This window comes from Rhinolophus hipposideros (assembly GCF_964194185.1).
Source record: "Rhinolophus hipposideros genome assembly, chromosome: 11".
Taxonomy (NCBI): Eukaryota; Metazoa; Chordata; class Mammalia; order Chiroptera; family Rhinolophidae; genus Rhinolophus; species Rhinolophus hipposideros.
In genome coordinates this window covers 78030285-78169813 of record NC_138057.1, presented here as the reverse complement: position 1 = coordinate 78169813, position 139529 = coordinate 78030285, and the positions used below count along the sequence as shown (strand labels likewise).

General features: G+C 52.9%; 7 protein-coding genes across 20 annotated transcripts in view; 4 read left to right on the top strand and 3 right to left on the bottom strand.

The window, feature by feature from the left end:
• TOR1A (torsin family 1 member A) overlaps positions 1-19754 on the top strand; it is a 27986-nt gene extending 8232 nt beyond the window's left edge. The window contains exon 5 of one of the 2 annotated variants that reach the window (XM_081067120.1): positions 18796-19754. In XM_081067120.1, the coding sequence (XP_080923246.1) occupies positions 18796-18935 (140 nt within the window). In that variant the 3' untranslated portion in view covers positions 18936-19754. Of the gene's footprint in view, positions 3045-18795 lie in introns of those variants that run through there. The other variant, XM_081067119.1, reaches the window with a different exon arrangement.
• Positions 2488-8334, bottom strand: TOR1B (torsin family 1 member B). Its single transcript, XM_081067121.1, has 5 exons — positions 8116-8334; positions 7199-7464; positions 5600-5775; positions 5023-5150; positions 2488-4237 (listed from the first exon to the last, which is right to left on the bottom strand). Exons 1-5 carry the CDS (start codon positions 8297-8299, stop codon positions 3996-3998), a joined length of 996 nt encoding a protein of 331 aa, XP_080923247.1. The 5' UTR covers positions 8300-8334; the 3' UTR covers positions 2488-3995.
• Positions 19755-39079: 19325 nt separating the features above from the next.
• On the top strand, positions 39080-54062 carry PTGES (prostaglandin E synthase). The gene is made up of 3 exons (XM_081066922.1): positions 39080-39312; positions 42163-42245; positions 49386-54062. Exons 1-3 carry the CDS (start codon positions 39184-39186, stop codon positions 49633-49635), a joined length of 462 nt encoding a protein of 153 aa, XP_080923048.1. The 5' UTR covers positions 39080-39183; the 3' UTR covers positions 49636-54062.
• Positions 54063-59981: 5919 nt separating this feature from the next.
• PRRX2 (paired related homeobox 2) lies at positions 59982-99883 on the bottom strand (the record flags this gene model as incomplete). Its single annotated transcript, XM_081066205.1, has 4 exons — positions 59982-60117; positions 61303-61481; positions 62110-62300; positions 99631-99883. 4 exons carry the CDS (start codon positions 99881-99883, stop codon positions 59982-59984), a joined length of 759 nt encoding a protein of 252 aa, XP_080922331.1.
• A 16037-nt stretch (positions 99884-115920) lies between these two features.
• On the top strand, positions 115921-121769 carry ASB6 (ankyrin repeat and SOCS box containing 6). Its single transcript, XM_081065822.1, has 6 exons — positions 115921-116163; positions 117991-118172; positions 119236-119342; positions 119443-119551; positions 120027-120113; positions 120252-121769. The coding sequence occupies exons 1-6, from the start codon at positions 116051-116053 to the stop codon at positions 120917-120919; spliced, it is 1266 nt and encodes a 421-aa protein (XP_080921948.1). The 5' UTR covers positions 115921-116050; the 3' UTR covers positions 120920-121769.
• On the bottom strand, positions 121723-128541 carry NTMT1 (N-terminal Xaa-Pro-Lys N-methyltransferase 1). 13 transcript variants are annotated; one of them, XM_081065828.1, is made up of 5 exons: positions 128376-128528; positions 126113-126236; positions 124509-124722; positions 123461-123713; positions 121723-122758 (listed from the first exon to the last, which is right to left on the bottom strand). In XM_081065828.1, exons 3-5 carry the CDS (start codon positions 124668-124670, stop codon positions 122502-122504), a joined length of 672 nt encoding a protein of 223 aa, XP_080921954.1. In that variant the 5' UTR covers positions 124671-124722; positions 126113-126236; positions 128376-128528; the 3' UTR covers positions 121723-122501. The 13 variants fall into 13 exon arrangements, with proteins under 13 accessions (XP_080921954.1, XP_080921959.1, XP_080921956.1 ...); XM_081065833.1 differs by lacking the exon at positions 126113-126236 and adding an exon at positions 127283-127400 and having other exon boundaries at positions 128376-128520; XM_081065830.1 differs by lacking the exon at positions 126113-126236 and adding an exon at positions 126867-127093 and having other exon boundaries at positions 128376-128520.
• Positions 128542-131187: 2646 nt separating this feature from the next.
• On the top strand, positions 131188-137214 carry LOC308505071 (uncharacterized protein C9orf50; the record flags this gene model as incomplete). The annotated part of the gene is made up of 7 exons (XM_081066721.1): positions 131188-131671; positions 132021-132027; positions 132130-132246; positions 134656-134768; positions 136344-136506; positions 136689-136863; positions 137150-137214. 7 exons carry the CDS (start codon positions 131188-131190, stop codon positions 137204-137206), a joined length of 1116 nt encoding a protein of 371 aa, XP_080922847.1. The 3' UTR covers positions 137207-137214.
• Positions 137215-139529: the final 2315 nt, after the last annotated feature.

The following is a 139529-nucleotide window of genomic DNA, read 5'->3' as shown; positions in this document are numbered from 1 at the left end:
ACTCAGCACTCAGATCTTCCCCATACCTCCCCTACTCCATCCTCTGAAGGAAGAGTAAAAATGAATTTTCCCTGTTTGACATGACAGAAATTTTCCTGGGCATGTGTCGTTCCAGCGGAGCCTGCAGGCTGTCACCTTACACGTGGTGGCCTCGGAATAAGCCCTGGAGCCTTCAGAGAAGGAAGCAGCTGCCCCCAGCCCACTCGTGACAGGGGCCCATGATTTTTTAAAATCATGTTTTAATTTCACGTGTTTTCTGTTTCAAGGAAGAACAAATAAGTTTTACTGAAAATGTGATACCTTTATTTAAAATGGTTTTTAACATTATGAGAACCTTTTCAGACTCTTAAGTTGTTGGCTTTGTGTGTTTTTTAAAGTTCTCATCGTAACATACACCATGATGTCTTTACTGCAAACAAGCCCAAGCCAAGTCCCTGGCACGTATTCATTCGGTACGTAGGACGGCCTTACTGGGGACCAAGGCTGGATGGAGCAGTGACCAGAGCTTCACAGGAAGCCCATCACAAGGGACAGTGACGTGTTTAGATAAAAGAACGAGTAATAAGAGGACATGTTCACGCATGTCACGGATGAGGCCTTAAGTGTCCTTTCTGAGGGTTTGCATCTCAATAATTGTGAACATTTGTTAGAAACATTTTCCTCGAAAGGAAAGTATTTCTGGCTTGTCACTTGCCAGTCGTTCAGCTGTGCCAAGAAAGGCCCTCCTCTCCCTTCCATCCTGGAGGAGTCACATGCTGTCTGGCATGTCCTGCTATATTGTTTTGAAAACCTTATTTACTGCTAGTTTTTGTTATGTTTAATCGGAACGCCCAACGCCTCCTGGGAAAGCTTAGCTCCCCCTCCCCCGGATGCTGAGAACAGTGTTTTCATTTATAAATGCTTCCATTTTACAATAAAACTGCGTGTAACTGGTGCATACATTTGTGAAGGAGGAAAACCCCATCCCCTGCAGGCCTTACATGCTTAAGCTATTCATGAAGGCCTAGCAGGAGCAGCCCAGGTTGGAAGGACGTGAAGCCTGATGCAGGGACGGGGTCCTGGGACAAATGGCTGCTCGCTCAGCTGCACGGAGCATTGCACCCCCCGTGGGGGGGTTCGTGGAGCTTCTGACACCCGGCCATAGAGTTCAAGCCCAGAGACGTACCCCCATCTGAGATGCCAGGCGGGAGTCTGCAGCTCCGTAGACTAAGCATACGCATGTGTGCCCACCAGCAGGCAGACCTCCGGGGGTGTGAGTGGCAGGAGCAGTGTTTAGCAGGCGCAGATGGGCTGATGCAGGGCCCCTTTGCCTCATGGCTACCCAGCCTGTACAGAGGGTCGGGCTCGGAAGTTCTTTTTCTTTAACTTTTCTTTATTTTAAGTGTTTTTCCAGGACCCATCAGCTCCAAGTAGTCGTTTCAGTCTAGTTGAGGGCACAGCTCACAGTGGCCCATGCGGGAATCGAACTGGCAACCTTAAGAGCACCCTGCTCTAACGCTGAGCTAACCGACCGCCCCTGGGCTGGGAAGGTCTTGATGCTCAGCTGAAGGTAGCCTATTGTCATGTCCCCAGGAGTCACAGATTAGGGCTAATCATTTGAAGGTGGCAGCCCCAGCACTTGGGAGTCCCTAATTAGGGAACACAGGGGTCCCCTGACTTAATTTGGAAAGTTCAGTCTTGTAGATGAGGCAGTACAGGGTGGAGAAGAAAATGCATTTGGCTGGGAACCAGACCAAGGAAGTGTCTCCTTGTACTTGAGCACCTTCAACTGAGAAGTGAAGGGAGTAGGTGGGACGGTGGCAGAGAGTTTGAACTTTCTAGAAAGTCAGCTAGCTCATCCCCAGTCCTGGGAAGAGGGCTGATGTTAACAATTCGCTGATAGAAGAGGCCAGGTTAAGTGTGACTAAGCTGAGATCTGGTTAACAACCAGGATTTCATTTCCAGTCCTGGAGGGAAGACCTGGCAAACAGGTTTCCTGGTCTGAGCTTGGCCTTGCTCAGGTTAGAATGTCAGCAGGCAGTTTTCCCATGCTTCAGTGTCCTTCCTACATGAATTTTAGAATATACTTGTGAGAAGTGCAGCTCTTTCCGGTGCTATTTCCATCCATGAAAATAAGATGGGAGTGCAGCCCATCATCTAATCCGATTTAACTTTGTATTTGGGGATAACAGCCTGTTAGGTAAATATTGACTCTGTGTGATGCAGAAGACTGTCATCCAGCATGTTCAAGGTACACTGAGCCCAGTGACACCTACATTGTTGAAGAGCCTTTACTCTAAGCTCAGACTGTTTATTGTTACCAAATGCATAAACTAGGGGAAAATTAGCAAATGACACGTCACATGATAAAATTTAGGCTTGCTTTCTTTATATTCACTAGCTCAATTCCAGCTCCTCTCTACGTCTTACATGGGGTGGAGGAGGCTGGGCCATGGTCACCAGTGGTGTTTTCAAGTTACAGGTCAGTAACAGCAGAAGGCCAAAGGTAGCCGACACGTGTGGTTTATTGCATCACTGTAAACAGAAAGTCTTGTCTTCCCCAACCAGACACCCAAAAGGTTCTAAAAGAAATGTAACAGCTCCAATTCGCACATTTATACTAAAATGTTTAAGCCCTAGCTTGACATTTTTAAAAGCCGAAGTGTGATCCTCTATAAGGCCTTCCCATGCCATGAAAATATTCATTCAACCACATCTGTATAAAAAGGTTGACTTGCTCTCAGTATGTCTGCAGGTGCAGCTCCAAGGTAGACCCAAACGGTTTATACTGACTTAGATTCACAGAATCTAAGTGATTCCCCAGCGACCAAGGCAGTCCAGCCTGGCGCCGCCACACAAGGTGTCATTATTAGATGACTCAGGACCAGCCACAACTTCAGACTGACCTTGTTTCATCCACAATTGTGACCATATATTAGCACGCATTTAACAATAAAAACTAATCCCCTTTCAAGAGTACCTGATAAACTAGGCAATTACTTAATTTTGTGTCCTTCCCATGTTTTAAAATAAGCAGCATCCTATATTTCTATTCTCTGATTCAGAAATAAAAACATTATAAAAAAATATACGTATCCTGGGAAACTAGCAAGCTGTTTTCATTCCTATTGTATGATACTTCCACTTCTTTGGCAGTACAACCTGCAAGCTGACCACTCAGCCTGGGCACGTGTCATCCATGGAGATGAACGTGTCCTACAGATTTCAAATGGTTCTGTGGAGTAAACTGCGACACTGACCCACATGTAAACTGCAACAGACAACATCTCACCACGGGGACCAAATTCAAATTCAAAACCAACAGTCTCATTCTGATTCGACTCGAGCAGTGATGTGTTTGGGGCAAATCTAGCAGTGACTGACGCTCAGGAATAGAAGACTGGCAGCGATACCAGCTGACAGGCGAGCGAAGGAACTCCATGACCAGCCAGAGCAATGGCCAGACAGAGAGGTCCTGTCTGTCCTGGCCGCTGCAGAGGCCGAGGATGGAGCCCCCACCCCACACGCCGCCGCTGCTCACATGCAGGTCCACGTCTTCCCACCGGACACTGTCTGTGCCTGAAGGTGCCACCAGTTTTACCTGGAGAGACTTCAAGTCCGGGAACGCTCTGTGTAAAGAAAAACAACTACAGCAGAATGTTTTCAGCAGGTAAAAACCTAGTGCTCCCAGATGGCAGCCGGCCCCTGAACTTCAGTTACAATAGCAGCTTCTGGGGTGGGTGCCGTGGGGTCAGAAACAGTCGTAGGTTTCACTTATAGCTGTTTTCAATGCATTTCTGTGAGCAGTGTGTGTGTGTGGGGGGGATTTAAAGTTCATCTTCAACTGCAATTAACAGTTGTTATGTTGCAAAATGACAAGTGCACTTGACAGATCAGTGGCTTTTCCAAAAAAATAGAAACTTCTATATTCCAAAAGTCCACAGGTACAAATGTGCAAACTCCAAGGACATCTTCAAAGTGTTTCCAAAAGACAAACTCCTGGCTTGGGTAAGAGGTCAGTGAAAATCCAGCCGCGACTGCACAGTCTTGCAGCCCTTGTCTGAGTAGATTTTCTCGTCTTTGGGGAAAAACGTCATTTCCTCTGCCACTCTGGTGACAATGTCTTCATCTACGGTAGAACCGCGGGCCCTCATCTCTGCCCGCACACACTCTTTTACATGTGTATACTCCAGGGGCAGGAAGGGGATAAAGTAATCGATGAGGTTTCTGTCTATCAGTCCGCTGTGCCACAGGCCACCTGCAGAACAAGACACAAGTGGGTTTCCCACCCATTACTGTCACCATCACCTGGCCAAGCTCACTGCCTACAGGGCCATTTTGAATCCGACCCACAGAACACGCTTCATGTCTTTAGCCCTTGAGATTCTCATTTTGTCAAGTGTGCAACAAGCCTGATGTAAGGATTGGTTGGCTACCCTGCTAATTGATTTCTAGAATATGTTGATGTAAGAAATGTCCAAATCTGTGGCGCATTTTTATAAAAATTTATTTGCGCCAAACAGGATACTCCTGGAAGAAAGATCTCAATAGAATGAGAAAAATGCTTCCACGAATGACAGTTTTGCGGTTTCTTTTATGCATTTGGAATTAAGGAGGGAACCTAAAGAAGATTAAATGGAAGTGGGAGAAAGCAAGGCAGGGATTGGATTACAGGATATTAAGATTATGTGCTCCCTTGAGGATGGTTATGCCTCCGAAGGGTCTGAAAAGAGGCATTTCAAAGGTGTGTTAACTAGATGCCCAGAAACAATGGACAGGGCTGGCTTAAGGCAAAGATGAGCCTTTTACTAAAGAAGTTACATGCCTGGGACGTGAACACCCACCAGGACCTGCCCAGTTAGGAATGGATGACCAGATCACCTTGTGAGGTCACTTTCCCTAGGACCCCTAAGAAATGCCCTAAGAAGAAGTCCCGATTTCAGCAAAGCCAAGAAGGCACAAGTATTCTGTGGTTTTGTAAAAGGCTTAAAGTAAGACGACTGTGCTGGCAGAGTCAGAGTTCCCTCACTCTGGAAGACTCACTGTGTTTATTATTGAAAACTCCGACAGATAGCACATGTTCCAGGTCCTTCAGCTGAATGTCTTCCCTCTTTCTTCCTGCCCGCCAAAAGTCCAGGGCCGTCTTGGTTATGAGGTCCCCACCTGCATTGCTGAGTTTACCCAAGAAAGAAAGATTAAAACCACATATTAAGACTTCTGTGTCTAATCAGGAAATGTACCTGCTCTAAGGCTTATCTTTAACCAAGGAATATTTACGAAGTGCTACTAGGCAAAGAAAAAAGTGTCTGCCCTCAAAGAGCTTGAAAATCTGCTTTTTCAGAACTTGCCACTCAGCACTGTGACTTTTTATAACCTTCAGAAACAACATGCGCAGGTAATGAAATCGCCTGTTATTAGCAATTATTTCTGTAATTCATTTTCTCATGCCCATTCTCAGCCAGGCTGATACTAGCAACCCCAGAGTAAAAGAAATCGGGAAGTTATTTTTGCCAGGCTAGTGCTCTGTCCCTGGGAAACAGCGTGCTGGCCACCAGGACCTCATTCTATCTCAGGGAGAATGAAGGGCAAGTATGTCCCTGAGAAGCCACTTCCCACTAACCTGAGAAAGATGAAGATTGCCTTCCGGTAAGACACGCCATCAACCTGTTCGTAGTAGTCTAGAAAGGGCTTGATTGCGTCGATGATCCCAGGGTGCAATTTATCCATCTCGTCAAATATGAACATGGAGCTTGCACAGGCACTCACGTTACCCCGAATCCACGTCTGTAACTGGTCCTAGACCATAAAAGAAGTAGGAGGCAGAGGCTCAAAGGATGTGCCAAGAGGAGCAAAGCCGCCACCTGTTTGCTCTTCATGCTCTGGATGACTAAACATGAGAGCTCTTGGGGTCTAACCACTCTTAGAAACTGCTCCCTAACCTCCATCCCCTGGCTAACAGCTTTTCCAAAACTTGATCGACAAAAAGTGGAAACCAGCAGAGAAGTAGGTGCTAAAAGGCAAAGCTTTTTTCTAATGCAAACGATGTGCTAGAGGTGACCTTTGAAAGGAATAAGAGGTAGAAGATAGATGAATAGTTACCATTTCACTGTTAATCAACCCATATTTTTTGTCTCACTATGGCCTGAAACCTCAATTGTACCAGCCGTACTGAGGAAGGAGAAAGTAGACGAAGATGTGTGCAGTGCCCAAGACCAATGCCTTTTACTGGTGCCATGCACAAAGGAGCTGACCTAGGTGACATCTCACAAAAAGCATGTGTTCCCATGCTTCCTTGAAACAAACAAAAAGACACCCAAGCAACAGTCCCCAACTCCAAAACGTGAAAGGCTCCAAGGCTATATGACTCTTATTTCTATAGAGACTTATGAAAAATTTGGAAACCAAGAAAATAATTCTTTCTTTAGGGCACTCTTCCTTGTCTTACAGTTTGTCTGGCAAATATCCGCTTTCATTTCCTTGTTCAGTTCAGTTTGTATTTCTTATTTCAGTCCCCACCTACCAACAGGAATATGAACCTTTACAAGGATGACATTCATTTAAATGAGAACCCTACCAGACAACGTCATATAAATTAAACGTGGAAAGAGTATCTCAAAGAGAAATGCCTTAAGGTTCAGGACTTTGAGGCTATCATTTGAAGAAAAAACGCAATGCCAAGGATTTGCAGGATGGGAGGAGCAAAGGGAATTCAGAGGAGAAAATCCTCTCCTGCCTTGCTAACTGCAGAGGCAAAGCTGACGCTGGCTCAGGGTGTGGCCTTCAACAGAAGCCCGTCCAGACACATCGTTGAAGGCTGTTCTACTTAACCCAGGGCTGTGAGGGGAACGTTGAACGTGCTTAATTCATGGCAGAAGGTGGCTACCCCGCGACCTGGAAGTTACGAGATTGGGGTTCAAGTTTCTGATTTGCCCCCAGGTCGCAGATTGTAAAAAGCCAAATCGCCACCTCACCTCTCTTGGCTACACCTTTTAATGGGGATAACATCATCTATGCCACTGAATTATTTTGGAATCAAGTGAGGAAAAAGTCGTAGGAGAGCTCAGCAAATGGCCAAGGGTCACGGGGTAAGGGTCCCTTAACTCTGCGGGGCCTGGGTCACTGCAGTGCAAAGAAAAGAAGCAGAAGCGGGAGTCAGTAAACAGGTCTCCGGCCAGACCCGTCCAAGTGGTGGGCGGGCGGGGCCACAGGGTTCCCTTGCCTGGTACAGTTTTATCTGCTGCTCGTGAGGGAAGTGCAGAGTCGAAACAAACAGGTGGACAAAGTTACTCTTTAGGCCTTTGGAGTGAAGATTTTCAGCCACAATCTGGCTCACAAAATTCTTGCCGGTGCCAGCCCAGCCATGTAAGGAAAGAGTCAGTGGTTTCTTGGGATTTGGGTTGTTCCTGAAGCCAGTCAGGGCCTTGAGAATCACCTCTGCGGCCAGATGCTGCCCAAACAGCTTCTCCTCCAATTCCAGCTGGAGGGCTGCAGGAGCCAGCCCGGGAACAGAAAGAAAAACACACGTTAAACACGCACCAGGGCAGCAGCACTTTCCCCAGCTGGCCAAAGCGGCACAGAGTCGAAAGTGGTCCGGCGGGGCCTCTGCCAAAGCCCAGGGCCGGCCCTGGGGCGGCACCTCGGCTGCCGAGTCACACGATGCCACCTCCGAGGGAATGCGCCAGGCGGCTGTCCTCCTCAACACTCACGTGTCTGGCGAGGAAACAAAACGGGTCCGTTCGTCCCGGGGTTGGCCCTCTCGGGCCGGGGGTGCATGCTATTCCCCGGCCACCCCTGCTGGCTCGCACAGACCGAGGGCCAAATGTGGGCGTTCTGGGCAGACGCTGCACATCTGAAAACTACTGACAAGGGTCGCCCTGGCGCAGAAGGGCTGGCCACGCTGCTTTCCGTTCCTTCCGACTGTAATCCCAAGGAGTCCGGACACTTAGAAAGGAACGTGGGCTGGGCCGCGCGAGCTGGAGAATCCGTCTGGGACGCACGGCTTCCAGCCCCGGAGTCGGGCCGAGGTCCCGTCCGTCCTCTCCCCCTCCCCCCACCGCGGCCGAGCGCCGTCCCGACGCCCGCAGGGGCCTGGCCCTCGCGCCCCTCGCGCCCCTCCAGGCCGACCCGCCGCCGTACCCGACGCGTTGAGCGGCTGCTTCTCGCGGCAGCACTCGGCGAAGCGACAGTACAGGTCCTTGTAGGACAGGTAGCCGGTGAGGGCCGACGCGGCCCCGACGGCGATGGCCACGCTGACGGGCTCGAACGCCGCCACCGCCTGGACCGCCAGGGCCGCCAGCAGCAGCCGCCCCGCCCGCGGCATCGCCCCGCTCGCGCCCACCGCTCCCTCCGCGCCCGCGCCCGGCGGCCGCGTGACAGGCTGGACTTCCGCCTGGCGTCACTTCCGCCGCGCAGCCCCGCCCAGCCCCTCGGACGGACGGGCTGGCGAGGGGCGTGGCTGCGCGCCACCACGCCCAGCGTTTCCGGTTTTGTTTTCTCACGAGCGTCTCAGAGTCCACGCTTTGCTCTCTCGGCCCCGCCCCCACTGCCCCTCGGGAGAGGCCTTGCTGACCCCCTCCGATTCCATTCCTCGCCTGGTGTCAGAGCCGGGGTGGCTGAGGGCTGGCCCTTCTGCAGAGCGAGAGGAGGGGACATGGAGAAAGGGAGGCAGGTCGAGGTTAGGAAGGAGTCCAGTGGAAGCTGAGGACCTGGAAATTGATTCCTTTGCATGACTCATGCAGCGCACTCCTTGGGAAGTCGGTGGTGCTCGGGGTACCTTCCTGCGGTGCGAGGTTCTGTCCTCCTCTTGCCCTTTGATGCCACGTGTCAGGGGCTGTGTTTGGTCCAGCTTTGCGTTAGCAGCCCCCTGGTGCTGCCTGCCCTGGTCTCCCCAGCTGGTCCTTGAATGCAGAGTCTCCTGTGTGTCCCTACCGTCCTCAATTCTGCCTGCCGTCTGTGGACGGCAAAGGGGCCACAGGTTAAACCTGACAAGCCCAGGAGCCTGAAAATAACCACATAGATGGCGTGAGCATAAACATTCCTGACTAAGGTGGGCCCTGGCGGGAAGTCACGTCCTTGGCCTGTAGCTTCCTTGACAAAGGTCAATCTCTCCCTTAACTGAGCCTGTCTGTTGTCATTTTGCATCTAGGGTAACATGTCCTTGGAATGTCAGTAATCCCTTTCTCTGGACCAGAGCAGGAAACTATAGAATCCCTCATTATTGTTCTTGTCCCCTGATGACCATCTCTATGTGCTGTAAAAAGTGAACTATTACCTGTCCTGCACCCACCTATGTGAAAGAAGTACCTGTCTCTCCGATTTACTTTTACTCAATCCCAGAGTTTTCCTCACTTTGCTTTCTCACACCCCCTTAATCTACCACCAGTGGATTTCATGTAACCCTCCTCCTTTGATTCTACGTGTAAAATAAACTGCGAACCGCCATTTTGCAGAGCATTTTCTCAATCCGTTGAGATTTTGCTTTTCGCTCAAATAAACTTATAAGTGTTCTCTTAGTCTGGATGTTTTTTGGTCGACACCTCCTTGCTCAGATAACCTTCAAAACCTGTAGTTCTCACATCCCCCTAGATAGCCTAGTTACGTGCAATAGCAAGTTCCACAGTTCAGCCTGGAGGTAACGCTTCTGTCCCATTCAGATCCTACATTTCGCCCTCCACTGGCTGTGCTGAGGCTGAATGGAGGTTGTGACTGGTGGACACACAACTTCAGGGAAGCCACAACTGGGGGGCACGTCTGAGGGCCTGGAGTAACGGCCCTGCCACGTCATCCTGATGCCCTGACAGCTTCTATCCAGACATCCCATCCGCGTGCCACTTTTTCTCTAGCAAGGACCTGGCAGCGAGGAATCAGACCACTATGACAGTTCAGCATCCATAGGACCCATCTCTGAACTTATTTTTCAGAGGCCTCGGCCTTTTGGACTCATTAGGAGATTTTTCTAGACAATTCTTCACATCAAGACCTGGGAGTCTCTGAGGCAAGATGCTCAAATTGGCACATATTTTTCAACTACTTTCTGCTTTCCTGCTTCATCAGGACCCCCTGCTCTACTCTGCTGGTGGTGGAGAGGGGTCTTGGCCTCAGCTTCTCAGGGCTCTGGCGCTCATCCCCTCGTTGGGCAGATGGTCCCCAGGGAAGTCCAGGTGACATTTGTTTGCTTCAGTGTTTTGTCACTGTCAGCTCTGGTACTCTCCTCTCCCAGAAGGTGGAGAGTGGGGAAGGGGGTGTCCCCTGCAGTTTTCTGCACTTGGGCTCAGTAATCAGTTTCAAGTCCCCACATTTCCCTAAGCTTCTGTGGCCTGTCTCCTACTCGGTCAGGTTCCAGTTGTGCTATAAGTTGAGGTTCTGTGCTTCCAAACCACAGAGGCTGACACCGAACGGCTTGGGCTTTGTAAGGGCTTCTTAGAAGAATACAGGGTGGCCTGTGGAAATGTAAAAAATACTGAGGGGCCGGCCCGGTGGCTCAGGCGGTTAGAGCTCCATGCTCCTAACTCCGAAGGCTGCTGGTTCTATTCCCACATGGGCCAGTGGGCTCTCAACCACAAGGTTGCCGGTTCAACTCCTCGAGTCCCACACAGGATGGTGGGCTGTGCCCCCTGCAACTAACAACAACAACTGGACCTGGAGCTGAGCTGCGCCCTCCACAACTAAGACTGAAAGGACAACAACTTGAAGCTGAATGGCACCTTCCACAACTAAGACTGAAAGGACAACAACTTGACTTGGAAAAAAGTCCTGGAAGTACACACTGTTCCCCAATAAAGTCCTGTTCCCCTTCCCCAATAAAATCTTTTAAAAAAAATGCTGAGTGACCGTACTGGGAGGAAGGTGGGGGTGAGGTGTGTAGGCCTCAGTGGCAGGAGCTCTGGGGCCTCATTACTCCACCCTCCTGGAAAGAGCAGGAGAAGCAGATTGGCCCAACCTAGTCATAGGGAGGGGTAGTGTTGTGCCCTGCAGTTTGTGCTATTTTACATACTTGTATGACACTTTGTCCTCTTAAAATTGTGACTGTTAAAAAATAATAATAAATAAATAAACTAATTTTTAAAAAAGGAAGGAAAGGGCAGCCGGTTAGCTCAGTTGGTTAGAGCACATTGCTAACACCAAGGTTGCCAGTTCAATCCCCACAAGGGCCACTTTGACCTGCACTCTCCTTAAAAAGAAAAAAAAGGAAGAAAAGTGTGACTGTTTCCTGATTTGTCATTTGGCCACTTATTTTGAAGTTGGTCACTGGAAAAATGGACGGTGGGAAGACGGCCACAACCCCTCATCCCCCAGAAAGAGTTCTCTGGGTAACTCAGATACATTTGAGCTCAAGGAGTGGACATAACTGAGCCCCAACACTTACACCCCACCACCCAACTACATAATGATACGGACACTGCTTTGTACCCCATTCTTCCTCTTTTAAAAAGGTTTTTAAAAAATTATAAAACAACTTCTATACTTCAAGTTGGCCAAAAATTAGTATCATTTACAGTATCATAAGAGAAATTGTGTCATTTACAATATCATAAGAGAAATTAGTATCATTTGTAGTATCATAAGAGAAATTAGTATCCTTTACAGTCTCTTAAGAGAAATCTAGTACTCTGAGGTCTGCAAGACGTATCTAGAAATCTTGCTACTGTGGAAAATGAGACTGCTTAAATGAGGTTAGGGGAAGGCAGTGCAGAGTGTATGGTTTATCTCTTTTATTGATTGCTATACCACTGTCCTACAGGCGCCTAAGGGAGTTTCATATTTTCTTTAGACGTCGTTAGGCACCAAAGCTCTTGTAGGAAAACTTTGACACTGGGGATTCTGCCGTTTTGCTAGCACCAATATGGCTCTTGGTGACCCCTCCAATAGAACTATTAACTCCATTCATCTAAAATTTTGTTACACACCTTACAAAGGGGAGTGCTTGTGGGTATTTAGATCCACATTCGATTTTAAGGCTGTATGTTCAGTTTTCATAAATTGTCCTAGCCCGTGGTGGCCGCCCTCTTGTGTCACTTCTTCACCCGTCATCCGTCCCCCGGTCCTCATGTCTGCTCATCCCTTACACTTTTTATCACTGCTGTCTTGGAGCATTGCCTGCGATGTTTACCTTGTTAATCAGAAACATTCAGAACCACCAGCTTGACTCCTTATGGCCGTCATGACTTCAAAGAGCAACTAGGAAAGGCTTGGAAGGGTGATTCTGTTATAGACAGGGATCTGTCCTTTGGTTTAGCAGCTGGCCGAGATTTTCAGGACCAGAGACAGCGAGCCCTGGTTCGCACCTGTTTCTCAGGGAGCTTCGCCTGTGCCTGAAAGGAGAGGTATCCTCCCCCTCGCTGGTAGACTGGGAAGCTGCCCACGGCTGGGGCGACCTGCTCACCCCGAGGAAAAGCACTAGAGGGTGCTGGTGAGCTGCTGGTCTGAGGACTCAGAAACTGGGTTCAAATGTGACTCTCCCTACCTCTGTGACCTTCAGAAGGTCACAAAAATAATGACAACAGAAAAAGTTCAAAAGCCTAGATTATTTAAAGTACCAACTGTTTCCACTAAGCCCTGTTCTCATTCAAACTTTATCAGTGTCTATATTATACAGAAAGACTTTCTTGTATACAGAGGGGTACATGGTTTTTGGTGGTTTCCTTTTTTTGTTATCGTGCACACAATGATAGTTTATTTCTATGAAATCTTAATGCGTGTGGGCTCAAGGGCTGCCAACCAGCTTTATAAGCAAAACATAATTGGGAAAGGAAATCTTACATGCAGAGGTGCCAAGGAAGGGACCAGGTCAGGACGGGAGTGCCTGCCTCTCTCCCTCCTTCTCTGTCATCAATTTGTCTCTGTGGATCTGCTCCAGTCTTCTCTGCACAGCACCCGGCTGTGTATGTGCTGGTCCAGACACCCAGACAGACCACGCACTCCCTCCCTTCTTCTCCCCCTCACTCTCTCAGCCCCAATTCCAAACTCCCAGGGAAGGGCTTTGATTGGCCAGTCTGGATCAGGTGCCCCCTTGATCCAATCAGCTGTAGCCTGGGGTGGAGGCCACATTCCCTGGGGTGACACGATTGCCTCCACTGTAACTATGTGAAGGAGGAAAGGGCCTGCACAGCAAAGGGAACCTAATATGCACCCACCTCTTATGTGTTGCCTTTTGAGTGCCACGACTCCCTTCCTTCCACTAGTGCAGGCAATGTGCAATGACTACTCTGTAGGGATGTCATAAGTGCCCAGAATATACAGAGTAAGCAATCTTGTCTCCCACTCTCCTCCAGTACAAAGTCTCCATGCCTGTCATGCCATTCTTACTCTGCCCAACAGCTCTACTCAGCCCTGTTTCCAACTCCTAAGCTTGTTCATTCATTCACTTACCCAGTATTGTTTGAGCACCACCCATATGCCAGGCACTGTGTCGGGATGAACACGACACCCAGGGACCTCCTCCATGCGGCTGTGGTAGAGAGACAGTAAGCAAAGGAACAAATACACTGCTGTGATCACTTCCGCTGGTAACAAATGCTATTGAGAAGAAACTAGTGTGTGGCGCTGAAATGCTTTTCCTGGATCCACCGCGTTCTTCTCATATAGTAAGTTCTTTGGGCACATTATTTAACCTCTCTGGATCTCAACTTCTTCACCTGTGAAATGGAGATTTCCACTGCTTGTATCAATCAAGGTTCTCCAGAGAAACAGACCAATAGAATAGATGTATATATTTACTCTAAGGAATTGACTGACCTGAGTATGGAAGCTGAGTGGTCCAAACCCAGGAGAAGCAACAATGTAGCTCCAGTCTGAGTCTCTGAGTCCAAGGGCAGAAGTCCAAAGTCACACCTTGGAAACAATGAGGCAGAGGGCAAGAATCCTTTCTTATTCAACCTCTTATTCTATTTAGAATTTCAACGGACTGGATGAGGCCCACCAACATGGGGAGGACAATCGGCTTTACTCAGTTGATCGAGCGAATGTTAATCTCATCCAGAAACACCCACACAGACCTACCCTGGAATAACATTTAACCACGTATGTGGGCACCCCATGACTGAATCAACCTGACACATAAAATGAAAAATAGTACCTTTCAAAAAAGACTAAGGGTGACCATGCTTTGTACATGATGGGGAAAGGGGGTGACTTGTTGAAAACAGTGAAGGGTCTCAAGTTTTGCCCTGCTTGCATGCTCACAAGTTAGCCTGCCAGTTTCCGAGAGGCTGGCAAGGCCATGTGCCTCATGGGTCAGAGATAGGGACTTTCCTACCTCATGGCACAGCAGATGTCAGTACATATTTGTGAAATGACTAGATGGTTGGATGCTCTCCTGTCCTAAGCTACATACCCAGGAAATAGCAGTCACCCATATCTTTTGGGGGAGCAAGAGCCACCCCCCAGAGTCAGTTGAAAATTTAAGGTAGCAGACAAGACCAATTTGGCCAGATGTGGCAAAGTCGAAGATGTGTGTGCCCCATGATTTAGAAATTCCCCTCTTTAAGCCTTATTTATGTTGTGGCACATGCTGAATATCAAAATGTTTTCATTGGGGTTAGTGGAGGGGCTTCTGGATGAAGTGACTGGGCCCAGGGCTCTGGCTGCCCTGTCCCACCCCATCTTTCACCTGTAGCCCATTTATGGCAAGCAGGGTGCAAAACCCAGCCCCACAGGGACACACTCTTATGGAATTAAACCCAATTTCCCGTCATTGGGGAACAGATAAACAAACCATTGTTTAGTCCTACAATGGAATATTATACAGCAGATAAAAACGGATGCACTTGAATTATGTGTATCAGTGTCTATAAATTTCAGGAACCAGATTTGAGTGAAAAAGAAAAAAATAGCAAGAGTATTACAGCACATCATTTATTTACATATTAAAATGCACATATGCTACACATTGATGGATACGTTCACATGTAGTTAAAGTAAAAACAAAACATGGCAAGGAATTAATACACTCCAACTTAGGCATGGAGGTGATTTTGGGGGAGGAGGGCCAAAGGGATGGGGCTCGGAGCTTTAGTTTTATTAAAGATACAGAGAGCTAAAGGAAATACAGCAAAATGTAACATCTATTAAATCTGGAGTGTTGTGTTAGTTCCTTCGACAAAATAGTTTGTAATTAAATAAAAACGTTAAGGTGGCCTCCATAGAGGTAGCTTGATGACACCTGGAGGATCTGGCCCTCCGGTAACCTGGATAATGTTGCTGTTTTTGTCCATAAGAGAAAGACTAGAAGGTATTTCCCCAACCTTGTCAGAGGGAGCCTGGTGTACTTCCCACTTCCAAACCACTAGATGGAACCAGCACGCAGGGTTAGAAATGGGGAGCCGGGATCAACTCCAGCAACTGGAAACAAGAAGCAATTTTTGCAGAAGAGAAGCACAGTCAAAGAATTAATTGAGGGGCGGCTGGATAGCTCAGTTGGTTAGAGCGCGGTGGCCTTAACACCAAGGTTGCTGGTTCAATTCCCCACATGGGCCACTGTGAGCTGTGCCCTCTACAACTAGATTGAAACAACTACTTGACTTGGAGCTGATGGAGCTGGAAAAACACACTTAAATAAAAGTTAAAAAAAAAAAAGAATTCATTTGAGAACATGAGAGGTAGAAGTAGAAACCAGCGCTCTGGTAACAAAAAGACCACTAGTTGGTTGGAGTAGTAATCCCATTTACAGGTGTTGATAAAGAACCTATTTTTCAGTCTTTAAAATTACCCAAGATGCAGTTCTTAGGCATTAAAACAGATGTCAACAAGGGTTTCAGGAAACTCTGTTCCCACGTTTGATTGACATCATTCCATTGATGGACCCAGAGATGTGCACACCCCCTGGAAGGCGGAATGATCCGTGTTTTGTCTCAAGTGCCAGGACTTTGGCATAAAGACCCTGAGTTCCCATCCTGGCTCTGCTTCTGACTCACTAGCTGTGTGACCAGCTGGGAGACTCTTAACCTCTCTGGGCCTTAGTTTTCTGATCTGCAAACTAGGGATAATAACAGTACCTAGTCCACAGAACTGTTGCAAGGATTAAATGACATAATATACAAGGTGGCCCTCTCACATAGTAGGCCTTTGATAAATGGTAGACACACTAGACCTTAACACCCAAACCACTCTAGGGTTAGCAATTTCAGGGAGCAAAGACAAGGCTTCAAACCAGCAACACGCTAACCACAGTTCAGTGCTTCCCTGCAGGGTAGCTATTCTAAGGTACTTAGCCATGGGGAAGGAAAGTGGTTAGATATTTGATGGCGGTGTAAAAGGAGCCCCTAGACACCTGCCATTTCCCAAAGCGGAGTGTGGAGGAATGACACCATTTATTCCTTCTTTGACTCATTAGACAAGTATTTAGAGATGAGTTGCCCTGTGCAGGCCCTGGGACACAGCTTGGTGAACAAGACAGACACTGCCCCTCCTTCCCCTGGGGGACACACAGCCCAGCCTGTGTGTCCACCCGTGGTGAGGATTTGAGCAAAAGAGAGGAGGGCAGGGATAAGATCATGTGAGTTTGAATTATGGGCCCAGTGTGTCCACCAGAGGTGGGCTAGCCTTTCAAACATAAATTTCTTTGAAATAAAAAAATTTTTTAAAAAATCTCAGTCAATCTGTTTCCACCCAATGACATTTTAAAATAACGTTATTGAGGCATATTTGCATACAATATTGCTCACCTTTTCATGTGTGCAATTTCGTGATTTTAAATAAATTTACCAAGTTATGCAACCATCACCATAATTAGTGTTGAAACATTACACCATCCCAATATGCTCCCTCATGGACATTCCTCTTAGTTCCTGTTCCCTCCCCAGACACCCACTAACCTACTTTCTGTCTTTATAGTTTGCCTTCTCTGGATATTTCATATAAAAAGACCATACAATATCTGGTCTCTTGTGTCCTGAGCATAACCTTTTGGAAGGTCATCCATGCTGTAGGATTTATCGGTAGATACCTTTTTACTGCTGAATAGTATTCCATGGTAAGGGTATATCACGTTTTGTCTCTCCATTCCCCAGTTGATGGACATTTAGGTTGTTTCCCATTTCTGTCTAGCCCATCAAATTTTCACTAGGGCCAGTGGGTGGATGGCACAGCTTCTGTCAGCTCCTTGACATGCCACGCAAAATGCATGTGTGTGAGTGTGTGTGTGTTCTGGGAGAAGTCCTATAGTTTTAACATAGCGTCCAAGGTCACTGTGACAACTCCCCCAAATGCCAAGACGCACAACTCTACAGGAAGCTGGTTTGGTGAAGTCAGTCTACATGAGTGGAGTTATTTATCATGCTAATCAAAGAGTGTGGGCCTTTGCTTGGGGACATTGCTCAGAGGGGCTCCTAGTGGGGGCTGGAGGACAGTGGCCAGCAAGGGCCAAACTGACGTGATCCTGAACCAGCCCAGCAAGGATGGGGTTGGGCTTCTGAAAGTTTGCTGGTAGCAGTTCTCCCTGGGAACAGCGTTAAGAAGTGGTGAGGTTCCCAGGCTAGGCCGCAATAGCTGTTTAACACACAGCACGTACCTTAGTTGGGGACCGTGAGAGTGATGGGGTGGGGGGAAGAGAAAAGCTCCCAAGCCCATTCCTGATGCGACAAGAAAGCAAGACCCTCCTTCTTAGAAAATTGATAGCATTTTATTTTGGGGGGAAAACATGTGTGAACCTACGGTAAAGCAGAAAGAACACTACCACAAACACCCACATATCCTTCTCCTGGACCCACCAAATGTCAGCGCCTTAGGCCTCCTCTTTCTCTTGTCTTACCCATTTGAAAGCAATTTGCAGACATCATTAAACCCTAAACCCTTCGTCAGGTATCTGCTAAGGTTAGGATAACCCTGGGAAACCACACTACCACTATCTTAGCCAATTTAATTTCAACAAGGTAATATTATCTAGTATATGGTCTCCGTTCAGATTGCCCCAATTATCCCACTATGTGTACTTTAGAGTTGTTTTTCTTTTAATCCAAGAGCTAATTAAGGATTAAGCCTTGCATTTAGTTGTCATGGGAAACCAGACTTTGAAATGAACCAAAATGAATGAAAATTGCTCATCTGTGTGAGAATTTGACCTCACCAGGAACTTGAGGGAAGTCCTGTGCACACAGCCCCTCATTTAATCCTCAGATAGCCTGGTGGCAGCTACTGCCCACATTACAGAGAAGAAGTGGTAGGTGGTTTCCTTGGCAGAGAACTGAGCTCAGCAAAGGAGGTTAGGGAACCTGAGACACCTTGCCTGCTGGGCTCCAACTCCAGAGTGGCAGAGCCAGGATTTGAACCCAAGTCTGGCCCACTCTGAGCGCCAAGTCGCTGAAGCACCTGGTCTACCCGAGACTCTGGTCCCAGCTGGGGTCCTGCCCTGCTACCCATTATGCTCAGACTGCGCCCCCAACCCCCAGAAGCTCCCCGGTGTTGGTGAACCCCTTGCCTTTTCGATGGGTGCAGTCAGGCCGCGCCAGGTGGTCGGAGTCCAGGAGGTCGCAAGGGGAACCCAAATGGGACGCCAGAGCCCAGAGCAACCTACACGCACAACCTGCCGGATGATGCAGCAAGGGCAAAGCCAGGGCGCAGGGCTCCCCGCCACCGCATTTGGGGAGCGCACAACACTGGGGAACCCTGTGCAGGTTCTGTTTTCCTGGTGGGCATCTCCTCCACCTCAGACCTCATAGAGGTTTTGAAAAACCCTGAGCAACCAAAGGAAGGGTCTACCAGAGGAGGGTGGAGGAACCTCGGGTTGCCACCCATCACTTCTTTTGATTTGAGAGTTTTGGGAAATAAGCACCCATAATGCTTGTGTATATTTTTAAATATATATATTCTTTTAAATTACAGAAACCTGGGGCAGCCGCATGGTTCAGTTGGTTAGAGCGCAAGCTCTTAACAACAAGGTTGCCGGTTCAATTTCCGCATGGGATGCTGGGCTGCGCCCCCTGCAACTAAAGATTGAAAACGGCGACTGGACTTGGAGCTGAGCTGCGCCCTCCACAACTAGATTGAAGGACGACTTGGAGCTGATGGGCCCTGGAGAAACACACTGCTCCCCAATAAAATCTTTAAAAAAAAATATTACAGAAACAGGACGTGTGCATGAAAAAAATTATGAAATACAAACAAACAAGCAAAAAAACCCCAAAAATATCACATCCTCACCCAGACATCACGGCTGTTCAAAGGGATCAAAACAAAAGATCTTTCTGGATCTTTTGCCAGGCACGGACACACTCTTATAAGCGTTTTGTTTTCTGATTGAGATCTCACACAACCACTGATGCCTTCCCTGGATGACGAGACACGCTGTGGTTTAAAAGAGAATGTTTATTGTTCTTAGGAGAGGCTGATTTAATTATCTTAATGAGATTTCATTTGGGGAACAAAACAAAATATACTGTTTTATGACCTGCTTCAATCAGTCAGCAATTTCCATTTCAGAAAAGTCTCATCTTATCTAAAACAAGATTTTGTTAAGATTTTTCCACTGAACCCCAAATTGTCCTTTGCAACTGGCTTGTGCACACTGGTCCTCAGTCCAGAGCCTGGCATTGCGTCTAACTGTATGACCTTGAGGCTCTAGGTTAGCGCGCCCCTTTACGTGGGATTGGCCTTGGGAGAGACTGGGCCAAGTGTTCAGTCTCCGAAAGCCACACTGTTTATATTTGTCTCTTGCTGCCTCCTGATGTCATTCAACTTATTCCTCCACCTCCCATGTTTCCTCTAAACCGGAAGTTAAAGCAAAGCTGGAGAGTGGGAAATAGGAGCCTGTAATGATTTGCAACCATAAAGAATTTAAACTCAAGAGAAATGGTCCGCCCTCGCCTTTCTGGTCCTCCTCCCCAGAAGTGAACACTGTTACTGGCTGGGGATTCCTCCTTCCAGACCTTTTTCTCTCTTTATACAGATGTATGGCTGTCCCTATGTGTGGATATTTACTTTTGTTTTTACAAAAACAGGATTGATACAATAGTTTTGTTCTGGAACTTCGGGACAAAGTTACTATGTATTTTAGCCATCTCTCCATGTCTTTATAGTGAACCTCTGACAATATGACCTAAGATCACATTAGCTTTTGAGGCCTAAAAGCCATGCTTCTTTGGTGTATAAACTGCTGTTAAGCCCCGTATGGTGGGTTTAGGAGACTTAAATTCTCTGGGCAAGATAACGTCTCACTCACTCAGTGGACTTTCAGCCACAGCCCCATCCCCATCCCCACAATCCCTTCTATTGCAATCAGAGTGATCTTTAAGAAAACTAAATCTCAAAAAAAAAAAGTCTCTTGGCTGCTTAAAATGCTCCTGTGGTTCCCACTGCCCTTGGGTTTAAATCCTTGCCTGGCCCTGCTCCCCTGCCCTGTACTCCTCAGTGCAGGACCTTTGCACATTCTGTTCCCTTTCCTAGACAGCATTGTTAGCTCTCTAACATATCTTTCTCTAAGGACAGAAGACAAATCACTGAAAACAGCTGGTTTCGGGCCAAGAATGTAGGCAACCGTTTTCAGTCTGTGCACCCCTTCAGGGTTCAATAGACTCCTCTGAACAAGAGGCTCCCTCTTCCTGCACTCCTCCCCCCAGAAGGGGAGTTGCAGCGAGGGGAATGGGTGGCACCCTGTCTTGTTGGCCAAGTGTCCCTAGGACCCAGGACAGCTCCTGACACAGAGTTGACATTCAGTGAAGGAATGAATGAACAAATGAATGAATGCTGTTAGGAATGCAAATTGATAAAACCTTGTTGGCAATGTGAGTCAAAAATCTTAAAAACATGCTTATACACTTTGATCTAGAAATTCCACTTGTAGGAACTTATCTGAATGCACAAAGACGTTCATCTTGCACTCTTTATATCTGGACTGTTTATACTTGGCACTGTTATGCATAGGGAACAACCGAAATGCCCAGCATTGGTTAAACATGAAACCGGATTCTTGATCTTTGCTCCCAAGTCAGAATTTCTTCCAAGGCTTGCCAACGCAATAAATGGCAGCCCCATCCACTCAGCTGTTCAAGTAAGTGACTTGGGCCTTGGAATTTTATTTTACCTTTTCACTGAGATACAATTTACCTAAGTAAAATACACAGACCTTAGGTGCACAGCTCAACAAATATTTTTACCTCTGTAGACATCTCTGTAACGACCACCCAGAGGGAGACAGAAATTTCTTAGTGCCCAGGCAGTTTCTCGTGTCCTGTCCCCATCAATACCCCTCTTCTTCCCAGAGGTAACCACTATTCTGACTTCTGTTGACATTCTGTTTTCTCACTTCCTGTCTCTAACACCTGACAGCCAGACTATCACTGAGTCGCGTCAGTTCTCTGTTTCATCTCTCTCAGGCCCATCACCTCATCTGGGCAATAGCACCGGCCTCCTCATTCGTCCCCTCTCCTCTGGCACACCCTCTGAGCAGGTCATTGTCCCGCCTGAGACCCCCTAAGGCTCCCCAGTGCCCTCAGGAAAGTGCCAACCCTCCTCTCTGGGCACCACAGCTAATCAAAACCTTGCCCCAGCCCCCATGGGTGCAGCATTCCCCGAGTGCTCATCACAGCCCAGATGAGGGAACGGAGGCACGATGGGAAGTGGTCCATGGTTGCAAAGGCAGCAAGCGGTGGAGCTGGGACACACTTACAGGTTGTCTGATTCCCGAACCCATGCTCTTAGCCGCTCTACTGCCTCTTCAAGAGTGAATGAATGAATGAATAAATGAATGAATGAATGAATGGGCTAGTACCAGGTTTTCTTTTTCAAAAATACGGCTACCCTTTGGAAAAATCATACATTCCATCACTAACCAGTTGACTGGCTATGAGAACACTTTCTTGATTGGAGAAGAGGAAAAGGAGGAGAAGGGAGGGGGAGGAGAAAGGAAGTGATGGAGGAAGAGGGAGGAGGTCCTCGCAATGCTGGACAGAGGGTGTCTCTGGAGTGGAGGTTTTCTTCCATTGTGGCACTTTCCTGAGGACTGACCTTGACCCTTGACCCCCAGCTGAGGAGAGGGTCTTCATCTGCCCAGCTCTAAACCCTGACCTTCAGAGGGTTGAGGAGCAGAGGAGGGGGCCCCCTCGCAAGGCCTGTGGTTGGAGTGAAGAAAGCGATTGCATCAGAGTGGAGAGGCTCACCACAGCCCCACCTGAGTCATACTTGAGAGGGAGGGAGGAGAAAGCAAGAACCCCGAAGCCCCCTGGACTTCGAGCTGGCCGAGGCCTCCAACTGGACAACGCTGACGTCCTCGCATGATGAGCTCAGGCAGAGGTGCCTGGGGACAGGGTAAGAGGCAAGAGGGAGGGCGGAGGCTGGCTCGGAGGAACTCCAGGCCTGGCTTGGAGAGAGGTCACTGGTGGAGAGTCTGCCCAGAGAGCTCCAAACCGCTCCCAATGTCGGGCGCCTCTGACATAAGCTCTGTGTCCTCAGCACGCAGCACAGCATGGCACACTGAACGCTCGGGGTTCAGAGGTGGAGTGAATGAATGAATGAATGAGCGAGCAAGGCACCTCTGCTGGGCACTCTGGCAACTTTAATTCTATGACCAACTTTAATTCTATGACCTTCAGAAATGGCTGTTCTGGGGCCTCACACATCCCTGGTTCCCACGGAGACTCGTCCTGGCATTCTGGTCACAGGCCTGCCCCTGTCACCTGCTCCAGGGTGTGGCTCAATCTGTGCAGAGCTCAGGAATGACAGAGAGCTGGGTGCAAGCTTGGCATTCAGCCAGGAGGAAGAAGCATTTTTTCTTTTAGGATCATGTGCAATTCAGAGACCAAAAATTGTGCTATCCCCAGGGCTGCAAAGGATCGCTGATGATGAGATAGGAGGGCCAGGCTCTCCTGGGATGTCAAACTGGGCTACCTGGATTCCTGGCTGCAGCTTGTGCTGGGGGTGGGGGGATGGCGAGGGACACAACTGGTCCTTTCTGGGCTCTAAACTCAGAACTCTGGAACACCACCCCCCAGCCCAGTGTTCTGGGCTGAAGAGTTGATTATAGAGCCTGTGATACTCGACTGCAGTTCTGAGATGGACAGTCCAGATTGGAAACGGGAGGTCTTGGGGGAGGTCAGAGCTCCAGCTGGGCCCATGGGAGGCCAGCCTGATGGGTCCTCACACCCTGCTCTGAGCATCAGTCCCTTCTCAGCCGGTCCTCCTGCCTTGGGCTCTCTGAAGAGTCTTCTTTATACATATGGCTGTGGTTCAGCACAGAAATTGGTCGAGTCACTTCACTCCTCCAAACCTCAGTTTCCTCATCTCTAAAATGGGGATAATGATAGACCCGCTTCCTAGGATTGTTTTAAGAAGAAAAAGAGCTAATATTTATAAAGCACTGGGCACGGTGTCTGGCAGGTAAAGTGAGCTGTCATTTTCATTCATTTTGTTATATAATAATTATTATTGCATCACTCGTTTTACTTCCCAGCTTGTGTTCCCAGCCCAAGCTGAAGCTCTCAGCTGCCCTGTCAGGGGGTGGGAGGAAGCTGTTCTCTTCTGTAAGGCCTCACATTGTCTAAACTGTGCCTGCTCAGCCCTGGGGTCCAGCCCCCTCCCCAGAGTGCTGGTTGGCTTCTCTCAGCTGCTGCCTCCAATATGCTCAACGGTGACACACCCACCGTTGAGGGTGGGTGTGTCACCCAGCCCTAGTGGCCTTTGATGGGTCCCTGTGGTCAGAATTATGCCCAGAGAAGGCCTGGTAGGAAACATGCAGTGAGGAGAGGTTGCAAGGGGCTTGTCTGGGTCAGTTCTATGCTTCCCCGTACCAGGGAGGACTTGGCTCCTAGGGCAAGGTGCGAGCAAGGAGGCCTTCATGGCGGAGGAGTTCGGGTTAAGAGGGTGCAGGGAAGCAGTGAGAAGCTGGCACAGAAAATGGCTTACCATGTGGTACCAAGAAGACAAGCAGGATCCAAAATAGCCTTTGTAGGGGCCTTGGCTTCCGGTGGACCCAGTGCCCAGGAGAGCAGGTGGCAGACCCACCCTAACTAGGCCTAGTCAGTGGTAGTTGTCCGTTGTGTTGTTGCTAGGGCTGCACTGAAGATCCTGGAACAGAGGGGCGGACGCTCCGAGTACAGGGGCCAGCTCCTGGGCGGGGCCCAGGAACACAAGCGAGGTCCCCAGAGCTGGCCAGGACCCCAAGCGGATTCATGGAAGGGCTTATTTGTCAATGTCCTTTGTACTCACTGCTCCTGCTGCTCAAAGAGACCCCTGGAGCCGCTGAGCTCAGCCCCCTCTCGCTGTGTCTGGGCTCCTGCGCCCATGCCCACCTTTCCATCTCTCTCTGGGTGTCTTCTTTTTTTTATTATTTATTGGGTGACAATTATTAGTAAAGTTACATAGATTTCAGGTGTGCAATTCTGTATTACATCATCTATAAATCCCATTGAGTGTTCACCACCCAGAGTCGGTTCTCCTTCCATCACCATATATTTGATCCCCCTTACCCTCATCTCCCACCCCCCGCCCCCTTTCCCTCTGGTAACCACTAAATTACTGTCTGTGTCTATGAGTTTTTGTTTCTCGTTTGTTTGTCTTGTTCTTTTGTTGTTTTTGGTTTATATACCACATATCAGTGAAATCATAGGGTTCTCTGATTTTTCTGTCTGACTTATTTCGCTTAGCATTATACTCTCAAGATCCATCCATGTTGTCACAAATGCTCCTATATCATCTTTCCTTAACGCCGAATAGTATTCCACTGTGTATATATACCACAACTTCTTTATCCATTCATCTATCGAAGGACATTTTGGTTGTTTCCATGTCTTGGCCACTGTAAGCAGTGAACATTGGAGCACACGTGTCTTTATGGATAAATGTTTCAGATTCTTTGGGTAGATACCCAGGAGAGGGATTGCTGGGTCTGGGTGTCTTCTGTTCACACCTGAGCAGCAGGTTTGGGCAGAGCTCTCACCAGCTGTTGATTTCATTGGCTGTTGGCTAGCCTCCCATCTGCTGCCTGTGGTCACGTGCCCTCCGCTGTCCAATCAGCTGTGGCGAACGTGGGCGGACCAGGAAATGGGAGATGGGTGTCAACCTGTGTGGGTGGGGGGACCCCCCTTAGGGGCTCAGGCAGGGCCCAATTCTGGGCGTGTCCAGTACATCCTCTGGCTTCCAACCAGCCAGTCAGGTTCCTGGGGGACCCAGCAAAAGCACCCCTTTCTCCTGTCTGCTTCTCCCCTCACCTGGTCCACGCACATCATGTTGTAAGGTAATTTTTATCCAATTGTGAGGTAATTAGTTCTTCACCAGTCTGGACCATCCCCAGATTCATTATTGGTGGAGGGCGGGTGCACCTTCACACATGCATCTCCAGCCCCCCAGCTCTGCTTCTAGAATTAGACTGGCCAGGCTGACTCTCAGTTGTTAAAGCACCAACACCAACAGCAGAGCTAGTGCACATCTAATTCGTGCCAGGCACAATTCTCCATGCTACCTGGATGATCTCAGTAATCCTTAGGGAAAGCCTGTGACCATGCCCATTTTACAGATGGGGAAAGCGAGGCTGGGAGAGGTGAAGTATGGTGCTCAGCTAGAAGGCGGTGCTGCCTGACAGCGACCAGGCACTGGCTCAGGCCCTGTGCTCCTTCCTGCTCCCCAGCTGCAGGGCCATCATGGCAGGTTACTTGGCATCTCCAGGCCTCCCTCAGTTTCCCCTTTTCTCACAGTAGGATAAGAAGATTTAACATATGAGGTGGTCACAGAATGTCAGCGCTTTTCAAACTGTAAAACACAACCCCTAGGGGTTGGTACTATTATCACAGATGGGAAAAGGAGTTTGGCTGTTCTTTTTGGGAATTGCAGGGTTTGCAGAGTTGACCTTGAAGTCCAGCTTGCTCAAAATCAGCCCACAGTTTGGGCACGTACCTCAACGGCAGCTTCAGCATCTTTTTTTTTTTTTTTAAACATATATTTTTTTTATTGGGGAAGGGGTACAGGACTTTATTGGGGAACAGTGTGTACTTCCAAGACTTTTTTCCAAGTCAAGTTGTTGTCCTTTCAGTCTTAGTTGTGGAGGGCGCAGCTCAGCTCCAGGTCCAGTTGCCATTGTTAGTTGCAGGGGGCAAGGCCCACCATCCCTTGCGGGAGTCGAACCGGCAACCTTGTGGTTGAGAACCCACTGGCCCATGTGGGAATTGAACCGGCAGCCTTCGGAGTTAGGAGCACGGAGCTCCAACCGTCTGAGCCACCAGCCCAGCCCCCAGCTTCAGCATCTTGATTCGCAAGCCTTGTGGTCTGGACAAAAGGCCTGCATTTCAACTGAGATTCTAATCACATCTGCGGCCTTTGTACCATGTGTCTTAAAGAAATAAAACACAAGAAAGAAGTAAGTCTCAGAGCAGCTTTTCTAGAGCTGCACTGTCCAGTGGGGTAGCCATAAGCCAGGTATGGTCCTCGAGCTCCTGGAATGTGAGAAGCCCAAATGGAGCTGTGCCACGAGCCTAACACTCATGCCTGGTTTTGAAGACCTACTAGAAACAGAAAGTAAACCACCTCATTAATCATTTAAAAATACTGATTACAGGTTGAAATGAGGATATTTTGGATACACTGGGTTAAATAAAATATATTATTGTAGTAGACTGAATAATATCCCCCCAAAGATATGGGGTCCTAATCCCTGGAACCTGTAAATGTTACCCTGTATGCAAAGGGGATCTTCCTTTGCAACTGTGATTCAGTTAAAAGACTTGAGAGGAGGAGGTTACCCTGGGTTAATCAGGTAACCCCTAAATGCAGTCCCATGTTCCCTGATAAGTGGGAGGCAAAGGGAGATTTGACACAGACACCCAGAGAAGAGGAGGGGGCAGTATGACCACGAAGGCTGAGATCGGAGTAATGCAGCCACAAGCCAAGGAAAGCACTGGAAAGTACTGGAAGCCGGAGGAGGCAGGAACAGATAGCTTCTCCCCTGAGGCTGTGGCAGGGAGCACAGCCTTGCTGACATCTTGGTTTCAGACTTGTGGACTTTTTCTGTGTTGTTGTTTTTTTTGTTTGTTTTTTAAATTTTAATTTAATTTTTTAAATTGGGGAACAGCGTGTTTTTCCAGGGCCCATCAGCTCCAAGTCGTTGTCCTTTAGTCTAGTCATGGAGGGCGCAGCTCAGCTCCAAGTCCAGTTGCCGTTTTCAATCTTTAGCTGCAGGGGCGCAGCCCACCATCCCATGTGGGAATTGAACCGGCAACCTTGTTGTTAAGAGCTCGCGCCGTAACCGACTGAGCCATCGGGCCCATATCTGTTGGTTTAAGTCACCAAGTTTCTGGTCATTTGCTTCAGCAGCCGCAGGAAACTAATCCGATTATTTAAATTAATTTCACTGTTTTACTTTATTTTTCGAAACCGAGACAATTGTAAATTACCTATGTGATGTGCGCTTGTGATGGCATTATGTCTCCGTTGGACGGCTCTGGACCTTCCTCGCTCTTTAACCACAACCAAGGAAGCCACCTCCCCTCTGGCTCCTTGTCTGTAAACCAGTTATTGAACCAAGACAACACTGCTCACCTGCAGTCCTTGGGCCTCTCGGGATCGAGAAAGGGGTCTGTAGATTTATTTTCAAGTTGACAGTATCGGTGGAATAAATCTTTAGTCTTTGGCTGAATTATGTGAAGTAAGCACTCTCTGGAAGGCCGACCAGTAGGCACACACGTCCTGTGGACATGCAGACACTTTTAGAAACACAAGAGGCATTGTATTCGTTTCCTGGGCCTGCTGTAACAACCTGGGTGGCTTAAAACAACAGAATTTTATTCTCTTATAGTTCTGGAAGCCAGAAGTCTGAAATCCAGCTGTTGGCTGGGTTGGTTCTGGTGGGTTCAGCAAAGGTCTCCCTAAGCCGTGCTACTTTGGTACGTGGATTATTTTGGGCTGAAGGCAATTGAGACCCTGCAGGCTCATGAGAAACTTGCCTCTCCCTTAAAGAATTTAAATTGGAGCCCTGCCCATAATCACCAAAAATAACTTTTTATGACCTATCTATAGCCACAGGGCAAACTTCTAATGCTGGACATCTGTTCTTCTTATCTTCCTGTGAATGACTTTCCTGAAGCCCCCAAGGCTCCCTACTTTATCCTTACCTCAGAATGCCCTACAATCCTCATTTTAATTCTCTGTCTCTGAACCTCTCCTGTATGTGGCGTTCCCATAGGTATGTATGTAATTAAATTCAGCTATTTCTCTTGTTAATCTGTCTCATGTCGATTTAATTATTAGATCACCTGGGAGAACCTGGACGGGTAGAGGAAAATCCACCTCTCGCTTCCTTCTGGGGACTCTGAGGGGCTCTCTCGTTATGCCTTTTTTCCAGTGGCTGCTGGCAATCCTTGGCTTGTGCCTGCATCAGTCCAATCTCTGCCTCCATCTTCACACGGCCTTTTCCTCTGTATCTGGACCCTCCCTCTCCTTTCTCTTATGAGGACACCAGTCATTAGATTCAGACACCACCTTAAATCCAAGGTGATCTCATTTCAAGATTCTTAACCTAATTACACCTGCAAAGACCCTGAGATGGTTAACTTGATGTGTCAGCTGGACTGGCCACAGGGTGCCCAGACTAAGTGAGGTTTCTGGGTGTGTCTGTGAGAGCATTTCTGGATTAGATTAGCCTTCGAATCAATAGACTCAGCCCGCAGATAGCAGATTGTGGGACTTCTCAGCCTCTATAATTGTGCGAGTCAATTCCTCATAATAAATACCTCTTTTGCTTCGCCCCTCTCTCACTCCCTCAGCCTCTCTGTCTCTCTCTCTCTCTCTTCTCCCTATTGGTTTTGTTTTTCTGGAGAATCTTGACTAATACAAACCCTATTTCCAAATAAGGTCACCGGAGGTTGGGGGTTAGGACTTGGCATATCTTCTGGGGGGATGCTATTCAGCACGCTACAGGCATGTTTCCTGTAAAGGCTGAACCACAAACGGTCTATGCCACTGTGTGCTTCTGGATTTGAACCCTCCACTCGTGCTGTCTTCACTCTGGTTGTTTTCTCTTCCCTAAACCTCAGGAAGCCTCTCTGAAAACTGGAGGTAACAGTGTTATGAGTACTTAACCCTGAAAGGTTGTTACAAGATCACTTATTAGCTATATGACTGGTAAGGTACTCAACTGCTCCATCTGTAGAATGGGAATAATAGTCCCTACCTCAACCGGATGTTGTGAAGATTAAATAAGTTAATATTTCCTGGGCACAGGGTGAAAATTATATAAACATTGTTTAAAAAAATACTCTCGGGGCCGGCCCGGTGGCTCAGGCAGTTGGAGCTCCGTGCTCCTAACTCCGACGGCTGAAGGTTCGATTCCCACATGGGCCAGTGGGCTCTCATCCACAAGGTTGCCGGTTTGACTCCCACAAGGGAAGGTGGGCTGTGCCCCCTGCAACTAGCAATGGCAACTAACAATAGCAACTGGACCTGGAGCTGAGCTGCGCCCTCCACAACTAAGACTGAAAGGACAACAACTTGGCTTGGAAAAAAGTCCTGGAAGTACACACTGTTCCCCAATAAAGTCCCGTTCCCCTTCCCCAATAAAATCTTTAAACAAAAAAAATATATACATAGCATGATGCCTGGCTCGGGGAAGAGCTCAAAAATGCTGGCTGCTATCATTATTCACGTTCTTATTTGTACTAAAATGTTGGCATCCATTATATTAGGTAGAGATGATGACAGGCCTTATCAAGATCTGATGTTATCCTTCTCTGGCTTGGATTAGGACATGCCTTCCTTACTCACCCTATGCTGAGTCACCCTCAGCTTCGAATTGGGGCCAGTTCCGTGAAGTTGCACAGGCTCCCATGCTCAGCTTAATGCTTTACTCTTATCATTCTGAAACTCTTAATGACTTTCATACAAGGGGTTTTGTGTTTTCATTTTGCACTGAGCCCCACAAATCGTGTAACCAGACCTGCTTGGAGTCACAATTCTTCCTGTGCTGGTGGCAGTGAGGGGTCTCCAGCAAGGGCTGATGGTGCCCGGTTGGCTTCAGCTGGATCACTGGCACACAGGGTTATGGCCCCTCTAAGAGGGACCCTTACAGACTGGGTCGTGGGGCCTAGAAAACATGGGATCCAAGTATAAGCTGGTGGCATAAAAGCTGTTTTGCTTGGGAGAGGAGATTTAGGGTGGACCCAGGGTGTCCTCCAATTTCTGAAGGACAGTGGGGAGGGGACAGGAGCTGTATGTTCTCTTAGCCCCGAAGGGCAGATCCAGCTCAGCACAAGGAAGGAGTTTTGTGAGTTGTGCAAGAAGGGGACGGTTGGCTTGAATTCAAACCTCAGCTCTTTCTGGGGGTGAAGTGCACGGGCTCTGGCCAGGGACTGCTCCACCTCTGCCCAGATCTGTGACCTTAGAGAAGGTCATTCATAGCCCTGAGCCTACTTTTCCATCTATAAAATGGGCCTGATCATGCTCCACAATACGGGGTAATGATGCTGCAGATCAAACAAGGAGGGTTTTTTCCCTAAAGCATGTGACGATGCCTGATTCCTAGGAGGTGCCTAATACATGACAGCTGCTGCTGTTGCTGTTGTTATTGTTATTATTATTGGACATAGTTCCCTGGACTGGCAGGGTTCGAATTGAGATGGACCATCAGGCAGTTGCAGATTCGACCCTGGCATCAGAGCTAAAGGAGGAAGCACGCACTTCACCCCCTTGACAATTTCAGCATCTGACATATTGGGTTGATTAGTTTAAAAATCCAGTCATAAAATACTGTCTCCGTGACAAGGGCCCTGAGGGAAAGGGGGTGGTGCCTCTTGTGGAACTGAGGAAGTTTCGGGTCCTGGAGGCTGCTGAAGAAGTGGGAAGGGTTCCCATCATTCCTGCATTTGAAAACCCCAACCAGCTGTCCCCTGAGCCATTGCAGGCTGAATTTGATCCCAGGAATGCAAAACTCCCCTCCAGGGCCTCCTAGGAAATGGGTTCCTGATGTGGCTGAGAGCTGGACATTGGAACTGCCCACAGGAAAACAGCCTTGGTGGGCGGTGTGCGTGAGACCTCGTGCATGGGCAGCCTGATGTATGGGCAGCCTGGGCATGGCATGGTCTTGGCTCTCACGGACCCCAGAGCAACACGGACAGCCACACACAGGGTGACTGCAGCTTCCCTGGAAATGTCTTGGCAGTGGTTTGTGCTGAGACAAACATTTCCCCTCTCTCTCCTCCCCCATCTGCCTCTCTTGTCAGCTGTGTTGTGTCCCCAAGCTGCATTCAGGAAATGCTCCCTGCCTGACCACAGCTCTGTACATCAATAACGGGATCTGAGGCCAGAGCTCAAGGAGAAACAGGTGGGTTCCATCAGGGGCCACGCTGGGTCAGAACTTGGAATAGCCACATGTTATTTCTCTCCCCTGAGACAGGAGAAGGGGGTGTGCCCCACACCCGGTCTCAGAAATTCACCAGCACTTCACGCACACCTTCAGGAGGTCTGTCTTTCAACAAATATTTACTAAGTACAGCTCTATGCAGACACCATGTTAGGGCCTGTGAATAGAGTCGTGAACAAGACAGTGGCCCTGGCTTTTCTTCTTTCTTTTTCTTTTTTTAACATAAAACTATCCATTTTCAAATGTGCCATTCAGTGGCCTCAAGTATGTTCATTGTTGTACAGCCATCACCACTATCCATTTCTAGAACTTTTTCATCTTCTCCAAAGAAAAGCTGGTATGTTGTAAGCAGTCAGCCCCATTCCCCACTCCACTTCCACCCTGGCAACCGCCCGTCTGCTTTCTGTCTCTACACATCTGCCTATTCCAAACGTTTCATATAAATGGAATCAGACATGATGTGGCCCTTTGTGTCTGGCTACTTTCACTCAGCAGAATGTTCTTCAGGTCCATTCACATTGTAGCACGGAGCAGGGTGTCATTCCTTCATGGCTAGATAATATTCCACATGTGGCTATCTGGTCTTTTGTCACCACTGGACGTTACAGCTGAGCAAGTGTCCTAGTTCTCATTCCCAGGATGGGACAAGCTCGCCGGGAATTTCCTGACTCAGGGAAACATGGAGAAAGTGAACGGGACCTTAAATGACAACGTGAAAAGTTGCTGCCTCTTGAAGTGTTTACCACATACAGGTTCCTCTGGGCCTGAGCTCAGAGTCCCTCGGCTAAAACGGTACTGTCTCTGTGACAAGAATGACCAAGCCCAGCCAAGGGACCCAGGGCAAGTACAGCCACCAACCTGAGCCCCTAGCCCCACATATCTAAAATGGACCTAAGTCATATCTCCTCAGAAGGATTAAATACCATGGCGTCTGTGATAAGCCCAGTGCCAGGTGTGAGGGCAATGCCCAGTGACCCTGTGGCCATCTCCCACCTGACTGCTGTCCTTAAGTGGGATGGCATCATCTCTCAGGGCAGCTTGACTGTCTCAAGAATGGGCTCCAGGGGCCAGGCTGGGCTTGGGAGCCCAGCCAAGTAGTCTGGCACGTAGCCCCGAATTATCCTGGTTTGTTGATGGGCAGCTGCCAGTCTTTTTTTTCCCCCCTTTCTTCCGCCTCCCACCCCCACACTCCGGTTCAAGCCGTTGTTTCTCAGTTTAGTTGTGTAGGACACAGCGCCCTGGCCCATGCTGCTATTATGAGACTTGCGCTCCCTCTGGTTGACCAGTCGGTCACTGGTCGTTGGTCATCCGCTCACAACAGCTCGTGGCAGCTCTCGCCGGCTGCCGGCCACTCATGCTGGCCACCGGCCGCTCATGGCAGCACACGGTAGCCCCTGCAGCTGCCAGTCTTAATCATTTATCCTTGTCAATAAATGTTGTTTCTGTGTTTCTAAACTGTTGGATGAAGGTTTGTGCCATTGATGTGCAAATTAACTAGATTTAAAGTCACATGGTCTTTTCCAGTCCTCACTGAGTGGCTATCACAGATGGGTGCCCTGGGGCAGGGCTCCTTGTCTGCTTCTGGTCCCAGCCTGCCCAGCAGCCAGTCCCGCGCAGAGGCTCACTGGCCCTTCCCCTGGCTTTCTGCCTGTCAGGAGAGGCGGCCAGCTTTCCGAGAAATAGGAGGGCAGGAGTCAGGACCTGTTACGGTCTAGAATCGACCGCCCCTCAATTGGACAGAGGACACACGCGATACTGCAAGTCACACAGCGAGGTTCATTTCCAGCCAGCTGGGGTCCGAGTGTCTGCCCGACGCAGCGGGTTTCAGCAAGGACTCCGAGCACTCCAAGCCAAGGGTTTATCTAGCATCTTTAAAGCATCCAGGAATTTTCCATAGCTTCAAAGAGTATACGTATCATGGGCTTGTACCACATTCTGGGGGTTTGACAAGATAAGCCGGCTTGGACCCCACCCAGCCGGCAGTTAACACGATAAGCTCTTTTCAAACAGGACATGTGGTCCACGCCCTGTTAAGGCCGTCCAGGAAATGGCTTCCTTTCTTCTGCGAACCTCCTCTTACAGACGCACAACCAAACTCTGGAGCTTTTTACTTATCTTGGTCTAGACTCTTTTGGTTATACAAAAAAAAAAAAAAAAAGAGAGCAGAAGAAGAAATCCAAATCAAATGACCGTCATTCAATTCACGACAACAAATCGCAGCTGTGTCTGTACGTCAGGCACAGGACCAGCCCTTGTGGCTCATCACTGAACAAAACCAAGACGCCTGCCCCAGGAAGCCAGGTGTCCGTAGGATACATTAGAAAGTGTGCTAGGCAATGAATGGGAAGAAAGGAAAGTGGAGGCAGGCGAGTGGGGGTGGGACCGCTGCAGAACCGATGAGAGCCGGCAGGGTGGACCTCATCAAGAAAGCGAGATTTGAGCAAAGATGTGAAGATCGTGCGTCGACCCCGTGGGTGCCTGGGGGAAGGGACCTCCAGGCAGACGGATCGGCCAGAACGAAGGCCCCGAGAAAGGACGCATCTGGCATGTTTGAAGAACAGGAAGCATGACCGGGACCCGATGGAATAAGGCCAAGAGCCATCGTCCAAACTCTGGCTTTTACTCTGCGTAAGATGGGAGCCACTGCAGAGTGTCGTAGAGGAGGGACGTGATTTGACTGATGTTTTGTTTAGGATGTTAATTTCCTCTTCGTAAAAGAGGAAACTGCTAGACTTCTAGACTGGGGTGAGTCAGAGATTGGGGCCTCACTGTCTCCTTCATAATACAGCCTCCTCCGATGGCTGCACCCAGCTTCCGGCCGATACGGTCCCAGAGCCCAGTCCTGGGGCCGAGAGGGGTCTCCTTCTCAGCGCCAGAATATAACCTCCCGGGGAAGGGCTCTGATTGGCTCTGCTTGTACGAACTGCAGTACCCGGATGCCAGGAACATGGTGATTGGCTGGTGTGGGTCACATGGCCACCCCATAGTAAGATGGAGTACTCTGATTGGCTGGCCCACCAAAATTACGGGCAATTAGGGTACAGGTCCTGAATGGAAGGGTGTGATTTCCCAAAGGAAAGTAGGAGGGAGAAGGGAGCTGACAGACAAAAACAACAGTCCTTCATTGAATTGCTCATCCTGAAGGGAGTCCAGGGGCCCCCCCTGGCGGGCTTCTGCCCTGGGGCTGCAGAGCCATCAGAGTTACCCAACCTACATGTCTACAGTTGCCTCTTCTGCAGACCCCACACCACATTTCAAAAACACTGCTTCCCAAAGGGCAGTGGACGCCACAGTGACGACTACACTAAAGATCGGACCTAAAAGGTCACTTGAGCGACAGTCTTTTTTTTTTTTTTTTTTTTGAATCACTGTATTTCCCCATCCCGGCTGCAGAAAGCCCCAGCAACACTCACTGAGGTCAGAAACCCGCGCGCCCGAGGTGGGGCTCCTTCCTGCTCGCCACGCCTCCTCTGAAGTCGCGGACAATTAAGGACAATTAAGCAGCCGCAGAACTGGGTCTCTGATCCTCAGGAAATGGGGAGCAGGGGGAGCTGGCAGCAGCCACACGGGGCTTAGACAGCAGTTCCTCTTTGCTCAGTGTTGTAGAGTTGAAGATATTTCTCAGTGAATTCTTACACATACATCTCCCTGTGTAGCCAACATACAGGTCAAGGTATAAAACACTGCCAACCCCCGGGAGGCCTCGGGGGGCAGACCCATGGCCTTTGCTCACCTTCAGTTCTGGGCAGGCACCTGTGTCGTCCTTGTCCTCCAGGCCAGGCCCACCGTAAGCCCCACCCCCACCCTCCCACCCCGCCCCCACCCCGCCCCACCCCCACCCCACCCCGCCCCACCCCCCACCCCACCCCGCCCCACCCCCCACCCCACCCCGCCCCCACCCCCAAGTGCTTTGCACGCACACTCTCCAGTTTCCCTCACCCCCTGCAAGGCAGGGGGCACCAATCCCATTTTACAGGCAAATATTGTAACTGGAGCTCAGGGAAAAGTAACACCCCATCATCTCCACCACCAGAAACAACAGGGCTTCCACTGACTAAAGGAGGCTTTAGGGAAATTCTTGGCCAAGGATCAGAGAAGGGTTTGTCCTCCTTGCCAGGCCCTGGCTTAACTGGTTGATGTCAGCAGACAATGAGGCAAAGATGCCTGAAGTCAGTCACGCTGTCGGGCTTCCCTACAAAGTCCCTCTGAGTTTTGGCTTCGGGTACCAGCGGGTAATAATCTGCTTTTTGCCCACGCTGGTTTTCCCAGCTTCGACTGGTGAGGTTTTGTTTCAGAAGATGAGCAGGGCAGAGCATGCCCCGTGTCTAAAGAGGGATCTACACCGAGAGGCCCTCTCGGGCTCCCTCTGGTCCTCAGTTCTGGGGGTGGTGCAGCCACCAGACCCCATAACTGAACTTTTTGACAAGGAAGATCACCTCCAGTGGTTCCTCCAAGCTGGGGACTGTTAAGACAGGGGATTGTAGTGGTGGCACTAAATTTTCTGTTTTAAAATTTGGATCTCTGGTATAATTTGATTTAACAAGTGTAACTTAGCTTGGGACCTTTTGAAAGCTTGCCTTTCTCTCTTTGCCTCTTAATGATTTTGCTCCCAAACATTTACTATGCATTCCAGTCTCAATGTTTCTATTGACTTCGGCCCGGTGCTGGCCCAGTGACTTGGGAGAGGTTTTATATCTGTAGGGGGATCCACTCCGGGCTCCAACTTAAATCTACATAACATATGCAGAGGTTGAGATAAGCAACCGGCTCAAGGGACAAAGCTGAACTTCAGAGAAAATTCCACTACAGGCCAAAGAGATTTACATCAAGGTTAGAAAATCTAAAATTTGAGACTGTTAGGCCAGGAGCACAGGCCGCCTTAGGCCTGGAGAAACCACCTGGAATGTGCTGAATAGAAACCATCTTATCTTAGAAGCCATCTTGTCCTGCTCCCTGCTTGCTTGCGGTGCATTGAAGAGAAACAGCCTTGTTTATCTCCCCCTATAAAACTCCAGACCCCTCTTACTCGGAGAGGTTATAGTCTTTTCTAACCTGACCTCCCGCTGCTCAAACACACCAAATAAATTCTAATAGACCAATTTTGGTCTCCCACGACTCATTCCTCTGGCTGTGCCTTACAGGGACTAGAGAGGCCGGCGTCCTCTGTTCTCAGATAGAAACATCCAAGGAGCAGGCTTGCACAGTTCTACCCGACACACAGAGATAAAACTTATTTCAGGACATTCAATGCCTTTTATGTCCCTGATCGTGACCTAACAATATCTCTCGGGACTGGGCTAACCCCGCCTGGCAGCTCCCGAAACGTGGCTGTTGGTTTGTAAGTACATCTTTTGTCCAGATAAAGGAAGGTTTGGCACATTGCAAATGGACAAGAAGCTATCCCACCTCCCCACTCCCCAACCCACTGCCCCTAGCAGCAAGGGCAGGGGTTTCCAAGAGTCCCCCTCCTGGCAGCCCTGCTAGGTGGGAGTTATTATCTCCATTTTGAGGACGAGGAGACAGAAGGCCTACTACGTGCCAAGTGCTTCACAATTAGACATGACTCCCTTTAGTTCTCTCAGCTGCTGTGGGGAGTGACTGATTGTCAGCTGTGTTTTACAGTTGAACTGGGTTCAGAGAGGGAAACTGCTTGCTCAAGGCCACACAGCTGCCACCGAGGGCTGGCTCTGGGATTCCATGCCAACTGAGTCTGGCTCCAGAGCACGTGGCCAGTGTCGTTGCCCTCTGACCAGTCCTTCCCTTGGTCTCTGCAGCTTTGGCCAGACTGGCACTGCTGTCCCTCTGGAGGAGAGAAGGTGGAGCAGGCACTGGAGACTGTTTTTTCCCTCTTCCCCGCTTCTCCAGGGGGCCCCCTGGCAAAGCAAGCAGTGCTGGCAAAACTAAAGGCACAAGATGCCTCCCTGCCTTTGCCGAGGTCCTGCCCCAAACCTGGGCAACTGGGCTAAGGTGCAGGGGGACACAGCAGGGGAAGGATTTTGAAACAACGGCTTCAAAGAATCTTAGGGCACAAACTGTTGATGCTTCCTGTGGAAGAGCTGATGGATCTTTCAGGAAGTTCCCTGTCATGAACAATGAAGCCGTTTGCCTGGGAGCCTCCCAGAAAAGTAAAGCCATGCCAAAGAAGACAGTGGCGGTGTGTGCTAGTCGCTTCCTATGGCTGCTGCTGTAGCCAAGGACCACAAATTAGGTGATTTAAAACAACTCAGATTTATTATCTCACAGTGCTGCAGGCCAGAAGTCCACACGCGATGGCAGTGGGCTCAAGTCAAGGTGTCCGCAAGGCCGGTTCCTTCTGGAAGCTCTCCAGGAGATTTTGCTTCCTGGACTTTTACAGCTTCTAGAGGCCACTTGCACATTCTTTGGCTCCTTGTCTCATTTTCCCTTCATCTTCAACGCTAGCAGTGTGGTATCTTCTCTCCTCTCTGACCTCTGCTTTTTTTTTTTTTTTTAAATCTTTCCTCCCTCTCATTTATCTATATAAGGACATCCTGACCTGTAGAGAATTCTTTTTATAAGAGTTTATTTGAGCCAAACCGACACCATATGCTGGGGAGCAAGATCTCAACTGCTCTAGAGATTGACGGCTTTGCAACTTCTTTTATGCGTTTGAGACTAAGGAGGGAATGGAAGGAGGATTAAATGAAGGTGGGAGAAAGCGAGTCGGGGTTAGATTACAGGATAGTTAACAAGATTTTGCACTCTCTTCAGGATAGTTACTGCTTGTTTCAGAGGCATGTTAACTAGAGGCACAGAAGCAATGGACCGGGCTGGCTTGAGGCAAAGATAAGCCTTTTACTAAAGAAGTTATACGCCTGGGGAATGAACACCCACCAGGACCTGCCCAGTTAGGAATTAATGATTAGATCACCCAGTGAGGTCACTTTCCTTAGAGCCCCTTGTTTCATCCACAAATTCCACTGCATCTCTCTTAGAAGGACCGTTGTGATTAAATTGGATTCACCCAGATAATCTAGGGTAATCTCCCCACCTCAAGATTTTTACCTAGTCCCATCTGCCATGTACACTAACATTCACAGGCTCTGAGGAGTGGGACGTGGATAGCTTTGGGGGGCCGTCATATCAGTGTAGGGATGGCTGTGGCTCAAGTGTCCAGGCTGCGATGGGGCAGATGGCTCAGTTGTTGTGTGCCTACGACCTGCCCTGACTCTCAGAGAGGTGGGCACAGACCAGTAACATCTGCCACCTGTGGAGGTCCTTCCAGGTGCCCTAGTTTGTCACAGACCCCCAGAAGGCAGGCTCTGCGGCACCCCTCCCCCAAAACAGCATCACTCGTGCTATAAGCCCATGATACCAAACTTTAATACCTGATCTAATTGCAGTTTCACCCTCTCCAAGAAACATAATCTCAGTCAACCAGCCTGGAATTTTCTGGTCAACCTGTAAGGTATTCTTTCATTTGGGCTCTCTCTGTCCCCTACAGCCCCCACAGGAAGAAGAGGCCATCTGCATGATAAAAACCTTTCCTCTCCTCTCTCCTCTCAAAAACACGTCCCAGCCCCGAAATAATCCTTCCTTTTCTTTCATTATTAACTCCCTTGCCCCTCCATCCTATAAAAAACCCCGAGTGCCCTTCCAGTTGCTAGAATCGCTGAAAAAAAGCCAATTAGGTCTTCAAATTTACTCCATTGAAATTTTTTTTTAAAACAGGAAACAGAAAGTGGTTAAGGATTTGCCGGGGAGGGGTGGCCTAAGGCGAGAGGCTGGATCTGGGACACCCCCAAGCTCTCTGCTCTCCCCAGCACCTGGGGCCAGAAGTTGCGGCAGCCTGGGAGTGGGCGGGTGCTCAGTGCAGACAGGCCTCAGCGCTGCTCTCCCCGCCTCCTCCCGCTCTAGAGACGGCTATCGGCACTGCCACACGCCCGCCTCGCGTCTTCCCCAGAGCTCCTCCTGTCAAGATGCCTGCGCCCGTCCTGGCCATAGTAAGTGGCCAGGTGCTCCCGGCCTTCCTGCTCTGCAGTACACTGCTGATTATCAAGATGTACGTGGTGGCCGTCATCACGGGCCAAGTGAGGCTGCGAAAGAAGGTACGTGCCGCCCTCGGGGACCCCACCCTGCCAAGGTGGTACTCGGGCCAGAGGATGAGTGTGCAAGGCTGGGGACCAGGTGCTCTCTCAGTGCCTGTTCTGTGGCTCTCAGTTCCAGCAGGGCCCGCACCTTCCTGTCCTCTGTTTTAAGAGCATTTACTCACTCACGGTGCCATCACGTAAGTTCTTGGCATGACGAGACTGGACCGGTGCCACTGAGCTCTTGAGATACCGGTCCCTGGGGTGGAGCAAGACAACATAACGCTTCGTCTGACCTGGTGGCTTCCGGGCACAGATCTGATATTTGGGTGGAGTGGGAACCGGTGAAACAAGATCCAGGAGAGCTTTAAGTGGAAATTCCCAGCTCGCTGGCGAGGTCACTTACAAACCCACTGCAGCCTCCAGGGGCCGGGTCTCGGCCGGGCTCCACGGAGCTTTTAGGGAGGAATTTCCCCGACCATTCAGGGGAATAAAACAATAATAAAGCGGCTGAGATCTGAGCCAGAGCCAGCGGGTGGGTGGGACAGGGTTCTAGCTAGATTCTCCTCATGCGGGACTGGACGGCAGAGCAGAGATGTTGTGGGCCAAGCTTCCCATCCACCCTGTTAGATGCAGAGGCTCAGTGGGCACCTGCTGGTTACCCTCCCAGGTATTTCAGTAGAGGAATCAATTCTGGAAACCGCCGCCTTGTCCCCTTTGTCCAGTTTAAAGGCGAGGCCAGGCTGGCTCTGGCATCTTTTGGAGGGTGCACACTGGGCAGCCGGCTCAGCCCCTGGCTCAGGTAGATGCAGCACTGAGGCAGGGCAGCTCCCGGGGGACCATTGGTCAATTGGCCTCCTCTCTGCTTTGGCCCACCCAGGCTGCAGGATACAGGCACCCAGCAGGGACAGCTGCATTCCCCATTGAATCCTTTCAAGGAGGTGAGCATTTAATTCCACCACAGCCCTGGAGGAGGAAGGGAGTAGCCTTATTCACCTTGTTTTTCAGGTGAGGAACCTAGGTTCTGAGAGAAGATAATACTTGGAAGGCCACACAGCTGGGTTTGAGCCCAGGTGTCCAGCTGCAGCGTCCACACCTGCCACAGGGGGATGGGGTTTTCAATAGTGAAGTGCAGGGGCCCCGAGCTTCCCTTTTAACCTGAATTCAGGGAAGAGAGGAGACATACCTGTCTGAGTGCCGTCTGCCTGGTCAGTGGGGAATGGCAAAAGGAAACCTCCCTGGGGCTGTCCCCAAGGTGCTGCCTACAAATTTTTCTCTCATTTCTGCTTGGGAAGGTGATAAGGAGGGGAGGGGAATGGAGGTGATGGGTGCAGGCGCTAGCTCTTCCACCCACTAGCCTTGGGACCTTGGGCAAGTCTGGGATCTGTTTCCTCCTCTGTCACAGTAGTGCCAGGAGAATTCAGCACCTGAGTAAACGCTCCACCACTGTTAGTTCTCATCACTTATTAAAACTGGATTGCTTCATGGGAGTGCATCCCAAGGACGTGCCCCCTGCCCCCGCTAGAGGTAGGTAGGACTCCAGCTTCGGATGGCAGGACTCTTCCCATCTGTACTGCAGGTGGCGCCTGGCCAGGCCGACTAGTATTCCAGGTCTGTCTTCAGAGATAACCAACCCTATGGACGGTGGACTCCAAAGGCAACTGCCTGCTGAATGCTAATACCCTTTAAAGGGTGTCACAAGTCCATGGACTCTGCAGGGCCATCAGAATTGGTGATACCATGACTTGAGGGCCAGCGGAGAATTCTGGGTGTGGGGGCTCCGATCCTGATTGAGACAGGCATAAGGAATGGGCCGCGTTCACCTCTAGGGTGGGGCTGAGACAGGCCCAACATGCAGGACAAACCAGCGGTTGGGGACAGATGTTCCAAGGGCTCATGAGTCAGAAGCAGCAGGATTTGCCATTGGACGGGCAATTTAAAAACCCTGGTACTGAGGTTTGCTGTGGGTTGGTGGGGCTGGCCTGCCTGGATGCCGTCAGGGAACAGTGGAGCATGAGTGATGGGCCTGGGCCTTCAATGACCTGAGTGTGACCTGAAGTCTCTGCTTGCCATTGACAATTCATTGAATGCCCATCTTCTGACCCCAGGGCCTTTGCACATGCTGTTCCCATGCCTTGATTGCTGTTGCTTCAACCCTCTCTTCGTCTAGTTAATGTGGATGCATTCTTCAAGCCTCATCTTTAATGTCACTGCCTCAGAGAAGCCTCTGATTCCAGATTCCATGAGGTCTCCTGTGAACACTGTCAAGGTCAACCTTGTCTTCTCTTTCTTAACACTCACCACCTGGTCTTCCCTGGTCCAGCAGACTGAGACTCATAGCAGCAGGGACAGGACAGCCTTTGCCTTAGTCCGTTTGGGCTGCTCTAACAAAATACCATAGACTGGGCGGCTTATAAACAGCAGAAATTTATTTCTCACAGTTACAGAGGAGGTGAAGTCCAAGGTCAAGATGCTGGCAGATTCTGTCTGGTGAGGGTACGCTGCCTGGTTCATAGATGGCTGTCTTCCACTGTGCCCTCACATGGCAGGAGAGGCCAGGGAGCCTCGAGTCTCTTTTATAAGGGTACTAATCACCATTCATGAGGGCTCCACCCTTATGACCTAATCCCCTCCCATAGGCCGCACCTCCAAAAGCCATCACATTGGGGGTTAGGTTTCAACATTTGAATTTTCAGGGCATGCAAACATTCTATCCATAGCAGCCTTGTTCACAGGCTTGTTCCAGTAGTTGGCACATAGTAGGAGCTCATGGACGCTGGTGAATGGACGTGCATGTGACCACACGTACCAGGCCCAGGCAACCGGGCCGTCCCCTCTCCTGAACAGTAATTCTCAGTTGATATATTTCAGGCTTTTGCCAACCCAGAGGATGCGCTGAGACACGGAGGCCTTCAGTATTGCCGGAGCGACCCGGATGTGGACCGCTGCCTCAGGCAAGTACCGCTGGTCTCAGCCTGGCCACGCTCTGTCCTTTCAGGCCCTCTTCTGAACACTGGGGCTTGAACATCGCGGAGGCCAAGGTCTTCTGCCTTCCTGACCCCTTCAGACTGCTCTATTTATTCATTGATTTGATTTCTAATTAACTGTGGAAAAGTAATACATGCTGATGGCTCAGAATTACAAAGGGAGCAAAGGATATTCAGGGAGGTCAGTCTTCCTCCCATCTCTGACCGCGGTCCCACCCAGTTCTTTCCCAAGGAGCCAATGCAGTTACCATGTTTTCTGAACGTGCAAACACATGTGCCATGCTCTGTCCTTTTAACCCCCAAAGGATCACCTTTCACCCATTTGGCTGTACTCTGCTTTTTTCACACGACAGTGGAGGTTTCACACGAGCTCATAGAGGGGCCTCAGTCATTGCCTCGGCGCTGTGGTATTTATGCCATTACTCTGCTGAATGCGTCCTTGACCCACCTGCCCAGCTCTCCTCTGATGGGCATTTAGGCTGCTCTCCCCTCTGTTACGAACAGAGTGCATCCAAACCTCTTTCATTTGCTTTTGCGTGTACATGTGAGCAAAACTGCAGGATGCAATTAAATGCCAAGAAATATTATCCAACAGGGCACAAATGTATGCCCAGCGCCGGTCTGTGAGATGTTTCTCTGGGGCCTTGCCACCTCAGCATATCCACTCCTGGGTGGATATACCACCAGTGCGATAGGTGAAAACATATGTCACATTTTGGTTTTATTTTGCATTTATTTCCGAGTGAAGTTGAACATATTCTCATACTTAGCATTCCCCAGTCCACCAGAAACAATTTTTCTTATTATAAAAATCAGCACATGGCAGACAATTTGGGTAATGTTGACAATACATAGAAGAAGAAAAAAGGAGAACCTCACAATTCTAATCACTATAAACATTTTCACCTAGTTCCTCTTTGTCTTCTAGGTCTAAATATTTTTCATAAAATGACTCATAGGCATGCCTTGTATACCCAATTTGGGGTTCTGATTTTTTTCCAGTTAACATTATTTCATTTTCCATGTCAGTAAATAGTACTCGATGATAGTTTTTTTCAAAGATTTTTATTGGGGAAGGAGTACAGGACTTTATTGGAGAATAGTTTGCATTTCCAGGATTTTTTCCAAGCCAAATTGTCCTTTCAATCTTAGTTGTGGAGGGCGCAGCTCAGCTCCAGGTCCAGTTGCCATTGTTAGTTGCAGGGGCACAGCCCACCATCTCTTGCAGGAATCAAACGGGCAACCTCATGGTTGAAAGGACACGCTCCAACCAACTGAGCCATCCGGGAGCTCAGTGGCAGCTCAGCTCAAGGTGCCGTGTTCAATCTTAGTTGCAGGGGGCACAGCCCACTATCCCTTGCAGGAGACAAGGAATCGAACTGGCAACCTTGTATTGAGAGCCCACTGGCCCACGTGAGAATTGCACCGGCAGCCTTTGGTGTTAGGAGCATGGAGCTCCAACCGCCTGAGCCACTGGGCCGGCCCTCAATGATTCTTAAAAAATGGCTGTGTAAAATTCCATCAGAGACTAAATCTTAATTTCATGTCACCCATCTCAGTTGGACGTCTGGGCAGTTTCCTCTCTGCTGTTTTACCCCCGTGGGCTGGAAAGCAAGGAGGTAGCACCCCAGGGGATTGGGGGTTTTCAGTGGAGTTCCATAGAGAAGTGGGTAGCGGGACAGCAGTGAGACAGAAAAGAATCCCTCACATAGTTCTCAGCACATTCCCATGCATCACAGACAGGAATGGGTGGGACACCGGTCGTATATGTAATAGAGAGTGTTTTGTTAAAAGAAAGTCTGTTTTTTATTTTTTTATGGCCTTGGCCATCGAAAGTAATATACATACTTGTGGCTTTTCAAAATTACAGAATGTGTGTAATGTCAGAAGTGAAATTCTTTGCTATTTCACCTTTTCTCATGTAACTACAGTAGGTAGTCCTTCATATAAGGTCCTTCCATCCAGCCAACATTTAATGAGCACCTACTATGTGCAAGACACTGCTGAACACTTGTTGTACTTTAGTGAACAAAAGCCTTCCCCATACGGAATCCATACTGGTGACCCTTATCCCTCCTTCACCCCTGGGTGGCTTGACTCCCTGGGCAGTGCAGAAGGACATGTGTAGGTGAGGCAGCAGGCTGCCAGGACGGGGTGGCCTGAGCCAACTCACCACAGCCACCAAGAGGATGTATTTGGCCTCTCATAGGATTCAGGGGTTCTACGTAGCGAAGCTTACCATGCCAGCGAGACACATTGCCACCCACCCAATACAGTGTTTCCTTCTGATCAAAGTGACCCATCACCTGTAGTACCGTGTTTCCCCCAAAATAAGACCTAACCGGAAAATAAGCCCTAGCATGATTTTTCAGGAGGACATCCCCTGACCTTAAGCCCCAATGCATCTTTTGGAGCAAAAATTAATACAAGACCCGGCCTTACTTTGGGGGAAACACGGTAGGACTGATGCTCAAATGGTTGAAATTGAATTCAGTGCCTTCTGAGCACCTCTGATCTAATACTGTTTCACATCCATTTGGCGGGTATTGACTGGGGACCGACTGTGCCTGACCTGGGCCGTCCCGGTCCCCGGGGCTCCTCCTCCTCCTGACTTTACACATCATGGAAACTTGAGGGTGCAGACCTCAGAATTACACATCCTGTCGCCCAATACTGGAGAACTGGCTGGAACCCAGTTCCAGAGGGAGCGAGGCCCTGGAAGCGAAAGTTAGTTAACTATTAGACAAGAGCTTACAGTGCAGTCAGGGGCACCCTTTGCACAAACAGGAAAGCCCTTAGGTCTTGGTTCTCGGAGGGGAAATCTGCCTTGCAGATGAGCACGGGCTGGAGCCAAACCGTGAGCCCAGCTCTGGGAGAAGTCAGGAGCCAGGTTTCAAGGCAAATGATGACACCCACCTTCTTTCCATGATACCAATCCGAGTCTCCCGGCATTGCGTGTTTTGGTCCAATTTTTGAGTCTGTGTATGAAACTGCAGTGAGGGGAGATCTGAGTGGTCCCACAGAAGGAAGACAAACACTTGACCCAGCTTTGGACTGTTTCTGACTATTTGGAGTGTGTAGAATTGTCTGAGTGAACTGGTTTGTCAGGAAACTGGGTCCCCAAATCTCATCCCCAGAAGTCCCTTAGACATCATCCAATGCGTTCCTTTTGGGGATGGTGAACGGAGGAAGAGAGCCCTGCACCAGGCCAAAGAACTAATTAGCCCCACAGCAGAATTGCAGGCTCCTAGCCTAGCACTCCCTTTCTATCGCACCGTAAAATGTTTTTTATTAATTTGGCCAAGACATCTGAGGGTGGTCCGGAATCTGGCAAAATCAAGAGGGTGAAATTAGCTTTGACCAGCCTGGCCAAGACAGGGCTGGTGATGTTGGTGACAACAATGACGAAGATGGCAGCTCCCTTAGGATGTACCTACTCACTGATAGGCAGCATTCTCAGCACTGTATAGGTACCAAGTCGCTTGGCTCTCCCAACAGCCTTCCCAGGAGGTAACTGTTATTTATAGAGACAGAAACAGGTTTGTCAAGACCACATAGCTCATGACAGCTAAACTGCGATTGAGCCCAGGCCTCCCAGGCCTGCTGACATGTGGGCTCTGCTCTTAAACACTTTTCCTCTTCATGAAGGCGGTTTTACTCTCTCACATCTGCCTTTTAAACTAAGCAGCCTTTACGTTGTATTAAACTGAATTCGAGGAAATCGCCAATGTGGATGGAAAACAGGGAAGGGAGCAGGGAAAGGAAAAGGAGAGTCCTGGTGCGGCTGTCAGCTTTGTCCCTGCCCAGGGTACCTGGGGGTAACCAGGTCTCCCTCTCCCCACCGCCGCTGTATGTAACCCGATGCTGGAAAATGCAGCTGGTGTCGCAATGTCTGTTTGGGGGAAGGGGGCGGGCCCAATGCTGCAGAGGGCCATGCAAGTTCAGTCTAGCGGGAATTTTCTTGGCATGACATTTTCCTTGAAAAACTGGTGGTTATTTGAATGACACATTTTGCCCAAGAGTCACGTACGTGACTCCATCTGTGTCTCTCAATTCAGATCCTGGAGTGGGGAGGGAGTAAGTTTTCTTGCATCATCCCTAAGTTCCCCATGTCTCCCTTTCCTTGGCACCACTTGTGGCTTCGTGGGGGCCCCACTGTGGTTTGAGACATACCAGAGCGAGAAGGGAGGGCGGGGCCAGCCCTAGGGTCTGTGGGTTAGAGCTTTGGGGCTTTTCTCAGCTCCCAGCCACCTCTCCTTCCTCACTGCTGGCCTCTGAGTCTTCCAGCCCCAATTGTTAGCACTCGGAGGTGAGGCTCGGCACCCACTGCTTGGTTTCCTGCAAAGACCATCTCCCCACCCTCCATCCTGCCCCACAGAGCAGGGCCCACACCTGCCGTGAGCATCTCCCACCCTGTGTTTTCCCCAACTTCTTTCCGTCACCTGCTCTTTGGGGTATGGCCAATGATTGTCTTAACTGCTTTCTTGAAAAAAAGACCCACTCTTAAAATATAAATACATACTATAGGGAAAAGTATCTGAATGAATGGGTTTCCTATGCTACTTCTGCTTTCCCTGAAACTTTTACCATCTTTTTTTTTTTTTTTTTTTTTTTTTTTTTGGTTGAGAGCCCACTGGCCCATGTGGGAATCGAACCGGCAGCCTTCGGAGTTAGGAGCACGGAGCTCCAACCGCCTGCGCCACCCGGCCGGCCCCTGCCTGAAACTTTTAGATAAAAATATGTAACCACGACAAAAATTACGTATTTATCTAAAAGTTTCAGGGAAAGTGTAACTAGCGTATGAAACCCGCTCATTCAGATGTTTTTCCTTTAAGTATGTAGGTCCTAAAGCCAATTAAGCCTGAAACGTCTCTGGCAGCAAACAAATGACAAAACGGAAGCTGTCCTACTTCAAGCACATCAGGATTCTTTGGAAAAGACAATAATGCTGGGAAAAATAGAGGGCCGCAGGGAAGGAGGAGGACCAAATATGAGATGGACCGACCCCATGAAAAACAAAAAGAAAGAAAGAAAGCCGTAGGCTGAGTCCACAGGAGCTGAACAGGGCTATGAGGACAGGACATTGTGGACGTCACTCATTCAAAGCGTCACTAAGAGACTGAGCTGACTCAATGGCATGTAACACACACATAACACCTCATCCAGGTGGCACCATCTCTCGCGTCACCTGGGTAGGCAGACCACATTCTGAGACACTGATTTAATCTAAAATGGGTTTTCCAAAGGTGTTCCCTTAAGAGCTCAAGGGGGAGGTAGTGTTGGTATAACAGCTCCATTGCAATAGGACGGAGCGATTTTAGAGGGGCAATTCCTGCATCCTCCCTATAACTCCCCTGTAAGGTAAGGGACTTGCTGGGTGGAGGACTTGGAGTGGCCCCAGTTCTGTTTCCCCCTCTCCTTCCCTGTGGTTAGGGCCTGCCAGTGCCTGCCATTCTCTGGTGTAGGAGGTAGCAGCCTTTGACGCAGCTGGGTGAGACATGCCCTGTTGGAGACTTACTTTCCCTGTGGCTGAGTCCCAAGGTCGAGATTCGAGAGAAAAGGAGAAGGAAGGCTCATGTTAGCTCTAATGTATGGGGGACAGAGACACAACTGCCATGTTCTGAGTTTGACCTAAGAAAGATCCAGGCCCTGCTGGGTTTACGGGAGCTTTCATACACTCCGACTGAATTCCAGACTCCTTATCCTGCTTCTCAGGCCCCTTTCCACTCTTATCCTGCCCCATTTCCTCTTGTGCTTCACCTTCCAGCCACACGTTCACTTTTCTATGCCTTGAATACACTATGCTTTGTCACCTCAGGACCTTTGCATGTGCCAAACCCTCTCCCTGAAATTCTTCTCCTGCACTGACAGCCCCTCATCATGTAGGCTTCAGTGCAAACCTCTTTTTCCTTGGCCACACCCACCCTGCAGAGGCCCCTACAGCTTTGGGTTGTTCCAGGCCCCTTCCCTGCCCTGCCCAGCCCACATACCACATACCACAGCCCTTGCCTAAGGCTATCCTTGAAATGGGAGGGAAGAGGACTCTGCAGCAGGTCACCACCTGGGGATGCTGGGCTGGTCCTGGCCCATTGGCACAGCATTCGTGAAACGCATCCCAGCTGGAAGGCCTGGAGAAGCGGCTCGGTTCCAGCAGACTCCCTGAGCCTCACACATGTGGCCTATTTTTTGGGGAGGTCATGGCCCGGGCACCGGGTATCTTGTTTATGTGAGTTCCCAACATGCCATCTATGGCTTCAGTCACTTTCTCAGTCTCTAATTTATGGGACTCGACCTCCCCGCCCTCCGTAAAGGAAGCTGCCCATTAGCAGGAGTCATGGGAAATGTGAACTGACTCTTAGCCAAAGTGGGTGAATTTTCTTTCTTGGTCATTTATTTATGGTAGGGTTATACACAGGCCTCACACACACACACACACACACACACACACACACACACACACAACGTACTCACATGCTTGATTATTTTAAACAACAACAAAAGAAGCAGGATACCGCGGATGAAACGGAGAGCTTTGCCAGCGTCCAGCGATTGGTTGGCTCCAGTGAGTGGAAGCTGTTCTTGTTATTATTATCCCTGAAAGCGGGAGGGGGGATGCTTATATTTAGGAGCAGAATAAGAGACAGGCGTGGATTGCGTGCTCTTGGGCTCAGCCCACCCAGGAGGGCCCAGGAACCTGCATTTGGAAGGAGGTTGGCCGTGGTGGTAAAGAGCATGGCTTCCAGTCAGACCTAGGTACACCCAGCTCTCATTCAACCCCTCAGAACCCCACTTTTCCCGCCTGGGGTCCAAGCCCAGAGGGGAGGATTGGGGAGACTGTGGCAGGGAGTGGGCTTGGTAAGAAACCCCCAACACATAGCCCATGGCTCCTGTTAAGGGAGCTTTGTTTCCTCAGCTGCTGGTAGGTGCCAGCGTGGAGTTGCCATCCCTCCCACCGCCAGGGTATCTCTTGCTCTGGCCCTGAATGGACTTGCCTGGTGCCCCTGAGACGATCCCCAGTGGGGCAGGGCCTCTCAGGGCAAATGACCCCAGCTTCTATGACATTCTCAAAGCTGCCACCTGGCTGACTGCACCCCCTTGCCTTCCCAGAGCCCACCGAAACGACATGGAGAACATCTACCCCTTCCTGTTCCTGGGCTTCGTCTACTCCTTCTTGGGGCCCCACCCCTTCGTGGCCCGGATGCATTTCCTCCTCGTCTTCCTGGGCCGTATGGTGCACACCGTGGCCTACCTGGGGAAGCTTCGGGCGCCCACCCGCTCCCTGGCCTACACCGTGGCCCAGATCCCCTGCGTTTCCATGGCCCTGCAGATCATATGGGAAGCAGCCCGCCACCTGTGACCAGCAGCTGACACCTCCTCGGCCACCAGACCGCTGGCCACAAGCCACTGGGGCTGTACTTGAAAGACAGGGCGTCCATTCGAGGTTGCCTGGTTTCCTGGCAACCTGCTGAACATGGGCTCCTGGCCCAGCTGGCCTCTGTGTGTGTGCATACGTGTGCACACGTGTGTGCCTCCTGGATTCCTGGGTGACGTGGCCAATTGGAGATGGGTTGTCAAGATTGATAGACAGTTTCTCCACTCATATATCAGAGCATTGAAAACATCACTCCCTCTTCCTCCCTAAGAACGGGAAGAGTGAGGGGAAACTCAGTTCAGGTCAATAAACCTAATGGCATCTGAATCCAGACCTCTAATAAATGCAGACTTCTCAGATCCACCCCGGAGTTTCCGGTTTGGCGGGTCTCAAGGGACGCTAGGCACCTGCATTTTTAAAAAGCTCCCCTGTAAGTCCCAGCCATGGCCAGGGGAACCACTGCCAGTTCCCTCTCAAGGCCCAGGACCAGACAGGGTGTGGTTTTGACATTTCTCTGGAGTTTAACGAGGTGAGGGTGAGGTTATGCTCCTTTGTGCCCTGTGGACACCTCCTGTGCTCCCCACATTCCACCCCCTGTGGTGCAGGTGCTGATGGAAGGGGCCCACAGTGAGGCCGACCTCCTCTCCTGAGGACTGTCAGTCAAGGATGAGGGGCTTGAACGACCAACCACTAAAAGGAATTTGCTGGCTCCTTCAGTCTTTGCAAGTTTTGCAAATCACAAATGTGCCCCCATGTGAGGAATCGTGTCTCTCCTAGACTCTTGTCCTGGGACACCTGTGGCTTTAATCGTTAAGTGGTGTATCTGACCAGCTGGCCCCATTGCCTTGCAGCCTCTTGGCTGCTTGCTCCTGGCATCCACCGCTGCCCAAGCCGGCCTGAGGCTCCAGCTCGCTGGACTTTTTTGAGCATGTGTGTCTGGGGCCAAACTGACAGGAGGGCATGGGCTCTGGCAAACGCACAGACGCACCCTGCCTGTGGCGTTAAGCCAAGCAGCCAGCAAGCAGACTGTTCTGAGGCAGCCTCCTGCCTCCCGCCAGGGACAGTGAGGTGGTCTACGACCTCCGTTTTTACAGGTGAGGGCACAGGCTCCAGGGGGTGTGTCGTGCGGGAGACCCTGCTCGCTGCACCATTTGTCGTGCAGGGCGGCCTGCGGGGTCTCAGCTCCCGCTCCTCACATAAGAACGCAGGACATGGTGAAGCCAAAAAGGAACACCCACGGAGCCATAGGTAGGGGAGTCATATCACTATAGTCTTGCTGGCAGCTGGTTTGGAGACATAGGAAGCAGGGGCCACACTGTATGCAACCTGCTGTCCACTGCTCTGCAATCCGCAACCCACACTCCGCCGTGCTAACTGCAATCCGCGCTTGCCAGCCCAGCCACCATCTTCTTGCTAGCCCCCATTTTTCCTGCTAGCAAAGCCATGGCAGTTATATTAATGGCCAATGGCTCACTGGTTACAGCTGACGGCCAACTAGCCACAGCTGATGGCCATCCAATCACAGTTGATGGCCATTTACTACCTGAGCCGGCACCTTTCTATGTGAGGCTGAGAGCCTGGAAACTGCTCTCTGGGGCCCTGTCCCCACAGGGTGGATGGGCTTTTTGGCTCTGACCGCAGCCTGTCGGGGTCCGAGGCCCTGGTCTAACCACTGCGTGTACTGCCTCACTTTCCCTGAACCCTCTCCCAGCACTGCCCCTTTTGGCCAGGATCTGGGAAGCCTTCCGCAGCACCTGGGCATGTCCACCTCCTACCTTCCCTCCCTGCAGCCTGTGAACTGCCCCCGTGGAGTGATGGGCTGACGGGCCTCACCAGAAATCCGCCTTAGTTATCCCCTACGCCGCGGCTCTCGGAGCTGGGAGTGGATAACACTGCCCCCTGGTGGTGAGACAGCCTCCAGTCTCGGGCCGCAGCTGCTCACCTAGAAACCATGTGTTGAGAGCCTAGGGAGCCTGCCCTTTGCTAAGCGTTGGCTGGGCATGGTACTTAGAATTTTTTTCACTTAACCCTTAAAAATGATCCCAAGAAGGAGGGGATGCAGATGAGGGCAGTAAGGCTCAGGGAGGAGAGGTGACTGTCCCAATGTCCCTGACCTGGGGTGTGGTAATAAGGCCAGAGGAACAGAACCTGCTAGTTTTTATGTTTCTGTATTTCTCTCCTGGGGAAAAGGGCCGAGAGGGCAGCGTGCCCAGCTCAGACCTGGATTTGGAGGGCATCCGACGCCACCGGGACCACGTAAACCTGAGACCTGGATGGAGGGGGTGGAGCCCCAGGGAATCTCAGCCCCATGCCTCCCATCATTCATTCCCCCCTGTGGTGCCTCAGTTGGCCACCCTCCAGCCATCTCGGGTACCAAGTGGGGTTGACCATGGGCAGCGGTGAATTCTGGCCTCATCCTTTCACCTGCAGCACACACTGCACCCAGACTTGGATCAACCCTTTGGGGCTGCCTCCTCCCTCCTGACCTGGGGTTTGGGGTGGTGTGAAATGAGAGGAGTGCCGGGGAGTGGAGCGTGCTGGTGGCAGCCTGGGGAACTCGCCGCAAAACAAGAACTTTTGGGCCAAGCCCGGGGCCTGGGAGGGTGGCGCTGTCTCTGGTAGGAGCCCTGTGTCGGGTATCTTCTCCTGGGCTCTGAGTGAGCGGGAGAGGCCAGAGCTGGACTGGCCTGTCGTCAGACCCCAGGGTCAGGGTGCTGGGCTGTGAGTTCCAGCCCTCTCCTTGAAATGTTGCCAGCTTGGTCCAATGCTGTAGAAACTTTCAGGTTCACCCCAGTGCACACTCCTAAGGAGGAAGCTCAAGACCGATGCTGCACCCCGTCCACCTGGGCACCCCAGTCTCCCATAAGGGCCCCTCCGAGGAACCCCTGGGGCTCTCTTTAATGGATTTCTTGACTCTAGGCTTCCAAGAACTTCCTTCATGTGTGAGGAACTTGGAGGAACAGGGAAAAGTGAGAGGACAAAGGGACTGGTTTGCATAGTCCTGGAGGCAGGGACAGAACCTGGGGGTTCAGAACCCTGGGGAGGCAGAGCCCTTTTCCCACATAATATCCAGGGGACCCTGGGGCCTCTGTGTGTGTGTCCCTGGCAGGCCACTGCACTAGGGAATGGGCTTCCAGAGTGGCCAGGCAATCACAGAAGAGGGGGTGTGTGTTGGGGTTGGTGGGAATCCAAGCAGGCTTCCTGGGAGAGGCATCATTTGAATTGGAACCTGAAAGGTAGATGGAAGTTTCAAAATCTGTTAATTACATGCACTCATGAGTAATGGTCAATGTCAAAGGTTTAGAAACTACAGAAAAGCTCAAAGAAGGAAATGGCAACCTCCCATACTCTCACCCACTGGGACCCTTGTTGGCGTATGTTGCTTTGAGGACCTTCGTCATTGCAACACCTTCCTGCCAGATTCCTGCATCTGCCCTCAGTCCTCAGGTCCTCTCCCACCCAGAGCCAGAGGCTTCTCTGCCATCAGAGGGAGGCCACATTCTCACAAGGCCAGCAAGGCCCCACACAGTCTTCACCTGCTCCATTGTCCATCTTTCCCTCTGGAATGTGCGCTGTTGGGGGCAGAGACTTGGCTGTGTTCCCTCTGGTGCTCGTGGTCTTGGAAGAGCACCTGGCTCCTAGGGCATTTCTATGAGGTGAATGAATGCTGTGCAAAATGAGTGTGTGCGTGTGTGTGTGTGTGTGTGTGTGTGTGTGTAGTACGGAGAGATAGGGATTCAGGATTGTTTTTATCCAGGATGGAAATTCCATAATAAAAAATACTCAGAGTTTCTTGGCACGGGGGAGATATCCGTGTGTCACAGATGTGGGTGGCATCTGTGCTCAGGGCTCACAGCCTCACAGCAACACTTTGGACTGGCCTTTTGTCATTGGTTGAGACTTAATACTTCTATACTTCCTCCCAGGGCTTCCAATGGTCAATATCATGAATTTTAATAGCTCCCTGGCATTCTGTCATCCCGGATGCCCTCATCATTTATTTAATCTGCCGTTATTGTTGGATAATTAATTTTCCAGGCTGCATCAGCATAAGCAATGCTTTCACGGGCATCTTTGTACATAAATCTCTGTGCACACCCATTTCTTTCAGGTACGTGTCTAGAAGTAAAACCACTGGGCCAAAAAGAATGCCCGTCTTTAAGGCTCGGGGTACATATTGTCCTTCGAAAAAGATGGTTTCAGTTTGGATAGGATTTTAGAAAGATACTTGCCCATATCTTAGTACCCAAGTAGGGAAATTTACAAGGGTATACTTCAAGAATATACACCCACAATCCCACATCCCTGAGAAAATCACTGTTCATGTTATGGATTATGATTCCAGACTTTTTCGCCATGCATAGTAAATATATATGTGTATTACATGCCTAATATGTCTACTATATTGTATGTGTGCATATAAAATATATGATATTTATATTATACTATATTATACTATAGATATGTATATATCTACAGTATCTATGTCTCCAAAAGAGAGGGAGACTGTAGTAGGTCATGTTACCTCTACTCCTTGGAGGTCCTGCAGCGTGCTCACCGGTGAGAACACCCGGAGAGAACACGGTCCCGCCTCTTGTTATCCATGCCAGCCAAAACGCTGAGGAGCTTCACTTTTTAAAGTTTGAACTATGAAAATGATCGGGTTTTTCTTTCCATTTTCCAAATATAAAATTGTAACATTGAACTATTTTGTTTCAAACTACACACAGTTCCCCAGACCTGCTAATGCATCTGCTAGAATTTAACTGGGTTTTTAAAACAGTTGACCATACATCAGAACTGGCATTGGAATGGATTTTCACTGGCAGAGGGGGCCGGGTGGGGAGCACGTCCCTGCAGGGGAGAGTGGAAGGAGAGCGCGTGATGGGTCCAGGGACAGATTGTCGGGGTTGTCTGAGGAAGCTGGGGGTAGGGGACAGCAGGGCTAGATGCTGGAGCCTCAGACACTTGGCCTGCGTGATGGAACTTTGCTGGGGAGGCCCTGGGGAGCCATCGGAGGCTTTCGGCAGGGGAGGGACATGACCAAGGCTGTGTTTTAAGGCAGTTATTCTGTTGGCTTGTGCAGAATGGCCTGGAAGAAGATAAGACAGGAGGCTGTTCCTGCGGCCTGGCAGACAATTTGAATAGAGGCTTCACGTCTCCTCTGCAGTAGGTCTGGCGTTTCTTTTGGGTACACATGGGCAGAGGGAGGCCAGACTCAGGGAGGACTTCCAGGCTCCATCTCCACCTGTATTAGTTTTCTTTTTTTTTTTTTTTTTGTTGAGAGCCCACTGGCCCATGTGGGAATCGAACCCGCAGCCCTCGGAGTTAGGAGCACGGAGCTCTAACCGCCTGCGCCACCGGGCCGGCCCCCTGTATTAGTTTTCTATGCTGGGTAACAACTTGCCACAAATGTAGCAGTTTTACACAACGGCAGTAATGATCTTACAGTTTCTGTACCTGAAGAACTCTACTCAGGGTCTCACAAGGCTGCAGGCAGGGCGCCTCCACGCTGAGGTCTCCCTGGAGCTCAGTGTCCACTTCCAAATTCATTCAGACTGTCGGCAGAATTCAGTTCCTTGTGCCATAAGACTGAGGCCCTCAGCTGCCAGGCCCGCCCCCCCCCCCAAAAGGCGGTTCACAGCGTGGCTGTTTGTTCTTCCAGGCCAGCAGGCAGGCATCGCTGTGCTTTGAATTTCTCCTTTCAGGGAAAGCATGGACCCTCTTTTAGACGTTAGGTCAGGCTCACCCAAGATAATCTTCTGGATTATGTCAAAGTCAACTTTGGAGGGATCTTAATTACGTCTCTCAATATTACCATACTCTGTTGGGTAGAAGCAAGTCAGAGGTTGCACCCCTACTCACAGAGAGGGGATTACACAAAGGTGTGGCTGCCTCTCAGGTCTTCCGATGTCCGATGTCCGGGTGCCCACTCCTGATCCCTCACATCCCAAGCTCCATCCATTCCCACTTCTAAGATGTGAACTAAGAGTTGAGAAGCTTTCAAACCCACCCTTTCCAGCACTTGCAATATAAAAGGGCGTCACTGATGACCCCAAAGCTTCAAGGCCAGAGGACTGATGGAACGCCAAGCAGTGGAGTGGAGAGCTTGGGACAGCGCCTCCCACCGAAAGGTATCGAAAAGACACGTTCAGCTCTGACTGAGCCGCCCAGGGGGACAGAAAAGGGAAGAAAGCACACTGTTTTATCTTCAAAGAGCTCCTTATGTCATTGAGACTGTCACATTGTTGGCCTGCTTCGTTTGGTTTTCTATCAGGTTATTAACCACATTACGGAAATATGGACACAAATGGATTGTGAACCACCGTAACATGGAAACGATTTGCATTTTGTCTTGTGTCTTTCCCGATTTTTTACACTGCATGTATGAAATGTGTGATAAACATCTCGGCACACGTTGCTTCCCCCTCCCGCCACCCTCCCCCCATTTTGGATTATTTCTCCAAGTGGAGCTTAGAGATGGGTGAAAGCCTGCACACGTTTTCATGGCCATTGGTACATTTTCCGGAAGGCTTGTACTGATTTCCCCTCAGTGACCCCCACTGGTGGTTGGGCATTTGCTTGTTTCTTTGTCTTTCAAGAAAAGGCTGAGTCACAGCCGACTGCTTGCCCTATGATTTGTGGGGAGAGGGTGGGTGTTCTCCCAGGTCTGTGCCTGACAGTGACCCCAGAGAGCCCTCCAGGGTCGGGAGCTAGAGGTCCAGAAACTGGGGGCACCATTTGGCTTTTGTCCCCAACTGGCACTGCCAAGGAGTGTGGGCACCAAAGGGACAGGAGATGAGCCCCTGAACTGTATGTGCCTGTTTCCCCGGGCAGGGAACGTGCCAGTTCCCCCCAGGACGGGGAGTATTTTGACTTCCTCAAACTCCATCCCTCGCTCTGTGCTCCATAAACACCAAAGTGCCCATTTTCAGAGGGTCACTTTTGCCAACAACCCTGTGAAGTGGCTTCTGTTAGTCTCCCTATTTACAGAGGAACAAACTGAGTCCCAGAGAAGTGCCTTGCCCAAGGTAAAACTGGCCTTTATTTCTCAGGTTTTGAGTTTCATAAGAGCCAGACTGCCTTTCTCTCTCTCTCTCTCTCTCTCTCTCTCTCTCTCTCTCTCTCTCTCTCTCTCTCTCTCTCCCCTTAGGTTCCTGTATTTCAAACAAGAAATAGAAGTAGATGCTCACAATGCCATCTCCTAAACTCACAAATGAACAAAGGGAGGCAGAGAGAGGATTCCGAGTTCTCCCAGCCTGGGATGGGGCCTTGGGTACCTTCTCTTCATGGAAAATTCTGTCCCGGGACGAGTGCCCACGAAGCTCCCACACAGCCCTGCAATTAGGCTACAATACGACAGCAATATTCAAATACATTTCTTTTTACAGGGAGGGCCTCTGTGCCCCCTCCCTCAGCTCCCCAGAGCAACACATGTAAACGATTAAGTGGGTTTGTTTTTGCTAGAGCGCTCGGGAGGAAGTGACATTGACGTCCTTGTGCCCCATGGCAGGGCCAGCACCTCTGTGGGAACCCTGCCCCTGGCTTTTTCCAAAGCTGGGATTCTTGGGACCTGCCTTCCAGGCCTCAGCCGGAGCCCCCACCCGGTGTGACCCCATCTCTGCTGCAGGCAACCCCAACCTGGCCATGCTTCACTGCACCCTCCCTTTGGATTGCAAATAGAAAGACCGGATGTGTGTCCTCCATCTGAGCTCTGGAGCACTGACCAGTGCCTGGGCGGGCCTGTCCCTCCATTGCTCCCAGTTCAGTACTTCTGGGGAGGAAAGGGCCGCTCTTCCTGGCTGTCCAGGAGTGCACTGTTCTGGGCCGCGTGGGCCAGCCTTTGGCTGGTGCAAATCCCCTGGGTAGGGGTGAGAGGGTAAGCTCCTGTGAAGGAGGACACTGCTCAGAGCAGGAGGCCCAGCTCTTGTCTAGGAGGAAAGGCAGGCCAGCATCTTCCAGAGAACTCTACCAGGCAGCAATCATTTCCAGGGTGTCTGGCCTCTGCCTTTCCCTCAGCCCATCATCTAGTCATCACACCCTCTCCCTGCTGTGTCCGGGACACCTCCAAGATCTGCCTGCTCTGTCCCCATGTGGTCCAGGCTGCGGGTTCTCTTGCCTGGATATATGCCTGGGTCTCCTTAGGGATCTCTCAGCCTCTACATGCAGCCCAGGGGGTGGGTCCCTTCCCTTTCCTCCCTGTCCCTCCCCACACAAATCCCTTTGTGCTTCTCCAGTGCCAGGATGATCTGGCCATACCATCTCCACTTGAGCCGGCTCCTGCTTCTTCACCTTTATCCTGAACCAAGAGATCCAACCCTAGAGCTGGCCCAAAGAGACAGCTTCTGGCTTGCCCCAGGGCCTTCACACATGCTGTTTCCTTAGCCAGGAACACTGTTCTCCCTCCCCTCTTGGTTCGGTGAACTCTTCATCCTTCCAGGGCACCTCCTCCAGGAAGCCTGCCTGGATGCCTTAGACTATGTTTGGGGCCTTTGTGCTGGTTGTGGCCTCTGCAGCCAGGCACACAATCTATGTCAGTTCAGTATCAGTTCTCTGCTCTCTCTTCAGGGTCTGGGTAGGGCCCGGCACACAGCAAGTGTTTCATAATATTTGTTCCATGATAAATGGCAAAATGGAGGCCCAGAAAGCACTTCACTAAAGCAGAGGCCGAAGTGAGCAAGAAAACAGCTCTGGCTGCCTCCCCCACCCCTGACCAGGTGCAGGTCTCTCCCATGCCTGGCCCAACTTTCGTAGTCAGGTGGGCCTGAGCCAGCTCAAGGCATCAGCAGAATGCCCCCTCCCACACCAGAGCCCCCTCAGTGCCCCACACTCTCCTGCTGACCAGAGTCCCAACCCTCCAGCCACAAGGAAGTCACACGGCGAGCTTCCCAAGCGTGTCTGCACATCTGAGGAGGCCAAGCTCCACCCACAAGGACCGTGTTCTCATGGTGGAATTCCAGATGGAGTACAAGGAGGAACATCTAGAGGTGAACTGGGGGAGAAGGGGGAGGGCTCCTCACCTCACTCATGGGTATAGTCACCATCCCTTCTAAAACAAAAATGGGGACCATTCCTCATGCAAGGATTGTCACGTGGCTTTGACCTGTTTGAGGTCATGCGGCTGTAGCCTGTGTGGGAATGCTGGCACTCGGGGGCACTCTGCTGCAGCATGGGCAGACTATAGAGTGTGGACCCCACCAGGGTGTGACCGCCATGGCACTGCGAGGGCTGCCCCCTGGGGGTCCAGGAGTGCTGTCCCACTTCCTGGGGACTGGTTGAGGTTACTTTTATTGGAAATGATCTCTTACCTTCCCTGGAGGGTGTGCCCCTCAGAAGGGGTGGCTCCAGACTACTCCGCTCACCCACAGTTTTCTATAGACTCCTCATAAATGATGTCATTGGCTGGTGGTACATGTGTCCTTTCTCACCCCAAGTTACCCTCTGCAAAAGGGGGAATTAGGAGAAGGCCTTCCAGTGGCGTTGGCTGTAGAACTCCTCCTCTGTCCTGTGAGCCCGCTTGAGAGCTCCACTCTGCACCCCACCTTCAACTCTGTGCCCACTGGGCACAGTCAAATGCGTGGAGGGGTCCCACACTTTGTGCATGTGCAGCAGCAAGGGATTCAATTTCAGTATCTACCCCACATACCCTCTAGCCCGTGCATGGTCACGCCCCTGCCCCCTGCCATAGGGAAGAGGAGACACCGCCTGACCAGATAGGGGGTTCTGCCCAGAGGCACCTAAACACCTGGGTTCCATGGGGCCTGGGGCAGGTCTCCGTTCCCCTATCCCATTCTCCACCCTAGGGACTCTGCAGGGTGATGGAGGACTTCATTCAGAAGAAGACACAGATATGAGGGCAGCCGGCCCTGCTGGCTGCTGGTTCGAGCCAGACCCAGGGAAATCACCATGGCTGCTGCAGGCCAGAGCAGCGCCCCACATGGCCGGCCCTTAATTAGTCTGCTGCTCTTATCTGCCCTCCCGCAACCTTTTAGATCTTAAAAAATTTTTATTTCTTAAAGACAAAAGCTATTTGGTTTTAATACACAAAGTAAGTGAGGTCCTTGGTGAGCTTCTGCTCCACTTTCTGGCCCATCCCCTCCAAGGGTCATGGGCCAAAGTCTCCAGGTGGCCACGGACGAGGGGCTGAGCCAGGCTTCAGGTGTCTCAGCAGCCTCTCGGGCCCAGGAGTCCGGGCTGGAGAGAAGGGCCAGGAGAGGCCTACCAGCCTGTCCTGGGGACAGGGGACAGGAGAAGGTCACTTTCCTGCGTGTCTGCCCGCTTTTCTGTTGTTGTAGACCCGGGAGGCAGCTGGGTCCCGGTGGGGCCGGCCGTCAATTCACCGTGGGCACCTGGCTCTGGTGCAAGCTGAATTCCTTGGCCTTGAGACGGAGGCTGGCAATGCTGTTGGCCATATTGACCCCTGAGGTGGCGGGGCTTGAGCCACCAGGGCTGTAGGGTGGCACCGTGCTGGGATGACAAGACACAAGGACATATTGGTGTGTCTGGCATGCCACCTGGAGCTGACCACTTCTGGCTGTCAGCCCTGGCCCTTCTGCCTCCCCTCCTCAGCTTGTTGTCCTGGGAAACCTTCCCCTGGGGGTGGGTGTGAACCGGGGCTGCAGGATTTAGGGAGGAGACAGAAGCCCCCATTGCCAGCACTAGGACATGGAGCCGCCCCAGTGGGTTTGGGGGCATTCCTCACTGGACCAGGAGCTTCCTGAGAGCAGCGCCTGGGTCCTGTTCATCCCCAGCACCTGCCCTGGGGCGGGTGAGCAGCAGGATGGAGGTGAATAAACACACAGCTGTATTTAAGAATGCCTCTTGGGTGTTCTCCTGCCCCAGGTAAGGACAGGGCAGGGAGTAGGTTGAGAGCTCTGAGGCTAATGTGGTCACCTTGAGGACTCCAGTTCCACAAGCCAACCTGCTTGATCTCATCTTCCACCAGACCAGGGTTGCAGCAGAGCTGCTCACACAAACCAAGGGGCGGCTGGCATCCCCTAGAGTTGTGGGGAACAGAAACCCAGCTCCCTAGCACCTCCTCCCTCTTCCTTCTCACCTGCCACCTCAGAGCCTTTTCCCAGCTTTGATTAAGGGGAAACTGCCCCAGAACTTGTCTCTGGACCCCAGCCAAGTCCCCAGGACAGGGAGGCTAATCTCTCAGGTCTCCTGGCCTCAGTTTCTTGCCGGGGGGCGGTCAACACAGGGTACTGGGGCCCGTGGGCTAGCCTAGAAACCTTCTACAGGTTTTCAACTTCCTTAGAGCGACATGGGTTCTTTGCTTCCCCTCCACACAGGCCTTGTCTTCTCACCCCTCCACATTCATGCACACATTCATGTGCGCATGCATGTGCGTGCACAAACACTCGAGCACTCACAGGTACATGCATACACACTTAGACAATCATGCACACACACTGATGTGGAAATGCACACACACTCGTGTCCATACATGCTCATGCGTGTATACTCTTACAACACCCACATGTGCATATTCATGAGCACACTCACGCACTTGGTGGACCCCAGGTCCAAGGCGCCCCTCGACACTATTCGCAGCTCTCTTCAGTTGCTCAAAGGAGTCTGGGCCCCGACACATCCCATAGGATCCTCTGGCTGCGCCCCGACCCGACCTGAAGCGGTACCGGCTCTCACCTGTAGGGGGACGAGGCTGTCCAGGAGAGATAATCTGGGCTCAGGGCGGTGGGCCGGGGAGCCACCGGCTGCTCGATGGCAGCTTCCTGGCTGTAGGACTTGAGCAGCGAGGCGGAGCGGTTGGCCAGCATGGCCCGCTCGTTTCTGCGGAACTTGGCCCTGCGGTTCTGAAACCAGACCTGGGGGTGGGAGAGAATAGGGAGCAGGATGCAGCTGGCTGAAAATGGGGACCCAAGTTTTTGGACCCAGTGTGTGTCCACCAACCCTGGACTGGCAATGTACCCTCTCTAAGCCTCAGCTTTCTCACCTGTAAAATGGGGTTGACAGGTGGTACCTGCTGCTGGCTAAGTATGAGTTGGAGAATAGGCAGGTGAATGGATGAAGGAATGAGTTAATGAGCACTAGTTGTTGTGAGGATGTAATGAGAGAGGTGTGTGCTGAGCACTCAGCTGAGAGCTGGCACAGAGTAAGCACTTAACACCTTAAAACGACTTTTATTTAGCAAACTCTTTTGTGTCAGGCACTACTCTAAGCACTTTACAAATATATTAACTCATTTAATTCTCAGAACCCTATAAAATAGACCCATGTGATTCTCATTTCACAGGGAGACACCTAAGGTACAGAGAGGTTAAGTAACTTGCTCCAGGCCACACAGCTAGTAAGTGGCAGAGTTTGGATTTGAACCTCAGCCCTCCTGACCTCAGATGTTTCTGCTCTGAAACACCTCACCTCAGCAACTCCCTAACTCTGGGTGAATGGTGGCTGCACGGCCCCACTGGTGACCCACGGATGGGCAGCGCTCACCTGGACGCGCGCCTCGCTGAGGTTGACGCGCCGGGCGAGCTCCTCGCGCACGAAAGCGTCGGGATAGTGCGTGCGCTCGAACACGCGCTCCAGCGCCTGCAGCTGGCTGCTATTGAACGTGGTGCGGTTCCGCCGCTGCTTCTTTTTCCGCTTGGAGGCGGCCGCGCTGCGCCCGGGACTGGGACACTCACCTGCGGAGGAGCAGCCCGAGGGTCAGCAGGGCAGAGCACAGGTGAGGCGGACGCCCATAGCGCCCCCAGCCCAGCCAGGACGCCTCTGCACCCGGAGGCGCCCACAAGGTCACCACTCAGGCACCTGCTCAGCAATTTGCACTGAGCTCTTACTTAGGGCTCCCTCTGTGGAGGGATGGTCCAGTCCTAGCAGGAGCGTCTCCCTTTAATTCATTGCTTCTTCATCCGTCCATTCATTCATTCTTCAGCACGCATTTGCTGACACCCACTCTGTGACAGGCACAGTGCTAGGGCCCGGGGCTATAACGAACAAAAGCAACTAGGCTCCTATCCTGTGGAGCCAGGGGATATTTGAATGTCCTCAGAACCTGGCCCAGGTTCTAGGGCATGGTAAACCCTCCATCGATATTTGTTGTTGAATTACGATACCACATAATAAAGAGCAGTAAGAGTCACAATTCCTAGGGCCCACTGCGTGCAGGTTCTTTGGCACCCACAGATAATTGGGTGCTCACAGGAATCCCATAGACACACGCTGTTATCCTTGTCGCTCCCAATTTACAGAGGGAGAAGGAAGGAGGATGTTCAGCTACTCTTTCCACATTTAAATTTTATCCAACGGCAGAAATGCTGACCTTTCATTCCCCAGGGCCCCGCTCACTGCCCGCTCCTCCAGGGAGCCCTCCCGGACCAGTTGAATCCACATGGAATCCCTTCCTCCCTGCTTCACTCACCCAGCACTTAGAACACTGCCCAGTTCAGCACTTCCTTGTGTATCTGATTTTCTTATTAAAAATGTATATTTTAATAACAAAGTAATGTCACTGCTTGTCACAGTAACAGATTCAAAGACTGAAGGAAGGGTATAAAGTAAAACAAAACATTCCCCCCTCCCTAACTCCCCATGCCTTACTAGATGGCAAATGTGCATTTTAAAAAATTTACCAGCATGAGATCTCCCTGAACACGCTGGTGCGTCAATGGCTGATTTTTACTTAATAATATTCCAGATACTGGTCCCCCCGACACAATAAACCTCATCCTCTCTCTTTGGGTTGTTTTCCATACTCATCGTTTCCTCTTGTCCTCTCCCTCCACTTGTAGGCACCCCATTCTTAAATTAGTCTTGGCTTTATCCTTCCAGGATTGCTTTTTGCAAATATAATAAAATACATATATTTTCTCCCCCTCTTCTATCAACAGGCAGCATTCCATGGACTATTCTGCACCTCACTTTTTCCTCCTTCATGATAGATGCTGGGGCTTCCTCCATCCGGGACACAGAAATCACTCTCGTTCCTTTTCACAGCCCCACAGCCCTGGGTCGTGCGACTGAGCTGCCAATCACTCACCAGAGCCTTAGGGGTGGGCACTCAGCGTGTTTCCAATCTTTTGCCATTAAAAGAATGCTACAGTGAATAACCTCGTGCAAACATGATTTTCCATTTTTGCCGGTGCATATTTGGGACAGAGCCCTAGAAAAGTAGGGTTGCTGGGCCAATGAGTGCGACACTAGATGTGGCCAAATTCCCCCAGTGTATGGAAGGCCTATTTTGCCCAGTCTGGCCAACAGAGGACGTTGCCAGCCTTTTGGAATTTAGTCTATACCTTGTATTTTTGCTTCCCCAGTTACACATTCCCTTTGTACATCCTATGTTCTTCGCACAGGGCTGGGCATTTGTTCAGCTGAGCATCTAGAACATTCCAGGCCCTGCGATGGATACCACTCAACCCCTGCTTTCAAACAAGCTCCCAGTTTAGCCAGGTTTACTGACTCTCAAGCAACCAATTGATTCGATCTGAGGCTAGATTGTTTCATGAAACTGGTAAGTGGTTGTGGGGGGGGGGAGGGGCTGTCAGGCAGGAATCAGGGAGGGCGCCTGGGGCAAGATGACCTCACAGCTGGGTTTGGACCAGTGGTTTTCAACTGAGGGCAATTTTACCTCCAGGGGGCATCTGGCAATATCTGGAGACATTTTTGATAGTCAAAATTAGGATAGAGGGCAGGCCCAGTGGCTCAGGCGGTTGGAGCTCCGAGTTCCTAACGCAGAAGGCTGCCGGTTCGATTCCCACATGGGCCAGTGGGCTCTCAACAAGGTTGCTGGTTCGACTCCTCGACTCCCGCAAGGGATGGTGGGCAGCGCCCCCTGCAACTAACAACGGCAACTGGACCTGGAGCTGAGCTGCGCCCTCCACAACTAAGACTGAAAGGACAACAACTTGACTTGGAAAAAGACCTGGAAGTACACACTGTTCCCCAGTAAAGTCCTGTTCCCCTTCCCCAATAAAATCTTAAAAAAAAAAAAAGTGGCTAGAAGCTAGGGATGCTGCTAAACACTCCTCAATACACAGGACAGGCCCCCACATCAAAGAATTATCTGTTTCACAATGTCCACACTGCTGAGGATGAGAAGCCCTGGTTTAGATGGCTCACCAGGAGTTCATGTTCACTGCTTTGACTTGCAAACGCATGGGACTCACATGGGGGTGGGCAGGCAGTGGCCGGGAACACAGAGTGGCCCCATGCAAGCCGGCCTCTTCTCCTGGACTGGCTTAGTCTTCACTCCTCACCCCTTTCCTCCAAGAAAAGGCGAAGATGGATGAGAATGTCTAGGGCCCGTGAACGTCTCTCCACCTCCCAACCCCCATCCCCTCGAGCGGGAAGAAACCTTAAACCAAAACAACAAGGGCCCGTGTGCTGAAAACCGGGTGGTGATCAATAGCCCAGCGGGACAGAAGCTTCTGGAACACCAGCCATTACAGAGCCGATGTCCGCCTCCCTTCAGGCAATGCTGCTTGGGCTCACACCCAACGCAGAAGGCATTTCAGCAAAAAAAGGAGACTTTTTCGGGAAGTTTCTGAGCAATTCAAAACTGAAGGTGTTTAAATGAAAACCATTTTGCAGTGCTCGCCCCGCCAAGTGGGCACCGGAAGAAACAACCCCACTTTTTCTCCAAACTATGTGGTGACTTGGAGCCAAAACCCTCACACAAAGGCATTTACTGCCCCCCCCCCCAACCCCAGACCCACCCCTGACAACAGCTGGTCTCCATAGTGGTGGACTTAGCTCTCTCTGGGGTTCCCATCAAGGCAGCTAGGATGGGACGTGCTCAACAAAAGTCAGTTTGGGCTGGAGTGGTGCCCAGCGCTCCAAATGCTGCTATCTACTGAAGGCATACCTGGACCCACTCATTTCACACACAGGGAAACTGAGGCTCTGGGTGGCTTCTCCAAGGTCATGCAGCTGTGCTTGGAATCCATGTCTGTTAAAAGGCTCCGCCGGCTGAGGTTGTGAGCCCTTCTCCGTGGTGGTCTCCTCCCTCATCTACCTCGCTTCTAGGGATGTCTCACTCTCAGGCCCACCTCTGGGAGACGCCATAAGGAGGGGTCTCCAGGTTCGTCATCTCATTAGTGAGGAAATGCCCCTGAGTCCCCATGCTAGCCCATGGGAAGGGTACACTGGGCACTGCTTGGTTCTAAAGGAAGGCCTCACCTCTGGGAGCTGGGAAGGCAGTGGCTTGCCCAAGGTCACACACCAGCTGAGTTTAACTCAGTACCAGAGCATAGTAATTGCTCGATAAATGCTTGTTGCTCATTCGCATTATGGCTTGAATGCATGTGGCTTGGTGCCTGAAGACAGGCTTTCCTCCCTCACCCCAGCCCACAGTTTAAAGATGGTTCCACTGTCCTCCAGTGGGCAGAGGCTGAGGAGAGGGCAGGCGAGGTTGAGGAAGACTCAGGTAGCATCTCAGAGGTGACTCAGGACTCGAACCCACAGCTTTGGACTCAGCCAGGCCTCCGGGGCCGACCTCTGCTTCCCAGCAGATGTGCCAGATAACTCGTTACCCTAAGTTCCTGAATCACTCCCGAGAAATATGTTGTGGTGGGCGCGTGGGTTTCTCTGGGGACTACACGCTTGGGCTTAAAGCATTCGGAAAACAAACACTCTCTAAGCCTCAGGCCAGAAGAGCACTGGGACTTGCTCATCCAAGTCCGGCTGTGCCCAAAGTTTCCCTTTGTTCAATAAAAGTTCTGCTTTCCTCTGGGATTAAAAATAAAGCCCCAAAACGTCCTTCATTTACACTGGCTATTTACATGCTATTGTGAGGGACTGGATGGGGAAGAGATAAACGTACTCAGATGGGGGAGGCCTGCCACACTCTCTCTCCCTTAAAACCAAAATTACTTCGTCCCCGATTATATTACAATGGAAAAAAAATGAGTGGTGCACAGTTTTCTGCCATTAAATTATTTCACACATACCATTTATTTGGCTGACTGCGGGCCAAAGACATTTAAAAACTGTGCTCTCAGCCAAATGATCAAGTGTTCCTGGCTGCTGTCCCCTGCACCCATGGTTTTTCTTATTCCGTGTAATTTAAGGGCCTAAATAGTCTGGAGGGAGTTAACTGCAAATTCTTCCCAAGACAAATAAACCCAGCCTCTTCGTTTCTGCCTTTCTCAAGCCGTCCAGAGACACTCTCTGTTTGTTTTTGCTTCAAATAGTCAGTTTGCGCCTGACCCCAGGGCCGTGGTGAGCTCCAACCCAAATAAATAACTTTTATTAATTAGCATTTATTCTGACCAAATAAGCAGCCTCCCCCTCCCCCCAACATGATCTCTGCCAACACGTTCACAAAAATAAACAACGGGTCCCCAGGACCTTGATGTGGATTTAACAAATTAACACTGGGCCATGGTCAAAGGAGCTTCGAAGCTGCAGAAATATTTACAGCCAGGAAAGTCTTAGGAAGGAAGTGGAGGTGGGGGGCGGGGAGAGGCTAGCAAAGACCCACGGCTCCCCCAACGCCCCAGGTCTTTTGGGAGAGATTTGGGTTCCTTTGAAGGACCCCTGGGAGAATGGCTCAGACAGGAATTTTGGAAACTGCGTCCTCAGCAGCTGCCTGGACATCTCTGAGGACTATATGCTACTAGGGGAGACCCGAGCAGGACTCACCGCCTCACGTAAGAAGTAGGACACAGTATAGCCTAGTGGTTAAGGACACAGGACTCCCTGGGTTAGGCTCTCGGGTCAGCCCCAGTTCACGAGCAGAGTGGCCGTGGGAGAACCCATTAACCCTGAAATCTCGCTGAAAAATGGGACTAATAGGAACCCCTCATAACGACCCTACATGGGGGGCTCTGAGTCTGATTTTACAGATGAGAAAACTGAGGCACAGGGGGTTCAGCAACATGCCAAAGCCATGTGGCTATTAAAGCCAGAGCTGGGATTTGAACCTGCAAATCAGCACAGCACCCAGACTCTTAACCACCTAGGCAGTGGCAGCCGGCCCAAAGAGTGCCCCCAACCCTGGTCCTTGTGCACTGTGATCCTGAGGGTCACTCCAGGGGCTGAGGGTGTACGGAATAACCAAGAGGAGGGACGCTAACGGCAGCAACGGCATTTCTGGAGCTGGGGTGTGCGCTGGACACTCGGGCCAAAGGGTTTCCTGGGAGGGGGGAGACGTGTACAGCTGCACAGCCTGAGAGACCTGCAAGAGCAGGGCCAGGGTCGGGCCTGGCCCTGAGTCAGGCCAGCAATATGTGAAGGAAGAAAGGAAGGACAGAGCGGGGTGGGAGGAAGGAGACGAAACGGGCACGGTTCCTGGAGCCCTCTGGAGAAGGGAGCCTGGGCTTCCGGGGGTTTCCATGGGCTTCCGGAGGTTTCCCCAGGAGGCCAGCCCCACTCAGGCCAGAATCCCACGCAAGGGGCTCAAGAACTGGTTTCATCTCAGGCGCAGCTGGCTTCAGGCCCGGACACTGAGGACCAGGAACAAGGCACAGAGGAGGGGCCCAGTTTCTCTGGTGAGATTGCACAGGGCGACTTCCCAGGGTCACCTCCCAGGAGGTCCCCAACAACCTCAAGAGGGGCAGGCAGGCTGTCTCTGCCTTACAGAGAGGACGGAGGGAGGCCCAGAGAGGGACCAGGACCTACCCAGGGTCACGCAGTGAGTGAAAGCCCTCCCCTTGCAAACCCCAGGCCCTTTCTTTTCTCGACACACCCCTGGTAGCCACTTTCAGGGATAAGGAAGGGAGGACGTAGCCCCAGCCCCCAGCCCAGCCCTGGACAAATCATGGGGTGAACATGATAGAAGGATAGAGCCCTTCTCTTGAAGGCTTCGGGCTCTCCCCACTGGGTGGAACCACTCAGGCCACCCCAATGGGCAGAGCCAGGACCGGGGTCCTGCGGAGGTTTCAGGGCTGCTGTCTGCATTCACGGCCACTCTAGGTAGTGCTCACAGGTGAGAGTGCATACCCTCTCACCTGTGGACGCTGCTCAAACATCCCTGGGCTTGCAACTTCTCTCCCTCCCTGGCTCATCTTCAGGTCTCAGCAGACACTGCCTCCTCCAGTAAGCCGTCCGGGACCCCTCCCCCATCATTGCTCTATCACACTGTGGGGTAAGTGTGGGGTCATTTGTCCGGCAAAGACTGGAACTTACTGTTTTCTCTCTCTGTGGGACCATCATAGGGCCTGACCCAAGCGAAACTCTTCCCAAATATTTTTTGAGTGTTGAATGAATGAACAAATGAATGAACAAATAAGGAGGCATTGGAAGGGTGTGTTGAGGTCTCAGAGCTGGCCCTCTGTCCTGGGCTGTCTCCAGGGTCCAGGGTTCTCCTTATGGAGCCGTAAAGGCCTGCCTGACCAGTGCCAAGTCATGTGGCATCATGTCCACAGGGCAGGAGGACTGGGCTTGGGGAAGGGGGTGGGGGTGGGGTCAGCCACAGCCAGCCACCTTCTCCCGACCCTTCCAAGGATGTGTCACCTCATTAATTGGGAACCAAAACCCAAGGTGCTGACACGTTTTTATAGCTACAGTCTGGAGAAGGAGAAAACATGTCAGGAAGGAAGGTGAGGAGGGAGGACACAGTGGGGCCCTGTCCACGCCCCATGGCCTCACAGGCCACAGTGAAGCATGAAGCATGTAAGAAGCTGGGGTCATGGGCTACCCTAGCCTGGGACCGCCGCTCACATGGCCCCTAGAAACCTCGGCAGAGCCCAGGAAGCAGCTATAATGCTGCTTTGGGGTCTGAAGCCTCTCCCTTTCATGCACGAAGAACATGGTGTGCTGTCCACACTTCCACGGGGCCCATGAAGCCTCCAAGAAACTCCAGTGGAGGGGCCAGTGCACCAAGGGGATCTGCCTTCAGACAGCATGAGCTCGTACCCACCTCAGGGCCTTTGCACATTCTGTTCTTCTGCCTGGAGCACTGCACCCCTTTTGCCTGGTGAATGCTTACCCCGTCTTTAGTCCGAGCCTAAATTTGCTGTCCTGAGAGGCTCTTCCAGCCTCCAGACCAGGATGGGTCTCCTGGGTATAGGCTCCTGGGTCCTGTCCCTCTCCTACACATCTGTAATTAAGTTGTTCTTCTGTTATCTATGTCATGCCTGTCTCTTCCACTCGAGTCTAAACTCTAGGAAGGTGGGGACTGGGTTTGCCTTGTCACTGCTGTATCCCCGGAACTGAGCAAGAAGTTTGGTTTCAAAAATATTTCTGAATGAATGATTACATAAATGAAGGAATGCCTCATTCCCGAAAAAGATGGGAAGTCTCGACTTCTAAAGCCAGTTCCCTTTACCCTCAAAAGGGCCAGGCAATGTTTTCTTAGACGTGACATCGAAAGTCCAAGCAACTAAAGAAAAAAGGTAAATCAGACGTCATCAAAATTAAAAACTTTTGTGAACACCGTCAAGAAAGTGAAAAGACAATCCACAGAATGGGAAATATATCTACCAATCATATATTTGATAAGGTACTTGTATAGAAAATATAACGAACTCTTACAACTCCACAACAAAAAGTCAAATAATGCAATTAAAAAATGAGCAAAGTATCTGAATAGACATTTCTCCGGAGAAATCATACAAATGACCAAGAAGCACATGAAAAGATGCCCAACGTCATTAGCCATCAGGAAAATGCAAATCAAAATGACAATGCGATACAACTTCACACCCACTAGGATGGCTAGAACCAAAAAGATGGACAATAACAAATGCTGGTGAGGATGTGGAGAAATCGGAACCTTTATGCACTGCTGCTAGGAATGTAAAATGGTGCAGCTACTGTGGAAAACAGCCTGCAGTTCCTCAAAAGGTTAAACATAGAATTATCATATGATCCCGCGGTTCCACTCCTAGGTATCTATCCAAGAGAAATGAAAACATATATCCACACGAAAACGTGTACACAAATGTTCATAGCAGTCTTATTCGTAATAGCCAAAAAGGAAAAAAAAAACAAATGCCCATCAACTGATGCACTAGTCAATAAAATGTGGTCCATCCACACAATGGACTATTATTCGACTATAAAAAGGAATGAAGTACTGACCCATGCCTCGACATGAATGAACCTTGAAAACATTATGTTGAGTGACAGAAGTCAGTGGCACTCACAAAAGGCCACATAATGTGTGATTCCACTTCCACAAAGTGTCCAGACAGGCAAATCTATAGAAACAGAAAGTTGGTTAGTAGTTGCCAGGGCAGGAGGGATTTGGAGGGTGATGATGACTAAAGGATACAGGGTTTCTTTTGGGGGTGACGAAAATGGTCTAAAATTGATTGTGGTGATGGTTGTACAAATGAATATACTAAAAAAATCACTGGATTATACACTTCTCATGAGTGAATTGCATGGTATGTGAGTTATAGCTCAATAAAGTTGTTATTTAAAAACACACAGAAAAGAGGGAGAAGCTGGAGAGAGACACAGGAATTGGCAGAGAATGGCACGGACATCCCCTGAATGCTTGAGGGGGACACCAGCAGGGGAGTGACAAGAAGTGGGAGACGAGACGCTAAGGCCCAGATGGTGACTCAGCCCCGCTGGGGAACCCCAAGGCCGCTCTGGGTGGGGGCGTCTTTGGGGAAACCCTCACTAAGAGAGCAGCCAGGAGGAGGGGTGGGGCCGCCGTGGCAAGCCCACTTGGCAGAAGCCAGGGGGTGAGGATAGGTGAGGCTAAAAATGAGATCCAGGAGCCTTTGAAAAACGTGCTTATCAAGCCCCAGAGGGCAGCAGGGATGACGCTATTGAACAGAGAACACTTGTGTCCTATTCTCAGGCACAGAAAGGGCCACAGGACAAAGGCCAGATACAGCTGACCATCTCCAAGGCTGTGGGGACCCCGGAAGCTCCAAGGCCTCCAGGGCTTGACTGCTTTCAGGGGTTCAAACTTCCAGGCTCCTCCGGTCACGTCTGTGGTCAGCCCAGTCCCCTCTGCTCCTGAGACGCCAAAACCAAGCTCCAGGGAGTAGAGGCACCTGGCAGGAGAGAGGGTGCCGGGTGGATGGGTGTCGAGAGTCATTTAGGGGAAAGACGAGCAGCCCTCTGCTCAAAATTTGGTGTAAGAAGGGGGTTGGCGTCTGGTTTTAATCTAAGGTTGGTGGCCAAATGCCAAATTTATTGTAAAACCTACATTTTAATAAGGGGCTGGTATCTGGAGGAAAGCTGCCCTCATTAACCATTTCCAGACCAGGGTGAAGTTGCTGCTTGGGGCTCAGTATGGGGTTTCCTCCCCCAGGGAAGGGGTCCCTGGCCTCTCAAAGCCCACAGCCAAAACCTGCAAATCAAGGTGACGGCTGGTGGCCAGGGGCAGAGATGTTTCAATTTCCTGTGGCTTGGTTCTGAAACTAACCTGCAAATATTTCTGGGGTCTCAAGCCTGTTGTTATTCTTGCCGTCTCAAGGACTCAGACCTGCATAGACCTTACAGGTCATCTGTCAGAGCCCTTCATTTTTGCAGGTGGGGAAACTGAGGCACGGAGAGGAATAGTTACTTGGCCAAGGGCCAAGCAAGGCAATGGGACCCCAAGTTCTGTCCACTGAGGTCCGAGCCCTGAGAACACACATCTTCCTCCTTCCTGCTCCCTCTCTGTTCCCTGGGTGGGGTTGGGGGTCGGGGGAGCGGATCCCTGACCCAGCAATTGGGCACGGTTGGAAGGCCAAGCAGCAGCCCGCCCAGAGAGCAAATGGCTACCCACTCAAGCCTCTGAGAATGAGGAAAGCATCCCCTCTGTGTGTCCTTAGTGAAGAGAGCTCCCCTCCTGAGCCCTGTTTTACGCTTGGTGCCCGGACAGTACCTACACCTGCGGGAGGGAGGGTGGGCCAGCCCAGGGCTTTCCGCAGCACCCTTAGTCACAGCAGGGCAGCACAGATGACCATTACCCCCACTGCTATTTTCCCCAAGTGAAACCGAGGCCCTGGCTCCTTGGTTCTCCCCCTATTTTGATCGTGAACCCCTTGAGGAATCTGAGAAATTCTATGAACGCTTCCCCGAAAAACACAGGTGCCCACCAAAGTTTGCATGTAACTTTGGGGGGAAGGTTCATAGACTCTGAATCCTGTCTAGGGACCCCACCCTAAAAAATCAGCTTGAGGGAGGGTGTTTTGTTGTGGTTTTTTTTTAAGTGTGTTTCTCCAGGACCCATCAGCTCCAAGTCAAGTAGTTGTTTCAATCTAGGTGTGGAGGGCACAGCTCACAGTGGCCCATGCAGGATCGAACCAGCAACCCTATTGTTAAGAGCACCACGCTCTGTCTAACCAACTGAGCTAACCGGCCGCCCCTGGAGGGTCAGTTTCACTTTTTTTTTTTTTGTTTGCTCCAGAAGAATCTGCCTCTGCCTGTTTTACCTTGGGGTTCCATCTTGGAGTTCCCCCTGGAAAGCAGCCGAGACAAAGGCCCCTCTTCTGAGGCTTGCGGGACCTCCCGTGACCCTGGCTCTGGACAATGCTGCACTCCTAGAGAGGCTGACCTTTAAAGCCCCGCTGGAGGTTTTTATGACCCATTTGTGAGTTCCAGGCATGCTGGAAAATGTGAGTTTGAGGCTCGGCTCAGCGAAGTTTCAAAGGCTGCCTTGAGTGTTTCTGCCACTCTCCCGACCACAGCTTGGACCTGTGGTGAGGAGAGAAGGACGCTTATTCCCCACTCCCCCCCTTTTTTTTTTGGCTTTCACTTACTAAACTTTTATTATGTGCCTGGCACTGGGTTATAAAGCCCTGCCTTCTAAAATGTGGAAGGCACTGCTATTAAGCTTTGTTCTTAACTTGGGACAATGAAGTTCAGGAAGGTGAAGTAACTGACCAAGGTCACACAGCCTGGCAGCCGTGAGGCAGGGGTTATGTCCAGGCTGTTTGTCCCCAAAGTGGCTAGTATCTGAAGAAAAGTGGCCCTTGTTAACGATTTCCAGACCAAGGTGAAGTTGCAGATAAGGACCCAAGGTGGGGTTTCCTCTCCTACATAAAAGGAGACGGTCTCTCAAAGCCCACGGCCAATGCCTGCTGGAGTTAGGATGAGTGCTGGCATCTGGTGCAGAGCCCACTCCCATGTCATGTGGCTCAGCCGGCTACTTCTCTCTCCTTAAACACATCTGAGTGCTCTGACCACACCCACACACCAGGCTCATGGGTCCCGGTGCCCTCAAGTCTGCTGATGCCTTGCTGCATGTCAGCGGGGTGCTCGCTTGTGTCCCAGCGTCACCAGGGGGTTGCACTCTCAGAGCCCAGGCACAGAGCCATCCTTACATTCCCAGTCACACCCCTGAACAACAGCCAACCCTGACTCTAGAAAGTTCTCCATTACAGTGAGCCATGATCCTTCTCCCTGTGGGTCTCCCCGGTTGTCCTGGGTTGTCAGGGGTAGCACATGGGGACTCTTCCCAGGACCACCTTGCTAGCATTTGAAGGCAGCTTTTCCTACTACTGGGAACCTGCCCTGCCCCCTTTGCCACCCAGTGGGCCCGGAGGAGGGGCTGACAGCAGATTTCCAGATTTCTCAAAGGGCTGTCCACTGACAATTTTCTTTGGAACTCCCTGGGAAGCTTGTTACAAAGGGACGCTCTGATGCCCTAAAGGTGCCTGAGGGGGGAGTCCAGCCTTCACAGATGCTTCAGGAGAAACTCCACGGACCAGGCAGGAAGCCCTGCCGCAGTCATAGACCGAACTCATCTCTTTATTCTCACACCTGGCATAGTGCCTGGCACATAGTATATGCTCAATAAATATTGAAAGACTAAATATCTGAACGAATGAATGGAACTTGGGTCCCGATAGGGAGGTATTCCCAATTCTCTGTCTACCTAAACACATGAAGACTTTCACGCACTCTATCTAGATTGCTGTAAACTCTTACAAGCTTTCCACTTACCTGACCATCCTATTTACAGAAACTAATGCCTTTATTGTGTTTTGTTTTTTTAAATCTGGGGCGAGCGCACAAGCCAGAGAAATCCCCTCCCAAAGGGAAAGGCTTCGGTCTGCCTTTGCAGATGCTCCTGGTCAGAGGAATGGGGCATACATAGTCTTGCCATAGGGTAGGGGACGGGCAATGAGGAGGAGGCCGCTGGGCTGGAGCCCCATCTCCTGAGCCTGCCCTGGATGGGCCGGCAGCTGGCTATCCTGATCCTCTCTACAACTGGACCCTCCCTCTACTTCCTAAAGATATGGAACAAACCATCTTGTTCCTTGAGCCTCCAAATGCAATGGGGATTTGATCCCAAGCCCAAAGTTTGGTCTCAAGAGTCTGACAGTCTGGGCTGGGATCCCACCTCCTCCACTTTCCAGCTCTGTGACCTTGAGTCTGTCACTGCTCCTCGTGAAGTGGGCATCTGATGGTTCCAACAGGGTGGCAGCGATGACAGGGAGCATCTACCACAGCACGGACACACGGCCAAAGCTGTGGTCGCCCAGGTCTCAGCCCTCTCCTCCCAGGCCTGAGGACCCCGGAGGTGGAGCAGGCTACCTCACCCCACATGCACCTAAGACAGGAGTGGTCTTCCAGTGTTGCTGTTTATGGAGCTGACAACCCCTGCCCCCACGCAGCATATCAGCTCCCCACTTCCAGAACAAGGAAGGCTGCAAGGCCAGGAAAACCCACTCCTTCCACATATCTTCAAAGGTTTTCTGTGAAATACTCTTCAGGAAAGCATGGGGGCAGGGCTGCAAAACAAGGGACGGCCCCAAGCCCAAAGGCCCTGGTGAGGCTGTCCCCTCGGCCCCGCCCTGTCCCTACGTCCCCCTCCTCCTCTCTGCTCTCAATGCCGCCTCTATCTAAGTGGGACCAGTGTCCCCTTCCCACCCACCCCACCCCCACCTTCCTAACCTCTCTGCTAGGAGCGGTCCTGCCTGGGTGAGACGTGGGTGCTTTGTGGCCCCCGCCCCTCATTTCACAGGACCCCAGAAGAGATCCAGAGAGGGAAGCAGCTGGTCCGGAAAAGCAGAGCACCTCAAGGCGGCCATGAGAGTGGGGTGGGGCGGGGCAAGCTGCTGACCCAGCAGCCAGGGCTGGGGACTATCTTGTGGTTGAAGCAGATTTGGTGCCAAGCTGGGACAGTTCTCGACGCGATCCTTGTGTTTCCCCAGGTGGGTGAAAAGCCCCCTCCCGAATCCACGTCTGAAAGCCTCCAACCCCTACATTTCCTTTACCCCGTCTCCTGTTCCCCCTCCCCTCCGTTTTGGCATTTCTCAGTGTGGCCCAAACTCTTCATCTTAGGGGAAGCTCTGACTCAGAACTTTAAAAAATCTAACACACAAACTTAAGAAAACAAACTTGGGGGCGGGGGTGGGAGTGCGGGAAAAGTCTGTAGCCCTTGTAAGGGGGTGTTGGGAAGGCTGGGCTTTCTGAGAGGCCATCTTTCCCTCCCGAGGGACAGGGCAGGCGGGAGAGGCGGACCCCACCCGGGGGAGCCCAGCGCGCAGGAGGTCCCTTTCCCCTCTGGGCGGGGTGCTATTGGCGCGCAGCTGGTGGGTGGGGGCGGGGTCTCTTTCACGCAAAGGCGGGTCTGGGGTCGACCCCGAAACCCAGGGGGTGCCCGGTCCGGCGCGCCGGCCGCCGGCCGCCCCGCCCGGCCATGTGCGCGCCAGCCCGTGCGTGCGAGCGCGCCGCGCCGGTGGCGGCCAGAGCGGCGCCGCGGCACATCTGGTTCCAGGCGAGCCCCTGGCGCCTGCCTCGCCGCAGACCCGCGGCCCAGACACACAGACGTTAATAGATCGGCGCGCCCAGCCCCGCGCGGCCCGCGCCGGCCGCCGCCCAGCCGCCCAGTGTGAGTGCGGGGTGGGCGCGGCGCGGAGGGTGGGGCGCGGGCGGGGGGGGAGGGGCGGGGAGGGGGAGGGGCGGGGAGGGGGAGGGGCGGGGGAGGGGACGCAGCGCCTAGGCTCCCCCTCCTCTTGCTGCCGCCGGTCTGCCCTCCAGCTCCGACACCTCCCTCCTCACCCCTAGGTCCGGGGTTGCAGCTAGAACTGCCCTTTCCCATCCTGGGAAACCAAGTTCACGGAAATCCAACTCCAGTTAGTAACAGGCGGTTCCCACGTGCCCGGCGCGGCCCGCGGGCCAAGGGCTGGGCTGGGCGCGTCACCGGCGCTTCTCTGCACACAGCCACTCTAGGAGGCAAGTACGCTGCCACCATCCCCCCCGCCCCCCCACATTTCACTATTGGGGAAACAGGCTGGAGAGGTCACTGGCCTAAGGTCACACGGCAAGAAGACCACAGCGCTGGGCTATTGGACTCCAGCTCCCAGGCAGATCCGCCCCGGGCCGTGCTCCCTTCTCAACTCCTGACGCACACACCTAGAACACAAGGTCACCCAAAGTTGGGAGCAACGCGCCCCTTCACCTGGCCCTCCTCCCCTTCTCAGAGTACCTCTCAGCGGCAACCTGTTCCCTTAGTACCTGGTCCTCCCACCCAAGCACCCGGGGGCAGTCAGGCTCCGCGGATGCTCCAGGAATGTGGGGCCTCACAGCTGCTTATACGTATTCTTTCCATAGTAAACCTTGAACTTGGAGGGTGCACTCCCTGTCCACTCTTGCTCGCGAGAGAAATGCTCTGCTTGAGAAGCTCCTTTTTATTATTCAAGGGTATATGACGCGTTTTGCTTTTGAAAGGGAGCTGTGATGTTTCAGAACAGACCCCATCCTAGATGAAACGGTCATCAATAGGAGTGGGCTAAAGCGGGTTGGTGAGTGTGTGGGGGGGTGTCTCTACCGTCCTCGAATTTGTTTGTTTGTTTGTTTGTTTATTTCTATTCCGGCCTTTAGCCCCTATAGGCTGAGCATGTGCGCTTGCAAATTGCAAGTAATTTGTTGGCTCCAGGTTTCGTTTTCGCTTTCCCCCTCCTCAGAGGGGACTTTATAAGGACACGGGCCCACATCAAAGTGCCACACTCACCCTTAAATGGGGGGAAGAGCATTTTTTCTGAGGTGCTTACACGACGGAGAAGGAATTCTGTTTAGAACTTTCCCATTAATACCCTCTGAATTCACTTGGGGGGCTTATTAACTCGGGCTGTCAAAAATTCTAGGTTTTAGAACAAAACCACACTTTTAAAAAGTTCCCAGCCTGGAGGTAATAAGCTCTGTAATGGCCCTGTGAAGGTGCCCAGGGACTGGAAACCGACAGGGAGAGTCTTTTTTCCTTTCCAGCCAAGTCCCACATTAAAGGTTCCCAGCAGATAGGGCCCCTGCCCCACCCCCACCGCCCAATCATGTGGGGGGGTGGGAAGAGCAGCATGGGGCACGAAGAGGAGGCCCTAGGAAACTGGGGGCTCCTGACCCAGCTCTCAGCCCCCCACCAGGGTAAGACTGGCCCCTTCCCCAGCGGGCTGGGGAGGAGTGAAGGCCAGGCCACTGGCCAGGGTTAACCAGGTAAGCAGGGATGTAAAAACCAAACAAAACAGGCAAGTGACAGTGAATTTGGAGGGAAGCCCATCCTACAAGGCATCTGCCACTTCTTCCTCCAGCCTCCGCAAAGGCAGTCGCTGCTGGGAACGCTGTGTTCAGGGGGATTCTGAGGAGTTCTAGTTAATCAGCGTTGTGTGCCATGGGCTCAGGAAGGGGGGGGTCTGACAAGGAAGCGAGTATTTGCCAGTCCCGAACCTGGTTCCAGTGTCCTCATTCTAAGGATGCAGAAGATGGAGCCGAGAGGAGGCATGACTTGCTCAAGGGCACAGGGAAAGTTCCAGACAAAGCCAGAGAGGAGACATGGGATTCACTCCCCACGTAGGGCTCTGACCACCTCAAGGGACACAGGAAACAGCACCACGTGTGCCACCATCACACCACGCCTCGGCCCCCAACATGTTCATTGGGAAGTTCCACGTAGGTCATAGCAGGACATTTGAAGAGAGTCGTCCTTTAAGCAAATAAATGAGCAGCAATCTGGCCTTGCCAGGGTGCAAACCCTCGTCCAGGGCGTCGGTGGTAGTAGGAAAAATGACCCAACCTCCTCTGGCAGATTTAAAATCGGGACAATATTTCACTTCCTGCACACATTGCTAGGTAATGTTGGCAAGGCAAGCTTGGCCCCATGAGAACACTTGTTTTTAAGACTATCCTCAGTGAAAAACCTTTTTAACAAAATTAAATTACAAACAACCCGATTTAAAAAATGAGTCAAAGACCTTAACAGACACCTCACCAGAGAAGATATACATATGGTAAATACTCATAGGAAAAGATGCCCCACATCCTATGTTATTTGAGAAGTACAAATGAAAACACAGTGAGATACCATTAAAAACCTATCAGAATGGTCAGAATCCAGACCACTGACATCACCAAATGCTGGTGAGGACTGGAGCAGCAGAAACGCTCATTCATTGTCCGTGGGAATGCAAAATGGTACAGCCACTTTGGAAGACAGTTTAGCAGTTTCTTATAAAACTAAACCAACTCTTACCATACGATCCAGCAATCACACTTCTTGGCATTTACCCAAAGGAGCTGAAAACTTGTATCCACCCAAAAGTTGCCCACGGATGTTTTCAGCAGCTTTATTCATAATTGCCAACACTTGAAGCAAGCAAGACGCCCTTCAGCAGGTGAGTGCATAAATAAACTGTGGTCCATCCAGACCGTGGACTATTAATCAACAATAAAAAGAAATAAACGATAAAGCCATGAAAAGACAAGAAGGAACTTCAGATGCACATTACTAAGTGAAAGAAGCCAGTCTGAAAAGGCTACAGACTGTATGACTCAACTATGTGACATTCTGGAAAAGGCAAAACTATGCAGACAGTAAAAAGGTCAGTGGTTGCCAGGGGTTGTGGGCAGGGGACAGGATGAATAGCTGGCCCACAGAGGATTCTTGGGCCACTGAAACTATTCTGTATGATACTATAAGGGTGGCTATCTGTCATTATATATTTGCCCAAACCCAGGGACGTCATTGCTCTGAGGCAGGGTATTATGACAGTAGGAGAGGCTCCAAGGGTACGAGTGTCAGGGCTATATGGGAACTCTCTTTTAGAGCTTGTAGTGTGCTGGTAAATGTTTAACAGCCAGTTCTTTCACAGGAGGGACCCTTCATTTATAATGTTTGCCAATTTCTGGAGTATAAATATTTCCACCAAAGCCAATTTCTAGCTGCCATGTGTCATAAGGAAGGCAAAATTGGGGAGAGATGTGCAGACCCACCAGTACTAGTATCCCCACCATTCAGATAGCTTAGACACAACCCCAAGAACATAAATAACGGTAACATGTAGTAAAATGACTAGAAAGAGGGGAGTTTTGTGTCTATATTGCCTTTGTTTTAAATGTAATTTCTATAAGTGTGTATATTCAATGTAACGTTTGCGAGCATCTGTAATTGACAACCAGCTTTCAAAATTCTGAAAGATGAACAGTTGGCTGTCAGGAGCCAGGATGAGCTGGCACTAGGACACCACGGCAACTTCCCACCCATCTCAGCAAGGTGGTCTTAGTGTTGACAACTGCTTCTCATCCTTACCCATGTGTGGGGGTGTTTTATCAGAGCTGGCATCACGGGGTAGAGCCCGTTGTGGATTTGGAAACTAGGTCCCGGTTTCCCGGTTTCCTGTAGTGATGTCTGCCCCTGACAGCCATGTCTGTCTCAGGACAGCAGCCCCCCTGCCCTTGGGTGAGCCTGTCAAGTCCCCGGATGCTGCTTCCCTTGTCATCAGAGTTCAGATCCTTCCCAGAAACCTGATGCAAGGTGTGCGTCTCACATCACCTGTTCTGAGTACTGGGGGCCTTTCTAAAGTGAGTTGTTACCCTCAAGAGTGTGGGCCAGAGGGCTGAAAAGTCCCGTCAGAGAAAACTCAGGTCCGTAGGTTTCACACTATCAGGGAAAGGGTGATGCACCCCCCCTTCCCCAAAACAGGCCAAGGGGAAGCGGAGGATGGGCTGAGTAAGGTGGGAGGGACGGAGGCAGCAAGGTGGAACTGCGATCTTCAGCCCTAGTTGCTCAGTGCAATCATGGGGGGTGAGGTGGGGAGGGAGAAGGTGAAGCTTTTAAAATAAGATGCCAAGCCCCACCCACTCTCCACCCTCAAGAATCTGACGCAGCAGGTTTGGGGTGGGGCCTGGCCATCAGCATTCACTGAGGGCTCTCCAGGTAGTGCTATTATATAGCCAGGGTTGAGAACCACTCACTGACAATGCCAAGTGCATGGTCTTTGGGCATCAGACTGGCCTCAAATCATAGCCACAGGCCCCTTACCCAAAATGAGCCTCAGTTTCTTCATCTGCAAAATGGAGATCTACGTTCCTCCAGGGTTGTCACAGGCAATAACTCAGGTAACCAAGTGCCGGTATGAGGAGGGAAATCAGGAAATAGGGATGGAGTCTGGAGATGTGAGGAGCAATTCCTGTGTGGGGGGCACTGAGCTAAATGCACCACCATGGGAGACAAACATTATCATTTATTTCTCTCTTACAGATGAGGAGAGTGAAGGCTTGTCCAAGGTCATCCAGCTAGCCAGGGGCAGAGTCAGGAATCAGAACAAGCGGCAGGCTTATTACTGAAGACATGAGAGCTCTAGGGGCTCGGAGAAGAGCTGGACAAGGAAGAGAAGCTTGAAGGAAAAGAGATTTGGAGAAGAGATGGAGTGTTGAGGGACACAGCAGTGTCTCCCTGTGCCGTGGGACCCCTAAGCCCCATGGCGTCTTGAAAACCAACAACATGGAACATTCCTGGCCTCGTGTATGTTTCACCTTCCTGTGAGACCCTCAGTGCCCATAACTTCTGGGGAGTCTCAGCAGAGCAGGCACTTTCCATTCCACTTTATGAATGAGAAGGGAGGGGCATGCTAGGCCCAAGGACATATAGGCAGAGGGTGGCGTGGCATGAAGTGGTGAACAGTGGGCTCCTACTCATCCTACAAGACCCCACTTTAAAAGCCCCCCAATGGTGCGCAGAACTCCTTGTGCGTCTGTCTGCTTCAGCCTCCTCACACTGGCTTCTAGGCTTAGTTCCGTGTCAAGCCCTACTGGGCTGTGGGTTCCCAGGTGCTTCTTTGGGCTCCATGTAATTGAACAGAGCAGAAATATGCACCTAGGGAACCCCTCCTGGCCTTTCTCCTTCAGAGCCAAATAGACCTTGTCCTGCTGTCGATGGGGCTTCTTGGGAAAATGTGAGATTGATGTGCGACTGCACATGCTTGGGGAGGGGGGAGGAAGGCACAGAGAGAGGGGCAGAGACTGGGGTGGGGGGCATCTCATGGCCAGTACCACACCACAGGGCCTGGGTCCAGGGTGGCTTCTCATTCACATCATGGGACCCTTCCCAGTCCTCAACGCCGTTTCTCATCCCCCCTCAGTAACGGTGTCGAGGAGACTATAGTCATTACTTCCCAAAAGGGGCGACAGGCTCGGAGGGTTGATGTGGTCTGCCTAGGTTTGCGCAGCGGGATGAGAGCGGGACTCTATCTGCCCTTATCTCTTGGGCCACGCTACCTTTCTGCTCCCCAAACCTCAGTGGGTGTAATGAGAGAACTCACCCATACTGGGCTGTAGTGTTTCCATGGACTCAGGTACGGTGACCAAAAGGGGCTGCGAGTCAGGCTGCGGGTTCTGGGACTTTGGCAAGTCATTTCACCACTCTGGGCCTCAGTTTCCCTGTCTTTATAGCACATCCCTTGTGGATTGCTGTGAGGATCCCGTGGGATGATGTCTGGAAAGCGGCCAAGACATGGGACCCAATGTGTCACTGTGGGTGACAAGCACGAGTTTAGCTTGGACAGGTCAAGCTCCCTGCCAAGCCACAGGCCCCATTTTTGCCCCTTTCATCCCATGAAGCTCCCCCTGAATACCCAAGACAGACCCCATATCTCCCAGGCTCCCAGGACTGAAGAAGCAGCCTGCCCACCCCTCATCATATTCCCCCATCCCCTTCTGCAGGGGGCTGCACTGCAAGTGGCTGTCCCTCAGCCAGCACCAATCAAATAGAAAAAGTCAGCAACAGGTTGGGTGGATTTGCTTAATTCTCCCCTAACCTGGCCTGGCCCCTCTCATTTCAATAGCATTCTGCAAGCCCCACCCACCCCAAAGGCCCACCAAGACCCCCCACTCAAAAAATCAGGACATTGAAGTTTTTTCAGAGAGGAGGGGAGGGGGCGCCGGGTGGAGGAGGGACAGCTGATGTGAACAAACTCCAAACAGAGAAAGCACAAGTTAAGGAGACGCTGTCTCAGACGTCCACCCAGCACCTGACAGCCCTGATGGTTTTGTACCCGTGGTGTCTCACTTTCCTCACGCTAGTTCTGACCCTGTCCTGAGCAAGACCCGAGAAGAGCCAACACACCAGACCGGAGCCTAGATCCCAGCCTCAGGACCCGCCCCCCACCCCAGCCTCATCTGGTTCCCCTGCCCCCCACGAGCCTCCCACCAGCCACACTCTGTCACTTCCTGTCTTTGCACATGCTGTTCCCTCTGGCTGGAATACTTTTCCCACCGCATCAGAAAGCCCAACCCAGTCTTCACTTCTTCCCTCAGGCACCACTCTCCTGACTGCCCCAGAAAGGCTTGGGGACCCATCTGCCTCCCCCAATCACTTCACTATCCCTCATTAAACTCGTCTGACTGTTTCCCTCTGTCCTCTCTTTTCCTCTGTGTTGATAGTGGTGCCTGCCACAAGGTAGGTGCTCAGTAAACGATGGATGGATGGATGGATGGATGGATGGATGGATGGATGGATGGATGGATGGATGGATGGATGATGGATGGCTCACAGCCCAGCTCTGTTTAATCCTTTAGGCCCACATGCCTAAGGCCCAGAAGCTTTAACAAAGGCCCAGAACAATGGGAGACCTGAAATGCAATTTTTTATTGGTTCCAAAACACAATGCAAAACGGTGATTAACAAAACGGTTAACGACATGTTGACCTCACATGATGGCATGTCAACTGGACAACCAAAGTCTACCACCGCTCTCTGCAATAAAGTGTATTTTCCACTTAATGTGTGATGTAATGGGAAGGGGACGCTGCTCCTGGAAGGGGAATGCTGCCAACGGTCCTAGGCCCAGTAAGACCCCAACCGACCCAGCGCCGTAGGCCAGGATAGTAATGGCCCCTTTCTGAAGTGACCTCCATGGCCACCTGCCAGTGGTCAGCCCAGGTCAGAGACTGCTCAGATTCTGTGGGAGACGGACAGACCTACAAGGCCAAATGAGCACTTAGCCCAGGAAGAGAGAGTACAGGGCGGTCCTCCATGACATAGATGCCTGCCCCGGGTAGAAGGGGACCAGATGGCAAAGGGTGGTCCCAGTGCCCATTGCCCACGCTGCCTGGATGGATGCTTTGAGGGTCTTGGTTGAGAGAGAAGCCCAGAGTGATTTCCTTCTCCTTCACCCACAAGCTGGGTGACCTTGGGAAAGTTACTTGACCTGTGTGAGCCTTGGTTGCCTACCTATAAAGCAAGCATAATATAGGTCCCTCTGTGAGGATTAGGTGGGATGACGCAGGTGACGCACATAAAGCAGGGCCTGCCTGGTGCTGTTCAGGGAACAATTCCTCATAAATACCAGCTCTGTTATGTCCAGGAGCAACCCTTTGGCGAGCGCTTCCCTCCATTCATGTCTAAAACGTTCGGGTGAAGCCCCACCCAACGCAGGCCAGTCCTCAGCCAATCAGCACACAGTTCCACTACAGCCACTGTGATTGGTTCAGAAGTGGGCAGGGCCCCAAACCTGTCACCAGGAGACTGGCTGCTCCATTGGTTAAGCCCCGGATCCAGCAGTGCCTGAAGTCCCACCCTTGATTGTCCAGCTACGAGCATCACCTTAGTTTTGTTTAAGCGACCTGAGGCCGGTTTTCTGTCGCTCAGGGTGACAGTCCTAGCTAGCACACTGCTAAGCCCCACCCTTGTCCTTGCCCTGGCAGAGCGAGAGTACTGTGCCCCCACTCTTGGAACCCCACAGCCCCAAGTCTGCAGTGAGCACAGCGCCAGAGGGACTTGTGGTCCTGCCTTTGGAATCCTCTCTCCTCTGCTCCCAGCCCCGCCCCTGCCACATGGGCTGCTCTGGGGTCCCTCCCCCAACTAATCTGAGATGTGGATCTTCGCAGCCTGGTCAGAGGGGCTCCTGTCAGCCACAGGCTAGCAGGGATGGGAGGTCTTCCGGATCTGATCCCACCTCCGCCAGGCACTAGCTGTGCAGCCTTCGGATGACAACACCCCATCTCTGAGCTCCAGGTGCCCCTGTGCTTCTTAACCTGGTGGAACTTACCAGAACGCCAATGAATTACCTGTTTGTGTCATTGTCAGTGCATTGCCTGTCTCCCATTAACTAGAAGCTCCTAAGGGCTGATGAGTAGATGCCTGTCCAGTGCCTACACATAGTAGGGGCTCAAGAAATGCATGTTGAATGGAAGTCACTCTGACTTGCTGGCCCAGCTTGGGACCTCCTCTCCCTGGGGCCCCTCTGGCACATGAAGAGGTTCCAGCCCTTAGCTACCAACTTCCCAGGGCTGCTGCCCTCCTGACCAGGACCATGACCACTCCTCTGTTTCTCACCTGTAAAATGGGAATTTTGATAGCCATCTGTAAAGATGAGGGGGAAGCGTTCAGCTTAGGCCATTGTGGCGGCCTCTTCAGGAGGAACAATTTGTTGCTGTTATGAAGGGGGTCCCAGCAGGAGCTCCCTGTGGACAGTAACTTTACCCAAAGAAGTGGCTTTAGTGGTGCCATGGCAGGCAGTGGCACAGCTGGGGAAGAGGGGAAGAAGGGGGCAATAGTCTGAGGTCTCCACGGTGGAACTGGAAGCCAGAGCCCCTCCCTGGGCTGTCCTGACCTTGCTCTGGTGGCCCAGGTTTTCGATTGTCTGCTGTGCCCAAGGCTGAGTAGAGGTAAAGACACCCAAGCAGGCCCCCAGGATGGACACAGCCTCTGCTGAGAGGGGTAGAGACACTGCCTGCACCCCCTCCCCTCCATCTCACCCTGAATGTGCCAACAGACAAGGGGAATAAACAACCCCTACTCACACTGCCCCTTCCCAGGGTGGAGGCTCGGGTGGAGGGAGATTCTTGCCTTAATAAGGAGCTAGTTTGGGTGGGAACATTCCTTATCCCCAGCTGGGGAGATGAGGGGCCCTGGGGAAGAGCAGCTGCCAGGGGTGTGGCTGGGTCCTCCACCCGACCTCGCAGGGACTTGCCTGTGAATTGCTCGTAACAGCAATGGCAACAGTAATGATGTAACAGCCGCAGCCGCGGGCCCTGTGCCACATCCATATGAGGTGCTTCCTATCTTTGCATCCTCACAACTTACTTGTCACTATCCCCACTTTACAGATGAAGAAACTGAGGCTCAGAAAGAGGAAGCTTCTTGCCCCAGGGAGCCAAGTGAAGTCACTCTGACTTGCTGGCCCAGCTCGGGACCTCCTCTCCCTGGGGCCCCTCTGGCACATGAAGAGGTTCCAGCCCTTGGCTACCAACTTCCCAGGGCTGCTGCCCTCCTGACCAGGACCATGGCCACTCCTCAGGGACCTGCCTGTAACTTGGGTGCCCAGGGCAGCCCTCTCTCCCAACCTCTGTTATTGTTCCCAGCTTGAAGAAAGCAGCAAATGTTCTCCAAGATCCCCACAGATCCCAAGACGCTGCACGGGGTTCCCCAGAGCTCCGCACTTGTCTTGCAGGGCTCCGAGCTGGCCTCTGGTGGCGCAGGGGACACAGCCTGCCTTTGGCCTCTCTGGACTGGGGCAATGGCTTTCCCCCCTCCTCCCTGACTGGGCTCCATCCCACACTGTGCCCTGACCACAGACCCACTATTCACTTACATTTGCATCTGGTTCTGGTTTTGGGGGGTGGAGGGAGGAAAGGGTTCGGGGAGAGGCTGAGAGCTGGCACTGGTGGAGGTAAACCCACCACATTTGCTTCTTCCCTTGGTAGCCCGAGCTCTGTGCATTTCCCTACCCCCTGCCTCCACAGACCCTGGGCTACTCCATCATCACGAAACTTGCTTCTGGTGGCTGCTTGGACATGGGGGTTCTGGGCAGAGGAAGGATTCAGCGTCGAGATTGGCTTTCCCATGAGTGAACACCATATCTGAACTGGCTTTGCTGGAGCCCAGGGATCAGTTGAGTACAAGTGTGTGTGCGCGTGTGTGCGTATGTACGTGTGTGTGTGCATGTTGTAGACAGGTGTCAAGAACCCATCTGCAATCCTCGAGGGAGCACATCTGAATATTTCAGCCTTCCTCCCCAAGCCATCTTATCCACAGACCTAGAAGTTACACTTAATCTCTAATTTGAATTTCTAACCTCAAATACCACATTATAAAAATAATTGTGCTGTGTCTTATAGACGGTATTTGTCATGAAATTATGCATGATTGCAATTTGTGCCATGAAAGTACAATGCTCACCGTGCGAGAAGCAGTCAGTTCCCACCAGGCAGGGGCTGCAGTGAACCAATGCTGTCCTTCCAGAGAGGGGCCCCAGATCACCAGGCAGGGCTGGGCAGGGGTAGAGGCATCTGGGGCTTGTGAGGGGACACCCTGGGGGCTGGATAATCTGTCTCCTTTTTGGAAAGCATAGTTAGGTATCAGCAAAGGCCACTGGGGCCAGCTCCTGAAAACCAGCACTCTGTTTGCAATCTCAGCTTCTCCTCCTATGGGGCTTTGGGAAACTCTCCCTCCTCAGTTTTCCCATCTGTGAAGGGGATATGCCAGTCCTAAGCTGTGCATCTCCCTCCTCCTCCCAAGTGCCAGAGAGAGTGAAAGAGAAAACAAATTGGTGTTGATTGAGCACCTACTGGGGCCAGGTGGGCAGAGAGCTGAGTCGCTACCTGCTTGATTTCATCAACCCCGGACGACCCAAGCTCCAGGTGCTTCATTATGCCCATTTGGAGATGAGGAATTTGAGGCTCAGAGATGCGACACACTTTCCCAAGATCGCCCAGTAAGTGGGAGTGAGGTTGAGACCAGAAACCCACAGTGAAGCCACGCCCCCACCAGCCCCATGACCTGCCCGAGAAGGCAGGGGACCCACTGGAACTCTGGGGCCAACTCCCTTTTCTATGCCTGCCTGGGGCCCAATGGGGGCTGTCTCTGTTCCAGGATCCTGGCCTGCCTGCCTGCTTTCTGTCCAGTATCTCTGTTCCAGTGTTATAACTCTTGACCACCCCTTCCTAAACAAGCCTGGATAGGCTGGGTGAGGTCAGAGTGAGCGCAGCCGAGCTGGGGCCAATGGGGGTGGGGAACACACTGTAGACAAGGATCTGAGGCCTGGCACCCCCATGCCCTCAATACATAGTCCGTCTTCCTGGGCGTCAGCTTTCTTATCTGGAAAATGGGGCCATAAGACTGCCACCTCCTAGAGTATTGCAGGGGAATTACTGAGATGACCCACATGGGGAGGGTTTAGCACATAGCTGGTGCACAGTGAATGGTCCTGACTGTTGGGGTCTCGGTGATGACGATGATGAAGATGAGCACACTTGCAAGCCCCTCCCATCCCAGTCATTCAGCTTCACTGCCCCTACTTAGCAAACTCCCTCCATTGCTCCAGGGACACAGGACCTGCAGTCAGACAGCTGGGGCCAACCTTCCTCATCTTATGATGGGTCTGCTAATGAAACTTCCATCTCAGGGACGTTGTGCACCTCTGGCACGAAGCCCTCGTGTTGGGCCATGACTTGGGCATAGCTGTCCTGCAGCTGGATTAGTGCGCCCTACGCTGGGCATAGGGGCCTGCCCTGCCTCTGGTTCTGAACGGCCCCTGGAGCTCCCCATCCCTGACATGATTTCGGACCTCACAGCGGCTGGGCTGAGGCAGCCAGTTAGGGCTAGTGATCAGCTCCTTTGAAGAGAGGGGAACCCCAGGAGGCGCTGGGCAGCCGGGACACAGCTGCTGTCCCCAGGTTAGCCACTCATGTCCCACACGACCGGGAACACTTGCTCCCCAAGAGAGCTGCTGGGTGCTCCGGACGCTCCAGACACTCACAGGTGCACGGAAAGCTTTCCCACCATTCTTAATACAAACATCGCAAATCTTCCACCAGGCCTTGCTCATCAGGCCTCTCCCACCGTGCTCCCTGCAGCCCCTCTGCTCCTCGAACAGCCAAGTTCTTTCTCACTTCTGAGCTCCTAACTGCTGTTTCGTCCGCCTGGAGCACCCTTCTCAACCTCTTCTGGCTCACTCCACTCACCCTTCTGGTCCCTTCTGAAAGTCCGCTTCCTCCAGGAAGACTCCCTGACCCCCAGACCAGGTAGAGGACCCCATTATCTGTTCTCATAGTAGCCAGGACCTCTCCATAGCAGGGACCTCACCTCCCTTGTTCCCTGCTGGGGCCCCAGCATCCAGCCTGGCACCGAGTAGGTGCTCAACAAATATCTGTGGAACAAAGGAGGGACAGGTTGGTGCAACGCCACCCCCATTTTTCCTCCCTTGAGAGATAAACCAGCCCTTGAAAAGGCACAACCGCCCCCAGCTCTGCAACAGCGACAGTTTCCTTTACACAACGACCCTGCTTTCAGCGGCATTAGACCTCTGCCTTTTCTTTTTTCCTTCCCAGTGAAACCAGAGTAGCCGTTTTTACTTCTTGTCTCCAGCAATTTCCCGCTTGGAGCCCTGACACTCTCCTCGCCCTGGGGTGTGGTGGCAGGGCAGCCGCCTCTGCGGGAGAGGCTGGCCTTCCAATTAAAACACGATGTCTCTGGAAACATGAGATTCCCCAAGGCCTGGGTCCCTCCCAGGCCTCCAGCCCCAGCCCCTCCATCACAGCCCAGCCCACAGCCCTCGTGCCTGGCCACTATGGGTCAGGCTTTAACTAGGGTGTCCCAGAAAAGCGGCACCTTCCTTGGCACCACAGAGGTTTCCAGGCGAGAACAGGGGAGACTGAACACATCTTAAATCCTTAAAAGCGCTCCCTGGCAGGACCCGGGCTGCTCCCAACAAGAGGATACTGGCTCCTTGGCCATCTTGGGGCCTGGCATGGAGTGCCGGCATTGTGCCTGGGCTCTAGGGATCAATGACCTTGGACATGTCATTTGGCTCTCCTGAATCTCAGTTTTCTCATCTGTAAGATGGGGATAATGCTTCGCCTCCCTCATAAGGCTGCTAAGAGAATTCAGCAAGAGGCTGCATGTGGACAGCTGACAGTGGGGAGTGAGACTGCCTTCCTATTCCACTCCGTGGTCAGGAACCAGGTCTCACTTGTCTACTGGTGTTTCCCCAGCAAGATGCCTCAAAAACAACACACCTGTACAATGAATGAATGAATGAATGAATGAGAGAATTAATAAATCCCATCCAGTTTTCTTGGAACCAAAAAGCAAGGCATACCCTGCAAGGGGATGGGCAGGCATGGCGTTTAACATAGTCCTCTGGGTAGGGGAGGAAGGCCTGTTTTTTGAAACTTTATCATGAGGGGGAAATGGGGAACAAAGTGCCAATTTGTCTTTTCTCCCACCTTTGGGGTGTTTTTCTGGACATTCCTCCTTAGTCTGGGATGTCCTTCCTTCTCCAGGCCAGAACCCCTGAAGCTGTGAGGATGGCGCTTTAGGTCCTGGGGATACAGCTGGGTCTTCTGGCCCCATCTGGGAAGACGTTTCTAGAGGCCCCTCTGTTCAGCCCCGCTCTCTCTCAAAGTTGAGCTCATCCTCTGCCATGAGCTGTGGACTCCAAGCACCCTGAAGGTGGGGAGCGCGTCAGCTCCATTTCTGAATGTGCTTTGCAGGGCCAGGAAAGGAGTAGACTCTGAGGCTTCTTCACCCGCTGCGTAACCTGGCCAAGTCACTTAACCTCTCTGAGGCTTAGTTTCCTCAACTCTCATCATAAGAGACACCCTGTCTGAGCACCTCTCCCATGCTCAGCTACTCTGCTTCCAACATCTCTTAAAATCCTTAAAAGCGCCCTGCAAGGAGGCACGACCTTTCTCAGATGACTAAGGAGGCGCTTGGAGAGAAGAAACTTGCCAAGGCCCCACAGCTGATCAAGTGGAGGCTGTGATGTCACCGTCCAGGGGCACTGTCCCCACGGAAACAGACCCTCAATTACTGCTTCTCATCAGTGAGAAGAGAGGCTGAATGACTGAGTCAGAGGAAGGAGAGGCAGAGAAGGAAGCCCCCAGGTCCCACAGGGTGCAGGGGGAGGCCCAGGAGAGAAGGAGTGGGTGCCAGGCCCTGTGCCCCCCTGGAGTGGGAGCAGCCAAAACCTGAGCCCTCTGCAGCCGGGCTGCCCGCTGGCTGGACCGGCTGCCCGCGGCAACATCTTGAGAGCATTAGGGGCTGCTGTTAACAGATGTTTTCTGTTACGTGTTATTTGTTAGTCTAATGAAAGGAGGTGCACTTGCTTTCAAGACCTCTGCGTTCTGCGGGGTTTTATATGGGAGGCCCGCGCAGAGCTCTGGCGGCCAGAGGAGGCCCACAGCCCCTGCCAGGCGCACCCTGCGGCTCAGCTTTGATTCCGAGGTTTGCAGCCATCCGCATGGTAATTCCAGCTCTGGTTAAATGTCATTTTTAATAACGCCATCTCTGGTGTGTAAACGTCTGCGCCCACGGCAAGAGGGGAGGCCAGTGGTGGGGGAGGACAGACAGACAGGCCAATGGGGGACTGGCGGGTAAAACCTAGGTGTGGTGGTCACCCTCCTGGGGGCAGTGGATGCCTTACCCCAAGGGGACCCCTGTAAAGGAAGGCTGCAAGGCTGTGACAGGCAGGGGGAGTGGGGCGGCAGAGAGGAGCAAGTGGGTAGGACGCTAGGAGGGGGCTTTTCCAGTGACGGGCGTGACAGCGACTCCCATGTCAGCAATGTAGCTTCTGACCACCCCACCCCAGTCTGGCGGCTAGAGGGAGTTAGGATGCTTGGGCGGGACAGACAAGAATCTCCCCCTATCGCAGCACCCCCTTCATTCCAACTCCTGGGGGCTGTGTTGGACAGATACTCAGTAGGTGCTCGGTGAACGCTGGTGGATGGTGCATAGCAATTGTCCTCTACTAGACCCAGCTTCCTGCAGTCGGCCTCTGGGAATGCTGGCGCTCAGCCTCGGGGTAGCTCCCTCCCCATCCTGTACACTGGACCCTTCCTGCCACTTCCAATTGATGCCAGTCTCAGGCCTCCCATGGGCATCTCCATGTGGCCTCTCCAGCCCCACCAAGAGGCCTGTTTTCCACTCAGGCAAACTGACGGGGAGAGAGGTGCAGTCAGCACTGGAAAGAGCCTTCCAGCGCACAGCGGCACTTACCCTTTCGTGCACATAAATGACTGGGGGCCCTGTTAAATGCAGAGGCCCAGGCCAGGCCCTGCAGAATCTGATTCCATGGGTTGCGGTGGGGCCTCTGAACATGCGTTTTAACCAGCTCCCTGATGATTCTAATGAAGTGACTCCTGAAACTATAGGATGACAAATAGAGGGTGCAACCCCCTCAGATGGGGACACGGAGGCTCAGGTGGGTGACAGGGTAGGTCCCAAGTTGTAGGGCAGGGCAAGTCCTGCTTTCCTGACTCCTCATCCAGGGGGGCCGCTCCTAGTGCCTCCTGGGTAGTGTCACGGGAAATGACACACTCTCACCTTGTCAGTTTTCAAGCAACAAACGTGCTAGTTCAACTCTGGAGCGAGGGGCTCTCTGTGGAAGCTTCCAGGTCTCCAGCCCCTAGGCCTCCTGCTCTTTCACGGCCCCACACCCAGGACCTTTTCCAAAGATTGCAATCCCGCGGCAGCCCCACCCACCATCCCTGCCTGAGGCCCAGCTTTTTGGATCCTTGTAACTCATCACCCCCCGCTCCCTCCTAACCCCTCCCACTGCCCCCAAAACCGGAAGGTGTGGGTTGCCCATCCCACGCACAGAAAAGCAGAATGGATCTCAAAGAGGGACTAAAAATAATGTCTTCCAGAGCTTGCTCCGTTTTTAGGACGCAATAAAAGATATCATTAGCTGTAAAGGGCCCCATGCGGATGGTGTTCTGTCATCACGGTGGCCCCTTGGAGCCAAGCTGGGAACAAGAGCTTCCCAGATGTGGAAGGGACACAGGGCAAGGGGGCAGTGAGAGCATTTGCGCCTTTTAACGCCCTTCATCCCCAGGACACCTTGAGATTCCACGAGTCCCAGGTTCTGGCTTGGCAAGCTCTGCCCTTGTAGCTCAGGGGAGCCCCTGCCTCTTCCTGGCAGCAATTCTGCTCCCCCCCCACCTCAAACCCCTCTGGGGTACACCCTGCAACAGGCCCTGACCCGCGTCTCCTTGCCTGGACTGTGGAGGCTGCGGGGGCACCCTGTCTCCCTTCCGCCTCTCAGCATGGGAGCCAACGGAGACAACCTTCCCCAACTCCCTGTCTAAACAGGAAGCTCCCACGGTGCTCTCCTACTCACCACCTCGCAAAAGGCACTTAACCCTTGGCCTGGTCCAGAGTGTTGTGGCTGCTCATCTATTCAGGAGCTGCCTGCAGCCACCCTGGCGATTAAGAGCCTGGCCTTGATCTCTGGGCCCAGCGGTGTGAGTGTGTGTGTGTGTGTGTGTGTACATGCAAGTGTGTGAGGGGGGGGTTGTGGGAGGGTGGTGGGCGGGTTTGTGTGCGTCTCTCTGTCTGTGAGTCTGGGAAAGCCAGTCCACCATGTGGTCCCCAAATGCCAGCCCACGAACAAGTTTTCACCGACCTACCGCAAAACGAGAAAAATAGGGGCAATTTGCGAGTTTTGTTTTGTTAAGCTAAATGAAGTCAGTTTTGAGGACCATTCTTTACTCTGAGATTAAGATGCTAAAAGGTTCTTTCTTAGATAAACAGATGGGGCAACAAGATGGTATTTGTTGTGAGTGAATGCTTTTCTTGGCAACTTTTAAAACTGCCCACTCTCTGCCAGTTCTTCTAAGTGCCTGGAAATTTCACCGGGGCTTGAAATCTGAACTTCTGGGTAGATGGTAGGAGCTCAGAGCCTGATACATAGTCTGCCGAATGAATGAATGAATGAATGAATGAATGAATGAATGAATGAATGAATGAATGAATGAATATGGGGGCTGAGGGTAGACTGGGAAAGGGGGCCTGTCCTATCAATGTTCCTCAGAGTCAGGGACCCTCCACCGCTCTCCCATGTCCAGAAGCCTGGAGACAGGCCTGCAGAGGGTGAGGGAGGCCACATCTCCCAATACTCCAAAGCCTGGCAGTCCTCACCTGCCAGGCCCCGCCAGTCTCCCATAGGCCTGTAGCCCAGGCCAAGCTTCTGTGGATGTTAAGGAGACCCATCCTCTGGCTGTTTCATGGCGACCTGCCTGGGAGAGGACATCCTTGGCAGGGCCATCCAACATTCGGGGGCTCCAGGGATGGCCTTGGACAGTGGTAGAGAACAGGGGCTTCAGAATAGGACAAGCCTGGGCTGGAATCCCATATTCATGGGAACATGTGGCCTTGGCAAGTGGCTCAACGTTTGAGCCTCAGTTTCTCCCTTCATAAAATGGGGATAACAAAAGGACCCACTTCCACGGTTGGTGGGAGGACAATGAGGGGTGAGGCATGTGAGGCCCCAGCCAGCTCACAGTAAGCACTTGGCCTGCCTGCAAGAGTTATTGGTCACTCTTACCCTGCCCCCTTCAGTTCCCCCAACAAACCTTAGCGTCCAGTCCTCCAACACATAGTTGAGGCTTCCCCGCCCCCACTTCTCCAGCCTTAATGCTGAGCTGTGCAGAAGAGAGCCCTGGACTTGGGATCCAGAAGCCAATCCCACCGCTCCTTCCTAAGTGGGGACCTTGGGCAGACTGCTTTGCTTCTCTGAGCCTCCAAGAAGTAGGGATGGCAATGACTAGCCCTGTCTGATTCTCAGGGCTGCTCTGAGTGTCTCCATGAGCTGTCATGAAGACCCTTTACTGAGCACCTACTATGTGTCAGGCACGGCCTTCACACCTCTAAGGGACATCACTGTCTAGTTCCCATTTCATACACGGTAGTACTGAGCTTCAGGGTGTTTTTTAGGCCTCACGTGTGGTGTGTAAGGGCCTTAGCACTACTGCTCCAAGGTCACTTTGCCTACTCTTTTGGGAGGGCACAGTGACAGCTCCAGCCTTTTTGAGCTTCTGCTCACAGGGGAGGGCCCTTGTGAGGGTGCTAGATGGTCTGAGCCCCCTGTGCCAGGTTCCCAAGCTCCACCCAGATGACCTATTACATAGAAGATCACCCCGGAACCGTGAACAAAAAGCCAGAGATGCAGACCACTGTCCCCTCTCCCACGTGTCACCCTGGAAGACCCAGCCGTTCTCCGACTGAATTCCCCAGGGCTCTCAGCTTCTGGGCCTAGTTCCTGGGCCTCTCACTCACCCCTCCTGTCTCCCTGCTCCTGGCATGTGCTGAGGGACACACTCACTGCCTGGGGACCCATCACGAGGCGATGTCTCAGTGTGGATCACATCACGATGAGGGACAGGCTGGGCCTCATGAGCATCTGGGCACCGCCTGGCACTGTTCAGGTGGGGAACTGAGAAGTCATATGACATGCCCAAGGTCACACATGGAGATGACAGCAAAAGCCAGAGCCCGAACCCGGCTGTCCTAAACACTCATTCAAGTCTCCTTCACTGCAAATGGCTCTGCCCACCCCCCTCAACCAGGAAATGGATTAAGGGAAAGGAAGGGAGGGAAGAAGGTGGAGGGAAGGAAAGCAGACTTGTCACAAGGCTCGGTTCTGGACAAACTTTTTTGTCTCTTTCTCCCACCAGCTCTGATTCCATCTCTTGTGCCAGCTTCCTCCCTTCTCCCTTCTCCAAAGCCCCCAAGGCTGCCACTGTCATCTTTCAGAGTCAGTCAGAGACACCTGGTGAAAAACTGAAGTCAGCGATGGAAAACAGTAGGATGGTTCCTGAAAACAGTAAACACAGAATTCCCATATGACCCAGCAATTGCCCTTCTGGTACATACTCCAAAGACCTGAAAGCAGACTTATCCCTGAAAGGGATATTGGCACGCCCAAGGTCTTAGAAACATCATTCACAATGCCCAAAAGGTGGAAACAATCCAAGTATCCATCCACAGATGATGGATAAACAAAATGTAGTCTATACACACCATGGAATATTATTCAGCCCTAAAGAGGAAGGAAATCCTGACTCCTGCTACAACATGGATGGACCAAGAGAACATTACGCTGAGTGAAATAAGCCAGACACAAAAGGGCGAATACTGTGTAATCCCACTTATATGAGGTCCCTAGAGTAGACAAATTCATAGAGACAGGAAGTAGAACGGTGGGTGCCAGGGGCTGGGGGAGGGGATGGGGACTTAGTGTCTAATGGGGACAGAGTTTCAGTTTGGGAAAATGAAAAAGTCCTGGAGATGGATGGATGGTGGGGATGGTAGGACAGTAATATTGATGTACTTAATGCCACTGAATTGTACAATTAAAAAATGGTTACATGATAACGCTTATGTTAGTTATATTTTACAATAATAAAAATCAAAAAATTAGAGGCAAGTCTTCTGGTCTCTGGAACTCAATGGTCCCTTCAGGTCCACCACTCAGACACTTGGCCCTGCCCACCCATCACTGGCAAGGGGGAGGGGCAGGTTCCCAACCCAAATCAGTCTCACCCTTGGCTTCCTGTCACCAGTAGCAGAAGTGGCTCAGGGAACAGCTTTGTGAAGGGAGTCCAAACGCTCCACCTGGGGCTCCAGCCCATCCCCCGCTCAGACTCCAAGCACCCTGCCATCCTGAAACTTTGGGAAGTGGACCTACTTGGCCCTGAGGTTTTCTGAAACAGGTACCACCAGCCCTGCTCAGCCAGGTGGCCTCCAGGGGAAGGGGGAGGGCAGGGGGGGCGTCACCCAACCTGGCTCCAGGGTCTTTGTTTATTTTCACAGTGTGTCTGCATCCCTGTTTCCGCCCTGCCCACAGGAGGGAATGCGTTCAAGAAAATCTCAGTTATTAATGTGGTTTCTTTTGTTGTAAGTCATTGCACAGGCAGCGAACGAGGGTTTATTTTCCTAACATGCTTGGCATAGCTCAGCGCCCCAGCGCAGACCTCAGCATTTGACTTGGGAGGAACCCGAGACCCCGGTTTGCTCTGAGTCACCGGCGAAGCCACAGCCTTCCTGGCCAGTTCCGGGGGGAGCCTGGTCTGGGAAAATCATTGGCAAGAATACACTACATCTACTGCAGGCTTTGTGAAAACAAAAGAGTCAAAAATATGTTGTGGGCTTTCTTTTCTTTTTTTAATTTTGAGCTTGCTAACCTGGCAGGTTAGGGGGCACTCCACTCTTTGGTGCGTCGTTTTCTTTGGACCTGGAAAGAGCTCCAGAAGCCCCAGGAAAACCCACTTTCAGGCTTGTTCCATTCCTCAGTGAGGCACCAGGGCTCTTGGCAGGCCCAGGACCAGGGGACAAAGTCACAGCCCAGGGCCCATGCCTGCTGGGTCCAGGGTCCGGGCGCCCCAAGGGTTGGTTGCCTGCTTTGGAAAGGAGTCCAGTGATTCGGACTGGGCGCTCCAGAACGAGGGGATGGGAGGTCCCTTCTCTCCCACCGGTGGAGACATCAGGACTTGGAATTCACAGTCAATGGAAGCAGAGGGGGCACCTGCCGAGAAGAGAGGAGAGCAGGAATCTGGCTTCTCCTCATCCACCTTCTGTCAGCAGACCCAGACCCAGCCAGCCAGCCAAGGACTCTCAGACCCGGGGGCAGCCACAGGGTGCCCCGCCCCTGGTCCCGCGCCTGCGCCTCTCCTGGCAGCGGGCACCCCTGGAATGCACCCAGCTGGCCCGGAGAGTTGCTTGACTCTACATAAAACATTTGGATTTCATGGACTAGTGATTTGTTTTCAATCTGATGAATGATATAGGATTACCTCCTTTTAATTTTGCCAAGTAAGGACGTTAAAATAAAACAATCTTCTCCTGTTATTATCTTTGTTTCATAAAAGAAAGGGTGTTTTAACACCAAAAATGAGCAGGGACAATGTAATCCCAAACACAAGAAAATCCTTTAAACTGGAGTTTTTAGCTTCCTGAACAACTCCTCATATTGTCTAGGTTTGCTTCAATTTGCAGAGGCCTGGAGAAAATCCCCCCCCTGTGGGCCAGGAGCCCCCAGCTGGGCAGTGTGTCCCCAGGGCAGAGCTGGGTGGGGGTCCAAGGTGGGAGGCAGCAGTGAGCACCGTTGTTGAGCCCCACTGACCAACTCTGCCTGCCGCCCCCTATCCCTCACCTCTGGGGGCTGCCCTGGGCCCCGTCCCATCTGACCCCACACGCAGTGTGTCCTCTGTTCCCAGCACCTGGATTTTCCATGTGGTGAAGCCCCTCCTTAGGAAATGTTCCCAAAGCCTCCGACACTCTCCCGGAGGATGGCCTGGCCCCAAGGGACTGCTGAGGAGACCCACGGCTCACCTTGATGCCTGGGGGCTGCCAGTGGCCCTGTCCAAACTCTTGTGTCCCCAGTTGATACCAGCTGTTCTGGGACTCCCCAGAAAAACCCTCCATTTGGAGACTTTCTATGCTGTGTCCCAGAGAAGCAAGGCCTTCCACTGTCTGTCCCCACAGCCAGGAGCCAGGGGGCACACGGGTACCCATGCCGTGGGCAGGACTCGAGGACAAAAGGTCCAGGCCTCCTTCCTTCTCTCCCAACCACTCCTGCACCCCTCTCCTCTCTTGTCTCCTTCCTTTTCTCTCTTCCTCCTTTGCATTAGCTTCAATTTGCTCCTCTTTCTCTTCCCACCTCCTGGGCACCCGCCACCCCCATTCATCAGAGTGAAATCAGAGAACCCCCTCTACCCTCAGGGGAAACCAGCTCAGAGCCAGCTGCTCCTCTCATGAGACCTGCGGTCCTAGAACAAACTGAGGCTGGCAGGGCTCCTCATCCCACACCAGAGGACACCCCACTTTACCCCGACCCATACCAGACACCTTCCTTCCACTTTTCCATCAGGGACACCCAACTCCCAGGGGTGGGTCTGCCCGTTTCATGTTCACCCTGGAGGGTGAAGAGAGTTGTCAGTCCGCTGTGGCTCGCGGATGGTGGATGCCAATGAGAGGGCGCCAGCGGCCACCAGACAGACCTGGCACCAGCTGGGTGCTCTCTGAAATGCAGGCGTGTGTCAGGTGTCCCCCCCACACACAGCTGCACCCCCTCAGCTTTCCTGCACCTCCTCTCATCAGAGAAGCAGGGCATGAAGCCATGGGGGGGGCTCCCCTGAGACCTGGAGGCTGGTACAGGAAGGAGGGGTCCCCAGGGGCTGGTGAAAAGGCTGCTGGAGTCAGGTGGGTGATTCCTAAGGGGCCCAGAGCCTCCAGCAGGCCAGCCTGTGCCCCAGAGCTAGGGGACCAAGCCGTGGTTTCACACCACCTCACCTCCTCTTCAGGATGTTGGGTGAGCCGTGGAGACTTGGGTGCCTGCTCATGAAACCCGCCCAGGGCTGGACCTTTGCTTTATCTTCCTCTTCTGTTCTAGCCACTTCCCTCCCCCTTCTTACCAAGGGCTCAGAGCCTTTCTATCCAGTGTGACTTTTTGAAAAAAGCCACTTGGGTGGGTTGTTTGTTTTTAAAGCCCCTTCCTGATGACCTTTAACCTTATCAGGAGAAGAGGCCTAGCTGGCTCTTTAGGGCTGGGCCATTCCACCTAGGAAGCCGCTCGTGGGGCAGACTGGGGGGGGGGGGCTCCCTACCCCAACCAAGTACCCAAGTCGTGAGAAGACCTGGTAGGAGCGGTAGCTGGGGTGGCGTCGCGCAGGGAGGGGGCAGAGTTGGAAACCCAGCTGTGCGACTCGGTCGCGTTGCCCTTCAGAAGCCTCAGTTTCCTCCGTTGTGCAGTCACACCCACTTCCCAGGCGGTGTGGGAGTGGGGCCGCCAGGCACAAAGGCAGCCCACCCCCGCCCCGCACGCCCGACTTCCTAAGACGAGGTGGCCGCGGCCAAAAGAAGGCTCCCCCCGCGGTGAAGAGCTGTGGTGCCCGCCGCCCACCCCGTTACGAGCACAACCCCAGCCGCGGCGGCCGGGTGGCCGGTCCCACGGCGCTCGCCGGCCGCCCGCACCCCGGGGAGGGCCTGCCCCCCGCGGCGCGTCCGCCGGCCGCCGGCTCCTTCCCGGTCTGGGGTCCCGCATCCTGAGCGCCCCGCGTCTCCGCGCGCCCCTCGCGCCCGCGAGCCCGGGACCCCGCGTCGCGTTCCCACGCCCCCGCCGCACTCACCGTCGTGCGGAGCCGCCTCGCTGCCGCTGCTGCCCCCGGACGGCTCCCGCGCCGCGCCCTCCCGCGCCTCGGGCCCCGCGGGCCGCGCCGCCAGCCGCCCGGCCGCCGCCACCTCCTCCAGGTCCAGGAGGTGGCTCACCGTGAAGTTCTTGCGCGCCTGGGCGCAGTCGCCGGGCCCCAGGGCGGGCGGCGGCGGCGGCCCCGGGCCCAGCGCCGGCTTGTCCAGGGCGAAGGCAGCGGCCGCGCTGTCCATGCCCGCGAGCCGCCCGGGGGTCGCCGGCCCGGTCGCCGGCGGGGTCGCAGCCAGCGCGCCCCGCCGCCCCGAGCTCCGTCCCGCCCGGCGCTGACGTCGGGGCCCCCAACTCTCCTCCGTCCGCGGCTCTGCCTCCGCGCTCCCTCCCCAGGCGCTAACACACGAGCCGCGCCGGCCACACGCCCCTTCTTGAAGCAAACCTCGCCCCGGCCTCTCCTCCTCCCCCTCCGCCCGCCCCTCCCCGAGTCCGGCTGGAGGCTGGGGGCGGGGAGAGGGGGCAGAAGAAGGGGTGTTTCCCTCCCCACCCACATTTTAAGGAGCGGGAAACTTCAGTGTTTTGATTCTTTTAAATCCCCCAATAAGTGTCTAGCTAGGTGATAGGGAAGGGATTAGCAGCGCCCCCCCCACCCGGTTCCAAATTCCTCCGCCGCGGTGGGGGAAGCGACTCTGAGACGGTCCACAGGGAAGACCGGGAACCCCCAGCTCCACCCCTCGCTCCCCCGACGCCCAAGGCCCGACGCCGCCCTCCCAGCCCCGGTGACAGGGCTCCAAGGTCCACTTCCTCCATTCCACCTGGCCCGAGGTTCTCTCCCCGAGAAAGTCCCACATTCTCAAACTTCTGGGGTGTATGCACCTCCCCCCAAAAAAACACTTCGGAGTCCACCTTCAGGATGCGCCAGGCCCTCCCCAAGGAAAACTAAGCTGGGAGGAAAGAGTGTCCCTCCAGAATTCCTAGAGGATAGACAGCCAGACGACAGCCAGACTGACAGATGGGTGACAGAGAAAGGGAGGCGGGCTTGGGTCTCTGCTCTTGTTTTTGTTTTTCAAGGAAAGCACAGAAAAGATGCCCCTGGTGGCGGGCCTGGGATTTTAAGCCTTCCAGATGCCACTGCTCTTTCCCCAGGACCGCGCTTGCCGACCTGGCCCTGGCCTCTCCATCGCCGCAGAGCCATAACGTTATAGCCACAAAAGTAAGCCCACCAGGAGAAGGCCTTCAGAATGCCTTTTGTGGGCTCCCGCACAGAAAAACCACCCGGCACGCACCCCTGAAATCCTGCAAACTGGCAGCGGAAGTTCTGCACGAATTGGCTTTTCCCAGAAAGGTTTACTCCCCAAATGAGACTGAGTGTCCCCCAAGTGATTTTAGCCACAGCAATCCATGGGGGCTCACAGGTGGGTAGGTTGAAGGTTTGGAGATGATGCAGTTCTCTGGAAAGCGGCCCCAAGGAGTGTCCATGAGAAAGGCTAGCCAAAGAGGTGGCAGCCTCTCTTCTCTCTGGTAGCCCGACTACCAAGGGTCTCCAGCACTGCCCACAGTGTGTGTGGCTGAACGGCTTTCCGAGGGACTGAGCAGGGTGGGGCCACTACTCAGCTCTGAGCACCATCTGAAGGCCTCTCGCCCGCCAGAGCACCCAGCAAGCCAAGAGTGGGGGCTTATCCAGGAAAAGTGCAGCCCAGCGTTCAGAACAGCGTTGGTGCCAGAGACCAGGTTCCAGGCCCAGCTCTGTCACGCACTGCTGTGTGAGCTCAAACACGTGACCTTCCCTTCCAGAGCCCCAGCTTCTGCCTTGTAGAAAAGGCCTAGTGAAATACCTATCTCCCTGGCACCATGGGATTCTGTCCCAGGGAAAATCCAGGACCCATGGCTTAGAACACAGAGAGGGTGGTGTCAACACAGGCCTGTGGAGCTGGAAAGGGCCTGAGAGATCATGTAGGTCCCATTCCCTTGGATGATAGATGGGGAAACTGAGGCAGAAAGGAAGAGGCTCTTTCTAGAGCTGGGAGAACCATCGAGAGGGTTTGGTCCAAGCCCATTCATGTCAGATTGATAAAGTGAGGCCCAGAGCTAAGAAGTAAGCTGTTAAGTTCTCTCACAGAGACTGGTGGTCACAGCGGCTTCCTTCATCACTCATACATTTTTTCATCTTTGCGTGTGAAGAGGTCATATCCTACTTTTCTGTAAGATAATGGTGCTCTGGCCCCAGGCTCCTGGGTTCAAATCCAGACCTTGCACTTCCTGTGGACTTTAGCAGTCTTCTAAGCCTCTTTCTTTCTGTTGGCTCATCTGTAAAATGGGCTGTTAGGTGGATTATTAAGTTGATATAAGTGGGGCACTTGGTACTTAGTGAGCACTCAGTAAGTGCTCATTATTATTTTGTAAACATCATTTCCAAGAAGCGGTGCAGGGCAGTGATGGCAAACTTGGACTCTGGAGCTGGGAAGATGAGTTTGAGTCAGTTCACTGTCATGTACCAGCTGTGTGGCCTTGGAGGGGGTCACTCATTGGTCCTCTCTGAGTGTGACCTATCATCTGTACAACTGGATAGTGAAGGGAACAGTCCAAAAGGATTACTATTGGCATTACTATTATCTTCATTGTTATTAAGTTGTTACTACCCTTGCTAATCCCGGGGCTGGGGGCTGGAGTGGTACAAGGAAGGGAGAGGGGGGCAAGAGACCGGGACTGCTATCCACAGCCTGGAAATGCACCTGAGGGAACTCCAGTTAACGCAGCGGGGACAGGACGCATCACCCTACAGGGAAACAGCTAAAAAATAAATAACGTCCACAGTGATTTAGATAAACTCTGAGATGCTAACGCCAAGTGTGGCGTGAAGGGAAAATAGGATCCCGATTTGGAACCTCTCACTTCAACAAATATTTATTGAACCAAGCCCTGCTCTAGGCAGTGGGATGGGGAGGAGCAGAGGGAACAGAGAGGGCCCTGCTCTCCAGAGAGCATTCCAAGGAGAAGGAGCTGACCGAGGATGGGTGGCTTTATTCGAGGTTGGGTCCTGGGTCTGACCATGAGTGAAAATGCACATTTGCCCCAGTCTCAAGAGATCACATGCTGAAAAACTAATAAAATAAAATAAGATGCTAACTTTTCTTATTACAGAAGTCATATGCTTGTTGTGCAGATTTTAGAAAACATAGTAAAATTAAGAAAATAAAAATCGCAGATATCCCACTCCCAGAGATTTCTGACACGATAGGTATTCCATACATTTTTTTAAAAGTTGGTTCCATGACAGACATGGAAGATAGTTATCTATTTATTCAATATTGAGTTGAAGACCTAGAAAAAGCAATAACACAAGAAAAAAAGACTTCTAGAATCTATCCTTTAATTTTAGAGTCTATCTTTCTAGCTTATATCTATATTCTAGATAGATGGAGAGAGATAGCCACATATATTAATATTATAAAAGTTGAACTATGTTGTACCAACGTTTTAATAACTTGCTTACTGTCATTAGTCTTGTTCACTGCTGTTTTTAATGAAAGCCTAGTAATACATTATTCACTATTGCTATACATCCAGTTCTTGTCTTGCTAATAAATACCTAGAAATAGGATATCTGGATGTGGTAGGCAGATAATAGCCTCCCAAAGATGTCTACATCATAATCTCTGGAACCTGTGAGTATGGCAAAGCAGAATTAAGGTACCAGGTGAAATTAAGGTTGCCTATCAGGCGACTTTAAGAATGGGAGATCATTTTATATGATCTGGGTGGGCCCGATGTCATCACAAGGGTCCTTAAAAGTGGGAGGGAGAGATAGACACGTCAGTGAGAAAGACTGGAGTGGCCATTGCTGGCTTTGAAGATGGAGGAAAGCAGCCACCGACTAAAGAATGTGGGCCGCCTCTAGTACCTAGAAAAGGCAAGAACAGACTCTTCCCTAGAGCCTCCAGAAAGAAATGCAGCCTGCTGACACCTTGATTTTAGCGCAGGATTTCTGATCTCTAGAATAGTACGATAATACATTTGCATTCTTTTGAAATACTAGCTTTTTGATAATTTGTTACAGCAGCAAACAAAAAACAAATGCACTGGGTTAAAGACTGTGTAAAAGATTTGAGACTTTTAAAGACAATGCCAGAGAGTCTCCAGAAACATTACATCCATTTCTACTGCTGGAAATGTCTGCATCCTTGCTAGCATGAGCTATTTTGTTTGTTTACTTATTTCTGACAGCATTTTTATGGTGGTATTTAACACAAATAGAATTGCACTCGAAAGTACATATGAGCTGTGTGTTCACTTCCGGGGATTGGTGATTCTGAGGGCTGGCTAGCTGCTCTTTCCACAGCCAGGCGCTTTGCAGTTCTTGGAGGAAACATTATGGAAACATTGTGAGCGATTTCACAAGGTAAGATTTGCTGCACATCAGCCTCATGATTACTTTCCGCTCCTTGATGTTGTGGACAGGACTTGTGTTTCCTTTTCTTATTGCTCCCATAACCACTTTAGGCATCAAGAATTGGCCCTTGTATTTTCTCTGCGTCCTGTTGTCAAGCCTCTGGGTTTCTGCCAGTTACACTTCATTTTGAACTTCTTGGTGCTCTTTGCCACGGTCTTCATCTTCACAAGGGGTCTGAGGGCAGCATGATGCTAAATAGGAGATGGTTGCCTTCTCTATAAGCAGTGCAGGGGAAAAAAGGTAATCATCATGGATTTTAAAGGTCAAAAGGCATTTCCTTGTTTTAATCTGCATACCTTGAATTATTGCTGAAGGTAAATATTTTTGGTATTTAATGGCGACATGCATTTCTTATTTGTAAAAGTCTGTTTATATTCACTACCTTTTTTCTATTGGCATGGTTTTCTATTTCTTATGGAGTTATATTAGTATCCTTCTTTAGCCGTAACAACCTCTGCGAGACACTTGATTGTCAATCACTCAAGGACCAGGCCCATTTCACAGACAGGGAAACAGAGACCACCACGGACCACACGGAACCCTGCAGTTGCTCTGGTTCACCTGCTCAGCCCCCATGGCTACATACCCAAGAGCCTCTTTTGGAGGAGACAGTTTAGCAAGGGCAGCATACAGAGGCTCCCAGGCCAAATCGTGCTCACTGCTGCACGTCTGGGGAATCATAAACACCATAGGCCAACGTGACTCAGACTCGACCAGGCGTGACCGTGACAGATCACAGGGTTCTGTAAATATTGTGTCAGGCTGCGATCGCAGCAGGGCTCCCTGCTCATCCCAGACCCCGGTCCACCCTGTGGGAAGTGGAGCTGAGCCCAACGGAGCAGGACATCTGGCTCTCTCCCTCACTTTGCTGCCCAAACATTTCCCAGCCTCAGTTTCCTTCCTAACGATCTCCTAGCCAGGATATCTGCTGAAGTGACTGGTCCTCAGCTTTTGGCAAGGGTTGAAATATTATACCCCTTTGAAAAATGTTTATTTCTACTTGCAAGTCTAAAGACAAAGATGAGCTTTACAGGAGCAGGGGCTCTCATTTCATGAGCCTTACTGTAACCCAGGAAACGTACTGAGCCATTTGTGAGGATACCTTGAGAGGTATCCTCACAATTACCACGCAAGGAGGGGAAGCCGAGACTCAGAGAACTCAAGCTCTGTGTCCGGGTAAGTTTGTCAGGCTCCTAAACCACGGTGCCAAGTTGTTCCATGAGAATCTAGGGCTAGGAAGTTATTTGTTTCTCTTGAAGAATTATGGTCTCTCCTTTAAGAGAGAGAGAGAGAGAGAGAACTAGATAATGAGACTTGGGCAACCCATTGCATTCCCCTTTTTGCTTTGGCTACCAGGAAACCCAGAGCTAATGTTAAGACATAATCATAGCAACTCTCTCTGTTCAGGTGGCAAGTCAGTGTACTAGCTTTTCTTTTCCTCTTCTTTCATGTGACGTTTTTGTTTTTCTGTTTTCAATCTTTTTGATGCAATGGATCTATGTCCAAACCTTTCTAGCAGTGTGATTGTGATTGGGTCACTCAACTCTCTGGGTTTAGTGCTTGTCTATAACCTGGAGGTAATAATAGCACCTGTCTCAAAGGGTTATTGTGAGAATCAACTGAAGTGATCTGTGTGAATAAAAATCCTCAGATGAGCCCAGCACATGGAAAATAGGTATTCAATAAACAGCACCTATAGGTAGGGAAAAGGCTTTGATAAAGTCAGAGGAGAGAGAACCTGTCCCCAGTGGAAAGACTTGGCTGGATTTGAGGGAAGCCCTGCTGTGGACCTGCTGTGTGACTTTGGGCCACGAGCTTCCCTCTCTGAGACTCCGCTTCCCATCTGTAATTGCCTGTGCTATACTTTTCCACCCTGTGTCCCAGAGCCTGCAAGGAAGAAAGGAGCAGTGATACAGGCCCTGAACTGGCAGATAGTACAGCTCCATACACAGTTGTTCCAAGAGCGAATGGCTGGTGATCAGATTCCCTGTTGTCAGGAAACACCTGGCCAGTGTGGTGGGCTGTGCCTGGGCTGCTGCCAGAGTGGCATTAAGGTGCGTCTGGGGTTCTGGAGACCCAGCAGGGCTAGGACTGGCCTGGATCTGGGTCTCGGTCAAACAACAAGTTCCTGGTGAGTACCTACTGTGTGCAGGGCTCCTGGTAGGCAGAGCTTGGTGTCTATGTTACATAGACATGGGGCACACCCCACCCCTGCTGTCCTCAGGGGGCTGCAGGCTTTCTAAGGAGGTGGTCCTGAACAACTTATTCCACTGCAATTTATTGAGCACCTACTGTATACTGAGGCATCCTGGTCAGCACCAGGCCCTAACGCCTGGTAGGTCTCTCCGAGGAGAGACTGCAGTCCAGCCATGGCACCTGAACACCAAAAACTAAACTCGAAAGCACTGTGGGCTTTGGGCTCCTGGGATCAACAGGACTCCAGGATGACCCAAGTTGAAGAATTCCCTCCTGTTAAAGGTGGAGAAACTGAGGCAGGACCAATGCCAAGGCTGGGATCCATCCCCCACTGTAGCAGTCTGGAATGCTCTCGTGGGGAGCTGTCCTACCTGCTCTGGCTCTGCCTTCTCTGGGAGTCAGAGGAAGGATGATGGGGGTGAGGGCACAGGGGAGCCTTCAGGCCCAGAGGGGGCGAGGGCACGGCCTGAGGGCTCCCCGCAGATGTTACTTCCCGCAGTTCTTCTGAAGTGAGCAGAGCTGTGCGCTGCGCATGGCTCTCACTGCACACAGCAGGGGAGGGGCACGCACAATGATGGGGGGCACGGTGGCCGAGGACAGGTGGGGCTGAAGGACAGACGGGATGAGAATTTCAGCTCACTGGCTTAATTGGGGTGTAATAGTTATTATTATTTATAACTTACTCTTGAACCCACGCCAGGAGAGTGTGTTCACAGCCTGCACAATCCAGGCAGGCGTTAAATAATTAAACCAAGGGCCTAATCGGCAGTGAAACTCCCCCTGGGCTCCCACTTCCTTAGTTCGCTGATTGCTGATATTTTGGGGGTGAAATATGACCATTTTTATGATCAAAGAGATCAGAGTTCCAAAGGAAAGGAACGGAAAAAAAGGAGGGGGGTGGTGGGCTCTTCCAGTTTTCTTTTCCTCTGACTTAGTGGTCTGGTAAAGTTTCTTTAGACATGCAAAGATTTACACACCTTTCTGCAGGGAGCCTTAAATTACTCCTGATTCCTCACACGTTTCCCCAGCTCAGGAACAGTAAGTCATTGAGAAATGAACAGGCCTCCCCGTAATCGCTCCGGCGGCCTTTGAGAAGGAGAATGTCTAATGACTTTTTTTGAAGTGGAGGTCAAGGTTTTTTAAATAAAACAATCTGTGTTAATGCAATTTCCTTTTTAGCTGTAGCATTGGATTCTTTTTTTTTTTTTTTTTTTTGGAAACAGGAGGCAGAGGTGGGGAAGCGCATCATTTTTCTCCCGCCAGACAACGCGTCTCTAATGAGATACATTTATTTAAAACTCTGTATATCATCGCCCTGTCAGAGCCTCCAAGCGGGACCCCGCGTCCCCCTCTTGGCTTGTTTCGGATCAGCCAGCATGGGGCTGGCTGGCTCTCACTGCCACTGGTCTTCCCGCTGCCTCCCTTCACGCAGCCCTGACCATTACATCGTGTGCCCCCTTCCCATCCCATCACCCAGCCTTTGGCCTCCTGTGCTCACCTTCCCACTCACCTCACCTGCCTCCTGGCTCAGCACATTCCTACCATCTGCCTGGTCCCCGGCCCACAGCTCACGTCCACGTACAGCGGTGGCCACTGCCGTCACTGTTCCTGCTTCTCCACACCTAAAGCAGAGTCTGAAGGCAGGACCTGTGCTGTTTCCCCTGCTCTCCCCCAGCTCACAAGCCGCCTGAACGCAGGCCGTATGGTACCTCTATCAACATGTTTCTATCAAGCGCCTTCCCAGTGCTGGGTCCAGGCTGGGGCACTGGGGATCGAGCGGCGACACACAGAGATTGCTCTAATCCAATCTCTACAGAGCAGCAGCGAGAAGGGGACCATGGGGTAGCAGGCTGGGGGCAGCGTATCAGGGAGGGCTTCCCTGAGGAAGGGGCTTTAAGCCCATGCTGGAAGCTGAGCAAAATTTATCAGGTGACAGGGGGCAGAGTCTAGAGGCAGCCAGGCAAGAGACCCAGCGTGTGCAAAGGACCCATAGAGCCTCCAACCTTGCCTGTTCCAAGGGGCTGGTCCTACAGCAGCCTCTTGTCTCACTGTGCCGCACTTTCTCCTCCATGCCAGGAGCTTAAATTGCCTTTTGAAACTGCTCTACATGCCCCAAGGTCATGAGACATCCATTCCACACATATGTACCTTGCTCCCTCCTGGGCTGGCTCTGGGCTGGGCTCGAGGCTACACTGGGGACCAGGTTGGAGCTGGTCCCCACCCTCAAGGCTCAGAGCCTATAGAGGAAGTGAAGATGGATGTTGAACTCAGGGCTGGACTTCAGCCATCCTAGGGAGGGGGACAGCAGTCAAGGAAGTCCCCCCAGGCTCTGTGGCCTCGAGGGCAGGTGCTGGGTTTCAGGGGAGGCTGGGAATGACCCCAGAGGGTGTCTGCCCAGAGCGGAGACTATATGCTTCCCCTACGGCCCTGGCTGGCAGGAGCCTTTGGTGCTTTGTTGGCATCTGGGGGCTCTGGGACCTGGGGGTAATGGTCAGCTTGGAGGCCGGGGTGGGATTGCTAATGTGTTGGAAATGAGCTGAAACTAGCTGAAAGAGGGGCCTAGGCTAATATGGACGGCTCAGCCGTGGGGGTAAAGTCTGGAAAGCCATTCCCATACCCATGAGCACCCCTCTGGCCCAGCTTAGGGCTGGGGCCTGAGGCCTGGGGCCTGGAGGGGCCTGGAGGGGCCTGCCCTACAGGGGCAAGGGAGACCCAGGGTCTCTGTCCCCGCTTCCAATCTCAGCCAATGGCTGCCCAGGCATAGGACCCACTTTAACCACCGCTGCCGACTGCCCAGGTGAAGTCAGCTGGTCCCAGCTCTGCACTCAGCACCTCCCAGACCTGCTGGGAGCTTCCTGCCCTCCTTCCACCCTGCTGCCCCGAGAGCCTAGCCGGTGCCTGGCACCTGAAAGCACGAAGTGAGTAGCTGCCACATGAAGTCATGGCAGCACATCTAGACGGGGTCCAGACTGGCCTGCGATCGAGCCCTGGCACGATCACTCATGGGCTCTGTGACCTCGGGCAAGCATGGCCTCCCGTCTGTAAATGGGGCTCCTGACAGTATCTGCACCTCAGGGGTGTCGGGAAGATCCACCCCATGACTGTGTTTCCAGCTGGGCTGGGCTGAACAAATGTTTGCTGCCCATAGGACTCTTGGTCGGGTGTGTTGATTTCTGGACTCCTCTGGAACTTACTCTCTTGGTCTGTGAAGTGGCCTTTACCTCTTGTCCCTGCTGAAACCTCCATAGCCAATTCCCAGGGCACAACCCGGCCCCATCTCTGTCTTCCTCCCAAGCTCTCCCGTCCTGTCTCAGGGGCAGTTTCCTTCTTCTTCCATTTCTGTTCTCCCGCCTCTGTCTGTGTCTCCACCAGGGTTTTACTCTTTGGTTTCCCTCTGTCTCTGTCTGCCAAAAATTCTCTCCCAGTGGAACCAATACTCCAGGGGTCTACTGTGTTCCCTTTTACAGCAGTGAGATGGGAAGAGGGAGGGAGGGAGAGAGAGAGAGAGGAGGGAAAAAAATCAAAGCCCACATATTGGTTCCAGATGTGGCCCTCTCTCACAGCCCTCTCCAGCAATTTAATTAAATTCCCCCAGACAGCCAGGAGGGTTTCTTAATGATCAAATTTCCCGGCTCCCCTCCTCGAGTGGGCCCACTCTGTCTCCCTGACGGATGGCCGACGGGGTTCTTCCTGCCGTCAGCTTTGCCAAGCGGGGCCAGTGGGGTGGGGTGGGGGCTTCCCGGGGAGCACAAAGGACCCTGCCCTGCAACTGCCTCTGCCCTCCCTCCTTCCCCAAGGGACCTGAGTCCTCCGAGCCCTCCCTTGGCAGAGCCCAACTGGGCTTAGCTGCAGTGGCTGGAGGGGGCCCAGTGGACCCCTCCGCTGAGCTCTGCCTCTAGGGTGGCCTGCCGGGGACTGAGGCCAAGTAGATGCCAATGGGGGTCAAATGGGGGGAGTGTCTGGGATCAGGAGTCTAGGCTTACAGACCAGCTAGAGATGGGGCAAACTCAGACCTCCTCACCACTTCCTCCTACCACCCATTTTGCAGCCCAATAGACCAAGGCTCAGAGACGGCAAGGCCTGGGCCAAGATCACACAGATCTGCTTGCCAGAGATGGCAGAGGTGGAGGGAGGCTGACCAGCATTTAGGATCTGCCGGTGAGAGGCTGGGCATTATTTCTGGGGACAGTTCCCCCATGTGAAGCTAAGGGTCACTCTCAGTAGACCCCTGACTTCTGGAGTGGGAAGGAATCTAGGGGAGCCTCGAAACCACCATCTTCTTGTGTAGGTGGCATGGTGAGGCTGAGGAGGGCCAGGCCAGAGCCCGGGCCCAACTCCCTCCTATCTTGGAGCGAGGGGGTGTGAGGGGCTTTGTATGGACTGAATTCTTGTGTTCCTCCCACATTCATATGTTGAAGACTTACCCGCAATGTGATGGTATTAGGAGGTTGGGCCTGCAGGAGGTAATAGGTTAGAGGAGATCAGGAGAGTGGGGTCCCTAGGATGGGATTAGTGCCCTTATAAGAAGATAAAGAGACTCCAGAGTGCCCCTCCCTGTGCATGTGTGCAAGGAAAAGGTCATGTGAACATGCAGAGATGGCAGCTGTCTACAAGTCAAGAGGAGAGGCCTCAGAATGAAACCTGCCTTGTGGTACCTTGATCTTGACCTTCCCAGCTCCAGAACTGTGAGGAATAAATGTCTGTTGTTTAAGCTGCCCAGTCGGTGATAATTTGTTATGGTAGCCTGAGCTGAATAAGACAGGCTCTCAGTACCTTCTCACATTGGTCTCCTGGGCTTCTGGGGGCTCTGAGGTCACACCTCACCTGGAAGAGGCTGGGGTTCAGGCAGGGCCTCTGATGTGGGCACACAGGGCTGGCAGAGGAAGGAGGTCCCACACTGGGTCTTCAGTGGCCCACCTAAAGTTCTGGGTGGCCCACCCGGGAGCTACACCAGGGCCTAGCCCAGCTCATAACCGGCTCTCAGAGGCCCCACACCATGGCCAAGCACAGGGACCAGTTGGCAGTGCCTGGGGCTGAAGTGGGGGGAAGCGTGTTGGGGAGCAGAGGGCTCTGACCAGCAGAAGCAGTTTTCTTAGAGGGGGCAGGTGGCAGGAAAGGAGCGAAGCAGGCCACTGGGAGCACAGAGGTCCCTGGGGCTTGCCTTCCCTAAGCCTCAGGGTCCCCAAAATGCTCCTGAGTGCTTCTTAGGAGAGCAAACAGAATGAGGGAGGAGACAGGAAAGTCTTTCCCTGGCCCAGCCAATGTCCTACCACCCACTCCTACTCCCTCAGTTCCCCGCTGAGCACATAGAGGGTTGGGCTTCTGGCAGTGGGGAATCAGGGCCCTGCCCTTCAGTGTGGGGACCAGGGCCAAACAGGGCCTCCTGCTCAGCGACAGGCTGGGGTCATGAGGCTCAGAGGTCAGGGTGGGGTCAGGGTGAGGGGAGGGAAAAGAAAAGGAAGGGGAGCCAGCCCTGAGCAGAAGTACAGGAGGAAGCCACGGGTGGCGGTTCCATGACCACACGTCAGAAATATGCCCAGCCCTTCATCTCTGCGCCTCAATGCCCCTGGGACCTGCCAGAGCTTCTCCCCTAAGAAGAGAAAGCACAACTCAGTGGCAAATTGTTCCACTTTTCAAATACTTCCCTTCATGGAAACTCCACCAAAGCAAAAGAAGAGAAATTAAAGGGGGGGGCCTTTCACCCATTCCCCCCCTCAAGGACCTCACAAAGGACAGACCTGGCTGCTGGCGGCCCCTCCTGAGCAGAGGGGCCTGGGGACGGTGAGATGCTGGGATGGGGCCAGGGACACCCCCCCCCTGGAGCCACCCGCCCCGGGCATGTGTGAGTGTGTGAGAAAGACAGTGTATGTAATGAATATGTTAGTGAGTGTGTATGAGAGTGTGACAGTGTGTGAGAGTGTATGTCTTGTGAGTGTGAAGATAGGTGTGCACAAGTATGTATGTGTGTCAGAGTGAGTGTGAGAGAGACAGGTGTGTGAGAGTATGTATTTATGAGGGAGATATGTGTGAGAATTTGTGTGTATATATGTGCATGTGAAAGTGTATGAATGTGTGTGTGTGTGTGTGTGAGAGAGAGAGAGAGAGAGAGAAAGAGAGAGAGAGAGAGAGAGAGAGAACAGGATGAAGTACCTGGGCAGGAGGCAGGTGTCCTGAGTTCGGGCTCCAAGGAGAAGTTAAGAGCTAGGCTCTGGGTTTGAATCCTGCCTGGGCCCCTCACTGGCTCCCTGACCTTAATTAAGTTGGTCAGTTATTGATCTGAGCCTCAATTTCTCAGAGTGTGACATGGGACTCCTTCTATCACTTCCTTACTGGGGTGTTATGACAAGTCAGTGACACGATCTGTGTTGAGCTTCTAATTTAAGTTATAGGACACAGGACACAGTCAACCAAAGGCTGCTGCTGGTGTCAGTTTATCATTCATAGTCAGGCTGGGTCCTTTGGTAACCCAGCAAAGTGAGGGGACACACTAGTGCAGGTTGGGAGAGCCCAGAGGAGGGGACCTGCATGCTGGGAAGATGTCACTAGATGGAGCTGGGAGGAGAAAAGGCGTTTGAGGACAGACCAGGGCCTTGCCCCGGTGTTCATGGCCTTACCTTCTACTCCAGGTATAAGAGCAGTTTGCAGGGCCTGATTCCCTGCCTCTGGCTGATTTAGCGTTTTGGCCTAGCTAAGATACACTCATTGGTAAAAAGGGAGAAAATCCACAGAAGCACAAAGAAGATCAAAGTTCCCCGGATCCCAGCATCATGAGTATCTCAGCACGGGGCCATTGAGAATTAGCCCTGGCTACGTACGCGTGCATACATGCACACATGCCACACTTTTCCCTCAAGGGGATCACACAGTACCGCTGTTGGCATTGCACAGCTGGAAAGGCTAAACTTCTCTCCTTATGTTTGTTGACAGTTTTTCATCCTGTGTGACTCACCTATATGTGTTTCCTTTGCTCAATTTTCTTAGTGTTTTTGCCTTTTTCTTACTGGTTGGTGACAATTCTTTATATATGAAGGTGATCCCCCTATTACCTTGGATACTGAGAGTGACTCCCAAACTCTCTGGGGAGTAGGAAACAGGGAGAGGCTCTGCCAGGGTCTGAGCACTGGGTGCTTGGCCCTAGGACGCTCAGCCTACTGAGGAGCCCCAGAGCTGGGCAGCAGGAAGTGGCTAGGCTGGCAGAGCAGTGAGGGACAGTGGCAAGGAAAGAAGAGAGAAGGTTCAGAGCTGGAATCAGAGGCTCTGAGCGGCAGAGGCTTAATGGGAGGCAGATGGAGGAAACAAGTTTGCCCTCGCTGACAGGAGGGAGGTCAGGGGGCATGGAGCTTTCTAAAGATAGGACCCTGGGCGACAGGCAGGCGGCAGGGCCTGGCTCCAAAGTGTGGTGCCCAAGGGCTGTGACAGAGCAGGGGTCAACTCCTCCCTCCTGCGTGTCCAGACCCTCTTGGACCCAGAGCCAGAGAAGCTGCAGGACACTCGACTTCCAGAGGCCAGGTGTATGGAACAGTCCCCCAGACGTGGCTGTAAAACACTGGACCTCTCTGAGCCTCAGTTCCCTTGTTTGTAAAATGGCATGACACCATCATCTACTCAATAGGATTTATTGAGATTAGTATGTTAAGCATTTAGCACAGTGCCTGGCACATGGAAAGAGCTCAGTAAATAGCTCAAGTTAACTCACATTATTACCATACTGATCACAAGACAATTATTGTTTTCTTATGGGTAGAGCTCTCCATGAGCTAGCCGTCAGAGCCGAAGGGCCTTCATGTTACAGGTGAGTAAACTGAGGCCCAGAGACCAGAAGGGTCATGCTTTGGGCCATCCATTACAATGGCTTTAATTGTGTCCTCCAAAAAGGTAGGTTAGGTCCTAGCCCCTGGTACCTATAACTATAACCTTATTTGGAAATAGGGTTTTTGCAAATGTAAATTAAGTAGAGGTCATACTAGCTTAGGGTGAGCCCTAAATCCAATGAATTGGATTCTAAATCCAATTTAGAAATGACTAGGAGATTTGGACAGAGACAGACACAGGGGAGAAGGCCAAGCGAGGACAGAGGTAGTAGGCAGAGATGGGAGTGATGCCATCACAAGCCAAGGAACACCTTGGGGCTGCCAGGAGCTGGAAGAGACGAGAAGGGATTTTCCCCTAGGGTTTTTGGAGAGAGCATGGCCCTGCTTAGGAAACTAATGGAGCCAAGGCAGAAGTGGGCCTCAGACCAGGCTGTCCCCCGAACTCTGCCCTGGACCCCATTTTAGACGGGCCTTGTCTACTTACTCACTGTGTGCCCTTGGGCAAGGCAGGCCCCTTTGGGCTCTTTGGTTCCCTCACCTGTGCTATGGAGCAAGTAACCCCAGATCAAATGAGAGAAGGCTGTGAAGCCCCTGGGTTGCCTGCAGGCTGCTGCGCCCATTTGGAGGCCTCAAGGTATGGACCCTGGATACAAGGGCAAGCATTCCCAAACCCCCAGGGTAACGCCTGGGGAGACTGAGGCACATCGGAGCAAGTGCCCCATCCAGATGCTCATTGTTGCCAGATAGGAATTTGGGCCCAGTTGCCCAATATTCCGATTTTACAAGATAAGCTGGAAATCTCCATTTCTGTGTGAGCAAAATTTCCCAATTTCAGTCAAGAAGAAGATACTTCCTTCCTGGAGCAAGAACCAAGGCAGAAGTGTGCCGGGAACCATGGACCCTGTGGTCTGGAGTCCCTTCTGGCAAGCCCGCACTGGCCCACCCTAAAGGGGCTTCCACTCAGCTGTCCCCCCCCCTCCTCCTTGCTCTTTTAGGCAATGGAGGGGGGAGCAAAATGAGGTATTCTGAGTGTCCGGTGGGGGTTTTAACAGCTTGTCATTTCATCTGCACAACCACCTTGTAAACTTACCAGTAACCACAGAGAGCAATTATCCAGCCTCTGTTGCATACTCGACCCCACGAGGTATCGGTAGCTGAACCGGGACATGCTTTACATGGAGCTTTCTTGTGTAATCTGTTTTGCTCTTGGTGGAGGAGCAAGATTTTAAATGTTTAAATGCCCATTTTAAATGTTTAATCATAAGACACATCGGACTGTCTTTAGAAGTGACTCTAAACGGACTTTCCTCCCCTCTACAACTCTCGCCTCCTGCAGGTGCCAGGCGGGAAGACCCCAAGCCAGCCCGGTGGGGGGTGGGAGGCCAAGGCCCGGACGGCACACGTCTTCATAACGGACTTGCGAGAATCATGAAGACATCAGGGCCCCACTGTGGGGCTCGAGGGTGGGGAGGCTCAAATGAGTGGTCGAAAGTTAAATGCCTAAACCCCAGAAAAGTGGTCCTAGGCTTGGGGGCGCGGATGCTCGAGTCACCATCACAGTGGCTGGGCCGTGCAATGGGCGGAGCTCGGACGGCGCCCAGCGGCCGCGGGCGGGATCGCAGGGCGGAGCAGGGCCGGGCCCGGCCGGGCTGGGGCGGGCAGGGGTGGGAAGTGGCGGGCGCGCCTCCGGCTGGGGTCAGGTTTGGCGGCGGTTCTGTGCCTCGCACTCCAGGGGCCGCACGTCGCGGTCCTCCGAGCCCGCAGGTGGCGCTGTCTCCGGGGCCGGTGCAGACAGGAAGTCAGTGCGAGGGTCACTTCCGGCGCGGAGCTGCAGTGGCGGCGGCGGCGGCTCTGGCAGGCGCGGGAGCGAGACCCGCCGAGAGCAGGCCAGGCCCGCGGCGTCCCGGCCTCGGCGTGAGGTGCGGCCGTCCTGCCGCGCCCGCGCCGCCGCCATGCCTTTCCTGCACGGGTTCCGGAGGATCATCTTCGAGTACCAGCCGCTGGTGGATGCGATCCTGAGCTCCCTGGGGATTCAGGACCCAGAGCGGCAGGAGCCCCTGGACAGGTAGCGCGCTCCCTTCGCGCCCGCCTGTCGGGGCCGCTGCGACCCGGCGCCGCTTCCTCGTCGTTGCCACGCCGGGCGGGGCGGGCGCGGCGTGGGGAGCTGTGTCCCCGCGTGCAGATAAGGGACAGGCGGAGGCCGGAGTCGCGCGGCGTCGAGCGGGGACTCCCGCGCTGCCCTGTGCGGGGCGCAGCGTGCGGGGCGCGGGGCGCGGGGCGCAGCGTGCGGGGCGCGGGGCGCGGGGGGCGGGGCGCGGGGTGCGGGGCGCGGGGCGCGGGGCGCGGGGCGCAGCGTGCGGGGCGCGGGGTGCGGGGTGCGGGGCGCAGGGTGCGGGGCGCGGGGCGCGGGGCGCGGGGCGCGGGGCGCGGGGCGCGGGGCGCGGGGCGCGGGGCGCAGCGTGCGGGGCGCGGGGCGCGGGGCGCAGCGTGCGGGGCGCGGGGCGCGGGGTGCGGGGCGCGGGGTGCGGGGCGCAGCGTGCGGGGTGCGGGGCGTCGGCAGGGCCCCCGCTTCACTGCCACCCTGCGCCCTGGCCGGTGCTTTCCACCTGCAGTTGCCAAGGAGCAGGGTGGCCTCTGAGCGCCTCAGGATTTACCCCCGAGCAGCAAACTTCCTGTAGCTGAGTTTGCATTTTCTATAGACAGGGGCACGTCTCGCTGTGACCCCCCGGGAAAGGTGCCCGAAAGGGGCACATCAATGAGCCAAACAAAACCCCAGCCTTCGTGGTGCTCGTGCGCCAGAGGAGAGACACTGACGGTCACGTCAGGTGTGCAGTGTTTTAGTGTAACGGAGAGAGAGCGGAGGAGGGGGGACCGGGTGTGTTTTCAGGGCATCAGTTGGGATTTCAAACACAGTGCTTATTGTGTCTCTTCAGGGACTTGGGTGGAAACGCAGGCTTTCTTCATCGCTGTTCTGTTCCCTTTGAAGCTTGTTGGGAAAAGGTGTCTCCTTAACTCGAAGGCTGTTCTGGGGGGGGGGTCCGGGCAGCACAGGGCGGGTGCATGGCCTTTGCAGTCCCAGAATGTTTGCTTTGCACCCGACGGGCTCTCTGGGGCTGGGGGATGCGTTGGAATCCGGCCGGGCAGTAAGGATGGAACCTTGACCCCGACCATGGATGGGGTGCAGATGGGTGAGACTAAGAGGGGCGTGGGGAGCTCCACTGGGGAAGGGAAGCCTCACCAAGAGGACGAGATGGTCTGTGCAGGAGCGTCGTGCAAGGGCAAGCGCTGTCCCTGGGCCTGAACTGCTGGGGACAGCCACGTCGTTCTTAGTGGTCAGTGCTGCGGGGAGGGAGCAGGATTAGGACTGGGGTGTGAAGAGCCTTGTATGCACCCAGCCTTCCGAAGACTGTGGGGCTAATCTTCTCTGTGAGTGTACGTGGGGAAGGAGGACTGTCGGCTGCCCTGGCTGCAGGCATTGCCCGGGCTCGTCCGGCATCCTCTGCAGCTCAGGGATAGTATCTGAGGAAGAAGCATCAGTGTCTGATTCTTGCTCCTGGTCGTAGGGGTTCCCTTCAGTCCCAACAGCCTAGGTGTGTGAGGCTTTGTACCCAAGCCCGGGATCAGATTCTCGGAGCAACTTGGGAGGAGGCTGGAGACAGCCCCAGTCCTTTCTCAGCAAACCGGAGGAATCTGCTCCAGGTAAAAGATCCGGCTTGGCTGCCTTTCTACTGCAGATTTGTTTCCAAAGAGACTTTCTGCCTACAGAATCAGGGCTCTTCCTGGAGTGGTGATAACAGCAGGTGACTAAAGGCCACCCGTCCACAGGGTGCCCAGGCCAGCTGGTCACACAGCTGTTCCCACCCTCAACTGGTCTGCCTCTCTCCTGCCCCAGGCCCAGTTATGTCGCCAGTGAGGAGAGCCGGATTCTCGTTCTCACTGAGCTGCTGGAGAGAAAGGCCCACTCTCCGTTTTACCAGGAAGGCGTGAGCAATGCCCTGCTGAAGATGGCCGAGCTGGGACTGACCCAGGCAGCCGATGTTCTCCTGCGGAATGGGGCCAACCTCAACTTTGAAGGTCAGGGGGAGCCCCGAAGGGCTGAGGTGGATAAGTGGCTTAAGTGTGGCCCTGCTCTGGGTGGGCAGCCAGGCCTTTGGGCTTTGCCTGATTGTCCTCTTAGAAGCTACTTCCCTCATGTATTTCATGGGTGACGACTAAGGAAACCCATACTGGGTGGCCTCCCGTCCCCCCGGGCTTCTGTGGCCCTTACCACCTCTGGTCCAACAGCAAGGTTGTTGCTGCTTCTACCGTGTGATTCACTTAGCAAACCTGCCCAGCTCCCAGCAAATGCCCTGCTTCCATTAATGTGAAAAATGCAGCTGCTGGCACCATGCCCAGAGCTATGGAAAGGTCATTTTCTCTTTTTATTCTGAGCCATCTTGCATTTTGTTCATGCCATAGGGAGAGGGGAAAACAGGTAGGCCACAGTGGGCATAAATCACAGCGGGACTGTGTTGGCTTCTAGCTTGTAAGTCCCTGGGGGGGGGGGTGGGGAGTGCGTGTGATGGAGCCATTTCCCTCTCCCTGCCCCGGGGAGGGCAGGGTCAACCAGGAGACATGCACTGCCGACTTGTGACCAGATGGGGTTCTTCGTGCAGACACAGGCTGTGGCCAGGCATGTCTCCCCTCCCCTTCTGAGGACAGGCTCAGAGGTTCCTGGGCTCCTGGAGGGTCAAAGAGCCGATGAAGGGCTGGGGGGCGTGGCATTCTGAAGTCAGTCACTTGGAGACTCAGCTTTGAGAATGTGGCCGTTACAGCCACGCTTAAGGAGCTGTCACTCTGGGTGTCCTCCCAACAGCCCGAGAAGAGATGCCCTGTTTTATGGTCTCATTTTACAGGAGAGGAAACTAAAGCCCACACAGATTAATTACCATGCCCCCTAGCATCCCCCCCAGACCCGGACCTGGTCAGACTCCAGGACCTGTGCTGTAGCGTCCAGGGAGGACAGCTGTGACCCCTCAGGGTGACGGTGCAGCCTTGTCGGGTGGGAGTGCTAGGACGGGGCTGCCAGGCCGGTCCTGGGGTCCGGCCAGAATGTGCCGACAGGCAGAACTTACGTGAGCTATGTCTGCGCCCTCAGACCCAGTCACCTACTACACAGCCCTGCACGTCGCTGTCCTGCGAAACCAGCCTGACATGGTGGAGCTGCTGGTGCGCCACGGGGCCGACATTAACCGGAGGGACCGGGTAAGAGCCAGGTCCAGCCTGCTCTGAAAGGGGATGCGCTCGGGGGTTTGAGCAGCCTCCCGGGCCCCCAGGCCAACCTGGCTGTGCTTTCCTGGCTCAGATCCATGAGAGCAGCCCCCTGGACCTGGCTAGCGAGGAGCCCGAGCGCATGCCCTGCCTGCAGCGCCTGCTGGACCTTGGAGCGGATGTCAACGCGGCCGACAAGCATGGTGGGTCCTCCTGTGGGAGAGCAGGACAGCCCTGGGCCCAGGTGCCTTGTGAGGGAAACGCGGGGTACCCCAGGATGACAGGTGGGCGGGCAGGAGGCAGCACATCTGCTGGCACAGCACGGCCTGGCGCACAGGTGCATTTCGCTGGCTTGCAGAGGCTTTAGAGAGAGCAGTCATCGCCCCACCAGTCCCTGGAGGGCTGGGTAGGAGGAAATGGGGTGTGTGTGCTCAGCTTCGGGGGGAACCATGGCTTCCTCGAGGGTCTTGGGTAGCATCTCAGGGTCCACAGAAATCCTGCCTCTCCTGGCCCTTCTCCCAGTCTAGTGTGGGTGGAGCGAATGGCCAGCAACCGGTCACCCTCAGCCCGGGCTGAGAGGTCATCTTCTGACCCTGAGCGCTGGCATTTCCCGTCCCCCTCTGGGGTGGCCCTGCCCTTGGTCCCGCCTCCCACTCTTCACTCTGTCGCCCTCCTCAGGGAAGACTGCCCTGCTCCACGCCTTGGCCAGCAGTGACGGGGTGCAGATCCACAATACCGAGAACATCCGGCTCTTACTGGAAGGAGGTGAGGCCGCCCCTGACCCTCACTCGTGCACCACGTGTCAGTTCCTCCAGGCCGTCCCTGCCCCCGTAAACATCATTGCTTTGCAAGGGCTTAAGGCCTCCTCCCACCTTCCCTTGTTCTCCCTGCTGGCTCTTTTAGGGGCCGACGTGAAGGCGACCACCAAGGACGGGGACACCGTGTTCACCTGCATCATCTTCCTGCTTGGCGAGACGGTGGGAGGGGACCAGGAGGAGGCCCGGATGATCAACCGCTTCTGCTTCCAAGTCACGCGGCTGCTGCTGGCGCACGGGGCCGACCCCAGCGAGTGCCCAGCGCACGAGTCCCTCACTCACATCTGCCTCAAGAGCTTTAAGCTGCATTTCCCTCTCCTGCGCTTCCTGCTGGAGTCCGGAGCCGCCTACAACTGTTCCCTCCACGGTGCGTCCTGCTGGTCTGGCTTCCACATCGTCTTCGAGAGGCTGTGTTCTCACCCAGGCTGCGCCGAAGACGAGAGTCACGTGGACCTGCTGCGCAAAGCCGAGACCGTCCTGGATCTCATGGTGACTAACTCCCCCAAACTCCAGCTGCCGGAGAACTTCCACATCCATCCTGTGGGCAGCCTGGCAGAAAAGATCCAGGCCCTTCATTTCTCCCTGAGGCAGCTGGAGAGCTGCCCCCCACCCCTCAAGCACCTGTGTCGCGTTTACATCAGGTTCTACCTTCAGCCGTGGCCTGTGGATGTGAAGGTCAAAGGCCTACCTCTGCCTGACAGGCTGAAGTGGTACCTCCTCAGTGAGCACAGCGGCCCCGTCGAAGACGACATCTGACAGCTCCCAGACTGGAGGGAACAGGGCCTGCGCAGCCCAGTCCATCTCTGGTGGATTTAAGTACCTGCGGCAGCCTGAGGGGGAGCCTTCGGGCCTGCCTGTCACACAGAGCAGGTTGGAGACGGACTTGACCTTAGTACAAAGGCGGCCAAGTGGGGCCCAGCAGCTGCGATCATTCCAGCGGGCAAAGGCTTCTGTCTTTCAGGGAGACTGCCCCCCTCCATTCCTCTGGCAGTACCCTCAAGCTCTCAACCCATTTTGGAAAAAAGGACGGGGTTTAGATTTGGGACAAGTTTATACTCTTAATTTGAAGGGAGTGCCAGACATTCCCAGAAGCAGGGTAGCTCTGAGTCTAGGTCCTGAGAGCTGCGTGGAGGCAGAGCTGAAACCCCAAGGAAGCTGGGTGGCGCCATGGGGGTGCAGCCCAGTGGAGGCCCTTTGCTCCCACCTCCTTATGTCCCAGGTTCTGTCACTTACAGTGCTTTTGGTGGGCGGAGAGACAGCTGACTGACTCCTGCTATCATCTATAGCTCTGAGCCCCGCCCCCAAGGCACAAGGCTGTGCTCTGGTGGCCGCTGTTTGTGCCAAACCCAGTGGACCATGCCTTCTCCCTAAAAGCAATCATGCATGACCAGGGACAGCCCTTTTCGGAGTGTTTCCTTTTGTGAGGGGTCATCTGATGGAGAAAGCTACCAAGACTGAAAGCCGACTGTCCCACCCAATGCTGAACCCTCACAAAGCTGTTTTCGCCACGTTGGTCATTGTGAATTGTGTAACTGCCTCGGAAAGAAACGGAGGCCACTCAATGACATATTTATATTACCAAATTAAACTGATTTCTCTTGGCCTTAAAGATCCTTGTGTAACACTTCCGCCCCCCAGTTCAGGATGAAGGCTCCCACAGCGGCTGGGAAGAGGTGGTCAGTACGGGCTGACGCAGCACTTGGGCGGACAATTTTCAAGTAGCCAACCCTTGTCCCATGAAGTAAAGCACCTTTCCAGACAGGTGGGGCCTTCATAGCACGGGAGTCACCCTTTTATTTTTGACTGGAAACGCCCGCCAAGAGTGAGGCCGCCGGCTTCTCCCCTTGTTGCAGGCTGTTGTGACGACCCCACTCAGGACCCCAGGCCCCCATAGTCAAAGCAGACTCAGAACATGAGTTTCCCACCAGCCACTCGATACGGCAGGCTGCTGGCAGCCCGCTCCTCTCCCCCAGGGGGTGTCCTCAACAGCCACGTTAAGGGAGCTTCTCTTCCTCTTAAGGCAGCCAGGCCTGTGGCTGGAAGGCCCGGTGGTGACGGAGCTCCAGCTCTCCGCCCCTGACGGATCACCGTATCTCCATGTGGGGAGCACCAGGGGCCCTGGCGTGGGTGGCGCACAGGCCCGCATTGGGCAGCAGAGCCCGCCTCCCACCTTGCTGTCCACAGCGGCACCCCGCCCGCTGGGTCCTCGTGAAGAGCCTGTGTAGTGAGTGGATGGCAGGCAGGTGTACTCAGTGGACCCCATCGACATGGAGCCTCTGGGTGGCAGCGGCCGCCAGCCCCCCACCCCTGCACTGGTCCCCGTCCTGCCGGTCCCTGCTCATCTCAGGGCGAGGCTGTACACGTGGTAAATCTCATCGGGAAGGTTCTCCTGCCGCTCCTGGGCCAGCAGGCTGAGGCCGGCGCTGCGGATGATCCTGTGCACGACCTCGAGGTCGCGGCACACGCTGCTGTCCACGTCGTCCAGGATCACGCCCTCCTGGGCCATGTTGTCTTTGATGACAATGATGCCGTTGGGGCGGAGGCCCCGCTGGCAGCGCCGCAGGAACTCAGCCAGGTGCTGATCAGTCAGGTGGCCTGGGGACGGCAGAGGCGTGGGTAGCGGGGCGAGGGGCCAGCACACAGGCCGCCACCTGCCGCCACTAGACAGGCCCCTGGCTTAACACAGGGCCGCCCGCGCGGGCTCTCAGAAACCCCGGGCTCGGAAGTCACCCACCCAAGCGCGGCTGGGATTTCACTGTGAAGGGGTGATTTCCAGGCCCTGCCCGACACCTGACAGCACAGGCCACCCAGCCTCCGAGGCCTGGGTCAGGGAATGTACCAAACAGTCCCCTCCCGATGTTAAAGCTCCAGACAGGCTCTGGGACCACAAGCTACGGGGCCAGACCCAGTGTGTCCCCAGCAGGGCGCCGGGGAGGGACAGTGTTCCTTGCTCTCAACAACAGGGAGAGCTAAGGCTTTGAGTTTCCCTCTCCTTAAAAACAACCCTTTTATAAAAACTTCTGTCCACAGTCTTTGAATACAGTAAGTTACTGGTCGTTTACATTTTTTCAACAAAATGCCCCCCCCCCCCCGATGGGTTGCAGCGGGTACTGAGTTAGAACAAATCGTGCAAGATGTACCTTTCAGGTAGTGTCCCAGGGTCCTGGGAGCACGGGGGGTACTGGAGGGGCCCCACTGGCCCGCCCGCGGCAGGAGCACTGGCTCCAGGACCCCGGGGGAGCCCCCGTCTCCAGAGCCGGAGGCGTGCAGGATGTGGGCACGTGGAGCGGTGCTCACCTATCACCCACTGGATCCAGATGACGTCGTAAGAGTTCGGCTCTGGGCTGAAGTCCTGGAGGCCACAGCAGAAGTAGTTCCTCACCCTCTTGCCCTCCTCACCCAGGTAGGTCTTTGCCTTGACCAGGAAGTCCTCGGTCACGTCCACCATGTCCACCGCTGCAAAGAGCGGCAGGAGCAGTCGCTTGGTGATCCGCCCGATGCCGGCGCCGCAGTCCAGGGCGCAGGAGGTGCCCGTCCTGTCCGGGCCTTCCTAAAACGCAGGGGAGGCGACACTGTCAGCGAGGGCTAGGCAGCCAGAGGGGCCCTGGCACTGCGAAGGGGCCATCCCTCACGAGCCCCCGGAGTCACTCAGGTCTGGCCCAGGCCCAGGCTGGCAGCTGGCACCAGGGGGGACGACAGTGGGCGTGAGCGTGGCACATTCTTTTTCCAGGCCACACATTTCGGAAATGAAAGGCAGCATCTACTTGAACGTGCTGACTCGAATGGGTGCATTCACCTTCCCTCACTCCGGAGACCCCATCCAAAGGACAGAATGGAGAAGAAAAGAATGTGAGCAGTGAAAATAGGAGAGGGCAATCAGCGAACATGGGGTTTTAACAAATCTGGGAAGATGGAAAGGGGGTGGAGGAGAGACACTGGGCAGAGGGGTGTGGGGCAAGCAGCCCATGGGGCTTGGTAAGGGAGAGGCCACGCAGATGCCCGCCTGGAACGGGAGGGCCTCGGTGGGGGCCAGTAACCCGGAGCCTGCCTGCAGCAGAACAGCCCCATGTCCACAAACGTGACCCGAGAGCAAAGGTTTCGTCCCCTTTGCTGTTTGGACAGTTTAAGGGGCGACGACTCAGTTCCGGCACCCGGGAGTCCCCCAGTGCCTGTCTGGTAGCCTCGAGGCAAAGTCCACAGTCCACAACCCCCCAGCGCACCCCCCGTCCTTCCAGGCCTGGGTGGCAGCCACCGGTAGATAACCGAAGACTCTGCAGCGGGACACGGAAGACGTGGCACCAGCGCCACATCCTCTCCTCCTGGAGAGCACACCAGACCTGCCTACCCTCAGAAACCTCTGCAGAAACTTCCGGGAGCTGCTGATGTCGATGGCGGAGATGTGGCCGTACCCCCCGAGCATGCCGTCCACTGTCGGTGGGACTTCTTTCCAGTATGTCTTGGCCTTCGAATAGAATTGCTTCTCATCTTCTATCACCTCGCTCGTCATGCTGTCACCAACCACGTCTCTGCTAAGACACCAAACTCAGCAACGGCGCCTCCTGAATAAGAAAAGGCAGAGGATCAGCCCGGTTGAGGACTCCGGGCTCACGCCCTGCTTCGCTGGTCACGCAATCCTGCCTGGTGCAGAGGAGTGTCCAGTGTCCCCTAATCTACTGCCATCCCTTGGAGGTCAGTGCCTTCTGTCTCTTGCATTCAAGTCATTTTGCAAAGCTGTCTTCGTATCAGAGCGGGAGACCCAGAGTTCTGGCTTCTAGTTCTTTCCTTACTCTCCATATACCTTGCTCAATGGCTTCTGACCCCAGGGTACAGAGAACCGTGATCTACACTTAAGAGAAAGGACAGCAAAGCGAGGAGCCCAAGCCTCTGACAGTGGGCGTTCCTGTTGATCCTGGGAGGGGCCTGAGCAGCACCCACACCTCCCTTCCCCTCACTCGTCAGCAACAAGTGGAGTCCAGTCCTTCTTGAACAATGAGCTGGGACTCTGTGCCAGGCCCCATGCTATGAACCCAGGAGATGGCCAGAAGGACAACGGCTACAGACACACACAGTCACAACTGGTAAGGGCAACACAGAAGCACAAGACGTGAGCAGAGCACACCCCAGAGGAACCTAACTCTGCTGGGGTGAGGGCAGGCCTCCCTGGGGAAGTGATACTTCAGCTGAAATGAAGGATGAGGAAGAGTGGGCTAAGCACACGGGCCGAGAAGACCGCTCCAGGAAGAAAAGAGCGTGCGCAGAGCCCTTGCAACTGGAAACTCGAAGGTCCTATGGGTCCCATTTAGGAGTTTAGATTTCACCCTAAAGAGCAATGAGCTTGAAAGACTCTGGGTTAAGCAGGGAGTGACATGAGAAGGTGTGAGTTTCTGGAAGACCGTGCTGGCAGCTGTGTGAAGCGTAGGGGCAAGAGCGAAAGCAGACAGACAGGAGATTGTTCCCAGAATGGACAGAGGGGGACCACAGAGCAACAGCAGGGGCCCCGGCAGCGAGCTCAGTCCCACTGCGCCACTCAGGAGGGAGGACAGAGGAGAGGGGCCGTTCAGCGCTCCACACGCAGCCCGCCTGGCCACATCAGGGATCTACTCTGAGGCACTGGCACCCCTCAACAAATGCTCACCCCGCATGGGCACTGTCCTAGTTGCTGTGAGCTTGTCAACAGAAAGTCCAGCCCCCTGTCAGCAAAAATGGAACCAACTGAACCACAAGCAGAAACAATGAGGGCTCTCACTGAGCCCAGAAGTGCCGTGGAAACTCAAAGGATGGAGGAATCCTTTCCGAATGGCACACAGGGCAGCAGCCAAGAGGTGACACCCTGACATGTATCACTATCTTTCTCTTCCATCACACACGGCATGTAGGTATTCAACAACAAGTTCACTTCCTATTAAATGAACAGAAGAAATCTTTTCATTTTAAATAAATAACACTTACCTTGCTGTGCTCTTTCTGCCTAGCTGTTTGCCTTCCCTCCCAGATGTAAGCTTCCTGGGCGAGGGTCATTACTTTGTCCATCATTAGCCCAGCACGTGATACAAGGTGGGTGTTTGCTGACTGGCTGTTCAGTGAATCAAATAATGAGCTTTGTGCAGCTACAGCCATTTCCCGCTTTTAAGAAAATCCCACCGACAAAAATCTGACCATTCAAAACTGGTAACGCTGAAGGCCATTACCGATGATGTGATTTTTTTGCTTTACCAAAAGCCTTATAACATGATTCCTTTAAATGTCAAGGTCCCCTGCATAATCTAATTTACAAGAATTCCACTTACAGGCAGATTCTAGGAATAAGCCAGGAAGGCACATCTAGGCTGGGAAATGGCAAGGATAACTCTGACATTTGTTCTAACAGCTGACTCATTAGTAAACATGACTCCTGGGGCCCTGTCTACACTTTGCTTCCCCGAGTCCAGACTGGAGTAGGCAGGAGGTCCCTAGGAGTCAGAGAGAACAGTGGGTTGTCAGTCGAGCAGCAGGAAGTCCTCCTACACTCTGCCCAGACCACAGTGAGGAGCTGGGGAAGGGGCCTGGGCACACCTGGCTTTGTCTAGCTGGGAGGGGAAGAGGGAAAGCCTGGGCTCACAGTGAACGGGTAGACTGTGTCTGCGCACCGTTCACGGTCATCCGGCCACCTCCTGCTCCCCCTACAAGGTGTTTAGGGGAACACCTGACTGGCTGCCCCAGCTACCTCTCTTTTCCCGGGATCCACGGAAGAGAATGCTGTTTGAAGTGTCACCGCCATGCCTGGCAGCGTCATCCCATCCATCTCACTTCCAGGCTCTAAGGAAAAGCCGGGAAGCAACAGGAGGCCCGAGGCTGCCTGAAGTTACCTCCCTCCTCCTCGCAGCCCGCTGCACAGGGCCTGTGCTTGGATCTGTGTGACTGCAACTGGACATATGAAAACGGTAGGGAGGTCTATGGGAAAGAAAGAGAAGGAAGGAGAAAGGAAAACAAACCCCAAAAGGGGGGGAGGACTTTAAAACAAAGGCTCGGATCAAGCAGGTCTGAATCTGGCCCTGCTGCTCACTGGCCGTGTAAGTTCACATAAGACACTTGAGCTCAGTTACGTAAGTTTCTTTATAAAACGGGAGCAGCAATACTGACTGTATGGGAAGGCTGTGATGATTAAATGTGGCCAGAGAAGCAGACGGGGATCCATACTGTGGCAGGCACACATTAGCAGAGATTTCTGATCTCTGTCCAAAGAGATTCCCGGCGATTCCTTTGGCCAAGTGTGAAGATCAAATGAGAAAAATGCACTGAAGGGCCCCATACAGTGTCGAGTGCTGGACACAGCTAAGGGATAATCGCGGTCAAGCCGGGAGGTCCACCCAGCAGAGTCTGCAGGGGCGGGTGGGGACTGCTCATCCTGGAAGCACAGACTGCAGCTTTTGGAGGTGCTGCCTTTGTGCCTCTGGGGCTCCTGGTCTCCCCAAAAGCATTCCACATGGACCTGCAACCCTGCCACAGCCCCATTTACAGACAGAAACCCATTCCACTAAAGGAGTGGGGTGCCTTAAGATACACACGCACACCAGAAACCGGGGGCAAGGAGCTGGGAATGCAGACACGCCGACCAGCCCAGGCCCTGGCGCCCCGGGGCCCACTCCACTCCATCTCGCGGCGCGGGGATCCCTCGTCCAGGCCTCGGCAGTGCGGCCCCCGAGGGCATGGCCTCCCACCAGCTGTTTCCATCCCCTACTGGACAGACACCAGGGTCCTGAGGGCGCACAGCTGATGGGCAGCAAGGCCCAGGCCTTCCGCCACGACAGCCTCCCCGCACGCAGCCTGACCTTGGCTCCAAGGGCTCTGGGCGGGCTGTTTTAGGAGCGGCACCTGTGTCAGGCACTGACGGGCTGGGTCCCAGGTGAAATGACAGCAACTCCTGGGCGCCCGTCTCTGCCCTGAGCCTTTCCCTGTATCCTGTGTCCCCATCCCCGCTTCTCGGGGGAAACTGAGGCTGAAGGCGGAAGGGGCTTGCCGCGGCGCAGAGCGCTCGGCCCGGCTTCGGGTGCCCGGCCTTCCTCCTCTACCCCCCACCCGTGGCCCAGGTCAGCCCCACAGACCTGCCCAGAGCGCGCACGTGGGGCCCCGGGTCACGTAACGAGCCGGGGCCTCAGGGCGGCGAGGCAGTTGGAGGTCGAGGCCTCACCTCTCCCGGCGGCCGCCGCCCCCTACTCCGCCTCGCGCTACTCACCCCGGGCGGGGCCTCCCGGGACCCGGGAGAAGAGGATGGGGAAGTGGAAGGGAGGACGGCGGCAGCGAAGACCCCACAAGCCCACAGCCACCTCCGTCAGCCCACGGCCAGACGCGACACCTCGCGGCGCGCGCTGCCTTTGTCCGCACACGCAACTTCCGGGTGCGCCGAGGGGCGGGGCCACGGCTGGCTCCGCCCCCAATCGGCTTGCCCCGCCCACGGACTCCTGACCTAGCTTGACATTTCTGTCCCTGGAAGGACGTCCCGGACTTAGAAGAGCCGCAGCGCCCACCCTCTCCCGCCTCCAGCACGTGTACCAGTTCATTTGGAGTGCTTAAGGCTGGACTTTTAAAAACGAGTGTTCTGTGGGTTTTCCACTGGGTAAAAAGAGGGGGAGCCTTATTCCTCAAATCCCATCCATAACAATAGTATCTTAATATACAGATCCAAAAAGTAAAGAAGAAAAAAAAGAAATACCCTTAGCCATGCCAAGGGTGTGCCACCCCAATTAAGCAGAACAATGAATTTTCCTTTCCAAAAAGGTTGCCCTTCTTTAGGCTCCTCCCATATATAGAAATTCTTGAGCGTCCCTGAAGCACCTTGATGGAAATTTGAGTTTGCAGGTAGGTAGACCTTGTGAAGTTCTTCAAGCCTCACTCTCCTCTTCTGCCAGACAGTTGTAATAATTAGTCACCTTGCAATGCTCTGACGGTTAAATTTGTGGGATATCGCATGACAAGCCCTCAGCCCTGAGCATGTAACTGTTATAACGAAAATATACATCCTAAGTTCATTTTTCCTAAACTGACATCCTAGTCTTATTGACAGTGCCTTCCTCTGGGCGTTGCACACAGGAAGTGCTTAAAGTATGTTTGTCTAAAGAAGTGAAAACTATGCGGGGGCTGCTGAAAAGCCCCACCTGCATCGGAGTCCCTAAATCTATGTCCATATTATTTGGCACCCTCTCTAGAATACTCCATGTCAGCCTTGGGTCCCTTCCCAAGCTTCATTTCCCATGTTTCTAAGGGAAGGGGATAAATCCTCGGTGTCTATAATCTTATTTGAGGGCAGCTCTGAACTTAGCTCTTTTAGGGGTGTCTAAAAATCCACTCCTACCTTTTTTTCTGCCAACGGAAGAGGAAGTCCCTTCCCTACACCTTCCATCCCTGGCTGAAGAGTAGTTGCAGAAATGGAATACATAGTCTGTGGTGCCTCCTCCAGGCAGTCACCTTATAATTTGAATTACAAAGTCTTTTTTCTTTCCATTTTCAAATTGTAAAATTATACCATGCTAGTGAAATTGCTGGTCCAAATTACCCTTGTCCCCCACTCGAAGTTCACAATATAAGCTTCTTCCATGCCCCTTGCCAAACAAGAGTCACAGATGGGGTACAACAGTCCATTTTACCATGACGCCCTGAGAAAAGTCCAGCATCGCATAGCACACAGAAGCAGATCAAGGAGTCGAAATTGATTCTCTTAGATTCCGGGCCCACTGCATTCATGCTGCCCAGCCTTCCAGTGGAAGTTCTACTTCCAGAGACATTAGCCTCAACGTGCCTCACCTGGGCCTCCCGGATCTGGACTGGGAAGCCGAACCCTGGGCCTTCCATCCCTGATTTGGGCCTGGCTGTTCTGGTCAGGAGTTCCACACACACACACCCTCCCCCCCTTGTAACTGCAGCCTTGGCAGCCTGTCAAACAGCCCTGCCCTCTGTCCCCAGCTTCAGTGCCCACTACTCCTCACATGACCTTGGGTGAGGGGCAGGTCACAATGAGTCTGAAGAGGTCCTGAAGGCAGCAGGGAGGGGCCAGCAGAGGGACCAGGCCAGGAAGATGGGATCCCCCCAGCACCAGCCACCTGGTGGGGCCTCTAAACTCACTGGGACCTTCTCTGGCCCGGCCCTGAAGCCTCAGTAGGGTGAGTATGTCACCAGGAGTCAGCTCACAGCTGACTGCATCTGGGAGTGGGGTGTGGTGGGGAGGAAGCAGCCTCCGAGACCCCAGTGTCAGAAACTGGGGGCAGGTCTGGGGCTCTCCCTTATAAAGGGGGAGTTTGTTAAAAAATATGTGTCTCGGCCCCACCCCAGAACTTCTAAATCAGAATCTGGGGCATCTGTATTTTCAACAAGCTCCACACCCGAGAGGGTCTGAGGTCCCAGCAGGAGACAGATACTGAGCAGCTTCCAGGTTTCCTAATTCTCAGGGGACCAGGCGAGCAAGCTCTGAAACAGTGGCAGCCTCCAGAACTTGACACCCCGATGTGCTAAGTGCTCTCTACCAGGTCGGTATTTCACTCTTACAAAGGAGCAGGCCCTCTGTTGTCCCCATTCTGCAGATGAGGCCACTGAGAGGAGTTATCAGTTGGCTTGCCCCAGGTTATAAAGCTATTAAGTAGTGGAGCTGAGACTAAATCCTCAGTAATAATTTAAAACCCATCATAATGATAGCAGCTTGTGTCTGTTGAGCACCTACGACGTGCCTGAGACTATTTTAAGCCACTTACGTGTGTGCTCGCTCGGTTGACCGTCACAGCAACTCAAAAAGGTGGTGCTCTTACCGTCACCATTTTCCAAGGGAGGAAACAAGAGGCTCGGAGAGCTCTAGCCTGAAGCCACTCAGTGCCTAGCGAGCCAGAGATGTTATTACCCCCAGACCACGGTTCCCGGCTCTGGGCACTGTGGCCGGAGCTGGCCTATGCTCTCCTCTCCACTTCACACGGCACCCCCTGCCCCCACTGGCGTGAGAAGGCCCTGAGCTGAGCGCAGGGTCAGACACGCGGCGGCGTCGCCCCAACCCCCGCCCCCGGCATATGGAGCCCAAGGGGTTCCCCAGCAAGGGCGATCGCGGAAGGAGAGACCCTCTTCTGCCCAGGGTGCCTTCACATGAGCTCCGACCAGCCGATGGCGCAAAAAGATGGGGGGACTCAAGGGCCTCCGGGGGCGGCACCGAGGGGTGGCAGGCCTCCAGCGGCGAGTCGTCACCCACAAAACCTGGGGTGGGCGTCTGGAGCACCGTGCCGCGCCTTCCCGCCCTGCCCAACGTGCCCCAGCGGGCAGCGCCTAACAGGACAGGGCTAAGGTCGCTACTGCCGTCTCTCCTGCTCTGGGCCAGCATACCCCGGACACTGGGGTCCCAGCTCCCCAAGTCCAGAGAGTGCAAGGTCTCCTGGAGGGGCTCGGCCAGGGAGGCCCAGGACTCCTTGGGTGCCCACCTAGGAAAATTCCCCTCTAGCAGATTCCAGGAGTTCCTGTGCCAGATGGGGGCCGACTGTGTCCAGCAGCCACAGCCACCGAGTGAGGCCCTGCTTAGATCCCCAAGGGGGCAGGGCAAGGGCGGGGCTGTCATGGGTGGGTGGGGCCCACCACCTTGCACAGAATGATACTGTGAGTTGAGTACCTGGCAGAGTCCTCGCAACCACCCTTTGAGGGCGGGTTTCTTATTGCCTCTGTTGTAAGGATGAGGAAACTGAGGCCCAAGGTCATAAAAGTAGGAAGACCCTAGTAAGGACTGTCCCCAAGCAAAGGTTCGTAACTATTTCCACCTCCTCCTGGCTTCCAGCATCCTCAGAATCTCAACCTCAAAGGGATGTGTCAGAGCACGGCCTACGTCCTCCTCCGTGTCCCAACTGCTCCTTCCTCCCAGACCTGAGGTAAGTGTCGGTGACCTGCTGGTGGGGACAGTGTTGTCACCGACGCTCCGAAGGTGGAGGACCCTGATCACTCATGCCAGATGTGGCCTCTTTGTCTTCAAGGGGCCAGACATCATACTTTCAGAATAGTCCTAAGGAGATTTCGCTCCATCAGATACCTACCCTGGGGCCGCTGAGGAAAGATCACGCACAATTTACCAACATCAAGAAGGCCGACAAGTGAGTTATGGGAGGGTGGGGAGGGCAGTGGGGAGAAAGAGCATTTCTTTCCTTCTTTCCTCTGTCTCCCACCTATCTATCCACCTATTCTTCCACTTACTCATTCATAATCCATCCATGAATCCACCCATCCATCCAGTCACTCATCATTACATAGACCTATCCATGAATCAGGTTTTCTCCCAACCCGTTCAAGGATCATCCATCAGCACCCATGAATCCATGTATCCATTAATTGGGTCTTCTACAACACATTCATAATTCACCCATGAATCCATTCATATATTCATTCTCCCATTCACCCATCCATCCTTTCATACATCTTATCTGTGAGCCAGGTCTTCTACGACCTGTTCATGAACCTCCATCCATCCATCCATCCATCCATCCATGAATCCAAGTTGTAGATCAATCATTTACAAATCCTTCTATCCACTCATAAACCCAGGATACTATTCATCTCTAATCTTGTCATGCAGCCATCTACAAGTCCACATGCCCATCTACATAATTATTCATTCACCCTCTCGTACATCTACGCATCCTCCTAAGACCCAGTCCTTCTACTCAGACCTTTCCTTAATTCACCCAGCAGTTCATCCATCTGTCCACCCATTCACCCACCAGTCTTCCTTTTACCCATCCCACCATTCATTCCTCCATTTCTTCCTCTAGCATTTATTACATTTTACTCTATGTTAAATATTGGGGACAATAAAAAAATAAGGGATGAAGGTAGGAGAGGAGCCTGGGCATTAGAGCTCACCTGGGCCTCGGTGCTATAACTCTCATGGAGGAGGGAAAGAATGCAGAAAAAATTCCTCCAGCTTAAACAGGGGTGAAGGGTGAAGAGCATTGCCCATGAGTTGAAAGACCAGGGAGAATAAATACACAATATACATGCCATTCCTTCTCATCCTGGACCCATGACAGATGATATTAATTGATCACAGCACTTTTCCCCACTGAGCCTCAGCACCCTTCCTGACACAGTGCTCCAGGCAGACACCACTGATGGATCAGAGTAGGTGCCAGAAATGAAACACATTTGCCAATCCAGGAACTTTAAATCAATCAGGCCAAATAAACACATCCCTTCTCACAAGACATAACAAACACAAGTATGGAACTCATGGTCTCAAATGTCAGGACCTCAGGGACAGACACATTCACAGTGTCCCATATTTAATAGCCAATCCTTGAGCATGTGTGAGATTCCCTGGTCGGCCCCAGAGGGGAGGGGGACTCCAAGGTGCATCAGAACAGGTTCCAGCAGCCTTTGAGGAGCAGCTGAGATTTCAGACCTGTGGGCAGAGCTGGAGAGTGCCTTGGCCTGGCCCGGGGGCCAGCACCGGGTGGCCGTTGGTACGCCTACCACTGTTGTATAAGTAGGTACGATGCCTGTAGCCAGGCACAGTCTTGGACACTCAGTGGGCTGATAAAAAGAGTCACCTTTGGGCCCACACAGGTGTGTGGTCAGGTAAATGGGTGCAGATACAGCAATATGTATTTACTTCAGGTCGAGCATGGCATTTATGAATAACGGAGCCATGGATGAATCAGGCAGGCCCTCCTACAGCTTTGCCCTTGCCACGGAAATTAATAACAATAAACGTAACAATAACAGATACTCTTTATAGAGCACAGGCCCTGGACTAGATGGCTCCTATAAGCAATTTGGTGCTCACTATACTCTTATAAGGAGGCTATTATTGTGCCTATAATACAGAATGCATAATTGAAAGGGGAAAACTGTGAAATGGAGACTTGAGAGCAGTCTGCTGAAGGTCACACTGCTGGGAAGGGGCAAAGTGGAGACTGACGATTATAACAAGAACAGTTCCTAGTTAGAGATGTTTACCCCTGGCCCTGCAGACCCTCAGCAGGGCAATTTGCAATCCATTTTATCTCCTCACAGCTCTGTGTGGTGGGCGTGACGATGATCCCCACTTTACAGATAAAGAAACAGAAGCTTAAAAGAGGCTTGGAACCCAGGACTGCCTGACTCCTGAGTTCATATCCTCATTCTCTCTGCTGAAGTACCTGACATATAAGTGCCGGCTCTGCAACCAGAATTCAAATTTTGGCTTCACCCCTTACCGGCTGTGTGACCTTGGGCAAGTTGTAAACATCTCTGTGCCTCAGTTTCCTCATCTGTAAAATGGGAGCTTGGTGGGGTGCTGCATGCTATGCTTGGTCCATTGCCTGGCAGGCAGGAAGTACTCAGAGGCCAGCTGCTGGGCCTGTCAGAATCACACAGTGAGCTTGTTTGGTGGATGTGTGTCGTCCAGGTGGAGTAGGAGCCTGGGGGCTCAGTTCCCAGGCCCAGCCCTCCCATGTCCCTCTCGCCTCTTTCAGCAGGGCCCATGGTATACAGGCCCCCAAGTTCAAGACCATTCTCACCCACAGCTCCTCTGGGGAAGGCTCAGGGCATCGCAGGCGGTATTGCCCATTCCGAGTGCGTTTTGCTGAGGAGACCTTACGGGATATGGCGCTCCGCTACTGGGAGCACAGCTGTGTATGTAAGCAGACAGGATGGGGAGCCCCGGGACTCCAGAAAATTCCAGCCTGGACCTGGGAGAGTAGAGGCTGTGGCCCTGGGTTCTGGGAGTAAGGGGCCAGCCTGCAAAGACTAAGAGGCCACTGACCCTGCAGAGAAGGTTCCTGAACTGTCCTCTCCAGAAGATGTCAGGGTAACCTTCAAGGACCACGTAGCGGACGCGAGGTCCAAGAAAAGTGTCCCAAAGCAGGTGGCACCAGGGAGCAGCCACAGTGTAGGCGCAGGAAACAACAGCTGCCCAGGCCTGGCCACCAATGAAGGACTTCTTGCTGCCAAGGCTTCCCACATGCCACACCTGCCCTCCTTGGAACTGGCACTCACAGCCTCCAGAACCAATGTCTGCCCGCCACACACACGGCTCACGGGGGCTGGAGAAGGTGGGAAAGCACCAGAAACATCTTCTTCCCATATCCGTGGAGGCAGACCTGCATGAGGAGGTGCCCGGTAAATTCCAGAAGATTAAAACTCCACTCTCCTGGGGAAGGTTGGCACCACCTAGTCTGGCAAAGAAGCTGGGCACCACCAGGCCTGGATTTCCCAGCAGAAGTTTGCTCTCAGCCGTTTGGGGATGGATGTGATAGTGTCTGTCAGTTTGGGCAGTTTCCAGTTTTTCTGGTGTCAAGAGGCAGGCAGGAAGATCACGTGTCCTTGCTCTGGGATAACCTTTCTCCATCTGCCCAGACTCTTCTCCATTCAGGATCCAGCAGACCCCAGGGCCTCCAACACTCAACAGCCTGCATCTATTTTTTGAGCATCTACAGTTTCAGTTTCAGGAAACAGATGCCCCAAAGCCTAGCTATGGGTAAAGCCCTAAAAATCCAGCACCTTCTTGGATTCAGGAGGGACCCTAGCCAGCTCCCGAAGAGTCACAGGAAATTGGAGACAGAAGCTGTGATTTTGCCCAACTTCTGGTTGTCTGATGGGGAAGTGAAGGCCCCGAGAGCAGGTAACACAGCAGCCAAGAAGAGAAGCCAGAGGGGCCCTGGCCCCGCTGGGAATCCAAGGAAAAGAGGTGCCCCAGAGAAACAGTTTCATACAAATGGCAGTCGGCTGGCATGGGAGAGCTTTCTGGCCAGCTGCTGGTCGCGAGAGCTGTGATTGCACCGCAGGGTGCCTGAGTGGGACCTGTGGGTACTTCTGAGCCCTTTCCGTCCTCGGGGTCTCTGACCAGCCAGAAGGGAAGCTGTTGGACAGGAAAGAAGCCCAGCCTTCAGAACCTCCCTCCATCCCCATAGGAGTCTCACCATCCTCTCTTGGACTTTCGTGGTGGGGTGACTGACCTTCCCACTGTGGAAAAGGGGGTGCATTTTGGGCTGGAGCAAGAGTGGGTATGGGGAGCACAGACTGGGTAATAAAGGCAGAAACAGTCACAAAAGATAGTTTTAAAATCTGAGCCTTCTCTGAAGACGGCCAGAAGGAGCTGCCGGGCAGCCTTGGGTTTCCAAGGAGACGCTCTGCCTGCCTTGCCTGTGGGGGAGGAAGGGGGCGTGTGTGCCCCCTCCTGGGCAGAGCTCTCACCGTACCTTTTCTCCTCCAGTCCAGCAGGGCAACGGGAACGGGCCAGCCACCCAGTCAGCAGCATGGGAGCCTGTGTTTGATAGTGTTGAGAAACGGCTGCAGAGTTTGCCCAAAACCCTGTATCCCAGGGCCGAGCAGGGGGTGGAGGCCAGCTCCCCGTTCAGCTGGGACTGCCTCGACTTGTAAGGCTCCTGGAAGGGAATGGGATTCACGCGCACTTCCAGGGCTCCCCCTCCTCACCCCACACACCTCCCTGTCCAGCAGTGGGCAGTCCGAAAGTCTGGGCCCTTGAGGACTCTGCCAGCCCCATGAGTGGACCTTGGCCTTAGGGTCCATGCAGCTCACAGTCTCCTGTCCCCCTCAGGCCCATCCCAGAGCGGCAGGGCCACCTCTCTGAGGACACTTTCATGAACAGCAGCCTGCCCTTCACCCTCAGCACCACCACCCAGAGGCAGCAGACAGACCTCAAAACCTTCCAGGGCACCCACAGCACCCTGGAGCAGGCGGGCAAATCACCCTGCTCCTGGAACCAGAAACTGGTGAGTACTTGCTGTCAGCCTGCAGCCACCGGGAGGGGTGGCCAGGGCACCGGGGAAAGCCTCCCTATACTCTCGGCTAAGGGGTGGACTCTCGAGTTGGGCTGCCTGGTTCAGATCCCAGCTCCATACTTGCAGACTGTCTTTTTGCTTTCACTTTCATCTGTAAAATGGGGTTGACAGCAGTGTCTGCCCCCTGGCACTGCAGCATAGAATGCCCCTGAGCTCTGGGCCCATCTCCCGCCGGGAGGCCCCCACAGTACCCACTGGGTCCTCCTCTTCCCTGTAGGAGTCCTTCCTGCCCCGCTTGTTGCTGCACAAGGTCCCGAAGCGCGGCCCCCCCTAAGGGATACCAGCTCCTCCTGCCTTCTGTGACTCCGCAGCAGGTTCAACAGTGCTTGGCCACTGGAGGCCAAGCCCAGGCATGGACTTGGGCCAGGGGTGAGGCGAGGCCTTCCTTGCCCCACAAATAAATGCACATCTCACCCCACGAGCCTCTCCAGATTCCTGATTGCTGGTCTCCAGGGTTCCGGGGCCAGGGGATGGAGGGGGCAGAATCACAGCTGGAAAGGAGGCTGGTGGGTGGGGACGAGGCATCCCCAGGGGTCAGGGCTTGTTCCAAGTTGAACTTTTCTGGAAGATGGGAGACACTGCCACGCACCTCAAACCTGGGACCAAGCCTCTGTCAATCTGGGTCAGCCCACACGTGAAACAGGCACCCGCCCTGACCTCTGCCCCCAGCCTCCATCTTTGATGGAACCAAAGGCTGCTTGCAGACCTTTCACTATGGGTAAGGGCATCCTGATTCAGGCTGGGGGAAAAGAGCCCTGTGTGGGCATGAACGTTTGTCTTCTGTGTGCCTCAGGCCAGGCTCACACCCTCTGGTCCCTGGAGCGCAAGCATTTGGCTGTGCTGGGGTCAGGTGTTTCTCTCCTAGCCATGGGGGGAGGGCAGTGTTTAAAGCCTCCCGGGGAGGTGGTGAAATACTGGATGGCACTACTGCTTGGAGTTTATCTGACCACTGCGCTGACCCAGCAGTGCCAGCCATACGTCTGCCTGCTAGATGTGGCCCTGCCACAACTGTGTTCCAACCCCCTGGACAAAGTTTGAGCCCCCTAAACTCCTTGAAGCTGGGGTTTGGCCTCAACGTCTCTCCGTGCCCAGGATCCAGGTCTTTATCGCCACCTGCAGGCCAGTGAGGAAACTGCCGAGGAATCCACCGCCAGGCACCCGAATAGGAAAAGGGTGAGATTTGGGCTGGGCAGACGGTGGGGGTCTTTAGGGCCAGGATGGCTTGTGGTTGGGGGAGACCTGTTTTGAAGGGGTGCCCTGGCTCCAGAAGAAAGACGACAGATCCAGGCACAATTTGGACAAACCCTGTGAGGGATGGGCTGAGGGCAGTGCTACCACCCCCTTCACAGGGGGCTGGAGTAGGATTTCAATCCCTGGGATGACCTTTTCCCTCCATCCCCTTTTCTGGACTTTCACGCCCACCCCGCACAGAATTTATATTTCTTGGAGCTTCTGTGGGTCTCAGAAGAGGCCCGATTCTCCTGCATCTCCTCCCAGTGACCTTGTGCATCCCACCTCACCCCCTCCGAACCTCAGTTTCCCGTCTGGTCGCCGGCTGCAGTGCCGCACCATGCCCACGCGGGGGCAGTGTTGGCCTGGCTTTGGCGCTGCCGGGCGCAGCTGAAACTTCTTTGCTGGTCGGTGAAGGGATTGGAAACTTTTCCCGTGGCGCGGCTCTGGTGTCGCCCGCCTCTGCGCCTCCCGCCCCGCACCGAGCTGCGGGCCCGTGCCGCCTCCTGCCATCTGCACGAGTCTGCGGCCGGACCGTGGGGGGACGGAGAGTGTCCCCCGCCCCCTGACTTCTCTTTCTGGCCTTTTTGTTGTTAAACCAAAACTGCTAAGCTTGTGACGGCGTCGTCAGTAGCGAGCACTGAAAATTGAGTCCCGAGTGCAGCGCACAGAGGCGGGGAGGCGGCTGGAAAATCCTTGCCTCCGTCTGCCCCCCGCCCCCCGCCCCGCCAAAGCCAAGCACTTTCCCCGCGGGGTGACTGGGGCGGAGGGCGGGGGCGCCTGCAGGGACCGACCGAAGGGGTGGGGGAGGGGTGGGGACTCTCCACTCCGGTCTCCCGCGGAGGCTAAGGAAGGCGGCGAGGCGTGGTCTTGCACCCTGGCTTCCTGAGAACGAGAGGCGACCCCCTTCCCCTCGCTGCTTCCCTCCGCCTTGTTGCCTCCCATCCCATCACGCCCTTCCCCATCCCTTCATTTCTTCTTTCCCTCCCCGATGATTCTCCCTTCTCCCTTCTCTCCCTCTTTCCTCCTTGACAAACAAGGATTTTGTGTCAAGAGGACGTTGAGCGTCGGCTCTGAGCCTCTCATCCCACTCACAGCACAGACACACCACACACACACAGACACCCCCCCACACACACATACAAACACCACGCAGCAAACACCACACATGCACACACTTCAAAGACGTCACACACAGATACATGCACCACAGACACACACATACACGTAAACAGACCCACACCACACACCTAGAAATACCACAGAGGACAGACATACATACCCTCCCATAGTTAGGGTGTCCCAGCAACCCCAGCCTCCACATTCTGGGGTCTACCTGCTGACCTGAAGGCCACAGATGCCCCTCA

Coding starts and splice junctions, on each gene's coding strand:
- TOR1B (XM_081067121.1), bottom strand. CDS start 8,299: ATGCCGCGGGCGGGGCGGCTGCTGCTGGCGGCCCTGGCGGTCCAGGCG. Junction 7,465..8,115: donor GCAGCCGCTCAACGCGTCGG/GTACGGCGGCGG, acceptor TGGCTCCTGCAG/CCCTCCAGCTGGAATTGGAG. Junction 5,776..7,198: donor AGCAGATAAAACTGTACCAG/GCAAGGGAACCC, acceptor TTTATGGTCTAG/GACCAGTTACAGACGTGGAT.
- PTGES (XM_081066922.1), top strand. CDS start 39,184: ATGCCTGCGCCCGTCCTGGCCATAGTAAGTGGCCAGGTGCTCCCGGCC. Junction 39,313..42,162: donor AAGTGAGGCTGCGAAAGAAG/GTACGTGCCGCC, acceptor GATATATTTCAG/GCTTTTGCCAACCCAGAGGA. Junction 42,246..49,385: donor GATGTGGACCGCTGCCTCAG/GCAAGTACCGCT, acceptor TTGCCTTCCCAG/AGCCCACCGAAACGACATGG.
- ASB6 (XM_081065822.1), top strand. CDS start 116,051: ATGCCTTTCCTGCACGGGTTCCGGAGGATCATCTTCGAGTACCAGCCG. Junction 119,343..119,442: donor ACATTAACCGGAGGGACCGG/GTAAGAGCCAGG, acceptor TTCCTGGCTCAG/ATCCATGAGAGCAGCCCCCT. Junction 120,114..120,251: donor CCGGCTCTTACTGGAAGGAG/GTGAGGCCGCCC, acceptor TGGCTCTTTTAG/GGGCCGACGTGAAGGCGACC.
- NTMT1 (XM_081065823.1), bottom strand. CDS start 124,670: ATGACGAGCGAGGTGATAGAAGATGAGAAGCAATTCTATTCGAAGGCC. Junction 123,714..124,508: donor TTCTGCAGAGGTTTCTGAGG/GTAGGCAGGTCT, acceptor CCTGCGTTTTAG/GAAGGCCCGGACAGGACGGG. Junction 122,759..123,460: donor CTGGATCCAGTGGGTGATAG/GTGAGCACCGCT, acceptor TGCCGTCCCCAG/GCCACCTGACTGATCAGCAC.